The 144179-nt window shown below is 37.3% G+C and overlaps 8 protein-coding genes and 1 long non-coding RNA gene across 11 annotated transcripts in view; 5 read left to right on the forward strand and 4 right to left on the reverse strand.

The window, feature by feature from the left end:
• The first annotated feature begins 40848 nt into the window (after positions 1-40848).
• Positions 40849-42838, forward strand: LOC115922502. Its single transcript, XM_030981454.1, has 3 exons — positions 40849-41071; positions 41503-41729; positions 42824-42838. The coding sequence occupies exons 1-3, from the start codon at positions 40864-40866 to the stop codon at positions 42836-42838; spliced, it is 450 nt and encodes a 149-aa protein (XP_030837314.1). The 5' UTR covers positions 40849-40863.
• A 7742-nt stretch (positions 42839-50580) lies between these two features.
• Positions 50581-53930, forward strand: LOC586108 (ankyrin repeat domain-containing protein 39). The gene is made up of 4 exons (XM_030982248.1): positions 50581-50731; positions 51593-51826; positions 52487-52693; positions 53421-53930. Exons 2-4 carry the CDS (start codon positions 51620-51622, stop codon positions 53565-53567), a joined length of 561 nt encoding a protein of 186 aa, XP_030838108.1. The 5' UTR covers positions 50581-50731; positions 51593-51619; the 3' UTR covers positions 53568-53930.
• A 3092-nt stretch (positions 53931-57022) lies between these two features.
• LOC115922735 (acyl-coenzyme A thioesterase 9, mitochondrial-like) lies at positions 57023-74208 on the reverse strand. Its single transcript, XM_030982249.1, has 13 exons — positions 74156-74208; positions 73006-73133; positions 70866-70911; positions 70275-70477; positions 69063-69149; positions 66807-66910; positions 66179-66252; positions 65159-65338; positions 63661-63751; positions 62788-62873; positions 62137-62224; positions 61430-61580; positions 57023-60687 (listed from the first exon to the last, which is right to left on the reverse strand). Exons 1-13 carry the CDS (start codon positions 74173-74175, stop codon positions 60593-60595), a joined length of 1353 nt encoding a protein of 450 aa, XP_030838109.1. The 5' UTR covers positions 74176-74208; the 3' UTR covers positions 57023-60592.
• Positions 74209-74355: 147 nt separating this feature from the next.
• On the forward strand, positions 74356-75749 carry LOC115922736. The gene is made up of 2 exons (XR_004063587.1): positions 74356-74386; positions 75291-75749. It is a non-coding gene; the product is annotated as an uncharacterized LOC115922736 (long non-coding RNA).
• Positions 75750-78621: 2872 nt separating this feature from the next.
• LOC115922737 (motile sperm domain-containing protein 1-like) lies at positions 78622-84332 on the forward strand. The gene is made up of 6 exons (XM_030982250.1): positions 78622-78878; positions 79885-80090; positions 81115-81190; positions 82294-82508; positions 83292-83450; positions 84050-84332. The coding sequence occupies exons 2-6, from the start codon at positions 79940-79942 to the stop codon at positions 84079-84081; spliced, it is 633 nt and encodes a 210-aa protein (XP_030838110.1). The 5' UTR covers positions 78622-78878; positions 79885-79939; the 3' UTR covers positions 84082-84332.
• Positions 84333-91354: 7022 nt separating this feature from the next.
• LOC115918044 (ras-related protein Rab-6A) lies at positions 91355-117123 on the reverse strand. Of its 2 annotated transcripts, none has more exons than XM_030982252.1 (7): positions 116905-117123; positions 110248-110306; positions 108273-108432; positions 100881-100992; positions 100281-100374; positions 99216-99285; positions 91355-91867 (listed from the first exon to the last, which is right to left on the reverse strand). In XM_030982252.1, exons 1-7 carry the CDS (start codon positions 116972-116974, stop codon positions 91797-91799), a joined length of 636 nt encoding a protein of 211 aa, XP_030838112.1. In that variant the 5' UTR covers positions 116975-117123; the 3' UTR covers positions 91355-91796. The 2 variants fall into 2 exon arrangements, with proteins under 2 accessions (XP_030838112.1, XP_030838111.1); XM_030982251.1 differs by lacking the exon at positions 91355-91867 and adding an exon at positions 95705-96842 and having other exon boundaries at positions 116905-117122.
• Positions 117124-126042: 8919 nt separating this feature from the next.
• Positions 126043-144179, forward strand: part of LOC115922740 — a 19310-nt gene continuing 1173 nt past the window's right edge. Inside the window, exons 1-7 of the mRNA XM_030982256.1 lie at positions 126043-126245; positions 127310-127556; positions 128280-128417; positions 131817-131888; positions 141489-141620; positions 142101-142147; positions 143892-144179. The exon at positions 143892-144179 is cut by the window's right edge and continues 1173 nt beyond it. Coding sequence (XP_030838116.1) covers positions 127311-127556; positions 128280-128417; positions 131817-131888; positions 141489-141620; positions 142101-142147; positions 143892-144039 — 783 coding nt within the window. The 5' untranslated portion in view covers positions 126043-126245; position 127310 and the 3' untranslated portion in view covers positions 144040-144179. The remainder of the gene's footprint in view (positions 126246-127309; positions 127557-128279; positions 128418-131816; positions 131889-141488; positions 141621-142100; positions 142148-143891) is intronic.
• On the reverse strand, positions 132072-136733 carry LOC115922738. 2 transcript variants are annotated; one of them, XR_004063588.1, is made up of 3 exons: positions 136620-136733; positions 132777-135994; positions 132072-132151 (listed from the first exon to the last, which is right to left on the reverse strand). XR_004063588.1 is itself a non-coding variant. In XM_030982253.1 (2 exons), exon 2 carries the CDS (start codon positions 135649-135651, stop codon positions 133696-133698), a length of 1956 nt encoding a protein of 651 aa, XP_030838113.1. In that variant the 5' UTR covers positions 135652-135994; positions 136620-136733; the 3' UTR covers positions 132512-133695. The 2 variants fall into 2 exon arrangements, 1 of the variants encoding a protein (XP_030838113.1); XM_030982253.1 differs by lacking the exon at positions 132072-132151 and having other exon boundaries at positions 132512-135994.
• Positions 136355-140765, reverse strand: LOC115922739. Its single transcript, XM_030982255.1, has 2 exons — positions 140463-140765; positions 136355-139837 (listed from the first exon to the last, which is right to left on the reverse strand). The coding sequence occupies exon 2, from the start codon at positions 139492-139494 to the stop codon at positions 137539-137541; it is 1956 nt and encodes a 651-aa protein (XP_030838115.1). The 5' UTR covers positions 139495-139837; positions 140463-140765; the 3' UTR covers positions 136355-137538.

Here is a 144179-nt window from a genome sequence, read left to right on the forward strand (position 1 = left end):
CTGTTATATAATTATGTAATATATAATGTTCTTATTATGGGCGTTCCCAACTCAACCTATACTTTCCGGGTTTTCGCCTCCTTCCGTATCTGAATTATTTACTGTATACTCTATGTTGAAATCATTGTTGCATATATATTTTATATATACATTGTATTTCATATTGTACTGTTGAGAAGAAAATAAATGTTAATAAATACAAAATACAAATATCAGTATCATTCTTTGCATTGTATGATTGTTCATATGTTTTGTCATTGTTTTGATGTGTTGTTGTTAATAAATTCAAATGTAAAAAGTCACAAATGTTAATGCATTATTTCAACGGAAAAAATCAGAGATATGCAAACAAAACCATGCATAACTCAAAATATTTCATGTTCTATAAATGAGAAGCAGAAATTATTCCGGAATATATAAAAAAAAAAAAAAAAAAACAGATCTTTATGTACCATTATATGGACAATGTTACTACCCGTGATTGATAAATACCTCCTCCCCCCCCCCAAAAAAAAAAAATCAAAAAAATCAAAAAAATCAAAAAAAAATCCAACAAATCTTGCCATATTCACGTTTCAATTTAAGAAAAGTAAATTGTATGAAACAAAAAGGAGATAAATAGAACAATATTGAAAACTCAATTAAAAATGCGAGCACTCTAAATTCTATCAAAACGAAATATCAGTTGCGTTTTCTTTCCACATAATTATAAATGACTTCCATGATGCATACAATTACCATATAAATTGTGTCGTTCTGTATTGTTTTAGTTTGTATTGTCTTGTTAACGTCTTGCATTTTGTTGCATTGTGAAATTTTAATGGGTTTTATGCATTAAATTAAGGTCGGATGAGCCATGCCCATAGGCGCCGGAAGTGGGGGGCAGGGTGTGGGCGCTGCCCCCTAAAAATATATATATATATATATAATAACAAAAAAAAACCAAAAAAAATCAAAATAAAAAAAATGGGGGGGGGGGGGGCAAAACGCGTTTTCGCCCCCCCCCCCGAAAGTCTCTTCATGGAAAAAATCAGCAATAAAGCCGGATGTACTCAATTGTCAAGACATACGGGGGTATGCCGCTCTAATGGGTCACTTTTTCACCCCAAATCGCTAAATATGGATTCGTCTTTGGGCTTTTCTTTGAAAAAAATCACCCAAATGACCCTTTTAAATGGGAAGGGGTTTCGAGGCTTGAGCGGCACACCCCCGTCCAAATCTAATATGAGTACACCCCCCCCCCCCCCTCTAAAGGAGTAAAAATTGTTTGTATTTTTTAACCAAAAAAAGAAAAGAAATAATAATACCTGAATTTAATCACATAAAAGTTATATTCCATTCGAAGAAAAGGAAAGTAAACAGGAATTAAAAAATTTCAAAGCATTCCGCATTCCCCTTTATTTATAAGTGAAGGACTATATATATCGTGGAAATATTGTGAGAGGATGGGAAAGCGTGCGTATTTTTTTATTATAGGGTCGATAAGACATGAGGACCTATGCACTGGCGTACTGATTTTTCTCATTTTGGGGGTAAATTATGCGTTTTTATGCTTCTGTTTGAAAATTTCAAATTGCCTAACATACAGTCAGGAAAAAAATATGCCTATCGAGAAGCCTACATGTCAGGGCCTGCAGAACGGAGGGCTCGGGGCTCGAGCCCCCCCCCCCCCCACCCCACACTTAAACAAAAGTATGTTAAAAAGAAAAAGAAAAAAAGAGAGAAACTAAGAATAAATGACCTGCCAGTGTCACAAAAAACCCTGAGCTTACGGGGGCTCGGCCCCCTGGACCCCACCAAGGGACTGAGGCGGGCCCCTGGATGCTCATCTGACCGTAATAATAGTACCTAAAGCCTCTGAGCTTCCGGGAGCTCTTCTCCTGGAGGAGGGACCCGGATGCTCATCTGATCGTCATTAAATGCCTAAAACTCCCTGAGCTTCATGGGGCTCGGCCCCCTGGACAACCCGCCATTAAGTGACCTGCCAGTGTCACAAATATGGTATCTGAATGCTTAACTGACCGTAATGTTATGCCTAAAAACCCTGAGCTTCCGGTGGATCCGTCCCCTGACCCTCGCCAGAGCGAGGCTACAAGCCTATACAGGCTCGGGTCATTTCGCTCGCTACACTGTAAAAAAATAATAGTCGAAATAACTCAATAAAATTGAGGAAAAGAATTGCCTTATTTCTATTAAGTAAATATTACCTACGGCATCTTAAGTAGAATTTACTTATTTTGCTGAATAAATTTTTACTCAGTTAAATCGAGTTACATTAACGTAAATAATTTAAGTATTGTAATCCTTTTAGATAATTCAAAAAAAGCTATGAAAGGATTACATATTGCACGATTTGGTACCCATCTAATCTAACAAGTAACATCCACTAATCATTCACTACTTCTATTTAAGATGAATCACTAATCACTAACACTACTTCAATTTAAGATTTAACCGTATATATAATATATCTACCATACTCTATATACTTGATCGTAGCATCTTAAAAGGAAAATTGGTTGACAATTTCCTGAAATATCAAGTTTTTATTTGTTTTGAACTGGGTAACAATTAAAAATTGTCTTGTCTTTGCTTAGCCATGTTAAATGAATTAGTAAATGTTTTTAAGTCCTTAAATTTTCATTCAACCACAAAAAAAGAATTGTTTTATTTAAAAAAGAGTTTAATTTGGTCTTAATGAATATTCATAAATTATGTAAATATTTCTATTACGCACTGCATCGGTCCTTACTTTAAAAAGATAAGAATAATCAACATAAATTGTTTGAGTAATACGTATAATTTCTGATTTTGATTTAAAATTACTAAATTAATACAAGCTGAAATTACTTAAAGTTCTTATGTATTTGATTTTACTTAAATATTCCACGTATGTTCTACTAAATTGAAAGTTTGAGTTAGCAAGACTTAAATTTAGTGCGTAAGTGGCAAAACAAATGTTTTCAAGTAAATTCTACATGGAAAAAATACGTAAAAATTACCAATAAACAAATTCTTTTTTACAGTGTACGCTCTACCGGATCATTAATACTCCACTCTGAAAAACGTTCCGCGGGGCCTGCATGTAACATGTAAGAGTGGTGGTGATGCATATTTATTCTTCTGCCCCCTAACGTTTTCGCTCATTACGCCTGGAAGGTGAGCCCCTCCCCCTGGAATGTTTGCCCCCCCCCCCCCCAATCCCAAAGTTCTTCCGGCGCGCCCGGCCATGCCCGCAAACTCAAGGGTATAAGACATTAAATTACGGTCAGATGGGCAAATTTGGATACCTTATTTGTACCACTGTCAGGTCAATAGTTGGCGTGGAGTCCAGGGAGCAGAGCCTCTAGAAGCTCAGGGGTTTTAGGCATAAAATTATGGTCAGTTGAGTATATTTTGATACTTCATTTGTGATATTGGCAGGTCACCTTTCTTTCTTTCTATTTTCTTTAACATACTTTTTCAAAAAAGTGAGGGGGGGGGGGCTCGAGTCCCCAGGCACCGCTGTTCTGCGGACCCTGACATGTAGGCTTCGAAATAAGCATACTTTGGGCCTGACTGTACATTTGGAATTTGTCATTTTCCAACAAACGCATAGAAAGTTTCGGCAACATTAATATTGTAAATCACTATAGTATAAATTGAAAATAAACCTCGATTGAATTTTATTTGAGACAACTGCCCTAAGGCCCCCCCCCCCCCCATCAGTACGCAAGTGTGTATGTCCTTGTATATTTCGTTTCTTCCAAAATACAGACCAGGGGCCCCGTCTTATTGAGAGTTGTGATTATTTAAATCAATCGCAAGTCCTCCAAACAATCGCAATTTCAACCACTCTTCTGCAAGGTTCTAGATTGCATAAAAGTCAAGAGGTTCTTGGTGTCTATTACCTGTAAATCCTGGCAAAGGCTATGCCCCTTATTCCCGTCATATAAGGTCTATGACGGGAATAAGGGGCATAGCCTTTGCCGGGATTTAGGTCCCTGGACCCTACCCGTTAGATTACAAGTGGTTCCCAAGGCAACCCTTTATCCTATACAATTATCTTCATGAGAGCATAATTATGGTTGTAAGAGAGAGCGAGAGAGAAAAATAATCCGGTATAGGGCCAGTGCAAATTTTGATGGATAGATTTCTATCGCTCAAGACGACTATCTTAAAGGTTCTGAATTGCTAATACTCAAGAGCAATAGCGGCACCGCCCGAAGACCCCTCCCGGAAAGGTTTTAGAGTACCTTGAGATCACACATCTTTGTCCCGTTAGGGATGGGTTAAGCAATTATTATTTTTAATTTCGAAATGGGTAGGGAGATTTTCTAAATTTTCCTGGGAGAGCCGCCCCCAATTTCACTTGAACCGAAAACCCTGCATTTTGTTGCAAAACCTAGACGCTCTATTGGCAATCTATACCACTCGTGACGGCTATCGGGAAAGGTTATGAATTGTTATAACCGGGGGCTTCGCTCTCGGACCCCCAGAAGGGGCTGCAACTCTCCATGGGGCTCTAAGGTGGGCCCGCGAAACCCAAGACACTCAAGACAGCTATCATGAAGGTTCTGAATTGCTAAAACTCAAGAGCTTCAGGGGGCTCCATCCACTGGAGCTCCGGAATTGACTCTTCCCCTAATATAGACATGGGTAATAAACTTCTTTTTCGGGGGGGGATGGGGGTGGGGGAAATGTTAAGCATTATCCAGGGGGAGCCGCCCTCCGTCCCCTTGAATGAATGCTTTATGAAGTTTTTGAAACCGAGAAAAGAGCCATTCCTTCCTTCTTCTTTTCTCCAGTTTTCTTTTCGTTTCTTCTAATTTTCTTTCCTTTTCCTCTCGTCTTTTTCTACCTTTTGTGTGTGTTGTGTGTGTTGTAAAGTTTGAGGGCAGTACGCAAGTTTTACAATTACCATAGACAGTTGGGAAGACCCTAAACCTACGCCCCCACCTCCAACAACCATGGCTTTGTTTCAAAAGAGCCGAAACATCAACAAGGAGAAGAAAAAACAGTCCCTTATAGGTATATAGTGAGAGTTTTTTGTTTAAAGGTACTGTGTCCCATTTGCAGGCCATAAAAATGAAAAAGTTAAATTCCAACTGCATTTGAAAGATAATACTAATTTAGAACTTCCCTAAAAAAGGTGGGGATTGAAAATGTCTTAAAGTGGGAAAATAATGACTATTAGATGTCAAATCGACTTTAGGGCTATAGAGCCCAAAAGTAATAGTCTTGATTTTCAGACGATTTTACCGAATGGTCATACTATGCTGCGCAAAGATTCAATCAGTTTATTCTTGGCCATCACAAGAAGTGGGTTATTGATGTAGACAAATGCTCATGTACCCTTTACAACTCTTTTCATGTATGTTATTACCAAAGAAGAAAAAAGCCAGTCAGTCACTCAAGTGTCTGACAGTGAAGTCTAGCAAGTAAACGGGTTTCCTTGCATAATTTGAATATGAGGACACTGCTAACGTTTAAATTTCACAGATAGGACATACTGTACATGACATATTCATAATTCCTGCAAAGTTCTACAGCATTTGAGGTTGGCTGCAAAAGGGACATAGTACCTTTAAAGGGTTTTAGTATGAGTTTAAAAAACAAATGGCTTTATAAATCAAAGCAAACGAAGTGGAAGAGGGGGTAACATCGCTATTCGTAAGGACCGCTACTCATAAAACTGAAAGGGGGTCACTATAATAAAGGGCGTAAGGACCGCTATTCAAAATAAAGGTTTTCGCGTCATGTAGCGTACAAAGAGGTAAAGCGATCCGAATATGAACCAAACATTTACATCCTTTTTTGGGATGTGGTTGGGTAGTGGACGTGTGGTCAGGGGCGTTGCTAAAGGGGGTGTGAGACATCCCCCCCCCCCCTCCCCCTCCCCCCACTTGTCAAGATATTGTCGGTAAAATTGCGCTGCTGTCGGGAAAAATGAGAAAAGGGTAGGGGGAAATGAGAGGCAAAGGGAAAGAAAAGAAACAAAAAGAAAAGGAAAAGAAAGAAAGGAAGAGAAGAGAAGAATGAAAGAGAAAATAAAACAAGTGGAAGGAGAGAAAACAAAGGAAAAGAAAGAAAAGAAAGAAAAGGAGAAAGGGAAAAAAGAGAAGAAAACAAACGGGGGATGAAAGAGAGGAGAGAGAGAGAGGAGGGGTGGGAGTAAGAGAGAGAGGGGATGTTTGGTGGAGTCGCCACGTCGAGAGATCAAGAATGATGCATACGCATAGATATGTTGCTGTGTGGGGTCCGCTGTTTCGGTATTCTTGCTCGATCCTCGTGTACTATATCAATGCAGAAGTTAATTCGGTGGGATGTATTATGTCGGTCGGCCGGCATTTTTTTCCCCTACGAACTGTGACTTTTTATCGGACAAAGAAACATTTTTGAAAATTCTGACAATGATTAAGAGTCGTGCAACGAATCGTCTACTTTCTAAAATAATTTAATGAAACGGGAAAGCTTCCGCGCTTTGCGCGGGAGGGGGCAACCGAATTAAGACTAGGATTAGGAGTCGAGAACGGTACAACCAATCGTCTTCTTTCTCAATGATTTAATGAAGCGGCAAAACTTCCGCGCCTCGCGCCGTAGGGGGGAAACTGAATTCAGACAAGGATTAAGAATCGAAAACATTATAACGAATCCTCTTCTTTCTCTAATAATTTAATGAAATGTCAAAGCTTCGCTCAGGAGGGGGGCAACTGAATTCATGCAGACTAGGATTGAGAGTCGAGAACGGTACAACGAATCGTCTTCTTTCTCTAATAATTTAATGAAATGTCAAAGCTTCAGCGCTTCGTGCGGGAGGGGGGGGGAACTGAATTCAGTCTAGGATTAAGAATCAAGAACGGTACAACGAATCGTCTTCTTTCTCTAATAAATTAAAAAAAACGGCAAGGCGGAAGAGGCCGGGAACTGAATTAAGACAAGGATTAGGAATGGAAAACAGTACAACGAATCGTCTTCTCTTTTTAATAATTTAATGAACTGTCAAAGCTTCAGCGCTTCGCGCGGGAGAGGGGGGGGGGATGAATTGAATTCAGACTAGGATTAAGAGTCGAGAACGCTACAACGAATCGTCTTCTTTCTCTAATAATTAAAAAAAACGCAAAGCGGAAGAGGCCGGGAACTGCGATTGAGAATTTCTTTCTCTAATAATTTAGTGAAATGTCAAAGCTTCAGCGCTCCGCGTGGGAGGGGGAAAATTAAATTCAGAATAGGATTACGAGTCGGGAAAGGTATAACGAATCGTCTTCTTTCTCTACCAATGTATGAAATGTCAAAGCTTTCGCACTGAAAAATAATTTAGCTCTTAGCCCCGTGTTTATAGGGTGAAATGTGTTGACATTGGGACATTGGCATTAGTATATTTGTCGGTAATAATATTGGTGGCTAGTTTTGTCGATAATCGGTGGCCTCTACACCCCCCCCCCCCCCCCTCCGCCCCGTTGAAAAAGGTCTAGCGACGCCTTGTGGTGATGGGTCAAGAGGTTTTGATAAGGTCTAGTGCGAAAAATAAATAAAAATAAATGCCGTGATGAATTTGTTTTTAATTGGGGTGGGATATCTAGCCCTCCTCGTAGCAACAAGGGGGCAGGATATAATGATGAATACATAACAAACACAAAAAAAATACGGAATGTAAATACAAATGTGCATGCAGGTTCAGGAAAGTTAATATTAATTAATTCGAGACCTGATAAATCCTAAGCAACAGATAAAATACACGTATTAATTATTCAAATACACGTATGCATCCATGCAGGTTCACACACAAAATATAAAGAGTCAATGACATTAAATAGCCAAATCAAAATAAAAAATTACAATAAAGGGAACAAAACAAACGAGGAGTAAGGCTGAAGTGAATTGTCATTAAACAAGATAGATCATTATAAAACAAACACATCTACATTATGAAATATTTCCCCTCGCCTTCTACGCTTATGATGACGACTCGGACATTCAGATGTCAGACATTCATATTTATTTATATGGGCCTGATGAGGTGGTTTGCTTATAAACTATCTCGTCTTGTCACGAAAGTAAATTTTCATAATGTTTTCGACAAATATTCGGGGCCATGTGTCGCCCCCCCCCCCAGAGCTACGCCACAGCCAATATTTCCCTTTCTTATCATTTTGTTTGCTATGTAATTTTTATGACTAGCAACCCTCTTCTCGTATTATGAATAGCGACCCTTATTTCGTATTATGAATAGGGACCCTTAGGCCTATGAATTTCGACCCGATTTTGTATTATAGCGAGTACGACCCTCTTCTCATATTATGAATAGCAACCCTCATTTTCGATTATGAATCGGGGTACTTAAATATGAATAATGACCCTTTTCTCAAAGTGTGGTCTAACCTCCCTGGCCAAACTAGTACAGACGGGCTTTAACATCCTGACTAAAATGTCGCAAAGTTTTCCACATTATTTTGCGTGGCAGCCCAAAAGAGGCTGACTGAATTTAGAATGATGCAGTGACATTATTTTGTTTAGATCGATTGATAATGGTGCACAGGCGTGTACGCAGGATTTTTTCAAGGGGGGGGGGGGGGGGGGGGGGGTTTAACATTTTTAAATCGGTCCGAAAATTTCGCAACGACTCAGCCAGCCGCTGAATAAGCGGGGGGGGGGGGGGGTAAGAGGTCACTTTTTTTTTTTTTTTTTGTCTCGAAATTTGGAAATGTGACATTTTTATTTAAAAAAAAAAAAAAAAAAAAAAAATCAAATCAAAAGGGGGGGGGGGGTAGGTTTTTTTTAGGGGGGGTTACATACATATAATTACCAAAGGGGGGGGTTAACCCCTAACCACCCCCAACCCCCCCCCCCCCCCTGCGTACGCGCCTGATGGTGCATACCGTGCAGGGGCGGCGATTTCTTTTCACGACCGGGGGGGGGGGCAAAATGCGAGGGACGAGGGAGCAGTGGCGTAATGAGGAAAAACGTTTGGGGGGGGGGAGAAAAGAATCCGCATCACCATCACTCTTACATGTTACGCAGGTCCTGGCTAAAGTATTTACGATCAGGTAGAGCAAGCCGAGCGAAGCAAGTGGACCGTAAGGTCCAGGGGGCAGAGCCCCCGGAAGGTCAGGGAAAATGCCATTTCAGCAACATTTGTCAATCACTGGTATCGAATTAGAAATTAACTACGTTTGAATGAAATTTTTTGAGGGGGGACTTCCCCAAAGCTCCCCCCCCCCCCCATCAATACGCAATTGCGAGGGAGCATAGTGAATGAGAGGGTCTACCCCTTACGGATTTTTGAAGTTTTGGTTGTGTTAAAAAATTACATTTCTTAGCAAAACTATAGTATAAAAACAAGCAATAAATTTTTTAACACTTCGTTTTGCTCAGTATTTACTTGTACATTTAGAAGGTTATTATGCAAGGGAGCGTAGCTTCCGAGTGAAAAGATTTTTGCATTTTTATTTGTCTACACGCTGCACTTTTTGGCCCTCCAGAACCTAAGTTTGTTGCAGTCTTTAGTATTTGCTACCTTTTTCGGGGGCACTTTTTCAATTTTTGAGGGGGGAGGGACGATCCCCCTTTAAAAAAAATGAGGGGAGACGTGTCCCCCCCCCCAAAAAAAAAAACCCGTTCCCCGCCTCCTCCCCCTCCCCCACCGCCCAACGCCCCCCCCCCCCCCCCGCCCCTGATACCGTGCATGAAGCCAGGATTTGTTTACTATTACAGCACCCGACCGATGGTCAACACAAATCCGAAAAATACTCTAACTCTGAAGCAAACAAGAAAGGAAAAATTTAGAAACAAAAATATAATAATGACCCTGGATGAGAGACTACGTAACTTGTCCTGTAAAAAAAAATGAATATACTTCGGATACATTTTTAGAATAATGCTCTTTCGCACCAGTGGGATTCGCATTCGGCGACAATCTCCATGCCTTTTACACTATAATGAATCGCTAGTTTCATAAAGTCGTCATTAAATTGGCACCGTTAAATTGGCCTTTTTCGGATACCCATAATCTACGTGATTCCGGCCAGGATCAACGCACGGGATAGGCCTAGTCTGTTTCGGTCTCTAAAGAGAGAGCCGACCCTACCCCAATAAGAGGCTAACGAATGAAAGAGACGGAAAATTCGGTCTACACCCGCCAATGAGTAAAGATGACATGGTAGGTCTAACTTAAGTTAGACCAGGGCTTGTAATAAATGGATTCCGCATCTAAGAGGGCCCTTTGAAGCAGTCCGTTGCACCGAGAGTCTTTTTTCCCCCTATCATAATCCCGTTAATCCCCCACCCGGACCGCACAGCTCGTAAATCTCACTCCCGAAACTGAGTGACATAGGGCTCGCGAAATGCATTGTTGGAAATACACATCGGCTGCTATCGACAAAAATGGCGGCGTACAGTAGGGAAGAGTATTTGGTAGGCGACGATTTAGACTTTCTGACTGATTTTGAGGAAGATTTTCTTGAGCCTGGTGTATGGGAAGTTGGAGACCAATACAAGTTATGCACGTGTGAAATTCCATCAACGGAAAATCTTATTCGTTGCAGCGAACCAGAATGTACGGTTAAATGGTTTCATCGTGAATGCGTAGGCCGCTCCATGTAAATAGGCAGCATTTGAATACATGAATAGTCAATACACTCACAACATACAGTACAAATGCACATAATCATCCCGATGCGGTTGATCGGCAAGTTTGACAGTAGACTCACAATTTTAATTTTTAAATTATTCTTTCTAACATCAGAAAGTTGAACAAATTGTATTTTAATGCTCTTTAGGTGTCATCAATCGTCACTATAGTACTGCCTTTGAATGAAATCAGTTGAGTTTTGTACAGTGGTGTTTGAAATGTTGAGAATCAATAGCACAACTTTCAATACACGGCCAGGGTAGAAATGCAGCTATGTGTGTTTCCACCAACAACATCCAGCATGTACAGCCCAGCGAGCACGGCGGCTTTCGCGTCGCCGGCGCCGGCCCGTACTCGGGGTGAAAAGTGGTGATGAATTGACAACTTCTAACCCTCATTAAACCAAATGCGCAATTATACAACACAGTTTCATTTAGTTATTTTAAGAGATAAACTTATGGACTACCTTCCTAGCTATGTAAAAATTTCGGAAACTTTCGGAAAATGTCAATAATTAGAAGAGAACGTGATGATGATGAGAAACTTGCATTCACTCTAACTCACGATTTCCTTGGTCGATTTCGCTGGTTCAGATGGCTACGTCTTCAGAAGAGTTATCCGAGCACAGCGAAAGCATTTGATAACCAATAGCAGGTTGCCTTGTGCCATAAGTTGTCGATTTTGTATTTTTGTCTGTTATAGCTATATACATCTTCAATGAGTATGACGTCATTTTCTCGGTGACTCGCATGGCTTCAAAGCCTTTTTTTTACGACCAAGTGTTTGGAGAGCTTAGGGAAGCAGGCCGCGTTGCGTAACACTTCGTAACATTTGGATCGCCAGAGGGCATCTGTGGTCTGATAAGGGCGGCTGTTGATGGATTTGATGGCTGAAGAGGGTTACATTACTTGTTGTTAAGCCAAGTTAATCTTGAATATCTTTCCCTCGGGAAATTCTTTCGAGACGCAATCTCCATAGTCTCACCTCCCTGGTTAGACTAGATTCTAGAGTCTATTACTATTGGTTCAAAACAGTTCGGATACAAACACACCCCATGGTCTGCAAAAGAAAGTCTTCATAGATCTAGACGTGATGGTTTTCTTTGCAAACAGAGGGATGGAGAACCTGGGGGCCGTTTCTCGAAACCAACTCCATGACAGTCATATCTTTGTCGGCGACCTACGGAGATGTCATGAAGCGGATAAACCGTTTCACAAAGCCATGACAGACATGATATCGATATATCGCGATACTAGCAGCTCAAGAAGATAGTCTTTGTCACGATCCATTTGATTTATGAAGAATAACCCAAAACATGTTTTGGGGCTAAAATTGTTCAAAAAGAAAAATATACATATAAATTCTCCTAAAATAAATAATAAATAGTGTCATTATCATATTTACATCATCAAACGAGTTGCAAATTGCTGTAAAGATTCTTAAATTGAAGAAAAACCGGTGAGTGTTTTTTTTTTCGACAGTCGAATCAAAAGTAGTTGAAGGATACCGTAATGTGATAGTTTATCAATACGTACTTTTTTGTTTATTGTGATGAGGAATTTTAGGCAAAATGTCTTTTCTCAGCCAGCTTTTATTCTAGAGTCTCATAAATACTCGCTATATAATTGATTTGATATTGAAAATATAATTTCGAAGATGTAATAAGAGAGGGAATAATAATGCACATAGGCCCCAAAGGTATGACGGTATCCTAAGAAAAGACTATGAATCGACTATGGAAAACGGTGTGTAACATTCTTACCTCTCTTATTTATATGTTATAGTTTAATGATTTGTGATTTAATGTTTATATTCAGCTTTTTAAAGTTTCTGTATAATTTGTATTCTCACTTTTGTACATTTGCATTTCGCATCCCAGAGAATTACGTACCGAACTCGTCTATATTTTTCTCAAAATGATAGTGAAACTAATCGTCCATTTCGCGGCCCATGGAATGGCAACAAACTGACTTGTGATGGCGCTTTACAGCAATTAAAAAGATATGACAGGTTCGGAGCAGTGACAACTCGCTTGTCGCGGAAGTTGTCGCTCATCTTGGCAAAGACGGCTTCGTGAAACACTTAGCTGACAAGTTGCGTGACAGTGGCGAGATGTCGTTGATCTTGTAGTTATGACGGTTTCGAGAAACGGCCCCCTGAGGAGCATGAAGCCAACTGATTTCATTTTGCATGAACGAGAGGATGGAGATTTTTACACCATGCGAGACATGAATACCAAAAATCACCAAGAAGATGATGACGAGGCACAAGGAGGACAAATGCACTCACTCCAGGGTCCAGGTAATGTTGATCACTGCCCTGTTAAAAATATGAAGAAATACTTTGCAAAATTAAACCTCAAGTTTGAATTCATGTGGCAGAGGTGCAAAGGCAAAACCGGAAAGAAGTTTGATGCGGATGATTCCTGGTATGACAAGCAGGTCTTGGGGGAAAAACACCCTTGGAAGTTGGAACCATAAAAGTATGAAGGGGTGACCAAAGTTTGCGGACATTTTAGAACATATTACAAAATGTGATATTCGATCTATGATTTCTCACATTCTACACAACTTTATTTAGGCCTAGGGTCTATTTCAATTATTACCAAATGGACGGCAAAGTTTTTTACTAGACTACAGATTGGTTCAACTAGAAAAATTTACCGTCGAAGGATTTCGGAGATACCGCGATCTAAAAATTGGATGTCCGATCGTGCGTGCGCCCTGCATCTAAAAAAGTCATTAAAATAATGAGACCTAACTTCACGCACGGTGGTTTACAGTTGATTTATCAAAAAATGCGATCCATCAAAAATAAGGTAATATCATAATTTGCAAGGCAAGATATCGTACAATCAGTTAGTACCACTCTTTACTTACAATTTTGAGGATTTCTGATCTCAAAATGAAGATTTCCAGACCCTTATCGGTAAGTTGATAATTTTTCGGAACGGACGCAAATAACTGCAAAATTTGCCGATCTTTTGTCAATATTTTCACAATTTCGCACCCAATTTTAAAGAAAATTTCGTTTCTGGGTAATTTTATGACCCTCTTTCCATCGGTGATATCAGATTTTCGAAATCTTACCGATTTTTTGAGAAAGCGAACTTTGGTCACGTGCGAACTTTGGTCACACCGCCATACAATCACTTTGAATGCCAGATGTTCTAAGAACTATACCAATCACTCATTGAGGGCAACGAGTATCTCATTGCTAGATCATGCTGGCTATGCCTCAAGAGACATAATGTCAGTCTCGGGCCACCGGTCCGAGACAAGCATCAAGAACTATTCTCGTACAAGTGAAATGCAGAAGAAAAGTATGTCGCACACGTTATCAAAGATTCATTGCCCATCATTTGCGTCAAATGGTGAGAGTGGGTAGAATGATATTAGATCTAGACCCTCTACTACTAGTACTACTGGTGAAGAAGAACCAAATTTTGACTTGATGACAGACAGTCAGATTGAGCAAATAATGAGAGATATCCCTGACTCTGTCGGCGTCCTAGATGATATCACCAACACAACTGGTAGTCCACCTCAACGTCAACCCCAACCACCTACTATGAGACCGTCACAGTCAGCAACACTGAACATGCGGAACCAGCAAACAGTGCAGCCGCAGTACATATTTCATAGCTGTACTGTTAACATTTACCACAACTAAGAAGGAGTGAGAAAAGCCTCGTACATGCGTTATTGTTTTAAATTTTCGTGTTTTGAATTGTTCCTGCTGTTAACTATTTGGTGAAAATTTCCTTGGAAAACTTTGTTGAACTTTAGGATGAACTCCTTGAAACTTCTTAAACTTTTGAATGTACTCCTTGAAAACTTTCTTGAACTTTTGGATGAACTCCTTGAAAAACTTTCTTGAACTTTTGGATGAACTCCTTGAAAAACTTTCTTGAACTTTTGGATGCAACAGGATCAGTGATACATGTACATGTATATAGACTAGACTAGGTATAGGCAATAGGTAAGTTACAACTTTTTCTTTTATTTCTTTTTATTTCTTTTTTTTAATTTTTTTATTTAATTTTTTTTTCATTTCTTTTTATTTAATTTCTTTTTTTAATATGATGTGAATGTGAATGTCCAAGGAATAGTACAGGTGGAAGGGATATAAAACAAATATACAATGACTCATTCTCGGAACAAGCTAAACCTATTCGCACGAATAGTTTCAGCTAGATCCTCGATTGTCATTGTATATTTGTATAATATATCATCACTAGTTCTTTAGCATCTCCAGACTACTTGGCGTATGCTAGACTTTTGATAACATTAATTCTACCTTTGCATCTTTTACTAATATCTAATAAATGAGGCCTCCAAGTCATCCGTTTGTCAAATGTGACGCCAAGATACTTGTGCTCTTTATGTGGTGTCAACTTTTGACCTCTTATATATAACTCGTAGTTACCGGTACCATCATTTGTATTGTTCGAAAATCAGATAGGGGTCGTTTTCTCTACCGACATAATAAGTCCAAATGGATTGAGCCATGAGTTCAAAAGGTCAAACGCTTAGATACAGCCCGACATAGCACCTGAAAAGGCCCCCCGGTCGCTGCTGAGATATGACGTCACATGTTGAACATGATGTGCACAAGCAGATGATGTCCCATGACATCTCACACAATTTCAGTGCCTGTTTTGTCATCTTTTCTTCAGTTATTTCTCTTAAGCAGGGCTCCCACTCAGCCGAGTTGGAGCCTCGAGTTGTGGCGAGCTGGCTCGAGCTTATGGCAAGCCGTTTTATCATTAATTCATATTTCTTGATATCAAGAAATAATTTTACGTTGTAAAGCAATTGTAATTCTTGATATCAAGAATTCAATTTCGTGATATCAAGAATTGAATTCTTGATAATTATCAAGAAATATGTTTTAATGATAAAACGGCTTGCCATAAGCTTGCGCCAGCTCGCCACAACTCGAGGCTCCAACTCGGCTAAGTGGGAGCCCTACTTTACTTCAATACCCTCAGACGAAATGTTTAATCTATTGCCTCGATCTAAACGCCGTGCATGGTATCGTCTTGATGAAAAAATACAAGGATAAACAAAAAAACAGGAATCCGTCACTTGGAAACAAAATAAAACGCCATTGTACATGTATATTCAGCTGCATACACCGCGGCATGTTTGGCATTTCAAGAGGGAACAAATGACGTCCATGCTTTCATTCCGGAGGTTTTTTAATATGAAAGTGTGGTTTCTTTGATGGTTCATTAACCCCTATCCTGTGTATTTACAAACAAAAGAATTTAGTTAATAGTTATCAGAATGGGGATCATATCCCTTTTTGAATGGTGTAAAATTCCATCACATTTATATACACTAAACTCATTATAATTTGATAAAAGCATTGCAATTATGTTCATTCTTTATGGGATGTCATCTGCTTGGGCAGGGTTGGTTCATATTGTGAAGGCATTAAAACATCATTATTTTTCCGGCGAATCTCTCGCATATCCCAGATGCTATGGAGGTTGTTTTATTTGTATTTTTATAAATAACCCGATATGTAGTTGACCTAAAACTTTCATGATGGCCATCTGTTAGCTTACCAGTTTTTAGTAATACGCTATTTGCCATATTTGTGATTTTCTATGAACCCACACTTTAAGACACACTCTTACAGAGCACACCATCCAAACAAAACCCACACTATGAACATGACTGACAAAGAAAGCGGACAAAATATACAGTTCCTCAGGTAGACAAAGGAACATCTCTTCACTACTTTTATATAAAAATGTGTAGAAAGGTGTCACATGCATATTCACCTTTTTACATAATAGCAGTGAAGGGATGTTCCTTTGTCTACCTGAGGAACTGTATATTTTGTTCGCTTTCTTTGTCCGTCACGTTCATAGTGCCAAGAGAGGGAAACTGCTCCTTTGTCAATGCCCGAAAATGCTTACGCACTCGTTATTTAAAAAAAGCTGAATGTTCTCATTAAGATGCACATAATCATAAGGCGGTGACTATCATTGGATCAAAGAAAGGAATCACGTTGAATGTCCATCCGTAATATAGGTCCATGGTTTAAATTAGACACACCCTAGTGCTATAAGGTGTTCTGAAGTATAAACAAACAAAAAAAACTAAGTTTTGACAAGGTAAAAACGAGTTTGGTCAGCTTAATTAATGGTATGGGTCTTAAAGGTAATACAAAGTTTTGGGAAATTTTGAAATTGGCTGGATAATGACTCTTTACAATTTTGATATAATTGGATACCCCTGTTACAATGTATGTGGATGTATTATAAGTGCTAGAAAATTTAGCCCTTAAAACCCTTCTGCTTTCAAGAAAAATTGAATATAAAAATTTACCAGTGCTCCCGGTAAATTTAGATAAATTTCAAATAGCGCATATATGGCCGTCCAATGGTTCATGTAGCTGCGACCATGAAAGTCGCAGAATATGTAGTTGTGATATATAATTTCCAAACGGAAATAGCTAATCGGTCGATTTTAGTCAAGAAACATTGTTGTATAGCTTAATTAATATCTTGATCTTGAGAAGGAGCTATACAGCATACAGAGTTTATTATTTACAATTTCATAACTTTAGACTCGATTTCAACCGCGACAACGATCACTGAATATTATTGGGATCGCATATGCTTCCAATATGTTTATTTAAACCAAATTCATGACCCCATACCAAAACTTTGTATTACCTTTAACGCATTCAAAAAAATAAACCTCATCTGCTGCTTTAGATGATCTTTCTTCCGCTTTATAATGAATACATATTATGGCCAACTCAGCACAACGGTAACAACGTCATGTTATATATTCTATCATGTGACGTTGTCAATATCAATATTTAACCATAAAAACAAAACTTTGGGCATATAAGTTGTTAAATGATATCAGGTAATAATTAATTTTACTTTGCAAACAACTACATCTTACATTTATTGGTTGCGTGCGGGTCATGATTTGAAATATGTAAATAGTGGCACTGACACCTCTTTGATGTTTATCGTACCCAGACACGTCATGCACGTACGTAGCGGTTCTTGAGGGGTGGGGGCTTAAGCGCCCCAATGTCTTTAAGCCCCTTAATAGTTTTGAGAGCGCAGAAATGCAGAACTACCAAATCCACCGAAAACCCACCAAAGCCCTCCAACCATAAAAAGCCAGTGAAAACAAACTTTTTAAATCAAATTATGGAAATGCAAGCATCACTTTAAACAGAAGTTTGTTATTCCTTCCTCATTTTTCCTGATTGAGGTGTCATATGAAAGGGCAGAAACTGAATTTTCTAGAAATGTGAAATTTTCTTTGAAATTCAGATACCGCCCGCCAAATTACTTTTTGGTTTTCTTTCTTCAAATTGCTTTTAATCACTCATGCGTGAAGTGTGCATCATATGAGTTGCATCAAATGAAAGAGGAGGAACTAAGCTTTACAAATATGTTGAATTCATTAATTATAATTGTGATTAAGTTATGATAAAACATTGATAATTCTCGGTTTCGTTTTTTCTGGGTCGCACTGTATATATATTCAAAATAATTCACTTCATATTTTTGTGGCCATTTGGAAGGATCTTCACATGACCAATCCTACGTGAATTTTAAAGATAATGAACCACAAAATTATTTTTAAAAAGTCTATGTCGACACTATGTTGATTTCAAAGGATATTCCCCTTTCCTCTTGTACAAACTAAGTCGCTCTATTCACGGAGTGTTATTCGCTGTTTCCCAAGTATTTGCCTGTACTGGGTTTTCTGAAGTTTCGCCTGATTGTAGATGTAGAAAGGTTTTTCAAGTTATGGGTGTAATCGCCAAAAGGGAAGGGGGCAGGGGGCCTACAAAATAGCGGTGAGAAAATTCATATACAGTTCCAGGTGGGTATTTAAACCTCTTCTGCCTCATCTGATGTATTCTAATCGCTGATTTACTTTATTTAATTATTTTTGTATTTTTTGATATTTGTATAACTAACAATATTATCCTGTCAGTATGTCACGAACGGGTGAAAAAAATAATGAGTTAGAAAGGGAGAAAAACACAATTTATAAAGAGCTTACAGTATAGAGCAGTATCGGTAGCCAGCTTTAAAGTGTTTAATAATGGAAAACAGTTTTGTTGCTTCATAACCACGTTTTAAAAGTTAATTAAACCATACTCATTTACTCACTGAGCAGTTGAACAGCCGCCAGTTTGCGCGGTTAGTGACAAACATACATGTACATGGAGACACAAGTGAAAGTTAGAAGGTCTGATGAATTAGTTAATAAGTATAAACTGTGTGGTATTTTTCAGTTCGAAGAGAATATCATCTGGGACTTTACAACAAAGAAGGATGGGGGGGGGGTACCTTCACTAATGGCTAAATATTGATGTCAAACAATAGATATCATGGCAACTTCGCATAAAATGATAAAGACAGAGAGACACAGCAAGAGAGAGAGAGAGAGATGGGTCGGAGTAAAATGTGAGAGAGAGAAAACAGGAGAGGGTGTAATAATTTAATTGATGATGATAATGATTATAATATTAATAATAATAATAATAATAATAATAATCTTTTAAAGTCCACTCCAAAGTTTATTAAACCGAAAATGGAAATTCTTTTTGCCCAATAAGCCAGTTTCGTAATGTAACCAAATTTAATGCATACGTCTTTGTGAAGTGCCTCAATACAAATTATTTCATTCACCTGATAAGAATAATAGTATTTCAATAGTCAGAATGCAACTGCATATATTAAGTGTTGCTAGGTAGGTCAAGCCATAATGTTTGTCCAACCTGGCAACAACTTAATATATGCAGTTGCATTCTGACTATTGAAATACTATTATTCTTATCAGGTGAATGAAATAATTTGTATTGAGGCACTTCACAAAGACGTATGCATTAAATTTGGTTACATTACGAAACTGGCTTATTGATCGTGAGCCCGGCAGCCACTGAGCAGCGCCAGATCGACGTTGCTCTATCCCTTTTTGTTGAACGCCAAACAAGGTAGCAGCAACTCCGTCTTTTAACGTCTTTTGGTATGACGCGGCCGGGGTTAGAACCCGCGACCTCCCGGTTTGTGAGGCGGACGCTCTACTGACTGAGCCAACACACCGGTATAACAACAAGTATATTTACATATACAATGGTATATTTACTTTACCGACAAACAATTTATGGATAAATAATCAAGGGACTACTTTGTCCTAATGTACACCAGACCCACGTGACCATTAAAGTAATTAGGCTTTGGGTCTGACATGTATGTTTGAATTAGACACACCCAAGTGCTGTAAGGTGTTCTTAAAGGGATAGTTGAGTTCTGTTGCAGAGGGCGCTATACAAAATATTTTTTTTTTTTTCAAATTTGAAAAAACATAATATTTAAATGACAAAATCATCTTTGATCAAAATCGGTTCAGAGACGGCTGAAATATAACGATTTCGATAAAACGATAATATTTGTGTACCACCACAAATATTAGATATTTTGACAAATTTGAAAAAAACGATGAAAAAAATGAAATAACGCCTTTTACGTCGTATTTCAGCCAATGCCGATGATGGCTTTTTTGGTGGCATTTTCGTGTTGCTTATATTACGCACAACCAGCCGGCCCACGTATTGTTATTTTTAATTAAATAATTAATTAACGGTCGCCGGGTATTTTTTTAAAGTGGAGCTGAATTGGTATGATCGTATTGGCTAAATTTCACACATTTTGGGGTCTAAAATTACCTTCATAGCAATTTTAGGTTCTAAAAGGGCACTAGAAATGTCATAGATAAGAATAAGAGCAATAACCATGTGCTTTGAAGGCATCTGGGTCTGAAAACAGAACTCAACTATCCCTTTAAGTATAACAAAATAGTAATAATAATTCAGTTTTGAAAAGGTAAAGGTTTGGTCACTACAGCTTAATTAATGGTATAGGTCTTAACGCATTCAAAAAATAAACCTCATCTGCTGCTTTAGATGATCTTTCTTCCGCTTTATAATGAATACATATTATTGCCAACTCAGCACAATGGTAACTAACACCGTCATGATATATAATCTATCATGTGACGTTGTCAATATCAATATTTAACCATAAAAACGAAACTTTGGCCATAGCCCGGGAGCCGTAAAACAGATGCTTTAGATGATCTTTCTTCCGCTTTATAACGAATACATATTATGGCCAACTCAGCACAACGGTAACACCGTCATGATATATAATCTATCATGTGACGTTGTCAATATCAATATTTAACCATAAAAATGAAACTTTGGGCATATAAGTTATTAAGTTAATCTATCATGTGACGTTGTCAATATCAATATTTAACCATAAAAACGAAACTTTGGCCATAGCCCGGGAGCCGTAAAACAGATGCTTTAGATGATCTTTCTTCCGCTTTATAATGAATACATATTATAGCCAACTCAGCACAACGGTAACACCGTCATGATATATAATCTATCATGTGACGTTGTCAATATCAATATTTAACCATAAAAACAAAACTTTGGGCATATAAGTTGTTAAATGATATCAGGTAATAATTAATTTTACTTTGCAAACAACTACATCTTACATTTATTGGTTGCGCGCGGGTCATGATTTGAAATATGTAAATAGTGGCACTGACACCTCTTTGATGTTTATCGTACCCAGACACGTCATGCACGTACGTAGCGGTTCTTGAGGGGTGGGGGCTTAAGCGCCCCAATGTCTTTAAGCCCCTTAATAGTTTGCGTACCAAATCCACCGAAAACCCACCAAAGCCCTCCAATCACAAAAAAGTGTCTTAGTTAATATTGATTTTTGCAAAGAGTTACGAATCTAAAGTTTAATTCTTTAATCACTTCTATGCGAATTGGTCACTCATTATAAGTATTTTTATCACCAGGCTTTATGATTATCTTTTATTTGCGTAGTCGTGTGCAATTTTGATCTATTCCGTTTTCCTGTGCACAGTCTAAACAGATCGAGCTTCGATGACAAACGAATCTAATGTTACTCTAGGCATTCTCTGGATACACAGTGATATCAAGTAATGACTGTTTAACAGATGATCGCAAGGGAGGAATATAGAACATAATTCTCTGCGACCAGAGAACTTACTGATCCAGTGATGCCGCGAAACATTAACAAATATGGATGATGTGAATCAAGAGATCCACGAAGCAGTGTTGCGGGGTAATCTTGAAGCCGTCGAAAGATTGTTAAAACTTGGTTTAAACATAAATCAAACTAATCAAAATGGAAACACATTCTTACACATAGCGGTCCAGAATGGCCATGAGAACGTCATCGAGTATCTCATAAATCATGGAGCTGATGTGGAAAAGGTGACTCCAGATGGACAAACACCCTTACATCTTGCTGCGTCACCCGGACATCTTAAAGCAACGAAATGTCTACTAAATCATGGAGCAAATATGGACAAAGAAGACAAGGACGGCTTCTCGGCATTATACAGAGCTGTAAGGAATGGTCATCTTGATGTAGTACGTTACTTTATCAGTCAGGGGGCAAAAGTGAATCAAGGCAATACTATGGAAGGCTCGACTCCTTTATGCGTTGCAGCACGGTGCGGTAAACTTGATGTAGTGAAATATCTGATCAGTCAAGGAGCTGATGTGAATAAGAGAAATAATGAGGGTTGGACTGGATTTCAGAGTGCTGCTTCCAATGGTCATTTTGATGTTACCAAATATCTCATCAACCAAGAAGCTGAGGTAAATCAAGGAGATAATGACGGTTTCACTGGATTACACGGTGCTGCTTCAAATGGTCATTTTGATGTTACCAAATATCTCATCAGTCAAGGAGCTGAGGTAAATCAAGGAGATAATGACGGTTTTACTGGATTACACGGTGCTGCTTCTAACGGTCATTTTGATGTTACCAAATATCTCATCAACCAAGGAGCTGAGGTGAAGCTAGGAGATAATGACGGTTGGACTGGATTACACGGTGCTGCTTCTAACGGTCATTTTGATGTTACCAAATATCTCATCAACCAAGGAGCTGAGGTGAATCAAGGAGATAATGACGGTTGGACTGCATTACACGGTGCTGCTTCCAATGGTCATTTTGATGTTACCAAATATCTCATCAATCAAGGAGCTGAGGTGAATAAGGGAAATAATGACGGTTGGACTGCATTACACGGTGCTGCTTCCAATGGTCACCTTGATGTTACCAAATATCTCATCAATCAAGGAGCTGAGGTGAATAAGGGAAATAAGTATGGTTGGACTGCAATACAAGATTCAGCTCAGAATGGCCAACTTGATGTTACCAAATATCTCATCATTCAAGGAGCTGAGGTGAATCAAGGAGATAATGACGGCTGGACTGCATTAAATGGTGCTGCTTTCAATGGTCACCTTAAAGTCACCAAATATCTGATCAGCGAAAGAGCCGAGGTGAATCAAGGAGATAACGAGGGTTGGACTGCATTACACAGTGCCGCTCAAAATGGCCATTTTGATGTTACCAAATATCTCATCAGTCAAGGAGCTGAGGTGAACCAAGGAGATGATGACGGTTGGACTGCATTATACGGTGCTGCTTCTAATGGCCATCTTGATGTTACCAAATATCTCATAAGTCAAGGAGCTGAGGTGAATAGGCGAAAAAACGACGGTAGGACTGCAATGCAAGAGTCTGCTCAGAATGGCCATCTTGAAGTTACCAAATATCTCATCAGTAAAGGAGCTGAGGTGAATGAAGTAAATAATGACGGGTGGACTGCATTATACGGTGCTGCTTCCAATGGTCATTTTGATGTTATCAAATATCTCATCAACCAAGGAGCTGAGGTTAATCAAGGAGATAATGACGGTTGGACTGCATTATACGGTGCTGCTTCCAATGGTCATTTTGATGTTACCAAATATCTCATCAGTCAAGGAGCTGAGGTGAATCAAGGAGATAATGACGGTAGGACTGGATTACACGGTGCTGCTTCCAATGGTCATTTTCATGTTACCACATATCTCATCAGTGAAGGAGCTGAGGTGAATCAAGGAGATAATGACGGTTGGACTGCATTACGCAGTGCTGCTCTTAATGGTCATTTTGATATCACCAAATATCTTATCGAAAAAGGAGCTGAGGTGAATAACGGAGATAAAGACGGATGGACTGTATTTCAACTTGCTCTTCGAAATAGTCATCTTGATGTTACTAAATATCTCATAAGCCAACGAGCTGAGGTAAATAAGGGAATGGATGACAGTAGCACTGCATTAAAGATTGCTGCTCAGAATGGCCATCTTGATGTTACCAAATACCTCATCAGTCAAGGAGCTGAGGTAAACAGGAGAGATAATGAGGGTAGGACTGCATTACACAGTGCTGCTCAGAATGGTCATCTCAATGTAACCAAATACCTCATCAGTCAAGGAGCTAAGGTTAATCAGAGAGATTTTGGGGGTAGGACTGCATTACACAGTGCTGCTAAGAAGGGTCATCTCGATGTAACCAAATATCTCATTAGTCAAGGAGCCGCGCTGAATAAGGGAGATAATGACGGTTCGACTGCACTTCAAGTTGCTGCTCAGAATGGTCATCTTGATGTAACCAAATATCTCATTAGTCAAGGAGCCGCGCTGAATAAGGGAGATAATGACGGTTTGACTGCATTTCAAGTTGCCGCTCAGAATGGTCATCTTGATGTTACCAAATATCTCATCAGTCAAGGAGCTGAGGTGAATCAAGGAGATAATGAGGGTAGGACTGCACTACACACTGCGGCTCAGAATGGTCATCTTAATGTTACCAAACATCTCATCAGTCAAGGTGCTGAGGTGAATAAGGGAAATAATAAGGTTTGGACTGCATTACACGGTGCTGCTGTCAATGGTCACTATGATGTTACCAAATATCTCATCAGTCAAGGAGCCGATGTGAATAGGAGAGATAATCAGCGTTGGACTCCATTACGCATTGCTGCTCTTAATGGTCATTTTGATGTCACCAAATATCTAATCAGCAAAGGAGCCATGAATCACAGAGATATTGACGGTGGGACTGTATATCATCTTGATACTAAAAATGACTATGTTGATGTAACCAAATATCTAGTCAGCCAACGAGCTGAGGTGAATAAGGGAGATAATGGCTTTTTTAGTGCATTACAAAATGCTGCTAAAAATGGTCATCTTGATGTTACCAAATATCACATCAGTCAAGGAGCTGAGGTTAACAAAGAAAATAAGGATGGTAGGACTGCATTACACAGTGCCGCTCAGAATGGTCATCTTGATGTTACCAAATATCTCATCAGTCAAGGAGCTGAGGTGAATACTGGGGATAACGACGGTTTGACTGCATTACAAGTTGCTGCTCTGAGTGGTCATTTTGATATTACCAAATATCTAATCAATCAAGGAGCTGAGGTGAATCAAAGAGATAATGAGGGTTGGACTGCATTACGCAGTGCTGCTTTCAATGGTCATTTTGATGTCACCAAATATCTAATCGGCGAAGGAGCTGAGGTGAATAACGGAGATAATGACGGTTGGACTCCATTACGTAGTGCTGCTTTCAATGGTCATTTTGATGTCACCAAATATCTAATCGGCGAAGGAGCTGAGGTGAATAACGGAGATAATGACGGCTGGACTGCATTACAAGTTGCTGCTCAAAATGGTCATCTCAACGTTACCAAATATCTCATCAGTCAAGGAGCTGAGGTGAATAAAGGAAATAAGGACGGTAGGACTGCATTACAAGTTTCTGCTCAGAATGGTAATCTTGATGTTACCAAATATCTCATTAGTCAAGGAGCTAAGGTGAATCAAGGAAATAAAGACGGCAGGACAGCATTACACAGTGCCACCCAGAATGGTAATCTTGATGTCACCATATATCTGATTAGTCAAGGAGCTGTGGTGAATAATGGAAATCAGGACGGTTTGACAGCATTACACAGTTCCGCTCAGAATGGTCATCTTGATGTCACCAAATATCTAATAAGTCAGGGAGCGGAGGTGAATAGGAGAGATAATGAGGATTGGACTGCATTACGCAGTGCTGCTTTCAATGGTCATTTTGATGTCACCAAATATCTAATCAGTAAAGGAGCTGAAGTGAATAACGGAGACAACGACGGTTTGACTGTTTTTCAACTTTCTTCTCAAAATGGTAATGTTGATGTAACCAAATATCTCATCAGTCAACGAGATGAGGTGAATAAGGGAAATAATGAGGATTGGACTGCATTACGCAGTGCTGCTGAGAATGGTCATTTAGATGTCACCAAATATCTCATCAGTAAAGGAGCTGAGGTGAATAAAGAAAATAAGGAAGGTTTGACTGCATTACACAGTGCTGCTCAGTATGGCCATCTTGATGTTACCAAATACCTCTTTAGTCAAGGAGCCGAGCTAAATAAGGGAGATAATGACGGTTTGACTGCATTTCAAGTTGCTGCTCAGAATGGTCATCTTAATGTCACCAAATATCTCATCAGTCAAGGAGCTGAGGTGAATAAAGGAAATAAGGACGGTAGGACTGCATTACAAGTTGCTGCTCAGAATGGTCATCTTGATCTCACCAAATATCTCTTTAGTCAAGGAGCCGAGCTGAATAAGGGAGACAATGCAGGTTTGACTGCACTTCAAATTGCTGCTCAGAATGGTCATCTTGATGTCAACAAATATCTCTTTAGTCAAGGAGCCGCGCTGAATAAGGGAGATAATGACGGTTTGACTGCATTTCAAGTTGCTGCTCAGAATGGTCATCTTGATGTAGTACGGTACTTTATCAGTCAAGGGGTAAGAGTGAAGCAGGTCAATAAAAAGGGTGGGACTGCATTACAACTTGCTGCTCAGGAGGGTCATCTTGATGTCACCAAATATCTCATCATTCAAGGAGCTGAGGTAAATAAGGGAAATAATAAGGGTATTACTGCATTACACGGTGCTGTTCAGAATGGTCATCTCGATGTCACCAAATATCTCATCAGTAAAGGAGTTGAGGTGAATACGGGAGATAATGAGGGTAGGACTGCATTACACATTGCTGCTCAGGAGGGTCATCTTGGTGTCGCAAGGTATTTGCTAATGCAAGAAGTTAGTGTAAATATGGGTGACAGAAATGGTTACACTCCTTTGCACATAGCTGGTATGAAGGGGTACCTCGATATTGTTAAGGTTCTGCTTGAGGAATTAGCCCTAGTTGACGTAACAGATGCCAATGGACAGACCCCACTCCATCTATCTTCAAAGAAAGAAAGCGCCAACTCTACCGACATCTTGGCAAAACATGCAAAGGTGTGTAACAAATCCTTCCTCTGCATAGTGAAGAGTCAATATAAATTATAAAAAAGCGTCAAATTACGATTTTAAGAATAGATAATAATAAAGGCAAACATAGCTAAATGGAGTTTATTTCGAATCCATGTTTCAGAGCTTATAGATATAATCACATTCATATTCCGCAAGGTGTAGCCTGATAAGATTTTGTTTTAATCTCGATAGCTAGTTGAAAGTCCATGTAATTATGGATTGCTACCAGTGCTCTATCAAGAGAAATACGCCTATAATTTATAATGTATTTATTATTTTTGCATTACTTAATCATTAATTTTGTTATATAGAACACCGGGATTCTCGATCACCGTGATGATGAAGGATTGACTGCCATTTACCTAGCCACTCAAAATGGCCACACATCGGTTGTCGAGTTTCTGGTTTCCCATGGAGCTTCCTTGAACATCCAGTCGCACGATGGAAAGACCTGTCTCCATGAAGCCATCTTACTTTCTGATCAGAAGAGCAGAAGAGAGCAAACAGAAGGGAGACCCAAACAGGTAAAGACGATTTAATACCCACCTAGCACGGACCAGGGGTGGCGGAGCGCCTTTCAAGGGGGGGGGGGCACCAACAAGGGGCACTTTCTGGAGAAAAGGGGGCATCTACAAAGGAAACCTCAAAGCGAAAATATGCATTTTTTTAAACATTTGTATATACCTCTAAATTGTGATTACATTATCAGGGATGCCTTCAATATTTGTTTCTCTCATTACATTGTCCGCGATATTGCTTAAGCATCATACTTTGTAGTTGGGTGTGATGATCTGAATATTCATTTGCGATTGTCCCTGCATAGTGAACGAACAGTCATGTCAGAACAGTCAGAACTCATTAATTAGAGATAACTTTTGTTGGTAGCATGGTGCCAGTTGTGTAGCACAAGTGCAAGTCAAGACTCAATTAATGGTCAAAGCAAAACCCTCCCTATACATTGAGAAAAAGATTCCACAATTACTAGTCCTACTTCCGATTCACCGTTATCATGCTTATAGCAGATAAAAACCATAAATTCTTGAGTAACTTGAGTAAGGTGTTGATTTCGGAGACAGATTAGAAAGGAATAGTTACATCCCTTTTTTTCGATGCTCCTATATTTTGATAGAACATAATTTAAAAAAATTTTATGCACCTTCCTCCCTGTATGGTGGCTCATGGTGTCATGAAAGTTTCAGCGGACACAGATCTTTTAAAAGTTTGATGACGAAAGCATTCACCCTTTTCCATTCTCTTTTTCGTTAATGAACGAGAGCACAAGCATCTGGCCGGCAAATCTATCAATCAAGATTGATAAGTTGATGGTGTTTTTAGAAGTGTTTCGACGGGAAATAAACATGCAATTGGCTGCGGTGGTTCCCGTCCTTGCGTTAGTCAACTTAAACATCGATGGAAAATAATGATGTATTTACCATCAAACTTAAAAATTACCTGTATACCATTACCATCACTGCTCTCTTGACACACCTGGTATTTTGACTCAGATCTCAGAGGACTTCTATCATCACGAGCTTTCCCCAGAGAAGGCTTTAGTCTTATACCTTCTGGAGCACGGCGCGAAGCTGGACATAAGGGATGGTGAAGGCAAACTACCAATCCACTATGCTACCGATGAAGTTATCCGACAGATATTTTCAAGGTAGGGAAATCTTTATTAATCTGCCAGTTTGAAAATAATTATATGTGCAGCTAAAGGTTATTATATCAAACCGTAAAACTCATCGACACGAACGCTGGAAACATGTTCCCGAAAGTCAATATTCATTTATACATCGATGGTACATTCTATGACAGGCTCCCCAAAAATTGCATTTTCTCTTCAAGAGTTAAAACGAAACGGATTCATGAAGCACCTCCATCACTTTGGCATTGATTATTCTACAATGCACAAAGTGTGACATCTCCATGTTTCAAAGTTCTGTGGATGTGTGTATGCGCAGCTCACTGGTCGTTAGTTTTATTTCGTTCACAATTCGCTCTAGTTTGTTCTTAGATAGTTGTCAGCTGAGTGTTCCGCCCGGGATCTAGATTATATCCGTGGCCAAGCCTGTGCGTATTCTTGACTATTCGGACTTTTGAAATTCGTTCAAGTTCATTTTCTTGATGTACGCTAGTGGGAAAAACCTTTTTAAACCCTGGATTTGGGGTATATTGAGACGATGTCATCTTTTGTATTCTCTACATTCATATCATGGCTGAAGATGATAAACAGAAGCTCTTATATTTTCTACATGATGTGATTATAAATAAAAACCATTAATACTAATAATCACTCTTTGGACTCTCTTTACCCTCGAAATTATAGGTTACCGTCTATAGAGATGATCACAAGATGTCGAGGTAATGTAGAATACAGAGAGATGACACATTTAACTTTCTCGTCCATTGTTTCAAATGCGATATATACAGTGCGTCCCAGAAAAAACGAAACCAAGAATTATCGATGTATTTGATGCAAATCATATTATGCATTTTTTACACATGAGTGATTAAGTTTGGAGAGAGGAAAACAAAAAGTCATTTTGCAGACAGTATCTGAATTTCAAAGAGAAAATCATATTTCTAGGAAGTTGAGTTTCTGCTCTTTCATATGACGCCTCAATCAGGAAAAATGAGCAAGGAATGACAAAGTTTTGTTTGTTTAAAGTAGTGCTTGCATTTCCATAATTTTGTCAAACGAATTCGTTTTCACTGGCTGCCTGCCGTAGCAACACGCAGAATTGACAAAAGACTTCACTCCGTTTCGTTGACAATCAGCCATGCATGAAGTCTTTCGTCTAGGGAAAAAAAAGTGAAAATGCATATGAGTTGCATTTAATGAAAGAGGAGGATCTCAGCTTTACAAATATATGTAATTTATCAATAATAATTGTGATTAAGTTATGATAAAACATTGATAATTCTCGGTTTCATTTTTTCTGGGACGCACTGTATTACTCATCCAGTCTTCATTTCGCTGTTAAAATGCACCCATTCATCTATTAAACGAGAACTTGCCATTTAAGAAATATTAATACACATTATTTGCCTACTGGACACTACATTAATTGAATATGTGAGAAATATTATCTTCTCCGCCTCAAACGATTATAGATTTTGTTAATTTTATTAAATTACTGAATTTATATCTGATGTTCCCGAGTTTCAGAATAAGTCATTGACTATTTTCTGAATACAGCAAAACTATTCCCTTTCACCTTATGTTGCTTTCATCTTTTTACAGCCGAAGAAGCCACACCCTTGGTTACAGTGTCTGCTCATGTCGATAATGGCGGAAAGCAGATAGAACTGGAAGACCTTGGTATATCAATGTCTATCCCACTAGGGGCTGTACAAGAGATTGACTCCTGTGAGATTACATTAACCAGTATACAAGATCCTCCAAGCATCAACAGCCAGGGGGATGAATCAGTGGCCTGCTACGGGATCAGATGTGACCCTTCTACCATGATCTTCCACAAACCTGTTAAGATCAAGATCCCACACTCAGCTTTCATCGTCAACCCAGATCAAGTGAAGCCTGACATTGTTTGCCGTCTATGGGATTCAGCGAAGGGTAAGTCCATTGGGTCAGATTCAGAAAATGACCCATTCTTAATGCTGGGATAAGCGGAAAGTGATGTACCGAGATCCACAACTAGTTTGCCAGAAACAGCAATTTAAATACATTCTTAGCACACGAAACTATATTTCCTCTACGTTTTCCATGAAACACAAATTGAAAAATATATCTTATCCATCATATCCTTCTTATCCTTCGCTATATGAACAGACCATCGTGAGATGTATTTATATAGACAATAAACCCTTAAATGTAGTCTTAGAAGTTTAGAACGCCTTCAAATTAATCTCTGAGTTGGTTTTTCACCCTCTAGTCTTTAGGTATCGCGGTCATTCATAACGTCGTGAAGTACGATTAACAATGCCTATTTATTTTGGAATCTTTTAAAACGGGAAGGAGTGAAGGGGGGGGGGGTAGTGCTCTTTAGGATGGCTATATAAACTTAAAACAATTATTTTTGACAAGGACACTAATATGGATATAAATATTTGGTGTTAGTATCTTGAGGTGTAACGGTTTAAAGGACAAATTGGCTCCATGGTGAAATTACATTTCTTTACAACAGATGATTTTTGTTTTGTTACAATTGACACCAGGTCTACCAAGAACATCAAGAAAGAGATCATCCAGCTCACCAGACGAACCACCATATTGCAGAGTGTACGGGAGACATCTTGAGCTGCACATTGGTCACTGTGCTGAGTGGTGGGTTCTCGTACCTTTTGAACAACAGGTGATCCGACACCAACTTATGTGCACCCCATACATTCCAGACAAGATAGGCAGAGGCAAAGAGTTTAAAGTTCACCTGCAGATGCATGCGGACCTTCCTGGGATAGAAGCGGTCAGTAAAAAGCACCTGATTATTAGCAATCAATATTGTCTGAATTTATTACTTCCAACTACAGCGCGACATTTCAAACATTCCTACTGACTTCTTCAGGCAGTCGGATTTCTGTTTTAGGGGAAGCCCGTCTTATAAAGGAATCATAGTTAATGTTTACTTGTTTAAAATTATATAATCAAAAACCGCAATGCTATCATATCTTGCCTCGTATTAAGCACCCCATTAACCCTCACTGTACTGGGCTATTTTGAGCAACCCCTGGCTGGGGGGGGGGGGGGGGGAAGGGGGGCCTGGGTCTGGGAGCCCTCCCCCCCACCATGATCCCATCCGTCAAATGTCCGATGAAAACGAAATTTTGCATGTTTGTAGATATTCACGTAAGGAACAAGATGGTATAATTAGTTTTTTCCTAATATGCCAATCGTTGTCGTTATCATAGCCTAATTAATTATGCAAAATGCAAATTATATGCATTTTACAGACTCTAGACTTGTGAAGAATCTTGAAAATGTATTGAACAAATGTTCCTTCATTATTGTTATGATATTTGAAATTGCATAGGTAATTGGCATAAATTATGAATATGCAAATTTGATTTGGCACCTAACAAATATTTGTGCTTTAAATTTGATTACATTACGAAAGTAGTCCGTAGGTGAAATATAACTTTTTCCCAAACACTGGATTGTTAAAAGAAAATGTATTGAACCTTTTAATGTTCCTAGGAGACTAATATGGATGTTTTCCGAACCGTGATTGCATAAGTGTATATCGACGGTACTATAGTCTCTTCCTTTGATTTAGGATATACAAGAAGAGAAGAAGCAACAGTCGTACCACAAGAGCCATCGATCCGTTCCCTTCAGTGTTGAATCTAAGTCTGGTGACGTCACAGTGACGTGTCATCGTGAGGGCAAACAAGTTGAAAGCAAGGTAATAACAAGGATTTATATGACGTGTCAATGTTTACGGAGATAATCTATAGCAAATAAACAACTTCTCAGTTTCCATATCAAAGGTTGTATTTATGCTCAAGCTATTGTTTTATCCATAAAATTTACACAGATATCAGAGGTAATGAAATGTCAGGTAAAGACATATGTCATTATTACGTCTGTCATTTCGAACGTATGCATCTACCTCTACCGCAGGAACTTTTACCTCTGACATGTTTACCTTTATTATTCTTACCTTTGTTATTCTCTCGTGTTAAAAAAATTAAAAAATTAGCAGATGTTTCTGCATTTATTGATAAATCAAATACAAACCTTCAAATAACGATAATAATATATAATATAAACGATTTACATAAAGAACGACAACTGAAATACACACACGCAAAAATGCATATAAATATATATATATAATTGAAAACTTGAAAGTATAAGGTAAGTAAATGCATCAAGATAAATGCAGAGGTCAACTATCATTAGCATAAATGGTTGAGTCGATAGCAGCCGGGAAGGGGAGGGGGGGGGGGGGGGTACATGACGATGTTATAGGAGTATGCAGGAGAACAGAGTGTCACGTATAAGGATTTTGTTCAGAAAGTATCTAAATAAAAATTGGGAGAAATGCAAGTGTGTGCAAGAGGGTGTGTGCAGATGTGTTCGATTCGTATTGTTCATGAACTGGTCATCTAAAATTAATGTATATAAACAAACAATTAAAAACGTTAAGACCTTTATAATGTTTGTGCATATTTGGATATTAAATATTTTTTCATCAAGGCTTTGAATGAATAAAGCTTCGCATTCTTACCTCTGACATTTCTTTCCCTTCTCACATTTTTTTAATGAAATATATACCTCTGATATTTTTTACCTTGTTCTGACATTGTTTTACCTCTGACATCTATTTTTTACCTCGGGAATTTTTACCCCTGAAATTTTTACATGTAACACTTTTACTTACCACCGTTATTCAAACATCTCCTTTCAATGTTTGATAAAGATATCCGATTTGAATATGCACTCCTCCGGTTGGTGCACTTGGTTCTCCGGTTTAATATATCCATGGTAAAGTTGATCGCATCTACTTTCGTAAAATCAATTCAAGGTCATTCTAACAGGCTTTATGACAATGACACATTTGAACACGATTTCTATTGGATATATATATAATAGGATATTGACATCGCCCTTGATTTATCTAAAATAGTTGAGATCGTCTTGTTAACACTACATGCTATGAAAACACTTCACATCTCGAATTTGGTTTTATTTTTCCTCTTAACAACATTGTTTTAAATTTAGTATTGCTATTTTTATGCCTCCGTTACGAAGTATCCGGAGGCATTATGTTTTCTGGTTGTCCGTCCGTCCGTCCGTACGTACGTCCCGTTCTCGTGATCGCGTTATCTGAAGAACCAGTTGATGGATTCCTGCAAAACTTTGGTCATGTATGTATCTTGCAGAGCCGATGAACTGTTTAGATTTTGGGGTCACGAGGTCAAAGGTCACAGGGCTCATTATGTATGCAAAACAGCTTGTGATCGCGTTATCTCAAGAACCGATTGATGGATTCCTGCCAAACTTTGGTCATGTATGTATCTTGCAGAGCCAATGAACTGATTAGATTTTGGGGTCACGAGGTCAAAGGTCAAAGGTCACAGGGCTCATTATGTATGCAAAAACAGCTCGTGATCGCGTTATCTCAAGAACCGATTGATGGATTCCTGCCAAACTTTGGTCATGTATGTATCTTGCAGAGCCGATGAGTTGATTAGATTTTGGGGTCACGAGTTCAAAGGTCAAAGGTCACATGGCTCATTATGTATGCAAAAATAGCTTGTGAACGCATTCTCATTAGAACTGACAGATGGATTACTATTTAACTCAGGACATCTTGCAGAGCCAATGAACTGAGTAGATTTTAGGGTCATGAGGTCAAAGATTAAAGGGTCATATATGTATATGAGAAATTGCTTGTAATCACGATATTCTGAGAACCTGTTAATGGATTACAATTGAACTTGAATTTGAAAAATTTCTTCTGTTTTGGTTTGTAAAATTGCTCTTTGACGGAGGCATCATTTTCGACTGCGCGCAGTCGAAGTTCCATCTAGTTTTCTTCTGTTTCAATAACTCAGGTTCTCTCCTTAAAGGATGTTTGTAGCAGGATGAGACACAACATATTGCTGTCCGTGACTCCTAGTGAGGATGATTTAGAAGTCACAGGGATGACCATTACGATTGAACAGGTTGGAAAGCTTGGGGTGTCTCGATCAATTGCTTTTATCACCAGACACACAGGTATTATGTTGTATCTCTTATTCTCTTTGTTATATTTCTGTGCACTTAATAACAAATTATCAGTTAGTTCGGGAACAATAACTCCTGAGTATGATCAAATAAGGAACGTAAAGAATTTGGAGAATCTAACGAGATTAAATGAACTAAAACCCAGAGATAATTGCATTCGAATGTTATGTATTTCAGAAAGCAATGAATACCCAAGATTATCCGAATGAAGCCAAATTGGAGTTCGGAATGGGATGTACTTTCAATGTTTGACAGTTCGTCATGAAATGCGAAATGATGGTGAATGTACATTTAAATTTTTGTAATGCTTATTTTCACACGACTCTTTGTACATACACTTCTTCTGTAAGTTTAATGAGACAAAAATAAAATGACAATGAGATAAATAATAATGATAAAAAACACGAGTCGTTTTTGTTTTTTCTCTTTAATCTGTCCATTTTAATTGTAGATGGGTCGGAGTACCAATCTCCTTCTGAGCCCCCATCATTTCTAAGGTAGGTTTCAGAAAACGTTATACTCTTTAAGAATTGTCGAATAGATCAAACCAATATTTTTTCTTCTTCATTTCAGGACTTAAAGGGATAATTGAGTTCTGTTGCAGAGGGCGCTCCACAAAATATTTTTTTGTAAGATAATGAAAAACTGAGCGTCAAATTTGAAAGAACACACAATTTAAATTACAAAATCATCTTTGTTTGATCAAAATCGGTTCAGAGACGGCTGAAATATCCATAAATATAAGGATTTCTAATATTTGTGTACCACCACAAATATTCGTTAATTTGAAAAACTCGTGGAAAAAACGAAATAGCGCCTTTTATGTTTTATTTCAGCCAACGCCGATGTTGGCTTGTTTGTTGGCTTTTTCGTGTTGGTTATATTACGCAGAACCAGCCGGCCCATTTATTGTTATTTTTAATCAATTAATTAATTAATTAATTAATGGTCACCATATTTTTTTCATATTGGCTAAATTTCACATATTTTGGGATCTAAAATTACCTCTATAGCCATTTTAGGTCCTAAAAGGGCATTAGAAATGTCATAGATAAGAATAAGAGCAATTACTATGCACTTTGAGGGCATTTGCGGTCTGAAAATAGAACTCAACTATCCCTTTAAGGGTGATAATTTTGGATTCAAGAAATTTACTCATCTGATTATATCTACGTGGCAAAGGGGATCATAAATTTATTCGATGTCATTTCTCCGTTTCACCGCTCTATTTCGTCAAAGATATTGATAGGGACATTGAGGCAATCGACTTTTAGGTTGCGTTTATAGATAGGCATGGATGAAAAATTTGGTCCTCAATTGAAGTTAGGCATTTGTGTAGTACATTGTATATGCTAAATATATTGACCACGGATCGGAGCCATTGTATTTAAAGTACTTGTCGTTTAATCTTTCCTGGGTCTTTGATGTATAGGCTATAGAGGCAAATATAAGTAAAATTGAATGTCCTGCCAAAAGTCATTAGCGTCGGGATGTTGTTCATACCTTCGTTAATGTAGTTTCAACAAAACAATTTACCAGAACACCTTCACTTTGTCTTGCAGGGCAGTGGAAGAAGTCTTGAAAAGTGACCTGGAGGATATTGATATCCTTACAATAGCCAAAACAATGACAGTAGACCAGTTCTATGATCTGGGAGTGGCTCTTGATTTCACCATAAAACAGTTGGATGTCATAGAATACAGGAGGTTCCATGACAGAGAGCAGGCCATCTATGATATGCTGGTGACATGGAGAGAGAGACAATCGTCCGGCCAAGCAGCAAAGGACACGTTTCTCTCACTCATGGCATCTTTAGATTTACCTGCAGAAGAAATTGCCATCTCAGGTTTGACTTTTGAAAAAAGTGTCGGTTTGTCTTTCTAGTAAACATCTATTTTAACATGAAGAAAATTACTAGCCTGTAATACCCTGGAAAGAATAAAGAATAATGATTAATTCACTGGTTTTAGAAATCGTACCCACATTGAACCCAAATTGTTGTAAATAGTAGGCGTTATCCTTTTTGCCAACCTAGTGACGAGTGCACACTAATACATCCAGTTGCTTTTCACTTAGAGTCGGAGAGTTCAATAATCGAGATAACTTTGGATAATAAATGATAATAATAGCTAGTTCTTAATATTGCGTTTTTTAAGACTGAAGGCCCTCTTAAAGCTTTACAGATTAGATATTATTACCCCGGTCATCGGATTCAGGCTTACCGTGCACACAATATCTGCACATTCTCCACTCCCTGGGAGGCATTCCAGCCAGGCGTCATGTTTACAAGCGCACACTTGCTTATCTATCTAAGCAGCTTTCGCATCCTAGATAAATATGTGTATGGCATATTGGCACCTCATTCATTTTGTATTTCGTATTGTGCGCTGCTCTAATTTATGGTTGAGGGTAGAAGTTAGAGTAATATTCATGTTAACTTAGGTTAATCTATTTTGAGATGCTGATGGCTAATAATGCTCTGGACCAATTAGGGCTGAAATGTAGTGAAAATCAAGTATTTGAGTTCTTTCAAAATATCACAATACATTATTCATGTCCTTTTATTCTACAACAGAAAAACATGAATAAATAGGGGGTGGAATACTCAAAATAATACGTATTTAGTATTCGCACGTCATAAAAGAGAATGTGAGAGAAGTACATGCATTAATTGGCTCGGCCTATTAAACCGAGGCTAACAACTAGTTTGATTTCATTTTTTTTTTAATAAATAGTTTATTCTTACATTAATATTCATCTGTTTTTGTTTATATCTTTATGGTCTACTTTCGCTTCATCTACGTTCATCAGACATTGGGCTTGCTGGGTAAGATTCTAATTAATATCAACTTTGATGTTGATTCAGTCGATTCAGTCCTATTAATTTCCGCCAAATTTAAGGAATATCTTTTAATGCAAAACCACAACTTACAATAAAGTAAACAAATTCCGTGCAAATGGATAAAAAGACTTTCAAGCGAAAACTTTTGACAAATAAAAATATAATCAAAGTACAAAAGAAAAATCTTCACCAAGGAAACAAATTTAAAACAGAATGCACATTATAGTTGATGTGGAGGGTGCTAACAGGAAGACAGTTGAATATTTTGATATGCGTTGAAACCCAATGTTTACACAAAGCCTGAATGAATGCAATTGTGCAAAAGGGCAGGCGGATAGAGAGAAAACAGGAAAAATTATACACACGCACGCCCGCATACTATACATTGATAAACTAATTATAATCTTTGGTTGATTGGAAGTATTTGAAATGCGAAATAACAAACTTGTGGGTTTCTTGACTTAAACTTTTTCCAATGAGACAGAGAAATTCCTGACAGCACACTGCTTGCGTTCGCCCGCCAGATCAGACCTAAGAAGTTCTATGAGATTGGCGGGAAGCTAGGATTTAACAAGTCAGAGTTACAACACATCGAACATCGGACATTATACAACAGGAATGACGCTAACATCCAAATGCTCTCAAGTTGGAAGGCATCTCAGACTTCAGGGCCTAAAGCAAAGCAGACATTGAAGCTGGTTTGGGAGTCTGTGCAGGACACATCGAAAGCAGAAAAAAACATTAAAGGTATCATACATTATGCAATTATAGTCTTCTATTGCTCAACATAAGTACAACATGAGGAGGAATCATTCAAGCTTATCAATTTGGAATAGTTATAACTTGATCAAATTTATTGGCCCTATGACTGTATACGACAACTTTCAGTCAATGCACTTTCTTGTATTCCACAGATTGAGAGTATTCAATGACAAATGAACCTTTTGATGTTATCTACAACATAAAATATACAAGAAAAAACTCACTTGGACATTATTCTCTTGGTCTCTTTGAACAATCATGTCAGCCATAATATAAGTTAGAACAACAACAATTGACTATTATGATTAACGAAACACAGAAATAAAAGTTATTGTTATGCTAAGGGCAGTCCTATTCTGTGATCATCATGGCCTTATACTTCATATCTTGCAGACGAAGAAAAAGAAGAGGGAGAGAATGAAGAAGAAGAAGAGGCTGCCCAGGAGCTGGAAGTGAATTCTACTTCACCCCCTGAACAAAGACCAGAGCAGAGCGAGTTTGTTGAGCCTGAAGATATGGAGATCATCCGAAACTCAGATTCGGGTATGTTGTATGTCACATCAGGATGGCCTCTTACATTACAATGGCTGTCAGAAGGTTGCGTCAAGATGTTAGTGAATACGATAAATAAATTATTTCTATCTATATAGAAAAAGAGGCAAACTTGTCTATTAAGGCCACTCATGAAAAAGAGAACAAAATGTCCACTGTAGACAGTTGAACTATCTGGACAGGTTCTACAACGCACATTTCTCTTTTGAGGGGAAGACAATAATTATGTAAAGGCACTATAGACAGGTGGCATTTATAGAGAGGTGTTCATTAAGACAGGTTTGACTTTATATATATATATATATATATATAAAGTCAAACCTATATATATATATAATATATATATATATAACATATTCAATTTCATAAATCCTAGATGGAGATGAAACCAGTAAAGACATTGACCTATGTGGAGGTTCACCGAGTACGGGCGAGCGGTGTAGCGTTGCACTTCCGGTGAAGAGTCTGTCTTTGGCATGGGAATTGGGAAAAGCCCTTCGTCTGGAGGATGACGTCATCATTGGTTTCGTTGCACCTTCCGATTCTGCAGCAATGAACAGATTAGCATCGCACCTCCTCCATAAGTGGTGCAAACGTTTAGGAAGCCAAGAGAAGAAAGAGCTGATGACAAAGCTCCTTCAAGATTATCACATCCCGGATTGCAATGCAGGTTTGACATAATTATGGAAAATTGTAATCCCTACTTTGGTAATGTCTTTTCTTAGTCAAGTTAACTTATGGTAGAATCACGTGGGATGGTATGTGTTTTTGTAAAAATCATGAGACTTCTTAGTCCGATTTAAAAAGGAGAATACAAAATCAACATGGAAAATCATGGCAATTAAAGACCAAATTACAATTTATTTTTATTTTTCCCCAGGTCATGATGAAATCTCCAAAAAGATTTGCACCACTCCAGATCTTCTTGACCTATCCCAACGCCTTGATCTATCAGGTTCCGAAATCGTACAGGTCATGTCCACATCCATGTCCTTTCCATCAATCTTAATACGACACATCGTTCTACAAATGCTTCAAGTATGGGTACGACATGGAGGAACAAGACAGAGGCTTCTCGAAATTGCTCAAGCTTTTCATTTCAACGATGCAGCAGACGAAATAGCAATAGGTAAATGTAGTCGACTTGTTCCGTTGAAAGTCTCATTATAAAGAAAACCCTGTGAATAAACTATCTGGCATGTCTTGTCCTTTTTTTCTCTTATCCTCAAGCGAGGTGTTTATTTCCATAATATCAATACATATTTACATTAACAAATCAATGATTGAGTGAAACATAACAAAGGCTAAAAAAATAAAGTATATTCAACAATTCTACCAGCATAATATGATTTTCTTTGCTAACACATTCATATATTAAAAATAATCTTAGCAATGACATGAATTCAAAAAACAAAGTATGTGGGTAATAAACAGAACCATTAGCAATCTTCTTAACGTAATATTCATAAATAATATCGCACACCCGGATCGCGCATGATTTAAAATAATATTCAGGAGAGAATATTTCTTGTTTCCAATGTCCTTACCTACAGCTAATATCTTTTGGTCTATTTGTATTTCTTTTTGGAATAGGTTAATTATCAAATTACATATTATTTACCAAAACAAAGTCACATCCTTGCAATATAACATAAAGTGAAAAGTTGAGTCAACTTGTCCACAAGAGTTGCATAAATTATTATTAACAACTTGACATTTATATAAGCTTTCTTTTGAGGCAATAAACCTATGAATCATCTTGAAATTAAATTGTTTAACTTTATTATTATTACGAATTTGCTTTAATTTAAAATGTCTTGTCATAGTTCGACCACCTTCGTATCAAAGAATGCTTACTACAAGTGTTTTTTAAAAACTTGTTTATATTGACTTACTTGTATGTCATTCAGTCAACGATCACCCATGTATAATCCCCGGTATAATCCCGACAAGTCTTTTTTCTGTTAATTGTATCTTTGTATCATCCGTTCGTATACAGCAATGGAACATCACCCAGGTTTCCTGGACCCCTTCTCTCATGGCATCATTGATCATGACGGTGGAGAGCTGAAGCTAGATGAACTGGACATCAGAGTATCCATCCCTGCAGGAGCGATCCCCAAAGGGATGAGATCTTTGATCACTCTTAGTGTACCTAGCCGTTGTTCATCTAAGATTCCCCTTAAGGATGGAGAGGTTCTCATTACTCCAGTCATTGAATGCTCTTTCACTCAAGAACTTATCAAACCTGCCACTGTAGCTCTTCCACACTGCATCCATCCGGTACAACATCAAGATGACTTACGTGTTAGCCTTTACACCAAGTTAGGACCAGGTAGCTCTTCTTCTCTATTGTTCTTTGTAAAAGGTCTCATTTGTTTTCTAAATATGTGCCAAAAAAGTGGAATCATTTTTAGCATCCCAACACTTCCAAATGATTCACCCTTGATTTTAAATCATAATACTAGGTAAAATTCAATTCAATTCTATTTTATTTCGCAATATAAAAATCAAAATATACAAAATAACGGTAAATTTTAACTATGTTTACAAAGGTTATATGCGGGACTTTCCATGAAGGTTGCGAAAGCCTGTGAAGTTGGATCGCCCAAAGGAGATCTAGTTATGTAAACAGTTTTAGTAAATATAATTATCTCCTAAACGTTTTGGGACAGGCGCGTTTTTCATGAATATATTATGTTTGACTTTTGTACAAAATTTCATAGTGTATCTGTTTTCCTTTTCACATTTCTTGTATTTTCCAAGGTACATTTGGTTACAGGAGCTTACTTCCAAATACATCAAGAGATTTCGATATCTCAGAGGACATCGTTGGTTTCCCTACGCGTCATCTTCAACTCTGGGCTTTGTCATCAAGCAACGTTCATGGAGTTCAATTCACCTGCGAAGTTTTTCAGCCGCTTTTCATGCTTCCTTCACAGAAATCTACACTGCGTATTCGCATAGCTCATCCTTCCCACAGATATCATGCCGTATGTTTAATATTAGTGGCTTCTTATATCATGTACATATATAGCACTCATATCTGTCACGATGTCATGCTAATAGTGCTTAGACATAATTATAACCCGGGTTATAGGCCCACGATAAACCCCTACATTGAGCTTCAATGCCAAAACGAGTATTTTTATGCCTCCGTTACGAAGTAGCCGGAGGCATTATGTTTTCGGGTTGTCCGTCCGTCCGTACGTCCGTCCGTACGTCCCGTTCTCGTGATCGCGTTATCTGAAGAACCGATTGATGGATTCCTGCCAAACTTTGGTCATGTATGTATCTTGCAGAGCCGATGAACTGATTAGATTTTGGGGTCACAAGGTCAAAGGTCAAAGGTCACAGGGCTCATTATGTATGCAAAAACAGCTCGTGATCGCGTTATCTGAAGAACCGATTGATGGATTCCTGCCAAACTTTAGTCATGTATTTATCTTGCAGAGCCGATGAACTTATTAGATTTTGGGGTCACGAGGTCAAAGGTCAAAGGTCACAGGGCTCATTATGTATGCATAAACGGCTCGTGATCGCGTTATCTGAAGAACAGATTGATGGATTCCTGCCAAACTTTGGTCATGTATTTATCTTGCAGAGCCAATGAACTGATTAGAGTTTGGGGTCACGAGGTCAAAGGTCACAGGGCTCATTATATATGCAAAAACAGCTCGTGATCACGTTATCTCAAGAACAGATTGATGGATTCCTGCCAAACTTTGGTCATGTATGTTACTTGCAGAGCCGATGAACTGATTAGATTTTGGGGTCATGAGGTCAAAGGTCACGCGGCTCATTATGTATGCAAAAATGGCTTGTGATCGCATTATCATTAGAACAGATTGATGGATTCCTGCCAAACTTAGATCATGTATGTATCTTGCAGAGCCAATGAACTGAGTAGATTCTTGGGTCATGAGGTCAAAGGTCATGGCTCATTATGTATGCAAAAATAGCTTGTAATCACGATATTTTGAGAACCTGTTAATGGATTACAAATGAACTTGAATTTGAAAAATTTCTTCTGTTTTGGTTGGTAAAATTGCTCTATGACGGAGGCATCATTTTCGACTGCGCGCAGTCGAATTCCATCTAGTTTTTAAAGCGTCCTAAAGTGGCGTGAAGACGAAACTATACAACTTGTATGACCTTGCCATTCGTTTGTTGAATCGCTCATGTTTGTAATCCCATGCACACAATTTAGTCAAGTTTTCAATCATGTTTTGTTGTCAGGATATGTGCAGAAGACAGGGAAGCTCGTTGGGACCATTCTACCAGGTTACGACCGTGATCAAGTTCCCTCTGGAATCACAGGAAGATCTGAAGCTTCGGTGTCTTTCTGAATCAGAAAAGTTCCCTGTACATTGTCTCCTGAACGGAGAATGCAACACCTCAAACTTCGAGCTGCCCTTCTCATGTGCTGAGGAAGGGGCGAAGAGTATCTGTCTACGTATTGAGCAGGGCACATCAACACTCGTAGAGCAACAGATACCCATCTCAATAGAAGGTAGGTCAACTCTTGATTATAAAACAATTCAAAGGACTTTAATTCGACATAATAACGGTTGAGGGAAGTTCACATGATATATCATCCTGAAATATCCAGACAAGCTAGGGAGCAATTACAAATAATTAAAAAAAACCTACTCCACCATGTCCACCACTCGAATGGTAGCCTACATTATCGAAGTCACTTGTGGTAAATCAGGGGGACATCATCATTTTACATCATGTTACTCACAATTATATTCAGCCAATCATCGAAGTCAAATGTAGGCTGGCTTACATGGAACATAGTAGCCAGCCAGAAGTCTATTTCTACTAAAAGTGTGAGTCTTGGGGCCGTGTAGACACATGTCTCTCTGTTTCCTGTGTTTAACATTTCTGTGACAATTTTTACACGTAATTAGTTTTTCTTCGTGCAGAATTGATTTAGCGAAATATACTCCGGCTACAATCGCTCTTTGATTTAAAAAAAAATGTACAAGCATATTCACTCCAATGTGACATCCTTTCTCTGTCCCTAAGCTTTAAACTAACCTTTCAAACTCAAATCCCAAATAAATACATTTTTCAACTACGTCTAGCAAAATCGCCGAAGAAAAGTGTCAATGGAAGGTTATACCCCAACAGTTTAGTTGGTATAAGGTTAAGAGTGTGTATATTCACTTATAACAATTTAAGAAAAGTACAGTTGAAGTTTACACATCCCAATTATTTTTTTCCTTTTTTTCATCTAAACAGTCGAGCCAGATTATGGAGTCGCCCACACGTAAGTAAATCATGTGTTGGTCCTAATGCAGTAAAGATGCAACATTATCCTTGATTGTTAGTATTATACCATGCATGCTAATTAGAACAAGTAATAAATCTAACAAATATTATCCAGTATGCCTGTCATTGAATTATGAAATCTGTACGAACCCTTCAAAGGTTTATTCTTTTTGCGATTACTAGTCGTGAACAATATGATGTACTCGTGAAGCTTAGGGTGTACATAAACAGGTAAATAAGAGTTGGTGTGCATTAACGATGGGATAACATTAACCAAAGTAGGATAGGAGATCGCCATCTTATTTTCTACATTGTACATCTTTTTAATGTTGTGTATATTTTCTTCCTTCGTTTATCATATAACTCTCACTAACAGACGCGGGCGAATACAGTCTGCATCGGACAGCATGCTAAAAAGCTTGTCTGATTTAGTGTGTGTAATGAAGGATGCATGTGATCTTGGCTACCAGCTTGGCTTCTCCCATTCAACGGTAGAGAAATACCTTGACAGAGCAGACTCCTCAGCCAGCAGCGTCTCATATTCAGGATTCATGGAGATGCTTCGTGACTGGAGACGGCGTGTACGACCGAGTGAGCAGACTAACAAACTTCGTCTTGCTTTGGAGAAAGCTGGGTTAAGTTATACAGCCAAGGTCCTCTTCCACGAAAGTTAGTTTAAACGTACAAACGGCATGTCCACGATCAGAATCTCGAAGTTGAAAAAAACGCTCTCGAAATCCCCTCATGTTTGAAAGGTGACTAGAAAAGCTATTAACAAAATCTACTAAATATTGAAGCCAGATAATTATGTGCGCAGTGTTAACACTTTCTGCGAAATTTAGTACGTTTTATATAATTTCGAAAGCTTTGTAATTGATACACCCTACATTATCAAACAGTCCCCATAACATTATAGATAGTTTCCTTTTCACTGCAATGGCACGAACAGTACTCATGTTTCTTCGAAATGTTTCAAACATGGTTCAGTTGTCATATTGGCTGCAATAATTATGTTCTTTGTGACAAGTTTGTGTGAAAAGCATTTCGGTTCTATTGCCACAATAATTATGTGCGTAGCATAAAATTAACAACTTCAGAAAAAAAAAATCTTCCAATATTATAATTCTTTTCCTTTCCCTTCGTCGTTTAGCTTCCATCCTTACCTGAACTATTTCTCTTCGGAGTCGATCATGCCGTAGAATATGCCCAATTAATTTCTTCTGTCTCTCCTACCAGATTGTTTACTAATTTTCTCTCCTCCCCACCCTTTGTAAATCTTCATCATATTTTGTCACTCTATCCATCAAACTTATCTTTGCAATCTTCCTCCATAGTGGACTTTCAAAAGTCTCCAACATTTTGACATCTGATGTTTTAAGAATCCATATGCCTCGGGTCCAAAGAGCAGCACATTCCAAAACATATGCGTGTGATAATAATTGCTGAAAATCTTTTGTTTATTTTTGAGGTTGTATGAATACTGTTTCAGTTCTGCTGCTGCGATCTCATGTACATATGATAATAATGTCAGAAGTTATTTTCTTTATTGTAACGTTGTATGAATACCGTTGTAGATATGTTGCTACAATAATCATATACATGATCAGTTCTGCTGCTACAATATCATATACATACGGTAATATCAGAAGATATTTTCTTTATTGTAAGGTTGTAGGAATACGGTTGTAGTTAAGTTGTTACAATAATCATATATAGTATTAGTAATAGCTGTATATAATTTGTTTGTATTGTAAGGTTGTATGAATACTATTTTAGTTCTGTTGCTACAGTGTCATATACATACGATAATAATATCAGAATATATTTTCTTTATTGTAAGGTTGTATGAATACTGTTGTAGTTAAGTTGCTACAATAATCATATACCTGATCAGTAATCGCAGTTTACTATTGTTTGTATTGTATAATATATAAATACTATTTTAGTACTGCTGCTACAATATCATATACATATGATAATAATATCAGAAGATATTTTCTTTATTGTAAGGTTGTATAAATACTATTGTAGTTAAGTTGCTACAATAATCATATATATCATTAGTAATCGCAGTATATATATTTTTTTGTAGTGTAAAGTTGTATGAATACTGTTTCATTTCTGCTGCTACAACAGGGGCGTACGCAGGATTTTTTCAAGGGGGGGGTTTTAAAATATTTTAAAAATTTGCTCCCGAAAATGTGAAAATCGCGCCGGCCGAAAAGTCGCTCAGTGGGTGGGGGGGGGGGGGGGGGGGGTAAGCGGACACATTTTTTAATTTTTTTTTGGTCTCGAAATTTCATAATTTGACATTTTTTGTCGTTGGGGGGGGGGGGGGTAAGGTCACCTTATTTAGGTTAGCCGTGGGTATAATTTTTTTTTTTTTTTAAATAAAAATTTAAAAAAAACCAAAGGGGGGGGGGGGGTTTTAGGTTTTTTTAGGGGGTTTACATACATAAAAATACCAAAGGGGGGGTTTGAACCCCCAAAACCCCCCCCCCCCCCCCCCCCTGCGTACGCCCCTGTGCTACAATAACATATACATACGATAATAGCATATTTTCTGTATTGTAAGGTTATAGGAATACTGTTGTAGTTAAGTTGCTACAATATATCTACATCACCATGCAAGCTGATACTTACAAGCAGCTTCTAATCATATGTAGTATTAGTAATTGCTGTATATATATATTTGTCTGTATTGTAAGGTTGTATGAATACTATTTTAGTTCTGTTGCTACAGTATCATATACATACGATAATAATATCAGAAGATATTTTCTTTATTGTATGGTTGTATGAATACTGTTGTAGATATGTTGCTACAATAATCATATACATGATCAGTAATCGCAGTTTACTATTTGTTTGTATTGTATATTATATGAATACTATTTTAGTACTGCTGCTACAATATCATATACATATGATAATAATATCAGAAGATATTTTCTTTTTGTAAGGTTGTATAAATACTATTGTAGTTAAGTTGCTACAATAATCATATATATCATTAGTAATCGCAGTATATATATTTGTTTGTATTGTAAGGTTGTATGAATATTATTTTAGTTCATTGCTACAATAATCCTACGAACGTGATAATAACTACAGAATATATTTGTCTTTATTATAAGGTTGTAAGAATACTTTTCAGTTCTATTGCTACAATAATCATATGCATATGATAATAGTATCAGAAGATATTTCTTTGTTGTAAAGTTGTATGAATACTGTGTAGTTATGTTGCTAGAATAATCATATATATTATCAGTAATCGCAGTATATATATTTGTTTGTATTGTAAGGTTGTATGTATACTGTTTCAGTTCTGCTGCTACAATATCATATACATACGATGATAACATATTTTCTGTATTGTAAGGTTATAGGAATACTGTTGTAGTTAAGTTGCTACAATATATCTACATCACCATGCAAGCTGTTACTTACAAGCAGCATCTAATCATATAAAGTATTAGTAATTGCTGTATATATATATTTGTTTGTATTGTAAGGTTGTATGAATACTATTTTAGTTCTGTTGCTATACAGTATCATATACATACGATGATTATTTAGAAGATATTTTCTTTATTGTAAGGCTGTATGAATACTGTTTCAGTTCTGTTGCTAGAATAATCATGTACATAAGATAATAATAACAGAATATATTTCCCTAGTTGTAAGAATACTGTTTTAATTCTATTGCTAGAATAATCATGTACATAAGATAATATTTACAGAAGACGTTTTCTTTATTACATGAAGCCCATGGTCTTTGATGTTTACTTTGTGCTCCTATTTAGTTATATGTCTTGCGGCCCATGGGATCGCTGGTCTCCGAAATAGCGGAGGAAGAACAAGAAGAAGAAGAATACTGTTTCAGTTCTATTGTTATAATTATAATGCAGATAAAGTAATGAATACAATAAATGACGACGGATAGTCAACCTGTTCGAAACGTCGAGCCACTCTCGCCACTCATCTTCTCCAAGCGCTATAGTTCTCCTTAGAACTATAAGCTAAGAAAGATAACCAACAGTCTTTTTCAAGACTACACCGTGAAACAGTCCTTTTGAGGACTATATCCTCAAGAAAGATTACCGAGAGTCCTTTCCAGGACTCCTCAATCCTCCCTCTCTCTCTCTCTCTCTCTCTCACACACACACACGGTGCACCCGCAAGCCTACTGTATATGTACTTTTAATCCTTTTGTCGAATAATAATCATGTATTTTATGTATGTCTGGTGCCATATATTTTGGAGGCCGCTATATAGTTATGAGATGTTGTATAATTATGTTTATGTAATTGTGTTATATATCACGAGGTTGATCTTCCATTTATATTCATAAAGGTTGTGTGTCTCTCGTGAAAGTGTATTGTAGAGTCGTGTAATTATATTGTATATTTTTGTATAGCATTTATGTATGATTTTGTCAATACATTTGAATCATTATGATCGTACATGCTCTTGTTGATGATTGAAATCTACTAGTTTTACGCCTACTTTGTAAGCTTCGAAAACCGGACCCCGATCGTGCAGTTCCATGTTAGAGGTGATTAGACGTTTTCTTTGATTGTAACTATGTAGAATTTGTTTATCTCACAATAATTTGTTTGAGTCTCTCTATCAGATAGTTATATTATGTTAGCTTTAGTTGTAGCATGTACCTACTAGGTCCATGGTTGTAGTATCTTCAAATGTAAGAAATATCTGACATGTCACATTTCTTCTTATATCAAGACGACCAGTATGTATTTGTATTCTTATCCAGTTTGTTTTAGTGTAAATAATTAGGCATGCATTGTAGGTATTTTGACTTGTATTAAACCACCCTCATAGATTGATTCCAAGTACAGATAACATAATAGTTAATGCCGGTAGGATATACGTTAACGATCAAGTGCTAGAGTCAGCTATGTTTATGACTGTTGTTTCTTAGTGCTCATGACGGTTTAGAACCGTACAAATGCAGAGTAGTCACCCTCACAATTTCACACCGATCACCTAGGATTTTAGCCAGTGAAATATTTTTTTCAATTCCAATATTTCCAATATTTCTACCAATGACACAAAATCAAGTCTTCAGCATGCCAATTTCGTAATAATAATGGTTATAATGTTAATTTCAAGTATATTTTTAGAATGTTTCAGTTAAGATTTTCATCGCTTATTAATCAAACTTAACGATAGTTGCCATTATTATTGTCATTCCGGATTAATTTTATTTGAATTTCATTGTCAGTGATTGCTTGGACTGTTTTAATAATTATTGTATAATAATTGCTTTTATCATGTATATACATTGTAAACTGTTGTAACCATTTCTATTCAGTCTATGGACTGCGAGAATGGATAATATTCAATAAAATCCTTCAATCGTTGAATGCTGTGTTGGCTTTCTTTGATCGTACTATATTTATCTTTGTTTGGGCCATTCATGTACTTTTGTCTCTTTTGCTAGTTTTGTAAATTCTATTAATAAAAGAACTTTTCAGTGTTCAGTTGAAAGGTTAAAGCAAAAGACAACAGACTTTTCCTTTATTACAGCCCGAGTTCTCGTATAACCTTGCAATCAATTATTTGATTTCAGTCTTAGTAATTATATTTCAAACACGTCCTGCATGTACACATTAAGGAGGTCACATAAACACTAATTGAACACGCAATATTGGGGGTACTGAAGTTCTTCTCTTGCTGTTATTTAAAGAATCAATATGCGATCTGTTCCCGACATAGCACCAAGGACTTGAATACAATACCAAATCCGGCTAAGTAACACAAAACGGATTGATTCAATATTCTATTTCAATAGGGAACATTTCTGTTACTCAATTAGGATTACCAAAGTGGTTCTTATTAGCTTACTGACATAGCAACAATGGGCGAATTCTTAGAATGTACTGATCCTTTATGCAGGGTCACAGGCTCTTTCTCCTTGTGTGGGAGGACAAGCACTTTTAATGCTCTACAGGAAAAGAAAAGGCTGGGGTTGTAGTGTCATTTCAAGAGGGGAAAACAACTTCTAGACATTTCAAAATAATGTGGGGAAAAGGGACTAAAATGATGCCACTTTTAAAAACGATATTGCATGAAAGTCAATTGTTTAAGATTTGGGCGCAACGCACTCCGGTACCACATTATACGCTGTCGGGGCCAGCTGTGAAGTAATGAAAATATATTTAAATGACCCTATCATTCTTTGTTAATATTCATATTAATAGCCAAAGATGTTTGACTTCAATAAATGCTCTTTAATAGCAAGTAGATCTATATAGGCTATAGGATAGAGCGAAATGTGAAATCATTTAGTATATTTTTTGAAATTTTTACTACAGTAGTAAAAAATTAAAATTAAAAAAAAATGAACAGGGGGAGTTCTTAAGGGGGAAAATAGGTGACAGGCAGATAGAACTAAGTCTTTACAAAATTCTACTTATAGTTAATACCATTGTAAGTTTGTAACTTTTTGTTTAATACAAAAAAATTAAAAACACCGTTGAACATCGAACATCGTCAACATTTATAATTCCCACAGCATCGTAGATGGCAGCACACATTCATCGAACCAAAGAGAACTAGAATCGAAGAAAATTATGACTTCCATCAGCTACGGAAGAATTCGTGTAAAGTTAAACATAAACTTTTTCGAGATATTCTTGGACAGTTAAGCCAACAACAGGGAGCCAACAGTTAATCTTCATGTAAGGTATGATAAATCATTTTTAATGTGTTCCTGCGTGAAAAGTGAAAATTGATAGTAGATCTATTCGACTAAAGTAAAACTAGGGTCTAACTCTAAGCGCTTTTGGGCCGGGCGCCAATTCAGAATCATATCCATACTTTGACCCGTAACTCCGGCGTGGAGGTACCGTTAACTCCAGAAAGCTCCGACGCTTCAGCGGGTGCATAGGAAAACATTCAAACAGCGGGATGGGCGACATTATCTCTAAATATGCAAAGGGAGTAATTACAATTTTGGCTTACTAGGTTGCTCGACTTCTCTGGGCATCTGGCTGGCCACTTGAAATTATAATTTGAAGAAGTCTTCGATGACGATGGGAAAAAGGGGGTGATTCTTCGTCCTACCCCGACGATTCTTCCATGTTGAATCGTTGATTCAACATGGCGCAGAGAAAGTAGGCACTACCGTACTTTCTCGCCGCCATGTTGAATTGACAACAAAATTTGATCACAAATTTAATAGAAAACTAAGTTTAAAACATGATAGACTAGATCTAGATCTAGATCTACTTGAAAACATAGACCTAGATCTAGATCTAGGGTCTAGGTCTACTTGAGTTGAAGAGAAAAATATTCTCAAAAAGAATACGCCGATAATACCAAAATAACCAAAAAAAAATAGGGTCTAGTCTTGATTTAGACTGCCTGTAAATAAACTAGGGGTCTATATGGAAAAAACAGCATGAGGAATGGACATTTCTGCATTGGAAGTGTGCTTTTTTGCATCTATGATCTAGGCTATTCTAGATTTCATCATTCCAATACAAATGATTACAAGTGAAAGATATAGGACAATGATTTGATTCCTTGTTTTTTTTCTTGACAGGAACGTGGGCTAACAGATTTGTGGATCATGGGTGACACACACCACCATCAAGGTGACTCTGCGTGCTGCGCTCAACCCTCCCCTACACCCTCCCTCACACAAACCCTGGATGAGCTGGACTGGGAGAGAGGCATCTGGAATGCTGCCCTCAGTGGTGACCTAGCAGGAGTTCAGAAGTTGCTCTCTTCAGGATGCGACGTTAATACTGTGGATAAATCAGGGTACACTGCTCTGGTAAGTTTGATCTCTACTCATTGAAAAATTCTTGTAATGGTGGGGGGTTGGGTGTCTGAAACATGTACTGAACAAACTTAAAGGCAAGCTTTCTCTTTTTCCTTAGGATTAAAGCCCCAACTGTCCTACTTGTAGTTACTTGCTCCCTCTATATAGAAAACTTCCCCAATCGGTGCCTGTTGGTCCCCCATGATTCCCTTTTTCTTATGTTAATTGAGAGCTGAGTTAATGAGATAGCCACCTGTCACAGTGACGTCCTTGTGTGGTCTAATCCCTTCTGGCTGAACTAGTACAGCCGGCCTTTAAGGGAAAATAATCATTAAATAGCACTAAATATTGGAAATTTTTGTGGGCATCATAAGTCTTGGAAGATTCATGAAATATTGCTTGTAAACTTTCTTCAAATTGCTGTTTTTAAATTTAAATCATCTGTCTTGATGACACAAAATGTTTTGGGAATACTATAGTAGACCTCTATGAATACATCAAGACTAAAACATTAATCTGGTATTTAAAAGAATAAAATTGTTTCAGTAGATAGTATCGTATGGATGAGTCTGCAAGTTTAGTTGTAGCTTCTTCTCGTGATAAGTTGTGTATCTTTGTGCCATACATCATTCATTTTTCCAATAACCTCCATGTATAATATCTTCATAACAGCATTACGCTTGCCGCAATGGACACAAAGACATCGTTTCCACATTACTCCAGCATGGAGCCAATCCCAATCTTCTAACCCGATCGGGGCGTGCAAGTCCTCTACACAGAGCAGCATATGGCGGCCATCTTGAAATTGTATCTCAACTCCTCCTTGCCAAAGCTGATGCTAGTCTGGTAGACAGCGATGCTAAGACAGCTCTGCATAAGGTAAGATGATGTCACACGCTCGGATTGGAATCTAATCAGTGCATATCACCCTTAGTGCTAATACCAGAGAAAGAGGGCTTCACAAAGAAAATGCCAAGGGTGAATCCTCCCTGACAAGAGTGCCAACAATAATAATAATAATAATATTTAATTTTTATATAGTTCTTAATACAAATGTCTCCAAGCGCTTTACAAATATACTATTACCCCGGTCATTGGATTCCGTGCTTGCCCGCACACAATGTGTGCACAATCTCCACAAGGGTAATGAATATGTCTAGGCATATCAATTTGCGTCACAAATTGTTTTGGTCCTCCCAAACCACCTCCCTTGGGTGTCATAAAGCCATATTTCACTTCAATTTGAATCACTAAATATGTCAACCTATAAAATTGGTTTGGACCTGGCCAATCATCCCCAGATAAGCTCTTGCTTTTTGGACCAACAAATTCATAGTTTTTATGAAGAAGTGAATTTCCTTCACACAATGGAATTGATAAGTATGAGCTGTTTGTCAATTATATTTATTTCGGGCACAGGGTTATAAGTTTACATGTTGCTCAAATGCAGAATAACCAGTTCAATCAAAACAATATAACGAGGGTTCAGGATGAAGGCCATGGTCCGGTACAGGGTGGGGTTCAGTTCAAGATTGGAATTACTGATATTTTCCAGTGTTTGGAGAGGGTTGTAATGGCTTCTTCTTTCGCCCGTCTTCCAATCCAGGCTGCAGAACGAGGCCATGTAGACATCTGTAAGGTCCTGGTCCAAGCCCAGCCTAGTCTGAAGACTGCGGAGGACAACAGAGGACAGACACCACTAGACTGCATGAAGGACAACTTTGATCCAGGACTAAGGCAACTCTTATCATGACAGTCAGTCCTCATTGATTGTTTGTATAATGGGTTATATATAACTTATAAGCATTAGCTTATCTTATGTATGTCTGTATTATATTGGAAAAGTAAGTACTTTTATATATGGAATATGTTTTGCATTTGGGGAATATAGATTAAACCCAAATGAAATTGAGGTGCAATAACTCAGTTGAAATATTAACAAAATATTGTAAAAGCTGTTATTTTGGGGGGGTTGTCCGTACGTACATATGTACGTCCCGTGATTGCGTGATCGCGTGATCTCAGGAACCTATTGATGGATTCTTGCCAAACTTGAGTCATGCATGTATCTTCCAGAGCCAATGAACTGATTAGATTTTTGGGTCACGAGATCTAAAGGTCACAGGGCTCATTATGTATGCGAAAATAGCTCGGGATCGTGTTATCTCAAGAACCCATTGATGGATTCCCGCCAAACTTGGGTCTTGTATCTTGCAGAGCCAATGATTTCATTAGATTTTAAGGGTCATGAGGTCAAAGATCAAAGGGTCAAACATATATATGAAACATAGCTTGTAATCACGATATTCTGAGAACCTTTTAATGGATTGCAATCAAACTTGAATTTTAAAAATTGCTTCTGTTTTTGTTTGTAAAATTGCTCCACGGCGGAGGCATCATTTTCGACTGTGTGCAGTCGAAGGTCCATCTAGTTTGTGGGGGTTCTTTTTTGGTAAATTTTACATATTGTTGTTTGGTCCCAAACTTAATGGTTGTAATACTATACAAATACTGTCCAGGTCAGGCACGGATCCAGGATTTCTTAGGGGGGGGGGGGGGGGGGGGGGGGGGGGGGGGGGGGGGGGGGGGCCCAAATTTGAAATTATGCCAGCCAAATAAATATTGGTACGTAATGGTGACCAGCAGTGACGTAATGAGCAAAAACATTTGGGAGGCAGACAAAACATCAGGATCATCCCATTCTCTTCCATGCAGGCCCCGCTGAACGTTTTTCAAAGAGGGTGGGGGGAGGCTAAGTATTTATGATCAGGTAGAACAGCGTAAATTTTGATACCTTATTCATGACACTGGCAGGTTACTAAATAGCGTGGGGTCAAGGGGGCTGAGCCCCATGAAACTCAGGGATTTTTGCTTAATAAATGATCTATATTGCTCACAACATTGGCATATAAAACAAAGATACATTGTTTCAGAATCATTATTTTTTAGTATGTGTTTGGATGTTAACATTCTTCAATCCTTTTGGTAATTTTCTTCAGTTCTTTTTCCTAGCTCACGGATCATCTAATTCAGATATCTGCATTTTATAAATCCATGTGTACAGTTAAATAAATAAATAGTAAATGCTACCAAGTTACAGTTGTTATTTACTTAATTATTTCTTCCCTTTTCCTAATTGCATTATCCTTGTCTTACAGCTTTAAGGTACTATTCAACCTTCAGCAAAACACAAGTCAAAATAAAGTCAAAATAAGACAAAAACATGATTGGGTATAAATCTTTATGTCTTAATTTGCTTGCAAAGGCCTATCGGTCTTGGAGATTTCTTTCTTTTAATGTTTATGGTAGTGTGTTGAAATAGTAATATATTTATTTGTCTTTTCTTTGTATGTGTTTTTATAATCAAGGGGAAATGCTGCAATTATAAATATATGTTAAATATACATGGAAGTCTGGGAGGGTGTGTGTGTGTGTGTGCAGGCTGCTTGTTTACTTCTAGACCAAAGTTTTCACCTATTGCTTATCATGATGTACAAAAAAATTTCAAAAAAAATACTTGCAAATGCAGAAGGGAAAGTCATGGCACTTTAAAGAGAAGGTTGAGTTCTGGGAAGAGGTGAAAAATAATTTGTGAGCGTTATCATTCTTATTATGCAAGTGTGGAAGAACATCAGATAAGACATGTTCCCTGAAAAGCATGGCTCTTCAAATGCCTTCATATTCTAAATATGTCATGTAACATCGTAAAACTCGGGGGTAGGATTTTTGCGCCACGTGTTCGTGTAGTCCCATATACATCTTTCTGTGTACAGTGTTTGTAACTTTACCAAGACTTGGCCAAATTTCTTATCATTTTGATGATTCCAGAACCTTGCAAAACACACAAATTCTTACATGCTAGATGATCAAACTTTTCTGGTCGATTCCACACCGTTTCTTTCACAATGCAATCGCATGACCAGAACTCAACTTCATCTTTAAAATCAAATTCTATATTCAAACAAAGGGTTATGTACTGCAGATAACACTCTATAAACAAATCTTTTTCTTTCATCCCATCCCTCTTTCTCTCTCTCTCTCTCCCTCATTTTTCTCCCAGAAGCATATACACACAATATTCATGATTATAGGCTTCCAAGTGGTACAATAAATCAGTGTATTCAATATCTTTAGTGCAGTACCCGGACGACTGACCAATTTTATTTTTGTATTGCTCAGTCATCCAGGAACTTTAACTATCGATATCGATATCGATATCACATACAAAAAAAGCCATATTCGAGGTACTGTAAGTCAAATTGAGTTATTTCGCTAGTCAGCCTGATATAGATAATAATAATGTTATATGGCTTTGTTTTCGCTTTGAAAAAATTGGACTCGTCTTCGACTCGTTCAATATTGTCATAGCTTGAGCAATATATTCTTGTATCACACTCAAAGCCATAACTATTATGCTATCCTCTAGATCTCCTTCACTGTTTCTCTGTATTCTGTTTTTGTCTCTTTGTTTTCTATATCCCTCCCGTCTCTCGTCCAAGGTACTCTTTAGAGGGTGGTTTCCACTTTCTTTCCTTCATTTTTAGCACGGCTTTATACTCTAAAACGAAGTGAACTCATTACGACTCTCCCAACATAGATTCTGCTCTTGAAGAAGTGCAGTTCCAAGCATGGATAAAGATGTTCAGGGCTAGGAACTAGACCTCTATCAAACTGAGCTTATCATAGCCACGAGAAGAGATGACTACATCCTAGTCGCAGAGTGGTGCTGGTGGTTATTTTACCCGACTGCTAAGAAAGCATGAATGCTTGTTAGTAAGCAACCAGACGGCTGACGGCTTTAGGTCCTCTCCGACGGACCTGGTAATGAGGATTAATGCCTTACCAAAGGGCACTAGCCCATCGACTTGGTTTTGAACCCGGGTCACCGGATTACAAGACCACTGCTCTACCGACTGAGCTATCGCGCCTCCTCATAAACAGCAATGATGATAATAATTATAAGATGGGATAAATGGCACAGTACAGTCTCCATAGACAGACGCAGTCCAGGATTTGAAGAAAAACTCATGGATGGACCGAAGAATTAGGCTGATCAAGCTGATTAGTTGGACTTGATGACAGTCACTGTGACTGATGAGAAACTACAGCCAAATTGACTCACCATTCTTGCAACGTAATTGTGTTTGGCTCCTTACACACATTTGCTTGCCTGACTTGGCAATAAGTATTACATACAATATTAATATATCCAGGGGGTGGAAAATCGATTCATTTAATTGCAGTAGAAAAATGCTGTGATCAATTTTAGATCATATTGCTATGACTTCTACTTTACAACATGCTACAAGTTGTGCAAGGAAACTTCCCTGTGTGAGAAATATAACCGTTCAGAATAAAATACAATGCTCAGGCACAGTTAAGCTATTTAAACATTCTTTTTAATTTTTGTATTGCAAGAAATACAATTATAAATATTGAGAAATTGCAATTCACGCCTATGAATTATGAATACACGAAGCCAATTTTCATGGTAAAAGAAAGTAAATAGATAAAGTAGAGGTGCTAATGGCATACTTGATTTCTAAGTAATAAATACTGAAATAGTATTATGTACAAACCATGTATAATAGCTATGAAATACATATGTTGCATTTTACATAAAAAGGCACCACTTAGAAACGAAATACACTGCATAAATATATCATACATTTTAAAAGTGTAAAAATAGAGTAATAATAACCAAGATTGTCATAACAGGAAACAAAATGATATATTATATCTACATTATCTTAATTGTTTCAATCCAAGTTTAGACGCAGCATGAGATTGGACAATAAATATTATGAGAACAAAATTAGCCTACTGCAGCCTTCATTTTGTCTTCAAATCACATGTACAGTGTATATATGCACTACAATTTTGTTCTTCGTTACTCACTTAATTACTCACTCTATCTCTCTCTCTCTCTCTATGTGCTATATCTGTCAATGTTTCCTTAATTATGATCTTTTTTCATTAATTCAATTACAAAATAATTTCATTTTTCATAATATACATCTAGCAGGATGGACTTGGCATAGATCGTAATTCCGCAGTGGCAAATTAACCTTTCACCAAAAATTGATCAAAATATATGATCAGTAATAAAACGAATTAAAAAGTACATTTCATCAATCAAATACCATGAATATACCATAAAACAATCTAAAGCTCACAATCGCCAGTTTAGCATCACCAACTACCATTATAAAGCAATCACAACACTATCTTTATACTAAAATGTCTACTTTTGTAAACATACCAGCAATGACAGATACTTATCTATAGATAAAAATGCATCACAGTATTTTTGGGGAATTCACATTTTCAGCTGCTTTTCATCTATTTCTACTTCTTTTCTTCTTTTCCCCTATTGTTTTCAGTACTGCCAGATATTTGATGTTCTATCAAACCTTTTATAGAATCTTAATGTGAATACTTGACAAAAATCTCCATAGGAATGAAGGATTTTTTTCCTGATATGCACGCTGCCACATTTGAGAGTTTATTTGAGCACCTAAAGCCTTTTCCCCTTCAATTTGTTTTTTTTTAATTATTTTTTTAAAATTATTTTTTAATACAGATATAGTTTTAAATATTCAATATTCCTTCAAATTCATGCAAGTATAGACTGCAGAATGTAGTGTTGGCTTCCTGGGGCAAGATGAGCTCAGGAGTTTTGAATACTACCACCACAAATCAGAGTTTGAAGGTCACATACCACTTCAACTAGAAGAGTCACTTGCAGCTATCTGACTACCATACATTCTACTTCCGGTTGTTTCTTCCATGAAACGATATTGTTAAAGAGTCTGAATACATTAGGTCTTTACAGTGTTTTAGAAAGATATGCTTCTTCTTAATCCTGCCAAGTTGTTAAGACAGTAGTAACAGGTATGTTACCTTCCATAAAACGATATCATCACAGAGTATAATAATAATAATAATTGGATTTATATAGCGCCTTTTCCAGAGGATACAAGATGCTGCTCTCTTAGACTATCAACAGTTTAAGAGGAGTTGTACAGGTAAGTTTTCAGTTGTTTTTTAAAGAAATCGAGTGAAGTACTGTTTATTAGGAACGAGGGGAGTTTGTTCCAGAGACGTGGGGCTAAGGATGCACACTATACCTGATCACATTTTTGAGAGACAGTATAAACATACCCGGTTCTGACTCTTTTCATGAGCCAGCTGCTGATACTAATGTGATAAACAACTTGGTGTCATAAAGAGACTGCTAAGTAAATCAGAGAAAAATTATGGAAATGCAAGCATTACTTTAAACACACAGAGCTGTGTTATTCCTGGCTCATTGTTCCTGATTGAGTTGCCATATGAAAGGCCAGAAAATGAACTTTCTAGAAATCTAATTTTCCCTTTGAAATTCACATACCGCCCGCCAAATAACTTTTTGGTATCGTCTCTTCAAATTGTTTTTAATCACTCATGCATGAAATATGCATCATATGAGTGAGTAATAGTCAAGCATTACCAGCACCTTTTTTTCCCTTTTACATTTGTCTTCCTTAATATTCGTAGCGTCAAAATTCATTTTACTGGGGAAGAAATAAAGCGGCCGCAACTTTTTTATGGGAAAATGGAAACGTAATACCAAGATATTTTTTTCCTTCAATTAGGAGACGTGTTTCCGCTGTTATCAACTTCAGAAAATTAGAAGTTGAGAGAACGAATGTTCTACCTTGTTTAAAAAGATAAATAAAAATAACTCTTTTTCCTTCAAGAGGTGCACTGCGCTGTCTATATAAAAAATGATACTTATTCATATTCCAACACTATGTCGGCAGAAATTTGAAAAGACAACAATTTATTTTATATAAATGCAATTTTTTTTCGAGCAGGAAAATATTTGTATTAAAACCAGCTTGTAGCGTCAAAATTCATTTTAACGGTTAAGAAATAAAGCGATCGTAACTTTTTTTTATTGGAAAATTGAAATGTAATTCCAAGATATTTTTTCCCTTCAATTAGGAGACAACGTCTTTTCACTGTTATCAACTTCAGAAAATCAGAATTTGAGAGAATGAATGTTATACCCGGTTTTAAAAAGATAAAGAAAAATGATTCTTATTCCTTCTAAAAGTGCGCCGCGCTGTCGGACCCTATGAGGTATAGTCACTTTGGCAGGCATTAGAAATCACGCATATCTGATTGATCACCAGCGTCTCGGGATGATTTTTAATCGCCCAAATCTCAAAAAATCGATGCAATCTGCGCCTATTGTCTAGAGAACAAAGGGGCATTCCAGAATGCATTCCTGAATGCCCATTTGTTCTCTAGACAATAGGCGCAGATCACATCGATTTTTTGAGAATGTGGCTAGAATGGGGGCATTCCGGATACATTCCAGAAAGATTAACAAGGGCATTCCAAATGCATTCCGAATGCCAGTTGAATAAATCTGTGGCGCCTAAGCGCATAGAGACGCTACACCAATGATGTGCGCTGTACAAGCACTGAGGTATTAATAAGGAAAGAGCAGGACCGAACCGGTATCTTTCTATGTTTCCTTCCAGATTACAATTATAATGGCACAGTGTGAACACACAATCCCTTTATATATATTTGTGAGACTGCTCAAACATGCATTTGCAAGTTACGGGCAGTTTGAAAGTCATTTGGACAGTTCTGGTAACCTTGATTTCTTTCTCTACAATCTGAACACATCATGCCTCCTAGGAAGACAGTGTAAACACGCCTCTAATGAGTTTTTGGCAGTCAGAAGACAATGTAAACATGCCTCTAACAAGTCTTTGGCAGTTAGAAGGTCAGGGAAACGGTGCTTGTGTCGGTCACTTGATTGATGCGCTTGTACTCCAGGAACCGCCTCCTTCCGTCAAGGTAAAGCATGGACTCTGAAAAGAAAATGGATATGATAGATGAGATTACTGTTTGTCATGGCGATGGTGCTAGGAATGATAGTTGCAGTACTTATACTGATTAAAAAATGCTTTTCACATATCCAGAAGACTATAGTATGCGATTAAAAAAGCCTCCCTCTATAAATAGATAAATACACATCAAAGATGGCAATATGTTCTCTTGGCATTAGTTTTTTAAAGTCTGTGGCTGGGGTTGTGATTGGATTTTAGATTAAAGGAATTGGGTAACTTTGCCTCAGATTCTTAAAAAATCCTGGATTTAGCTCATGCTGCAATCATAATTATAAACCTTTAGGTCATACATGAATCCCATGACTTTTACAAGCCAATCGCCAGTCTGATTATCAAGATATCTATGATTGGAATTTCAGAATTTGTTTTTCCTAACAGTTTTTATAGCACTACAGTCTATAGGGGAAAATGAGTATGGTAAAACCGGTCACTCAAAGATTTTTACTTTATTGAGGCACTTTTTGTTTTGAGGCACTATTTTTTTAGGGCTTCAATATCACACCAATATCACACCATATCACGGACAGTGAATACACATAGGGCCATGCCTCTCAGATTTAACACTGTTAAACGATGCCTTTAATGTTAAGGATGAGAAGAAGAAGTAGAAGAAAGAAAAAGAACAAGAAGGAGGAGTAGGAGAATGAGAAGGAAGATGAAGAGGAGGACAACAACTAAGATAACATGAAGGTCCGGTTCTTACCACCATATGTCTTAGGCCACACTAGGGGTACCGGATTCTCTGTTACAATGGTAAAATGAAAGACGTTGGTCGTATCATGCTCTCCTGTTCGGGGGTCAACGACCTCAGAGTGAACTCTGATTTCCATGTAACATCCCTCTGTATACGCAATCTTGGAAATGACAAAAGAGAACGGCAAATAAGTGTGACAGTAACTTTCTTCAATAATGCTAATATACTGGACACAGGCCTGATAAAAACCCGATTTAAATCGGTTTCCCGATTTTTTTTATTTTTCCCGATTTTTTCCCGATTTTTTTTTCCTTCCCGATTTAAAAAAAAAAAAAAAAAAAAAAAATCCAGATTTTTTTTTTTTTTTTTTTTTTTTTTTTTTTTTACCAATTTTTTTTCTTCTTCCCTATTTTATCCTGGTTTCCCGATTTCCCTCTTATTTTCTCTATTCTTCCCTATTTTGCCCTTTTTTTCTCCTAATTTTGTCCCAATTTTCTTATTCGAAAGGGGGGAATGTTGTTAGATGCCGTTTTTTCCCCGCGAATCCTCTTTTTTTTTTTTTTACTCAAGGGGGGCGTGGTTGACGGGAAAACAAAAAACCTATTTTTTTTTAGTGCTCACTATCACCCCTGTGGACAGTGGTATGGCTACAGAGAGGCATGAGGGTGCACCCCATGCCTAAATGAATAAGTTTCTGCTTTAGCATCGTAACTCACCTCAGACAGAAAGAAGAGGAATGACCCCACTTCGACTGGTTTCTGGAAGAGAATGTTGTCGATGGCTGCTATGCGAATCCTGCCATGGCTGTGTATGGGGAGACATTTTTTTTAAAGAGAGTAAACCAAGTGTGCCAAAGTTTGCAATAAATGACAGAGCATGCAGATTTCCACTTTGTTTTGTACAATCACAGGATGAAAATTATCACCTACAAAAAATTAGAAGAGAAAAATTCACTAAAAACTTGTGATTCCTTCATCACGCACATACAACCAGGACAGGAATTTCAGACAAATAGAATAAGAAGAATCAGAGCAAATATCATTTTAAAAAATTGAATCTTGGTTTTGATGTGGAAAAACCTTCATGCAAAATCTCTTCATATAATTATAAGGCCTAAAAAAGATGAAGGTTGTATCGTCCTTTAGGTGCCAAAACATTGGTCGGTCACAAAATCTTCTCCTTTTTCTTCTCCCTCTTTAGGAAAAAATTCTCAAAAAAATGTTTTTTAAAAAAAAGCCGACCGTAAATTTCAAGATTTTTGGGGTCGGTTGCAAAGGGCAATACAACATTTTTTTTTTAGGCCTAATGGGGACATCACAAAAGTTGTCCCCATGTGGGTTTGCCAACATTCTGAGGATAAAACTCACGAGTGTAGAGTTGCACTGGCAAAGGCTAGCTCCAGGGCTTGGCGCATCAGGAAACCTCCAAAGATCTTGTTAAATAGATTCCTCTCCTGTGAAGAAAAAAAACCCATTAAAAAACTATCCTTGTTTAACAACAATTTCTACAAGAGGGTCACTTAACGGAAAATTGAAGGAGTTAGCTCATCGTCATTTAAATTTATTTCCACAAAGATTTAGCAAATTTTGTCCACATTCAAAGCATATATTACACCACTTCAAAGGAGGCACGATGGCTCAGTGGTTAAAGTACAGCCTTGTACTGAAAAGGTCCTGACTTACACCAGTATACCTCTTTCATGAATGTACGATACCACACTTCCGTACTGTATTAAAAAAGTAAGCAGCAGCTATGATGAAGGTCTGGAGAAGCTTGCAGCATGGGAAACAAAAGCTTACCAGATTAGAGTAATATGATGATGGGGGGTGTCTGTCCTGACGCTTAACAAAAATAAGGCAATCACTTCTGCATTAGTTGCCTTGGTATTGCAAGGTTCTGGAATCATCCGATGATCAGAAATTTGGCCCAGTCTTGGTAAAGTTACAAGCACTGTACACAGAAAGATGTATATGGGACTACGCGACACGTGCGCGACACATGCGCCATTTCTATCAGATCCAAATAGATATAATAATTTACCAAATATATCAATTAGTAGGCGGTTTCTCGGCAAAATTTATATGATCACGTATTAGTCAAAACATATTCTTTCACATGATTGGTAATAAGAGCTTCTATTTCATTTTTTGAGAGTGGGGCATTTCCAAAACTGGTCTTTATCTTTAAGTCTAATCAAATCAGATTCTGTCACTCATGTAACTTGATCCACTGATTTTTACCTGTGGGAAGCAGATAATGACATTCTTAAGTTTGGTTTCATCCATCCATGTAGCGTTGTCTGGTTTGATACGATGAGAGAATGACGATGCCCTGAAAAGGAGATGAAAGCCAAGGTATTAATCTTCATTTGCCACACTCGACCCAGGTGAGGTAAATGGGTACCTGGCAGGAATTAATTCCTTGAAGTGCTGGAGCGCTGTAATGGCAGCTAGGCTAAAGCCAGGGTAATAATTAATGCACCTCGGAATAGAATTTCTAGATAGACGGCGCTATAAAAATGCCAATAAATATAAATAATATTAATCATTAAACAATTAAACCTTTGTAAAAACAGGCCTCCTTCAGGTTGTAGGACACATACATGATCCAGTGACAATAGCCCCCCTCCTCCCCCCCCCCCCTCAGTTAATATCCTACACAAACTGCATTCCTACCTCAAACCCTGGACCCAACATTATTCCCATTCACCCTCACCTTTAACCTAACTCTAAAACTGAATTTCAACCCAGACCCTGACCCTTTATCTTTGATGAAGATAGATTGAGTATCCTCCTTTAATACACCAGTTTACGGTTATGGGCGCCATTTTAATATACGGGTAAACAAAACAAAACTTTACGCGTAAAGTAAGAAAGCGTCCATGCAAATATGATGTGAGCGCACAGCGCAGGCAGTGTCATCAATGTTTTCAGATGCGCATGTATGGTTGCGTCACTGCCTGCGCTGTGCGCTCACATCTAATTTGCATGGGCGCTATCTTAATTTACGCGTAAGCCACTGACCTCTAGAGGTCATTTGTTTACCCTTCTATCAAAATGGCGCCCATGTCTGCGCATGCGCACTGTTGTAACCGTAAACTGGTGTATTACATTTGTTCTCTTACAGCCCTCTCCTGTCTGTCTGGGGTCAGGTCAGGTCCAGAGCTAAGTCAAGTCAACAGGGGGTCTCTTCTAACTGCGATTGAGTCCAGTCCAGTCTAGTATACTTCTATATATAGCTTACTCAAGTCGTAACAAAACTGGTTCAGGTACATCCCCAACAGGGAGTGATTCAACAAACATCCGACATATGATCTCTCGCTCATCGGTCGTGGTGAAAGTCTTCAAAAGAGAGGCCTAATTAACTGTCTCCTGTCTGGGGTCAAGTCCAAAGTTGAGTCACATTAACAGGAGATCAAGTCTCAAATTGAGTCACATTAACAGGAGATCAAGCCTCAAAGTTGAGTCACATTAACAGGAGATCAAGTCTCAAAGTTGAGTCATATTAACAGGAGATCAAGTCTCAAAGTTGAGTCACATTAACAGGAGATCAAGTCTCAAAGTTGAGTCACATTAACAGGAGATCAAGTCTCAAAGTTGAGTCACATTAACAGGAGATCAAGCCTCAAATTGAGTCACATTAACAGGAGATCAAGCCTCAAATTGAGTCCCTTTATACTTGAGTCGAGTCTAGTAAACTCAAGACTCGAGTCACCAAACTACTCATACATGTACATACCCTACAGGTAGTGATTCCACAAACATTTTGTGTATGATTTCTCGCTCCTCAGTCACGGGGGCGGTCTTCAACAGTGAGGCCTTAGACCTTTCCTGTCTGGCTACCTTCCTTGCATTGCCTGCAATCAGTTCCTCTGATTCTTCCTCTGACTCAGCAACCAATGGGTTGATAAAGGCTGGTCTGGAAAGGAAAGGAAAGGAAAGAATTCGAGAAAAAGAAGAGATGAATGATCAATTGAAGAAAGGTGTACCAGAGAGACAAATGATTCAAATGATTTTATTTCTCATGCAAAACATAATACAAGAATAATTATATCACATTAAATATGCAATGAAATGAGAAATATAATGGAAAAAGCACGAGAAAAGAGGAAATAACTTGAAGCAGAGCTTGTTAAAGTGTTAGTTCCTCAGATGCTATTTTATTTGAACAGGGTGGCTCCATCAAACTCAAGGTTTTATTCTTTGACAGGTCCTGTTATATTTCAGACAATATGTTCGTTTATTTTCCATTTATATCGGCCAATTTCAGCTTTCTGTTCACTCTTATGGTTTACTCTGATGAGATGCAAGCCAAAAATCTTTATTCTATCTCTCTTGATTCGCTATTCTGGGGGGCGTTTCACAAACTTGTCATCAGTGGCAATTGACAGTTTTTGTTATAAGCTACTGAAATCCTTGCTTCTGATTGGTTATCGGCAGATTTTTAACTGATTTTAGTCATTTGTCATTGAAAAAAGGCTTTGTGAAATGGGTCCCAGAACTTTAAGGGAAGAAGTGTGTGTTATGCTATACAGTTAAAAGACAGCAATATTATTCATATCAAACAGGCAGCATAATTGCTTTAAAGGTTATTATTATTAATATTTCATAATCAATGCAGTGCTTTCAACATTTACATGACTGTAAACATTGCCTACAGTATCCAGGGTTTTAGTTTGCAACAACAAACATAATTGGCATATCATTATCTCAACAGAAGTTTGGAACTAATTTGCTAGAGAAAAAATTGACCTTTCACCTTTTGTTGAGAGGATCCCTAGCAACATTGACAATCTTGGCCTCCAAGATCTTAGAATATGAGCTGTCAATCATCTGAAGAGAAAAACGTTATACATGTAAGACATGAAAGACATTAACAACTTTTGAACATATACATGTATCTCCTAGTTCCTATTACTGTACTATGACTTTACAAATCATGAACTTACTTTAATAAACAAGTCAAATTCCATGTGTATCCTCAAAATGTGACCGTGTGTTTTTTGTACCATACTTCTATTTACTGTTATAGTACAACTTGCTACTACTCTTACTCAAAACTGGTTCATTAACCTCAAGTCTTGATAAGTTGCCACTCCACTAATAAAAGGAAAAGCCCACAAATATTACATGATCCAGCTACAATAGATTTGAAAAAGGGATACAATTTAGGTTGGTGGGGAAATATCAAAGTTTCCTTTAATTTCAACAATTTCAACAACTAATATAGATGATGCACCACATGCCTCAAAAACTGAAAGAAACCTCAGTGCCTGTGTAAAACTACTATTAAAAGTCCCTTTGATAAAGTCCACACTCGCAGCTTACTAAAGATGATCAATACAGGTAAATAGTAATCAAACCATGTCATTTGGTTGACCTCTGACCTGCTCAAGGTTGATGGTGACCTCTATTGATGTTTTGCCGACCCAGGTCACGTGACCAGTCAGCCGTAGATCCTTGTCAGGTATGATGTCAATGGTGCTCATGTCTGACAAGCAAAACATGAAAGATGAAATGTGTAATGGGAATAAAATTATTCCTGTTTTGAAGTTACCACAAAGTAGCTGTCGCCAGTTAAAGTAATTTCTTGCTCCCAAGGCCCTTATAGCCCTAATAAAAACATTGATAAGAAGGCATCAGTGACAAATCTGCTGATAACCAATCAAAATCAAGGATTTCAGTAGCTTATAACAAAAACTGTCAATTGTCACTGATGACAAGTTTTGTGAAATGCCCCCCCTGATGTTGGTAGTACAAACTGACACAGTGAACTACAGAGGGATATCTAAAACTATTTCACAAGTGAAGGCATGGAAAGCGAGGATTGTTGAAGTATCCAACTATGACTCCCAATAAACTACTCTTAGAGACAGTGGGTTGTTTACACACTGAAGCTGTTATATTCTGGTTTCTCTCACCGTCGCTGCATACATTCAGCCTTCTGAGATCGTTTCATCTCTTATCGTATGTTTTTGCCCAACAGGTGGCGCTGCACCTCTTTACAAAAAATAATAAATGTCTGAAAGTAAAGCAGGCCACAATTAATGTGTACTCAATTAAATTCAAGTGTTCAAGATACATACATTTGAAGAACATTATTTTTAAAACTAGATGGAATTCGACTGCGCGCAGTCGAAAATGATGCCTCCGTCATAGAGCAATTTTACAAACCAAAACAGAAGAAATTTTTCAAATTCAAGTTCAATTGTAATCCATTGACAGGTTCTCAGAATATCGTGATTACAAGCAATTTCTCATATACATATATGACCCTTTGATCTTCGACCTCATGACCCTAAAATCTACTCAGTTCATTGGCTCTGCAAGATGTCCTGAGTTAAATAGTAATCCATCTGTCAGTTCTAATGAGAATGCGTTCACAAGCTATTTTTGCATACATAATGAGCCCATGATCTTTGACCTTTGACCTTATGAACCAAGAATCTACTCAGTTCATTGGCTCTGCAAGTAACATACATGACCTAATTTTGGCAGGAATCCATCAATCGGTTCTTGAGATAATGCGATCACAAGCTGTTTTTGCATACATAATGTGTGCTGTGGCCTTTGACCTTTGACCTCATGACCACTAAATCTAATCAGTTCATCGGCTCTGCAAGTAACATACATGACCTAAGTTTGGCAGCAATCCATCAATCGGTTCTTGAGATAACGCGATCACAAGCTGTTTATGCATACATAATGAGCCCTGTGACCTTTGACCTTTAACCTCATGACCCCAAAATCTAATCAGTTCATTGGCTCTGCAAGATACATACATAACCAAAGTTTGGCAGGAATCCATCAATCGGTTCTTCAGATAACGCGATCACGAGCTGTTTTTGCATACCTAATGAGCCCTGTGACCTTTGACCTTTGACCTCGTGACCCCAAAATCTAATCAGTTCATCGGCTCTGCAAGATACATACATGACGAAAGTTGATTCAGCCGAGAACGCAGGTTCAAAACTGAGTCACGTCTTTCGGATGGTGACGTTAAAAGTCGGTCCCCAGACGTAAATAATCATATCTGATTGATACACGTCTGTAAAAACCCAAATACACACACACACACACCAAAGTTTGGCAGGAATCCATCAATCGGTTCTTCAGATAACGCGATCACAAGAACGGGACGTATGTACGTACGTACGGACGGACGGACGGACAACCCGAAAACATAATGCCTCCGGCTACTTCGTAACGGAGGCATAAAAATGTTATCTCTTGGGGATTATAATGTTGATCTTATGAAGTAGGATTCAACCCCAAACATAAATGATTTTCTGGAATTGTTCCTCTTAAATTATTTTCATCCCGCTTTTCTAAATCCACTAGAATAACCACAGATACAGCATCACTTATTGATAACATCTGTTATTCTTACAAACCTCAATCAGCCACATAGATGAGTTTTTATGCCATAAGTTCCAAGAAAGTACCACAAAAAGTGAAGATTAAAAGGCATTTTTATTTTGACATTTTTATTTTGCTGCAATTATTTTTCCTTGTTGTTGTTACATAGGCTGTTCGCCACCTCATATCAGGTTGGGGCTTAACCCGTTGACTACTGAATTATCTAATTCCTATAGACTTAACACAGGGACCATCAGGTTCCAGTAAGCAATGTGTTAACATACCTATTCTGTCTACAAGGCCAGTCACAATCACAAGAGGAGAAACTTCTATTGCTTTGGCTGGCTTGCTGTGTCTGTAACATAACCACACTGTGAGAAGAAAATGAGAGAGATAGAGATAGAGAGTTAAAGGTAGAAATATCTATTGCTTTGGCTGGCTTGCTGTGTCTGTAACATAACCACACTGTGAGAAGAAAATGAGAGAGATATAGAGAGTTATAGGTAGATAAATAATGAAAGATACATGTTAGAGAACATATTAGAAGACAGCCGGAAGAAAAGGTGAGAGAGAGGGAGATAGAGAGAGAGAGAGATAGAGAGAGTAATAGGTAGATAAATAATGAAAGATATATGTATGAAAGAGAACATAATAGCAATGAAAAGAGAAGACAGCCGGAAGAAAAGGTGAGAGAGAGGAGAGAGAAAGAGAGAGAGAGAGAGAGAGAGAAAGAGAGAAAGCTTAGGTACAAAACACAAAATGAAATATTCAATGAATATTCATATGACATATACAAGTACAATGACAAATGACCTTTGGTCTTTCTTTTCTCTTCATTGTGAAAGCATTCAATGACAAATATAAGGAAGAATGTTTACCTTTAAATTTGAGGGAAAAAAATATACTGTGTTTTGCTCATGTCTGTCAGGTGTATCACTCCTAGCACTCCAGGGTTATGACCTAATGACCTATGACCTCAGTATGAAGCAAAGCAGCTGTGATGCTGCTTTAACATTAAGAAATGTCCTTACTACGGAATAAACATTGATTACACATGCACTTGGATCCAGAGTATAAAGTGTACCTAAGGATTTCGCCAATGGATGTAGGGGCTGTGCTGGGGCTTGAACCCACAACCTTCACATCTCCAGAGTCCAGTCTGGGGAGTGTTTCACAAAGACTAAGATCGACTTTAAGTCGGACTTAACTATGACAGGCCGTTCATGCCACTGTTTGCTCTCACCATTTACTGGCAATGGTCTCTCAAGGGACGTACAAATCATGGTCACACATCTACAGAATTCAGCTTTTTTGATAGTGCATTATTAAAGGAAAATATATCAAAAGATCATAATTGAGAGACCGATGGTGAGAGCAACCAGTGACATGAATGGCCTGCCATATTTAAGTCAAAACTTAAAGTCGATCTTAGTCTTTGTGAAACACTCCCCTGGTGTTTAACCATCTCTGCCTACAGCTCATCTGCAAATACTCACCACCAAACATATCAATGTCTTCCAGTATCCTTCCAATACGGATGCTGTTATACATGTTCATGTATTTGTCTCTTTGGACAGGGTCAGAGAGTGGGATGCAGATCTCATCGTAGCTGTCGGAAATCTTCCGGGGCTCCAATCCCGTCTGGTCTTGGGCCAAGAGGCTGGACAGTGCTGACCGGTCTGCATTCTTCCCATCCAGACTGGATAATGAAGGTCAAAGGTAATATAAATGAAGTTTAAAGGTCATATGGATGAATGGAGATGAATGTGAAGTTTCCTTGGATTTGATTTGAGTACTACTACCGTCTTCTAGTCTAACCCCCACCCACCCCCCCCCCCCAAGAGATATTTGGATTAGGACCTTCTGTTTTGCATCAGAAAGAATTAAGTGCTTATATAACAGAACAAATAATTTTGAAACTACTCAAAAATATGACAACTATTTTCTATTTTAAATCAATTTCATTATAAAACAAGTAAAAATACTGCTTATTTTAAATGATATAATTGAATAAAGTTGATTTCTTTTTCTCACAATCTCCCAAATTTTCAATACAAAAATGATAAGCATAAACTATGTATACATACCTCCACTGCTTCTGTGCTCCAGTAAACTCCACCATTTTCTTCCTCACTATTGATACAAACATATAAACAGAAACATTCAAGCTCTCTATCCTCCTCTCCTCTTTGGCTATCCCTTTCTTCCTTCCTTTCTTCCTTTCTTCCATTTATAATGTATATTATGTATTTGTGTATTCGGGCATACCCATTACAAGCTCTGTTTATCAGGTTTCGCGCCTGCTTCCTTGTAATACAAGTTCTTTAATTATATTTATGTTCCTATGTATGAATTGTATTGTTTAAACAGATGTTAAATATGTTGTCAAATTGAATGGAAGAAAATAAATGTTCATTTGAATCATTTGAAAATTGTGAATTGTAATCATCAGTAGATGTAAACTTATTTCAAAGTATTGAAGTGCCAGACACTCAAGGTCTTTTCTACAGATTTATCTTAAATGAAGATTAAAGGTATAGATCAGTTTTGGAAACGCCCCCCTCTCAAAAATGAAATGGAAGCTCTTATTACCAATTATGTGAAAGAATATGTTTTGACTAAATACGCGAGAAACCGCCTACTAATTGATATATTTGGTAAAATATTTGGACCTGGTAGATATCGCGCACGTGTTTTCCACGTGTTGCAGAGTCCCATATACATCTTTCTGTGTACAGTGCTTGTAACTTTACCAAGACTGGGCCAAATTTCTTATCATTTTGATGATTCCAGAACCTTGCAGTACACACCAATACTTATATGCTAGATGATCAACCTTTTCTGATCAATTCCACAACGTTTCTTTCACAATGCAATCACATGACCATAACTGGTCTTTATCTTTAACAAGAAAAACTTGATGATCATCATCATGGTACTGACCTAATAAGCCAGTTAGTAACTTAGTAGATGGTACAGATGACCCAAATTTGCACATGCAACTTTTACTGATCTGTGGACACGCATTACCAGAAATACTTGGAGATAGTTTTTATGGCGGGTCACATATAAATCATTTCTTTTAGCTGAACATGCCCTAACTGTAATCTGAAACTAGCCTGTTACTTAGGACTGATCGAGTATCATAAAACTTAGAATTTTGAGTATATTCTAGTGTGATCAGTAGTAGATGTAGGCATATTACAAAATAAAGCTGCTGTTTTGGATGGGGAAGAATAGGACTACAGGAAATTACATCCTAATGATATTACACTGATCAGCTCATTTGAGTGAGCATTCATTTAAACAAACAAATCTGAAAGGTTTATATGACCACAAAATATGAACGCCCCATGACAAACCAAACAACTGACTTTAGTTGGCATTCCTTCTCAAGCAGGGTCATTTATAAATAGATTGGATCTTGATAGATGGCATACATTTTCTTTGAAATCATAGAATATTGAGGGGCATAGTTGTGACACTTGTACACATACATGCTTAGAAGTAAACCCATGAAGGCAATCAGGCAATCTCTACGGGAAGGATTTTGTTGGTGTTCCATGATCTGACCTATAAATGAGTATGATTTCCGGTGCCCAAGGAAATCATATCAACTCTATGTTTGAAATAAAGAAACCATGGTAGTATGAGAGCCAAAACTACAAAGGAGAAGCGGTACTACTGCCACTCCTAAAACCTTATGGACCATTATCTCATAAAAGCACATTACTTATGATTTTGGTGGAGGTTCTTTTGATTATCTGGTACCATAAAAATTACCCTGTTCTCATAGTGATCCATTTTGCCAGAGCAACAATAGCTCTGGTTTTAAAATCATCAAAGATAGAGGGTTAGGTTTATGATTACAATAAGGTTATATCTTTGGGAATAACCTTGATAGGCCATTGGCCTCTGTTTTTTCCCACCACATTATGATTTAAATTGAAGATGTTTTATCTTAAGGTTTGGTTTTATGGTATGCATATACGGTAAATTGTACTTTTTTTTTTAATCAGATGTGAAAGTAAAACTTGAACTTGAAGGCTAGGGTTAGGACTTAGGGTTAGGATGAGAGTTAGGATTTGATGTAGACAGTAGGCTATAGTGTAACGTGGATCAAGGGCTTAAGCTATAAAGTCACTTCATGTAGTAAATTGACCTTGGAGCAATTGTTGCTGGATCAATTAGCATCAGAGCATTTGTCGGATAACCCATTATACTCACTCTGTTTGACTGTGAGGATCTCTCCATCCGTCTTGCTATAGCTGATGATACATCTCTGAGGCTGTCTCCAAGTTCTTCTGTAACTTAGGAGTGTTTGGTTGATAGGCAACCGCGATGAGAACCCTCGCCTGTAACACGGAACAAACAAAATAGCCAGCTCATAATGGATCGAGAGATGGTGATTACTGATACACAATGAATGTTCTGACCTCATTTATAATTATATCCCCAAAACTAGTTAGGCATGACGTACTATTACTAGCCTAGGGTTTTAGGCTGAAATTTTAGACTGAAATCTTTTAGTTTTATCTGGACTATAAGAGTTCCCATTTCTAATTTTCCAGTTATGATTTGTTACATGCTATATATACTAGGGTCTAGTCCTGTATGGCCAAGGCAAAAACTAAAAGCTCCACCCCACCCCCCCCCCCCCCCCCACAAAGAACGTTGCGCATTGAGCGCTGTAAAGTGAGTTTACGCGCTCTCATTGGCCGATCCGCTCGAGTGGCTTTGAATTTAAGCAAAAAAAACGGAAACTCGCAAGCTTGCTCATCGCATAAATATCTTAGCATGGAGTAAATGGAAAACAGCTAGACTATAGCAAAAATAAAGGGCCCTTGTCGGCGCCACTTTAGTAAAATGAGGCTGTGATTTGCTGAGATCGGATGAACGATTTGTGCATGCGCTAATTGTACGCTAAAGTTCTATGTGCCTCCCCCCCCCCCCCCCCCCCCCCCACCCAGAACCCAGGTCAAGCCATAATTAGGGAGGCAAATACCAAAATCTAAGATCTAGATCTAGAATTCTATTTCTAGACTAGGGTCTAGACTCTAATAATACTGTAGTGTAAATCTAGATCTACATAATAATATATATGTTCACATAGGTCTACTATAAACAACAAATTAATAATGTGTGTGTACAATGCATACAGTCCCTCACCCCGCCCCCGCCCCCCCCCCCCCCCCTTTCACACACAACCAACACAGCAACAAGCAAACATTTTTTTGAACGTTTGGGACTGGACTGCACCAAAACCAAGGCAGAAAATTATTATTCTGACCTTTAAATTGTTTTTAATGACTTGATTACACTACTATTTATTCAAAAAGTCAATTCAAAGGCATTGGTAATTATCTAACTGACTTACCATAGTCGACTAACAGACATTTTGTCACAAAGTGCAGCACTTCCTTAATACGTGCCTTCACGGTTGTTTCATCGCAAAGCATGCCGGGACATAATTCTAGTCCATTTTCACCTTCGCCGTGATCAGCTGTCCTGTTGCAAACAACGGGATTCTTATCGAATCAACATCATAATCTTGTACATAGTCCGCTATTCTGCAGTGATTTTCTTCCAATCCAGTATCATTTGTACGGTAAGAAAACCAAAGTTTGTGGTTATTCATTTTTATGACTAATAAAGCTGATAATACGACGTAATGAGAGTGGGCCGAGATCCAACTTTAGTAAATGTAGGCCTAGATCTAGTCCCGTATGTTCAAATGTGTGTGCATTTTAAGTAGACTGATTGTCTTTTAAGCTGCTTAAGTACACTCGTCTTGTGTTTTAGGTAGAAATGTACAGTAATATGAGATTTATGTCTCATGAAATATGAATAGACTTTCTAGATCCTATAATTGATAATGGAATAGGGTCTACTAGAATGGCCGACAGTTAGGCCTAGAAAGTGATTGCAATTAGAAATTATAAATGTAAGAAAGTAAAAGAGGCCATGAAAACGATAGATTTTTTCGATCTGGATCTGAATATAATAGTCTGATATCAATGAGCTCTACTTGAGGATCTACATGACGGAGGCGTACGGAGGATTTTTTCGAGGGGGGGGGGGGGGGGGGGGGGGGGCCGGGGGGTAAAATTTGAAAATCACGCAGTCAATTTCACAACGACTCGGCCAGCGGGTGAATAAGCCGGGGGTGGTAAGAGCACCTTTTTTTTTCCTTCTTTTTTTCCCCGAAAATATGAAATTTGGGAGACCGATATTTTGTTCAGTTGGTGGGGGGTAAGGTCACCTTTTTTGGGTCACCCTTTAGCACAAAAAATGTTTAATTTATTTTTGTTATTAAAAAAGTGAGGGGGGGGGGTTTCCTCAAAAACACACACACACATAGTCTAAACAAAATTGGAGGGGGGGGGGGATCAACCCCCGAAACTCCCTCCCCCCTGCATACACGTCTGCTACATGATCTAGTGTTGAAGAAGTGATGAGGGTTCTTTGGTCACAAACTTAAATTTGATTTTCTTTTCCCTTTTATTTATCAGTTGCAGCATCATCAAACACTATGACCCATGAATCAGAAGATAACGTAGATGCTACGAAAGAGCTCATTTCACAATGGACAACAGAAGTGTTACGTGACTTTCTACAAGGAGGGGACTCAAGCTTGGAAATCGAGTACTCTGGGGGTACTGTTCAGCCATCCGAGGTAGAGATAAACTGGACGATGGATGGGGGGGGGGGGGGGGGGGGGGGGGGGGGGGGGGAGAAAGGCATGCAGACTGCAGAGCTGGTCGTCTACTATGTATAGAGACATTTGTGTGTACCTAGTAGATAAGGACCCTCCATCACTAGAGGGAAGAATGAGAGACTACAAAGAGGGAAAGGCATTTAGTTATTTTGCCAGTTTCTGGTTAGGGAGATATTTTTTTCGTCTCGTGGGAGAAAGCTGTCTGTAATTCAAAATCATTTGATACTTGAATAAATTTAGTTCATTTTCTAGACTGTTTCATGTCAAACCGTTGATTCTACTTTCTTGTGAGTATAGTCAGAGAGATAGAGAAGTAACACGAGTAAAGAATGAAAAAGAAGCTAATATTTGAACGAGGAGGAGAAAATGGAGATTACGTTGTTGCCCATAGAGTTGGAATAATTGTTCTTACCACTTTTTATTAAATGATTGTGACCATTTGGTTTATTGTTTGTACATAAAGGTCATATGTTATAAGAACTGTATTGATCAATCTAAAGAGTCTTATAGATTGATTAATACAGTTTTGAGATGATGATGATGATTGTGATGATGAACGAGAAGGAGAAGAGGAGGAACATATCATGAGTTGATGGAGAAAAGATTGATAGAGGGGTTATCATTACAGAGAGAGAGAAAGAGAGATGGACTAACATGAGGAAGGGAGAGCAAGAATGGAGGCTATGACATAGGGGAAGAGATAGAAATCAAAATTATATTTATACTAACATTTACTAAATTAGAATAGTAAATTAGAAGATAAAGCTAAAGGAAAGAATGCAAACTAAAATTAAGCAAAGACCATCACAATATCGTTTACATTATAATATAAATTAAGTAAAGGTACATGGAAACGTGTACATTTGTAAAATTTAATCTCTTGTTCTCTTAGATCTTCCTCTTCACACCTAATTCTTGCTCTCCCTCTCTATCTCTCCCTCCCCTCTCTGTCTCTTTCTCTCTCCTCTCTCCTTATTATCACTCTTTCTCTTTCATTAAGCGTCGACATCTCTCTCGATGCCTCTCTCTGTTTCTATGATTTTTCTCTCTTTAAATATTTAAAACATCAGGTCTGTCTGACCTTCCTCTCTTGAATAAATCATGAATAACTTCAACTCGGCGTCCTACATACAGTAATGATTGCTTAGTACTCATCTACAACCTTCTCTGTGTTGTTTTATTTTATTGATAAAATAAATATAACCATGAGATGAATACAAGTTAGATCAATATCAACAGGTTTAATGCAATGCATATAAGTTGACATCTTATGAAGAAGTAGTACCACCCCCGCCCCCCCCCCCTCCAGGAATGGGAACGGAGGTACCGCATGCGTGTTCCCAAAATCTCTGGCTCGTAACAAAGAAAAAGATCTGCCCGTATTGACTTTACACACTGGACTTTTGCTGAGAAGGGGAGGGGGGGGGGGGTACCACCTTTAATGCAAACACATTTAAAGGGATCGGGTAACTTACTCTCAGATTCTGAAACATAATCCTGGATTTAGCTCATGCTGCAATGATAAATTTAGGTCAGTCAGGAACTCAATGACTTTTACAATCCGATCGCCTGTCTGATTATCAAGATATTTACGATTAGAAATCGAAACCAAATTTTGTGTTTGCCAAACGGTTTTCATAACACTACAGTTTATTGGGGAAAACGAGTATGGTAAAAGGGGTCAAACAAAGATTTTTACTTTTTAGAGGCACTTCTTGATCATTTTGAGGCACAATTTTGTTAGGGCTTCAGTATTAATACACCATATCACAGACACTGGTAGCACGTAGGGCCATACGTCCATCTCGGTTTAAACATTGTTATACATTGTTAAACAATGCATTTTACAATACCTTTACAACATACACCATACACCATTTGCTGTCACATGGTTTGGAAATCACATTACAGATAATAATTCTACAACTGTGAGGTTTCACCCGTCGTCATTTGATACCCGAAGGAACACTTTTTTAGGGGCTAAATCTAATTTTTTCACAAGGCAAAATAACTATATGCCTTCCCCTCTTTGTAGTCTCTCATTATTTTTCCCTCTAGTGATGGAGGGTCCTTATCCAGTAGGTACATACAAACATAGTAGGCCAGTTCTGCATGCCTACCCCCCCCCCCCCCCCCCCCCCCCCAATCCATCCATAATCCAGTTCCTCACAGTGTCTACCTCGGATGGCTGAACAGCTACCGCGTCAAGGCAGAGACTACCGGTACTCGATTTCCAAGCTTGAGTCCCCTCCTTGTAGAAAGTCACGTAACACTTCTGTTGTCCATTGTGAAATGAGCTCTCTCGTAACATCTACATGCACGTTATCTTCTGTTTCATCGGCCGTGTTCGATGATGCTGCAACTGATAAATATAAGGGAAAAGACAATCATATTAAGTTCGTGACCACAAGAATGATTGTAACAAAAGAATCCTTATCACTTCTTCAACACGTAGATGCTCAAGTTGAGCTCATCGATATCAGAATTTATATCCAGATCCAGATCGACAAATCTATCATTTTCATGGCCTCTTTTACTTTTTTACACTTAGATCTAGACTAATTGCAATCACTATCTAAATGTCAGCCATTCTAGTAGACCCTATTCCATTATCAATTATAGGATCTAGAAAGTCTATTAATATTTCATGAGACATAAATCTCATATTACTGTACATTTCTACCTAAAACACGAGACGAGTGTACTTAAGCAGCTTAAAAGACAATCAGTCTACTTAAAATGCACACACATTTGAACATACGGGACTAGATCTAGGCCTACATTTACTAAAGTTGGATCTCGGCCCACTCTCATTACGTCGTATTAGCAGCTTTATTAGTCATAAAAATGAATAACCACAAACTTTGGTTTTCTTACCGTACAAATGATACTGGATTGGAAGAAAATCACTGCAGAATAGCGGACTATGTACAAGATTATGATGTTGATTCGATAAGAATCCCGTTGTTTGCAACAGGACAGCTGATCACGGCGAAGGTGAAAATGGACTAGAATTATGTCCCGGCATGCTTTGCGATGAAACAACCGTGAAGGCACGTATTCTTATATAGACTAGTGTCGAGGTCACGCCTGACTGCACTTCGATGATGACGAAATGATTTGTTTTTGTTTTGTTTTCGATGTTTCAGCTAGCCGTCATACTTCAAACGTTCCCACGGCCAGCGCCCGTCTTTGCCTTCATTCATGTCTTTAAACTAGTCTACTTCGCTTCGTATTGTTCAAGCAATTTTATGCAAGTACATTTAGAGTCTAGAGCTAGAGTTAGAAAGTTAAATTTTGACCAGAGAGAGCTGTGATTAGACAGAATCGTCTCGACACTGGATTTGACTGGGTTTTTCTAGTCCCGCACATTGATTTCAACGTAAGTTAAAAGTCGCTTTGTCTTCTCGTTCAAATTCAGCTCAGCCATGTCAGGCTCTCTAGACTCTACTCTAGCTTTTTATTGTATAGACTGAGATTGAGTGTATGTTTATCTTAATACTTTTTTGTGGTCATTGTTGTTGTTGTTTTGGTTGTTTTGTTTGCTTTTTTGGATGGGGATGGGTTATTTTTTGTAGTTCTAGAATTGTTTTGTTTAATTTGTTATTTGTTGGTTATGTTTTATCATTGATGTGTTGACAATTTTGTATGACTCATTTTTCCAATCGAGTCATCATTTTTTTTGTGAGTCAGTCAACTTGCTGATAATAACATCCAAAAGGAGATCAGCACATTGCAGTTAACAAGTTTTTTCTTTGACCATGATGATCATCATTGTCAGATCTAAATAACTTTATTTCTTCATCTTCGCAAATGAATAATTAAAGATCACCTATAAAGTATGTTTAATAAAATACATCCATAGGTGATCTTTAATTAATAGTAATCTTTACTCTTTACGTTTACCCAAGATTCTGGGAGAATGCTATGTTCTCAGCAGTTGGGCTTCCAGTTCAATTTCATTTTCTTCCGTTATGCTGTGGACTCCTGAAATTGACTTCAATGATATATCAAACAAGAATTCATTATTTACATGTAGTCTAGGTCCTATAAATCACATTATCAAATGCTCTTCAATATTTTACTTCGCTATTTTAACTTGATTATCATATTTTTTCCTTTTTTTTTAAGTAAAGTGAATGCTTATAAATTACATGTACATGTACATGTACGTGTTTAAGTCCTCTTATTTCTTAACGTTATTATTTTTTTTAATGTGTTTATATTCACTTTACAAATCCTTTTACATTTTACTTTTAATTTGTTTGTGTTTTTTTCATTTTTGTGAATTATTTGTTTGGTATATAAAGAGTTCATTTAGACATCACATGAAGGAACATGAAGACTGCATGAAAGACCCAATACCGGTATATCTTTTCCAAATCCAGGTATTTTGATTCATCGTGCCTGATGTGAGAGAACTGGACAGGATTAACCAATCATATGCCTTTAGAACAGCAACCACGTCTTCGAGATGGAAAGATTCCGATTTTTGTTTTCCCCACCGAGCTAGCCTTTTACGTTGATGACCGAAAATCCCACAAGCAAGTATTGACCATCTACAACCCATATGATTTCCCGTTTCGATTCAAGGGTAAGTTTCAGGCAGCTTTGGGGACGCAAGTACCCTTTGCAAATTTCTTTAAAAACAATTGAATCATTCATACCTTTGTACAAAATATTGTGCCCTCTTATTGTGTTTACATGTACATGTATATGCGCCCCCCCCCCCTTTTATATCGTAGACCCGAAATGAACTTGATTTTTCACCTTTTTTCTTTGATGTCACAGATTTTTTTTTAACTGTGCTCCCCCCCCCCCCCCTCCCCCTTTAAAGCAGACCTGCCAACCAGTATGATTTAGTCATATTCTGAACGATTTTTAGAACCAAATCGGCAAATTGGAATTTTCGAATCAGATATAATTTGTAGTGTGACTTTATGCAACTTTGATTGTTTCTTTTTATAAACATGTATGTATTTATCAATGTTTTGCGTTTAAAAGTGATTTTTTTTTTTTGTATTACTGAATCAGTTATTGTTATTGTTTTGTTTTTTTCTTCTCATAAAATAATAATTCATAATAATTACTTTTACAGGGGGGCTTACATCCTACAAGCTCTGCTTTTTAGTCGGCCCTCCTTCTCTTTCAATTTCACGTTTATTTTTGTAATGTATTGTATTGTGCAAATTGATCTATACACCTGTATGTATATAAATATGTGAATATGTTCAAATGTACCATCATTGTAAATATGAACGATTGAAAGAGGAAAAAATAAATGAATCGAATTGATATTTTTCCAGTGCACATACATCATACAGGGTCAGTGCCAAAACAATTTTCTTGATGAACTTTCATTTATTCACACACTACAAAGTTGTAATTGCCTGATATGAATGCTAATTGTTATTTAGATGTCTAAAGGGGACAAAAGGGGACATGGGTTGAAACAAGCAAGCTTGAGCAACTAGACAATGGGAACCAAAGCTTACACCTATCATAATGATAGGATGTTGATTCAAGCAAAAAGTTTCATGTTCATTTATTTCTCTTGTCTTACTTCAACAAATTTCTTTATCGTACATGAATCCCTTTTTTTATTTGCTTCATTTTAGTTTTATGCACAGCTCCTCGGAAGTATAATGTTGTTGACTCAGAAGGTACTGTAAGACCTGGCTGTTGTGTTGATATGTAAGTAATAATAATAATAATAATAATAATAATAATAGTAATAATAATAATAAGAAGAAGAATAATAGACATTTCTATAGTGCCGTCTATCTAGAAATTCTATTCCGAGGCGCATTTATTATTACCCCGGCTTTAGCCTAGCTGCCATTACAGCACTCCAGCATTTCAAGGAATTAATTCCTACCAGGTACCCATTTACATCACCTGGGTTGAGAGTGGCAAATGTAGATCAATGTCTTGCCAAAGGGCATTAGTGCAGCGACGGGACTTGAACCGCGGACCTTGTGGACACGTCCGGCGACGTATCCATTCAATGTAGAGCCTTAGATAGGCCTATCCTTAAAGTGGCCCAAGTTATGCATTGCCTATAATGCGAACCCTGATTTCCATATTGTAATTCTGTAACAAAGTGATTTGCAGAATGATTCAGGTTATGAAATGAAAATTAGGAATAAATTTCATGATGACATTATCTAGTATTTCATGAGTGTATAAATCTTTCTGAGTGGGCACTGGGCAATGGGTCAAGTTCCTGTACGTTACCAGATATTACGGTACTAGGGAAGTATGACAATAAACTGACACCAGAAGTATCATTTTATTTCATGTGTCATCTGATTCATGCTCTAGTAGGGCTATTAACTTAATACATCCATTTATAGATTCACCAACATTTTGATCTACATGTAGTCATTAAAGGCACCATTTAACAATGTTAAATCTGAGATGCACGGCCCTACGTGTTATCTGTGTCTGTGACATGGTGTTATACTGAAGCCCTAAAAAAATTGTGCTTCAAAATATCAAGAAGTAAAAACCTTTGAGTGACCGGTTTTACCATACTCGTTTTCTCCAATTCCCCAATTTGATTTCGATTTTCAATCATAAATATCTTGATAATCAGACAGGTCATCGGCTTGTAAAAGTCATGGGGTTCCTGACTGACCTAAAGGTTCATAATTATCATTGCAGCATAAGCTACCGGTAAATCAAGGATTTTTTAAAAGTTTCTAAGACAAAGTTACCAGATCCCTTTAAGGTATAGAACCACTTGGACTTGCCTGAGTAAACAAAAAAAAACATACAAAATTGTTCCTTGACAGACTGATTCGGATCAAAGAACTTAGTGAAACAGGGTTCGGCCAAAGAGACAAGTTCCGCCTTAACCTCTACCACCACGGACAGCGTGAAGTCATAGGTCGTAAGGACGTCCCGGCACTGCTAGCAGCCACTGCTCAAGGGCGGGGCGATCAGGACAACGAAGATACCAGTTCTCAAGGCTCATCTCCATCCTCCTCTAATCTCGTCTTTGCTCAAGGTATGGCTGTAGATCTTAGAAGCAAAGTATCTCAAGATTAGAGGTTGAGTTCGGGAAAGATGACAAATAATAATAATAATAATAATAATAATAATAATAATAGTTCATTCTTTTATAGCGCATTTCAGGACCGAAGGCCCTCTCAAAGCGCTTTACAATGTACATGAGCCTTGTTTATCGTTCTTTTGAAACATCGATCATAGTTGAAATGTCTCCTCAAAAAGCTTGCTCTTTGAATGCTCTCATAATCAAAATATGATGAGAAAGCTACGTTTGGACCAAATATATCTTCTGTAGTCCCATATACCCATTATTTTAAAGATAATTCAGATTGTTTGCAAAATAGTAAGGGGTCAGAGTGGCTTTACCTACATGTACTTTTCTTATTTTTGGATATGATTTTTAGGGTAGGGTAATGTATGGGACAGCTTACACCTGTCACCGCCAGAGTTAAAGACAGTGCACAATCCTTCTTTCAATGATTGATTGATTAGAATTAAAGTGCAAGGTAAAAAGCTGTGGAATGCCTATATTTCAAGAAATATATGCCAAGTGTTTATTTTCACTGAAGAGGGTTATTTTATAGCTGATGTGCTCAATTTGAATGTGAATAAAATTGAAACATCCTACAATTAACAGGTGTGGTTGAATTCATGTCACTAAATACATGTTTATGTATAAACACAACAAGAACCTTAGAATTCCACATCTTACTAGTTTCTTTATAAGTATGGTTGAGAAGAGGGGACAGTTGTTGTTATATCTCTTACTCTCTCCTTTCAGCCAATAGAGGGCGTGCCGGGCCCGGAGCAACAGTGGTCCTGTTAGCCCTGATGTGCATCGTAGCTTTGATGTTGCCAACTCAAGGAGAGAAGGGTTCTCGTCTTCCAGACTACTTACATTTGACGGTTAATCAAAAACTAATAGCTGCTTACGTTTTAGGTAAAGTATGAAAACTGTAAAAAATTCTCTTTGTGCACAGTTTATGTGAAATACTTAATTCAGTAATTTAAAATGCTGAAAAACAGGGGAATTTTTTTTTTTTTTTTTTAATTTTTTTTATTTTTTTTTAGTTTATCCATGTAGTGAATTTTCTACATATAGTAGTGGTTTGTGCATGTACACAGATACACCGTCACAGCAGCTCTATCTCTTTCTCTCCTCCCCTCTCCCCCCCCCCCCCCCCCCCTCTTTTTTTCTTTCTCTCTTTCTCTCTCTCTCTCTCTCTCTCTCTTTCTTGTTCTCTCTCTCTTCTTTTTTCAGTGTCAAAAAATTAGAAACATTGTTTGTTGCAATACTATCCAGGGGCTAATCTGTGATTTTGTGAGGGGTAGGGTGGCAAAATGCTAAAAAAAAAAATGGTCATTAGATTTAGGGGGAGCCTTTCTATTCCAATATTCTCTGACAAGTTCTAAAAAATAAAAAATAAATAAAGATTTCCTCTGTATCTTTTTATGCTTCCAATGGTTCTTGTTTGGAGAATAATTCAGAAACTCACAATCAGTCTTTTTTTTCCCTTCTCTCTTGCATGTCTTTACCAGGACTCCTTACCATGGTACTACTACGGACATGACGATAACTCTCACATTTAGGAACCCCTCATCCAAGGTTGAACATGGATGGACACCCCCTTGCAATGAAATGGAACTTTCCTGCGTTATGAGTATGATATATTTGTTGGATCCTACCATTGGCCAACGTAGGTATTACTTTTTATCTGTTCATGACAAAGAAAATATATGTAAGTAATCTTGTGTAGGTAAATATTTTTAATATTATTCAAGGAAGTTAGGCCTAAAAAAAAAGATGTTGTATTGCCCTTTAAGGTGCCAAAACATGGGTCGGTCAGTCAGAAATCTTTTTCTTTTTTAAACTCCCTCTTTGGGCTGATATTTCTCAGTTTTGAATGCTTTAAAATACAATTTTTTCCCAAAAACCGGTTTAAAAAAAAAAAAATTGAAAAAGCCGACCGTTGATTTCAAAATTTGTGGGTCAGTCGCAAAGGGCAATTCAACATCTTTTTGTTTTAGGCCTTATTATTACTCTTTATTTTCTACATGTTAATCTTATTTGCACTTAGATTGATAATCAGTTTTGATTTGAATTGTGCAAGGTGTACAGAACATGCAGTGCTTCTGTATTTCACTAATTTCATCCCGGTACACCATAATGTGTGAAAAGGTTGAAAACACTCGCTGCAAATTTCACTCTCTATTGATAGGCAAATGTTGATCTCGTGGGCCATCAGTTGCAGGAGCCCTCTGAAAGGTGGCTAGAAGACCCATTACTTTAGAGTTTAGACCGATAATGTCGTTCTTCTGGGCTGTCGGTCTCTAGGCTTTCGGTCGTATGGGCCGTCTGTCATATGGGCCGTAACCATTTTTTTGCTTGAGCCTTTTATATACAAGAAATACGTGTATCAAGTCATCATACAACGGTTCCATCAATGATGCCTCGCTAATCCGAGCGGCACGAAATTAAAACAAAAAATTGTGTGTTATTCCACTACTGCTCATATACAAAAGTGCTTTGAGTCTGCACGCTATATTATCTTACTGCTGTCCACTTTGAAAGAAATTGCAATATCATAAGTTATAATTTTTGTATAAATTGAAAATCTCTCTGAACAACATTATAAATGGTCATATATGAATGGTAGAGTTTAAATTGTAGGATATCATATGGCATGCTTTTGAGAGCAAGAAAATGCCAAGTTTGTTTGAAATCAGGGACAGTCTTTTGACTTGTCAGATGCATGTCACTACGATCCACAGTTGATTTGGCTTTTTCTACATCTAAAATGGTCACATTACCCAGCAGACTCAAGTTGATAATGAGAAGACATGTATGGATTCTTTATATGACATGATATTGCTAGTTCTTCTTGAATTGGATCTAGGTTTAAGTAGTCACTGGCTGCGTACTAGGTACATGAACAAAAATGCTGATTCCTATATTACACCATGGGGGTGTTTCTCAAAGATCCTAAATCAAACTTAATTCTAAGTTGGACTTCAATGTTATGGAGAGCCATTTGTAGCCTTAAAATAAAATATATTCAAAAGCAAAAATTTAAGTATTTTAGACTTTTTATAAATTCCACATCAAGAACATGAAATCCCTGTTGGTAATAAAAAATATTTATGATTTGAATCAACATTTTATGCTTTTTAAAATAACTTTTACAAAAGATGTTCATAGATGCCAACGGCTTTCCATAATTGTTAAGTTCAACTTAGGATCTTTGTGAAACACCCCCTATATGATATTAATAAACACATATCAGGCTTAATCAGATATGACGCGGCAAAAACGATGCGTTTTTTTTATTGTGATGTTATGTTATAAAGTATAATACACTGCACATTTCTGTATGTTATAAGTTATAACACAGAGCTCAGTGAATGTATGCATGTCCTTGGTTGTGCAAAATTGACATTCATTTACATGGAAAATGTGGTGTTGTTTTTATGGCAGTTTACCATGCTATATCTGAACAAGCCCTTAAGCAGTAGGTAGTATCAAGTATTTATTTTTAGCGTTTTAAAATATTGTTGTTGTGTGATATACTTCAAATAAACTTTTATTGCAAAATGAAAGGAAAATTGCAATGCTATTGTAAATAGAACAATTCCAATATATGGCAGTGTATTTCAACACTGAAAGTTAGCTGGGATGTCATATTATGTAATGTGTAAGCATATTGTATGTATTTTTCTTTCTTACTTTTCTCTCTCTCTCTCTCTCTCTCTCTCTCTCAAACACACTTTCTCTTTATTTGCACATTTGAAAAGACAAGTTGATTTGCCATTTTAGAAATTTGTGATCACATTAGATTTCTCCCATCTCTCTCTCTCTCTCTCTCTCTCTCTCTCTCTCTTTCACACATTGCCATTTTAAGCAATCCATGACCACTGTACATTTCACTGCTACTCTCTCTCTTTCTTGCTCTCTCTCCCTCTCCTATCTATCTCTAGTTTGTTTGTTCGTTTGTTGTTTGATTGTTTTTAATTTGATATAGAATTCATCGAAAATTTCTTCCTATCTTTTTGACTTGTTTATACATGTATAGACTGATAGATAAAACTGTAATATATTACTATCTTTTTTAATTTGTACTTAGTATTATTCTTTATGATTGCTCGCCTTAAAGTAATTGGTAATTGAATTGCATTATAGACAGTCATATATATATATATATATATATATATATATATACATCACGAAGCACCACGTTTATAAAAATGTTATGTAACACATGTACATGTTGAAAACGTTCATCTTATTGCTAATCTTAATTGAAAATTAATTCTTTCTTCACCGTCAGTAGAAAAACTACTGAAACAGGTCATTTGATTATGAAGAAAGAATTAATTTTCATTTATTGCATAGAAGTTCATTACTTCAAATTTTAGAACTCAATATGAGCTTTAGATTTGAAGTAATGGTTTTTATGGAATGAAAAAAAAAATCAGTTTAAAGTTCTTCATGAATTATGTACACATTTTTATGTTAATCAATGTTTAAGTTTCATGTGTGTTTGGTTAAATGTATGAAAATATGGAGAAGGTGCATATATGTGCATCTCAATGTCATGCTGATATGTGTATGAACACAAAGTGCTGATTAAAAAACGATTTTTAAGTTAATCTCTCCTTTACACAGTTTCTGTTGATTGCCTGAGTTTACGATCTTGAGATGAGCTCATTTGAAAACTGGATTACCTGCGAGATTGGAGTGCAAATTATTAATCAATGCAGTCAAGCCGAGGTGGTGGTCACACGGCTAAGTCACATGACAGCAGTCTTTGTATACAGACTGTATAGTAGTTTGGTTTGCATGAAAAAGCATATTTGATACAGTGAAACCTGTTTATAAAGACCACTCGAGGGAGACATCAAAATTGGACTTTATTTTGCTGGTAGTCTATGTAGATGTGGTTGTTTGAGTATATGTTGCAATAGGACATAATTTTAAAAGGAAACAAAACATTTGGGCACCGTTGCATAGAACTAGCATTGATGGTAACTCTGCCATTAATGGTAACTTCCATGGAAACCATGATTTGATTGGTTATTGATTGATGTTGCCATGGTAGTTAATATTGATAGCAAAGTAACCATCAATGGGAAGTTTCATGTAACGGGCCATGGTCTTTATAGAAAGGTGGTCTTTCTTCTACACAGGTGATTGCTATATAGCGCAGGTTTCACTGTTCTTATAATTGAAACAACCTTTAGGCCAAGTCAAATCTATGATAAGCAGAAGGGTGTTAGCCTTGTATTATTACGATAAGTAGAATATTTTTTATAAATGTAATGCTTCCTGGGAGAAATTTCAATTATTTAAACATATTTGTGGCTTACACCCAGGAAGCCCGGCAAGCAGAAGATGCAGGTTCAAGTCCTGCTGGTTCCAAGATTTTTTCTGACTTGTTTTTCAATATGTATGAGGTGTAAGCCACAAATATGTTTAAATAAGTAGAATATTGAATTAACACCTTTCTTGCTCTTGTCAGATAATACAACCAAAAATGGTTTCTTTATACTCCCATCTAGACCACTTTCAATCAGATTTAATTCTTGCAGAATCCAAATCATCACAAAATGAAGACACAGATAGACATTCCGAGTAATTCTTTTGACACACAATAGTTTATTTCACATAATTTATTTCCGCCAAATATTACAGTCATGAAACGCTTTAGCGACAAACACACAACAAGGTAGGTATACTTTCACTGCATTCTCCACTTTCGCTTTCGTATAATTATCCGGCATGTCCCGTACTTAGTGATACATTTATATATAGTTATATGATTTGTTGTGATGAAGAAAATGTTCCACAAGTTTCAATATGAAAGCAAAATGAATCCTAAAAGTGACAGTTCTAATAAGTTTGAGCTTGGATGAAGTCATGAATAAGGTTTACAACTTCATGTCTCTCTTTTTTTCAATAAATTTAGTTAAAGCTTCTGCCAAGACTGAAAATGAAAGGGAATTGACACTGATAAAGATTGATCATACTCAAATTGTATTATTTTTATACTCTTATTTTATTATAAAGAAAAAAAAGTACTTTTCAGCAAGGTATTGTTAGTGAACATTTTAGAATCGATTGAAGAAAGTTGGAGTGAAATTGAAAGTGCAAATTTTGTGGGTGTAAGACCGAAATGGATATTTGCTGTGAATAATTGTAAAGTACATGTACTAGTAGACAGATAACCAGTAATCCATTTATAATAAGATTCATATTTCATGATGCTATTATACCTAATTGTCAATTCATTTTATTCTAATCTTCAGTTCTCTCAAACAGAAAACTAAAAGCAGCTTGTATTTGGCAATTACAGTTGTACATTTCAGGCAAATTTCCTCCAGCAAAACTTTACCATCCAAGCTTGCTATAATGGTATATGACATGAAGAGGAATTTCACAAACAATAATCACACCGATTTCGCTGACAATAAGCTCTCTACTGAGAGCCAGAAGGGCGCAAGCTCACCTATCTTCACACCAACCTAACGCCCTTCTGTCTGTCAGTAGACAATGATCGAGGAGAAGGCACACACAGTAATCAAACACTGAATCCAAATACCTCCAAATTCATTCATCTTTTTCCCTTCCCTTTTCCTTTTTTTCTAAAAAAAAAAGGTACAATATTGTGATCAGCTTTGAGCTATGGATACGATTGACGCTACAATACACATATACTGGATCTACAGCACTACTTCTACACACCACTAAATGCTATTACTTTCTCCGACTATATAAGAATTATCCTATTTTAAAAATTACATTTACTCTTCAAATGCCCACCATCAAGCTGATACAGCCCTGTACTGACTTGCTTTATTTTATCATTTTTGCAACAAATTAATTATCTGCTTGCAAGAAAAAAGATGGTGCTTTTTTATGACAAAATTCATAGCATAGATAGAAATTATGTAAAGATAGCAAGTTGTATTGCTGCAAATTTTTGCTAATTGATATATTTCAGTGTATATCAGACTTATGTCAATTTGATTTATACTCGACTATTAAGGTTCACAAACAATATCTTGGGGAATCTACTCTTAGCATTATATTTTTGATTTAAAATTCATTTAAAATCATTCCTATGCAATTAATGCACACTGTTATATACCAATACAATTTCAAACTACTGACTTGAAGTAAAAATCAATCAATTAATTTTAATGCATCTAAGAGTATTTTTTCAAAGTGCATATTACAGATAAATTTGACACAAATTGATTTTCACTGATTTGACAAAATGATCATGGACAGCTAGAGGATGGGTCAAAAGTTACCATGGGACAAGGGCATCCGGCTGTGACCCAACATTTGACTCTTCCGGAAGCAATTGCTTTGGGCTTTAATCCATCAATCGTATGGGTTGCAGTTAGATTTTTAGGTTAGGTTTAGGCGTAGGATTTGTGCATGGTTAAAGTTACGAAAATTGGTCAGTGAAGGTTATAAATTATAATAATAATAATAATATTGGAATCTTATATAGCGCACGTATCGACCTTGCAAGGTCCTCAAGGCGCTCCAACATTACCCGGCTATGCTAGGCTGCCGATAACCACGAAGCAATTGCGGTTGGAGCATGTCGTAGAACAGCATTCTAACATTGTTGTGTGTCAAAAAGCGTTTTTCTGATCGTGTTCCATCAATAATTTACCTCCTCATTCGTCTCCATCGCTACCACTTTACACAGCTTGATGCATTCACATATACTAACTAATTAACGCTCTCTAGATTACAAATAAACACATTTTTCCTGTACAGTAACATATTAAATACAAATAATTACAGAGCTAACATCTGTTTTTGTTATTGAAAACATATATCCAAAATGAAATATGTACAATGCATATGAGATCAAAAGAGAGCTTTTTGCATACATTTTTACATCTGACATATATTCATAAAAAAATGGAGAGAAAATGAGAACAATACAAATTATTTCAAAGGAACTGCTTCACACCATAGCTTATGCACCTTCATTTATTTCTGTGATTTTGTATTGCAAAAAGCAGAGACATGGACATCTTGGATGCAATCCTAATCTTCGACTCGTTCAAGGTCTATTCTTAACTTGAGCATTGGAACGTAATGTAAACCCGACCTGCAAGTTTAGGTCCCAGTTTTATTCATCAAGGTATAGGTCTGGGCCACCTCATATGGTCGTTGGCTTTGGTCAAGACTTACTGATTTGAATTTAAACCGACAATAAAATAGTTCCTTAATTTAACCATAACTTTTGAAGAATTTAACCATAACTTTTGAAGAATTAAATATTATAAAAAGCAATCACATTTTTGCAAAATTACGGGAATTGGGCATTTATTTGGAGATATGTTTTATATTCAAAACTCAAAGTACATGTGTATTTGATTTCTTCATATATTAAGATTCAAACTTCTGATTATTTAGTTATCAAACATACTAACAATGTTGTGGCCTAGAGCCTAATGTGATATTTTGTTATGAAAGGGAAGTTCCTGGTATTAAAAAAACAAATCTATATATTAACAAAAAACATGTCAGATAGTAAGAGATGACCTTAGATCAACAACACTTGTCAATTGGCAATATCGAATGGTCATCAAAGAAAGCACATTTTGTAATGTGATTAAGAATGTGCTTGTATTACAAGATTCTAGAAGAATTACTGTGCTTTATTAAACTCTTTTATATGAGGGAACTTCCAGGCTAGTGATAACAGATTTATTTTTCACAACAGCTTTAACCATTATTTAGTTTTCAATACAAATATAGATATGCCAAGATGTTCCAAAGTATTTAATATTTTGTATCAACTTTTTTTCTTCTTTGAATTTCAATCGACAACTTTCACTAACTGGAAATTAAAATATTGAAGCCAAAGGCAAAATAAATAACTTCATGAAAATGACAGAAATTTGCGCCCTTCTCTACTGAATATTCAAAACATTTTTGTGAATGTGGTATAATTGAATGGACAAGGAACAAAAACAAGGCTGCATGGGTAGATGGGAAAAAATGCATGTTTCAACCTTTCAAAAGAATTTAATCATCTGACTTGTTAAGCAATGTTGAAAAATGAAATAAATATCTACTTGGTCCATTTGCCACGGAGGGGCAGCACTTATTACCAAATATAGCACAAGCATCATTTGTATAGACCAACCTTTAAAATTTTACCATTCATTTTTATAGTGGCGTGAACGTGGGGTGTTATTGACATGCAAGAATAGTGGGTTTTTTTGGTAAATATTATTTCTGGGAGCTGATTAGCTTTCAGCAATAGCAGCCGGCTTCGTCTTGTTGGAAGTCGTTCTCTGGTTCCTTCTGGTGGAGTGTTACTGGAACTGGGTTAGGAGGCAAGATGTTAAGGAAAAGAGTAGGAAATAAGATATTCCCACACCCACATACACACACACACACAAGGTGGAATGAGATGGTATTATAATGTGGAGTTTGAAGAATATGACTTTAGAGAGTGAGCTTAGGTAGAGTTTGATGCTGCTAAAGGAGCGTAAAAGGGGATATTGTAGTGACTGATAATGAGTGATGGTGCCTGAAGATGATAGTGGTGGTGCTGATGATGATGGTGGTGGTGGTGGTAGTGATGATGATGATGGTGGTGGTGGTGATGATGGTGGTGGTGGTGATGATAGTGGTGGTGGTGGTGGTGGTGGTGGTGGTGGTGATGATGGGGGTGGTGGTGGTGGTGCTGCTGATGATGATTGTAATGATGATGGTGACAATGAAAATGAGAAAGATGATGGTGATTGTGGTGGTGGTGGTGCTGATAATGATGGTGGTGCTGATATGATGGTGATTGTAATGATGATGGTGACAATGAAAATGAGAAAGATGGTGGTGATGGTGGTGGTGGTGGCGCTGATAATGATGGTGGTGCTGATAATGATGGTGATTGTAATGATGATGGTGACAATGAAAATGAGGATGGTGGTGGTGGTGATGATGGTGATTATAATGATGATGACAATGAAAATGAGAAAGATGATGGTGATGGTGGTGGTGGTGGTGCTGATGATGATGGTGATTGTAATGATAATGGTGACAATTAATGTAAATGAGGATGATGATGATGATGATGATGATGATGATGATGGTGGTGGTGGTAGTGCTGATGATGGTTACAATGTAAATGAGGATGACGATGATGATCTTAATGGTGGTGGTTATGATGGTGATAATAATAGTGATGATGATGATGAGGATGGAGATGATGAATAAGATAAAGGTTATGAGAATGATGACAATGAAGATGGTAATTATTACATTTCTATTAATACAGATGACAGCATCAAGCATTGATAATATCCAACTGACAACAATGATAATGATGAGGGTACGTAGCAGCTAATTAGAACACAATGTTAATAGTGGTATGAAAAAACATCATCTAGCATGAAACCTGTCAATCATGAATACACACCACACCCCCTCAACAGATTAAGATAACAATTATAATGATAGCATGAAAAAGTCAAAGGTCAATGAGATTTGGATGTTTCCAATTTCAATTAACATACACAGGATAGCATCAATATTGGCAATTAAATTGATGACCTTGCATTTACCAATGGTGAAAGTGACATGTTATATATTTAATTTGTGCAGTGAGTTTAATGTATAAAGCCTCATTCAAACTCGATACCTCAAAAAAAAAGCATCATGGCATAGTAAAAATATAGCTTGGAACAACTTTGTTATAGAATGACTAAACATTCTGTCATTCTGCAACAAACTTATATCAAATTTAATATTTCATAAATTTGATCTATGGTTGTTAGGAAACCCAAATGTTGTGAAAGTTCCTCAAATTAGTTAATATATTGTATTATTATTTTGTAGATTTTTATTAAGATGTCTATAGTATTCAAATATCAAATATAAAAATAATCTGTGAATATATTCTCTAAAGCTTGGATTTGACCTGAAGTATAGCATGGTGGTCCGTCTCTGGCATCCTTAGATCATTTTTCAGAAGACCCGTACAACCGATATTGTTGTACTTGTCAGCGTTATAATATAATCCAACTTGCGTGAACACTTGCATACAGATGACTCTAGATATAACATGCAGATGGATGTATATGAGCACAATCATGCAAAAAGTTAAAAGGTTTATGCCATTTCACATGCCACATTTAACATTCACATTCATGAAGCAAAACAAAGACACAACAATAAACTAAATAAAAATTGCTTAAAAGACATCATTTAAAGCAAGAATTGTAAATCAATTTTATTGACCAATCATACAGCCACAGGTGATGCTTATGGACTCCATTAGACTGTACAGGCTAGGTGAAATACACAATTATGGAATGATGCCAAACTGATAAGGCTGAAGAAAAATAAACTGGCTAAAAAAAAGTAATACAGTTCAGGTCCATTGACACAAAAACAGTTTAAACCGAGACTAATCACAATCACAATCAGAGTGTGAATGAACAAACTCATTAATTACAAAAGAGTCCATTCGTTTTTTAAATGTGTATGGAACATACTCAAAACAACGTGGGAGTTTAGGGTTTCAATGATAATGACAGCTTTATATGGTCGACTACTAAAGACTAAGGATTATCCATATTCATTGAACAGAGAATTTAACCTGAATTGTGAAATGTAATTACAATTATCTGTATGGCACATGTCCCCTCACAATGCCCCACGTATATGAATAAATAAAGCATCAGAACACATACAATATTAAAAACTGATCTAAACATACAGAATTATAATATCTGTTCACCTAGTTTGCCACACCCCCCCCCCCCCCCCACCTCCTTCCCCTACCGTCAATTTTAATGTCAAAGACAGTTTTACAGGGATAGCCATTTTGTACAAGAGAGCTGATTGTTGAAGCTTGTTAACTTGTAAACTAGATGTATAATTGTATATGTATGAAACTATCAATTTTTGAGAAACATACACCGTATAACATATTTGTAATATAAAGCCAAACAAATTAATAATATCATAATGAAGGTAATATTTCTATTGTATTAACTATAAAGAACATTTAATTATCAACAGCTATGCTTTTCGATCAGTGAAAATTAAATCATTCAGATTGGCAGCCTAGTTGAATACAAGTAATATCAAAATAAGATAGTGCAAACTGAACAACAATAAGAAAAAAAATCATAAACAGTATCATTTGAGCTCTACATTCCTTTGTATAAAACAGAGTTTCATAAATATATTCACAATATGATGTACACAAATACGAACAATCGTTAGAATAGTTTCTTCTTCTTTCTCTTCTCTAAGGCTATAACTCAATATAACATCTGTCTCCTTTTTTTTAAACACTTTATACTGACAGCAACTCTGAAGAGCACAAGAGGTCCATGAGAAAGTTAACATTTTTAACCAAAAATGTTAATACATTTAAAAAGACAAGAAAAGAAATGTCTCAATAATTTAATTAATCAGTTGTTTTACATGACACAGTATTGTACTATCTATTATTCAAAACTTTCTTCTGAATTAATAAGAAATTAGAATGTCCGCATTTTGGTTTTGAGTCAAATACTTACAGATACAGGTCCCAGATATACATGATATGTTAAATCAGGTGTTTCCAAAACTGGTCTATATCTTTAATGTGAAAAAGGTAACAAATTGTGGATATCATCCAGTAAGTACAGGGTTCTCATGAAATCATATCCCTATCTGTCTGTGTTACAAACACGATCACAAAGGCTTTCAAGGAAAATCAACACAAAGGCAATTCCAAAACCCTATAGAGTACCGAAATGTGACGTCATATTAGCCAAGTTGTCAAGGTTGCTGGTTCAATAAAATGTTGTGCTAAACATTGGCGTGGTGATCACACCAGTGCCAAACATGGAATTTGCCCTGCTCTAGCCCTTTGCTTGTATGATGTCGCGGTGTACCTCATGCGTAGGCTCTGTTGTTTGGAACCTGTAACCTGGACGACGAGCAAATATGACGTTAGCACTTGGGTACTCTATTGCACTGCGTGTAGAAATCATGTATGGATTAGGGAATATGTTCTTGTAATATTCCCACATTTCAATAGAGGATGCACAAGGCTGTTAAAAGGATATTTCTTGAAAGTCTTTGCTACCGTATTTAGTAGCTATCCATAGTATGGACAGACTGTAAGCACCAGAGATCAATTCAATTATCAATTCTCAATATTTTATCATGATTTTTATTAAGACTTTTATTTTAATACTATATACAGATACCTACAATGTATATTAGAGTTTAATAACTATAAAGAATTAATTATATACAAATACATAGCTTATGTTACAGTCTCTATCATTTAACTTGCATCCATTCTTGTAAGGCAAAGCAGCTAAAATCAAGGCCTCCAAAATAGTAAATGATATTCAAATCCCATGAAAATTTATGTCAAATATAAGAAGAATTAAAATCTACATGTGTTGAATTGTGTAGAAAAGTATAATTTCATCAGTTTGGATCCCCCCAAAATGATATGAGTTTAACACCCTTCTGTGATAATGATGATGAACCAAACATTTTTTTCAGTCCACTTGAAGCACTAACAATTTTCAACTTCATAACATTTGGAGGCAGCATAGATTCGTGCACAAGTGCGCAAATGATTTATATTGCTTTGATTTCAAATTTCCTTTGCTACTATCCTCCCAAGTGAAAATCATCGCATATTTAAAATTAAAAAAATTAAAAAAAACATAGCCCAAGATATGATAGCTTTAATCTGAGCTACCCTTCTTGTCCAATATCTCTCAAAGTACATTCCTATAATACAATGCAATACATTGACTGTAAGCCATGACTTTGAAATGATTTATGAGAGCAAGGAGGACATAAAACTCTGGGAAAGATACTTATGCCCTTCTTGTTCCCAAAAGCGATGACAAATAAAACTGTCGTAATACGGAGTACAGTAAACATGGAACACTATGCGCCATATTCCATCTTGTGCATTTTATGCATGTACATCGATTAAGAACATGCATAAAACATTCATTGTCCGATGATTTCTCTGAAGTAAAGCCCAATTCACATATGAAGCATTAATTCATGACAATAAACACATGTTTGTTCACTTCCTTGCAGCTTACAGAGACACATGTGAATGATGCCGAAATCTCCCCTTTGTGATTTACAAGAAGCACAACTTTGTTCATTTGAAAAAAACGCAAGGAGTTCATGAATGGCGCGGAGTGTTCAACATTTACGGGATACTGACAATCTAGATGATTGGTCAATTTCAACATGCGCAACCGCCTTCGCTGCCTGTCGTCTCCTGCTGTTGGTTCTTCTCAAGACTGACTTCAATCACTGCAGGATGGAAAGAAGGTCAAACAGAGGAAGGAGAAAGAGAAGGAGACAGTGGAAGAAGGAAGGAAGGGATGGAGAAATGAAAGATGTGGGAACGAACGGGGAAGCAGTCAAGGAAACTAAACATAACAATCATGCCACAAAAAATAATACATCGAGGATTGCTCCAAATGATATGCGGAAATAATAATACAGAGACGCTTTGGGGAAATAATAAGTACAAATAAGCATAACTTTAAATAAGGTTTATCTATATATGTATACATGTATTTATATATTATATATAGCTACAAATAATAGGATGTCTTTAGTATGGACAAAAAAGATGAAGCGCATGACTTCAATTATCTGGCATTCTATGGGCATCATTACAATACAGCCCAAGTACAGTTTTGGAAGCAAATAGAAAATCAGGACAAATTTGTTAAATATAGTCCCATAGTCTTTTGGTTGTATCAACAGAAACATGTGAAAGGTATTATGATGTTCCATCCAGGATTTCCAATAGAATTTAGTGCTAATATCTGAAAGGATTACCAGGGAGTGTTTCACAAAACTTGTTATCAGTGACAAATGACAGTTTTTGTTATAAGCTACTGAAATTCCTGCTTCTGATTGGTTATCAGCAGATTCGTCACTGATTTTTGTCATTTGTCATTGAAAAAAGGCTGTGTGAAACGGGTCCCAGATCACAGCTATGAAGAGCCCTACATGTACGCTAGGATCCTTCGACCCCCATGGCTCCCTGGACTACAATCTCAGTGATTTACCGGGACATCACAAAGACGCCTGGATACACAACCCTGACAGATGTTACGTGTAGCTGGTGCAAAATGATTGTTGCAATTAGTGCCATTTTGATAAAAATATTGTCAATTTCAAGAGCATTTCCCACCTGGCTGTGCTCTTCGTTCAGGATAGCATTCTCTTCCATGTCCTATTATCACTAGACACCTTTTGATTTTAATAAACTAAATACATTTTCTTTTCCTGCAGAAATCTACATTTAATCTTGTTTTCAATCAAATTTACAAAGGCATTACACCTACATATCTTTAAACTATAAACAATATGCACAATTACACATACCAGGGGGCGTTTCACAAAACTTGTCATCAGTGACAAGTGACAGTTTTTGTTATAAGCTACTGAAATCCTTGCTTCTGATTGGTTATCAGCAGATTCGTCACTGATTTTTGTCATTTGTCATTGAAAAAAGGCTTTGTGAAACAGGTCCCAGGATGTGCTTATCCTTAGCAAACAGTCATGCACTAAATATTTGACATGCACACAGGCTTTTACACTACCTTGTTCAAAGTCCATGTTGCGTCCTTCTCAAAAATAAATAAATAATTGTGACGAAAGCACAGAGAGCACCAACTGGTACATCTGTTGCATAAGAGGATTTATTCCCAATGTGACAGACTTTACTTCAGCATCAAAAAGGGTTCCTAAACTTGCTGGAAATATACATTCCATAACCTTCTTTCTTGTGATATTCTTACAACAAAAAGTTTGTAAATAGAATGTTGTGCACATATGTTTGTTTGATATAACGTCCATGTATCATGAATATTACGGTGATTGATATGGTATAAGGTATGCTGACCTATGTATGTATCAGTGTATGTGACTGATATTAGCCCGTTAGCACAAGCCTTCCAAGCAAACTCTGTTTATAGGGGTATATACTCATGTGGATTTGAATAGGTCAGAGTATATGACAAGTATTGTAGATGAGGGATATAAAGGAAAAAAAAGCATTCTCACTAAGGTGACTTTGGGGAATGTACTATCTTCCTTTCCAACAAACAAGTAGCCCCGAGATCAACTTGGTAAGAATATTTCATCCAACAGCTCATGGAATCGATCAATATTTTCTTAACACTATAAAACCAGAAATTTCTGCATGCATGAACCGTTCATGACTTTCGCAAGTGGTGCAGATTTACGAAGGTTCCATCCTGTGAACGACTAAGTCACAACTGAAACAACATTGAATTTTTGCAATTCTCAATGGTTCTTGCTATGAAAATGGCATTGTTTTAACAATCGTAACAGTTTCATGTCGTGAAATTGTACGTTTTTGCAGTAATCAATATGTACATCCTTGTTCAGATATGTGGTGGTTAACAACATTTTTGAACAAAAATATAATGTAAAATAATATGATATACGTCACATTTTTGTACTATATGAAACAAAACTAAGTTAATATGCATAAAACCTTTGGTGTGCACAGTTACCATTCAATTACCCGCCAAAAGCACAGATTTTTATGTGACAGTTTTTGGCATCATACATGTATCTGAACGAGCAGTTTACAGGTAGTAATTATTTGGTAGCTAATCAACTTTCTATGAAAAAGGATACTGTCACCAGCTGGTTTAGTTTGGTCTGCAGACTCCATGCCTGGTAAAGCTGCTGCTACTCGTCTGAACAACTGAAAGAAAAAGAAAGAAAAATACCACAATGTTTAGGTCAAGTAATTTATCTTTACACTGTAGTTATAATTCAATCACAAATCTGATTGAGTATCTGACTATAGATACATCACTCTAACTAGGCTGCTTTCATGGTTGTAGGAAACAATCTCCAACAGCAATTGCCTATACTAGGTCAAGTACAAACTTTCAGCACTGATAAATTCAACCTGAGACATAACTCTTTTACTAACTTTAACTCTCACCTAACCTAAAACCTACAGCAACCGTAAAGTTAAAGCCCAGAGCAAGTCTTGCATCACCTCTTTCACTATCTGTGTTTGCCGTAACTACTCTAGTTATGAGCCTAACTTATTACACTGCATCATCCTTGATAACAATTTTTATCATGATTATGAAATAGAAAAATCAGTGCTGCAGGTAACATTCTTGAAAGTGAAACAGTCAATTTGCAGAGAGGGTATGAATTGAAACTTTCAAGGATTATAAAATTCAGCCACATATTATATTTTGTAAATTTCAGGGCTGCAGACTTAGATTTTGATCACCTTGGACACACAGGCACCTGTTGAAGGCATCGTTAAAGAATATTAAATCTGAGAAGCACGGCCCTACGTGTTATTAGTGTCTGTGATATGGTGTTATATTGAAGCCCTTAAAAAATTGCGCTTCAAAATGATCAAGAAGTGCCTCAAAAAAGTAAAAAGCTTTGAGTGACCGGTTTTACCATACTTGTTTTCCCCAATAGACTGTAGTGTTATGAAAACCGTTTGGCAAACGCAAAATTTGATTTCGATTTTCAATCTGATAATCAGACAGGCAATCGGTTTGTAAAAGTCATGGGGTTCCTGACTGACCTAAAGGTTTATAATTATCATTGCAGCATGAGCTAAATCAAGGATTTTTTAAAAGGATCAAAGTTACCGGATCCCTTTAATGTCAAACCCTGATGTAATACAAAGATCTCTGACGTACAAATAAAAGATGTGCTTACTTGTTTAACATTGTAGCCTGCCTTGGCACTAGTTTCAATGAACATCACATTTAGTTCCTTGGCTTTACGTTCTCCTTCATCTATTGAAACTTGCCTGCAAAACAAATATACATCCACAAGAATTAAAAACATGTGAGCAAGGTAAAAACAACAACCCTCAAACGACTTGACACTAACTACAAAACAAAAATGTAGACGTAGAGGTAGCATCGTCAAGACGATTGAAGATATTCAACACTGGGGCTTAATCCTCAGCACATCATTACGTGTACAAATTTTGAACAATTTGTTTTCACAAAGAATGGCTTCTGGAAACAAAAAGTTACTTTCTTCCAACATGAGGTTTATTTGAAGGTAACATGTTTTTTTGCTAACTCTAACGATGTAGCAAAGAGTTAAAAGTAAGAGATCAAATTTCTTAAGTTCATTCATGTGTTTTGAAAACCATTTAATGAATTGTTAGCACAAACTGGCTTTATAAAGCCTCTACTGATATACTACTGATTTGTGAAAGTTACATGCCATACAACTATTAACATAGTGACTAGCATTAATTTTTGTAATTTGCAAAAAATTCTAATTTTAGAGTGCATATCTCACCTCTTGTCAGCTAAATCAGTTTTGTTTCCTACTAGCATGATGATGACATCACTCCCTCTCTCAGTACGAACATCATCTATCCATTTTGATGTCTGGTGGAAAGAGTTGGCATCTGCACAAAAAGATAACAATTTTTATGAAATTAATAAATTATTTTATCGACTGATTATAAAATAATGCCTCCAGATAACTTCTGTTTCCTACAAACCTGCCTAAAAAATCACTGTCAAACTCACCATTCAGAAACTGGGACCAAATGTCCGGATTTCTGTTTGGACTTGGAGGAAAATGGATTATTCTGCCATCTTTGGTTTTTAAAACAGCATTGTTTACTGTTATTATTATTAAATCGGCACCTTTAACTGCAACTCGAAGTAAAATTGTGTGAGTTATCGGAGACAGACCTGGGATACTGCTCCCGTAGTATGGTGGTGGTAAAAAAAATATTTAAAAAAATTATTTTAAAAAAAACCTGGCGTCCGCATATTGAAGTATTCGCTTGTAAGCCTGTGAGTGTACTCGGGTACCTCATTACACGGTTGTGCACAGCCTAACATTACAGTTCCTCTGGCAATTACAAGACGTTCATTTCCCTAAATATTCATTGGGATTTCGCGGGGGAGAACAACAACAACAACAAAACAGCAACTAGTGATATCAATTTTTCATTAAAAAATATAGACCTTATACATGTACATGTATACACCTACAGTACAATGTATACCCCATTTCACAAATGAGGCACAATTTTCAGCATCCTGTTTTGATCAGAATCATGGGCATCTCTCCAGAAACTCAGATACAGCTTTCTATTTCTTAAAAATTATGCAAAATATGATCCACTGTACATTATTTGAAAAAAACTATTATGTTCTCTTCTCTTTAATTAAATTAATTGCAACTTTTCCATTTTCCTCAACCAGTTTTTCTGAAGACTAAAATCAATTTATAAATCATCTGTTGAGAGCGAAGGATAACGTGTGCCTTTCTGGCTGTCAGAAGATGAAATGTACAGGAGAAAGATTTAGAGGACTTTGTTATTGTAAAGATTTTTTGCTTCAATTAGCACGACTGTAAGCTTGAAGGGGGAAAAAAAAGCAGCAGCAGCAAGAATAAGTTGGGCCTGAAAGAGAGAAAGAGAGAGAAAGAGAGAGGGGGAGTGTATAGTCAAAGTTTTGCATTCTAGTAGGGAGAGGGAATTAATATTCAAAGCCGAAGGAAAAGAACAATTAATTTATTCTAACTTTCTACTGTAATCTCCAATGTAAATTCAAAAGAATTGCATGAGTAAATTTTGAATAATGGCAGACTCCATACATTTTGAATAGCTGGGTCCTTGCATAAACTCTCATGAGTGCCCTACATTACCATAAACAAACACCCCTCAATATTCCCAGACTGTTATCAGTTCTCCAGACAAGATCCCCATGCTTGTACTGCACACAAGCTCTCCTTTGCAAGAGCACTTTCATTAACATTCAAAGACACACAATGTACATGTATATTGTAAAATGTACACAGTGGGTTCATCAATACATACAAATGTATTTATTGTGTGATAGAAATTTCAGAAAAGCTCTGCATATTGGGAAACAATGTCCTTAAAACTCTGTCTTGCTCTAAATCTTGAAACAAAACCCCATACAAGCCTCCATGTTTGCTACATGTACATGTATTGTAGGCCTACATTTTCATCCTTCTATTTTCCTGAGGAAAAAGCAGAATCACCTTATCCAAACCATTTTTATATGTGTACAGTATGCAACCCATGTCTGCATTATGAACAAACGAGGCCGGAAAGAGGCCAGATAGAACACGACTCTAGAGATTGCAAACGCTCTCCATTCTCAATTTTGTTTTAATCATTTAATGCTAAAGAGTCTCAGATTGTAGAGTGACACAATACCAGGAAGTGAGGTAGAGTAAGAAAGAGGGATAGGGATGGAGAGGGAGGGGAGGGAGGGGAGGAGGTGAGAGAGGGAGGGGAGGGGTGAGAGAGGGAGGGAAGGGGGTGAGAGAGGGAGGGAAGGGGGTGAGAGAGGGAGGGAAGGGGGTGAGAGAGGGAGGGGAGGGGTGAGAGAGGGAGGGGAGGGGTGAGAGAGGGAGAGGAGGGGAGGGGGTGAGAGAGGGAGGGAAAGGGGTGAGAGAGGGAGGGGAGGGGTGAGAGAGGGAGGGAAGGAGGTGAGAGGAGGGGAGGGGGTGAGAGAGGGAGGGGAGGGGTGAGAGAGGGAGGGGAGGGTGAGAGAGGGAGGGAAGGGGGTGAGAGAGGGAGGGGAGGGGGTGAGAGAGGGAGGGGAGGGGTGAGAGAGGGAGGGGAGGGGAGGGGGTGAGAGAGGGAGGGGAGGGGTGGGGGAGGGAGGGAAGGGGGTGAGAGAGGGAGGGGAGGGGTGAGAGAGGGAGGGAAGGGGGTGAGAGAGGGAGGGGAGGGGGTGAGAGAGGGAGGGGAGGGTGAGAGAGGGAGGGAAGGGGGTGAGAGAGGGAGGGGAGGGGGTGAGAGAGGGAGGGGAGGGGTGAGAGAGGGAGGGGAGGGGAGGGGGTGAGAGAGGGAGGGGAGGGGGTGGGGGAGGGAGGGAAGGGGGTGAGAGAGGGAGGGGAGGGGTGAGAGAGGGAGGGAAGGGGGTGAGAGAGGGAGGGGAGGGGTGAGAGAGGGAGGGAAGGGGGTGAGAGAGGGAGGGGAGGGGTGAGAGAGGGAGGGGAGGGGGTGAGAGAGTGAGGGGAGGGGAGGGGGTGAGAGAGGGAGGGGAGGGGTGAGAGAGGGAGGGGGATGAGGTGAGAGGGGGAGGAGGTGAGAGGGGGAGGAGGTGAGAGGGGGAGGAGGTGAGAGGGGGAGGGGAGGGGGGAGAGGGGGAGGGGAGGGGGTGAGAGAGGGAGGGGAGGGGAGGGGTGAGAGAGGGAGGGGAGGGGAGGGGTGAGAGAGGGAGGGGCGGGGTGAGAGGGGAGGGGAGGGGGTGAGAGAGGGAGGGGCGGGGTGAGAGGGGAGGGGAGGGGGTGAGAGAGGGAGGGGATGGAGGGGAGGGGTGAGAGAGGGAGAGAGAGAGAGAGAGAGGGGGGCAAGAGACTGAAAGATGTAGATGTAGGTTGAGGTTAAGGGAGAGAGAGGGGAGATTGGAAGATAGTAAGAGAAAAAGAGAGTGTAAGAGAGAACTTGACAGACATGCAGAGTTGCAGACAGAGAGAAATAGAGAGATCTATACACGAGGAAGGAAATGCAGCCGACCTATCAGGATCACTGCAATTGTCTGACGTTAATGAAAAGTTCTTCGCTCTTGATGTCTGTTTCTAATCTGAGAGAAGAGACACGCAGCTGATTCCTTCCTCCCTAGGCCTGTCCTCATCAGCTCGAGATTGCCAAAAAGCCTACTATTGCTGATTTGGGAAACAATCCTGAAGTTACAAATTGCGGCTTCATCAGCTAGAGACTTGACCTCGAAACTTGAAACTCAAGCTCGAGAAATTGGGGGACATTTTGCAAACCAGCCCAATATCTTAGGATGATTATCTCGACCAAATATCCCGCTAATTGCAACTTCGGGCTGATGAAGACGCAAATTAACTGGATAATTTGTGATCGAGATACAAAATAGCATGATATTTGGCAATCTAGAGCTGATGAAAACAGACCTGCTTTTCTCCTGCCCAAAGCATGGTTATTGCTTTTACCCTCCAGGCTACAATGGATGCAATGACTTTGCTTGGATTCTACATAGGGGCATTGACACGAGAAAAAACTAGTAGAGGTGTCGTGGTCGAGTGGCTACGTCAACGGACTGTCGATCTTAATGTTCTTTCGCAAGACATTGATCTACATTTGCCACACTCAACCCGGGTTATGTAAATGGGTACCTGGCAGGAATTAATTCCTTGAAATGCTAGAGGGCCGCAGTGGCTGCCTTGCTTAAGCCATGGTAATAATCGGAGCAGTGCCAGGAGCGTCACAATGTGACAGACATGGGCGCTATATAAGAAGCCACCATTATTATACAAAATTTATGTAAATAAACATCATATGAAGAATCATTGTACTGCAAAGGAATGTCCTTGCTATTTTGTCTCATGAATGCTTACTAATGGTAACATGTATGCAGTACTTTTTGTAAACCCGAAGAGGTTCCTATTCCTACACTTTCATCTGACCAAGTATGAAGATAACAAGGTTTCTATATTTGTTTTCAAATGGTAATGACTGGAACACAAAATGACCATATTTCAGGCTTACCAAGTATTGTTTATGAAGCTTTTTTCTTTAATTGCTCTGGATGAACCATGATTTTCACCGCACTGACAGTTCATAGCATTCTTTTATTAAAGCTTTCTGAAGCTAAATCTCTTACGACTCCTGTGTATTTTTTTTCAATAATGGACTTGCAGACACTACCTATAATAACGCCCCACTTTCTTAAAAGCTGGGCAGTTCTTGAAGGGCTCTAATAAGGCTCTCACAGATGCATGTGTGTATGTAAAGGTGGTTAAGAGGGGACACACATCCATAGAAACGAATGTCTGTCTAGCAGAGGTACATGTATGCAGATAGGTAAAGTCGTGCCCCAGGTAAAAAATAAATAATGCATGGTAAAGGTGTGCACAAGATAACATGAATGTCTAGGAAAATGACATTACCGGTATAACTTAATTTTTGGAGCAGTCACTACCTGTAAGAATGCCGTCCCATCCCCCTCTCTCTGTATGTCTGTCTATCTGTCTGTCTGTCTGTCTCTCTCTCTCTCTCTCTCTCTTCTCCCTTTCTCCGTTGGTCAAACTTTCTCTCTCTTCTTCTTCCTTTCTGTCTGTCTGTCTGTCTCTCCATCTGTCCGTCTCTTTCTGTCCGTCTCTCTCTGTCTGTCTCTCTCTGTCTGTCTTTTGCTCTCTCTCTCTGTCTCTCTCTCTCTCTGTCTCTCTCTTGCTCTCTTCTCTCTTTTTAATTTCTATGCCTGTCTCTCTCTCTGTCTCTCTCTCTGTCTCTCACTCTCTCTAAATTAGAATTAGGGCCGTTCAGGAGGAGTTTAATAAGTTTCAAAGATGCATGTACATGTATGCGAGGTGGTCGAGAGGAGACACAAGGCTGTCTGTCTGTCTGTCCATCTGTCTGGCAGAGAATGAAGGACAGGTAAAGGTGTATCCGAGGTTTACAAACAAAATTAAGTCATGGCAAGTCTTTTTCCTTTAAGAAGGCCTCCCGAGTATTCAGTTGTAGAGTCTACCTAAAAGGAATTCATCAAGTTGAATGCCAACCTTTACAGCCAACATTTGCAAAGACAGTGAAAGATTGTGAAGAATGTAAACACCTTGCCAGAGATGGAGATATTATGTATGACTGTTATTTTATGAAATTGTATGAAATGTACTCTATTAAAATAGAATGTGTTGAAATGCTTTCTGTTGTTAAACTCAATAAATAAAGTATCTGGCAACAGACATTATTAATGCAACAGAATGATTACTTTGCACAATTGGAGAGTTTCATCATGAAACTAACTTTTAGTCTGTTTGGAGCCAAAGATCATTTACTCATACATTCTAACAGAGTGGCCTAAACGCTGAACAAAAAAATTATGCGGTCGAAAGTCTGTCTGGTCTTTAAGGGGAATCTTCACCCTCTCTATATCTTCTGACTTGATCCACTATCCAATATTGTATACATATTGTATGAGTGCATGACCTAGAGTCTATACATGTATCACTTGTAATCTATAACATTATTATTGAATGTCAAGATGGGAGAAACATGTTCCTTGTGTCACATGAATAATTAATCTCAGAGAAAAAAATACACAGGGGCTTGGGGCAAATTAGCCCCGAAATGCCCTAAATTCCCCCGAAAGTCTTGAAAGAGCCCCAAATTTTGCATAGAGTTCAATGCAAAACAAATTAAAGAGTGTTATTTTCATGGAAGCAAGCTTGAAAAGTAGCCCCCAAATTGTTTAAGTAATTTTTTCTATGATTAATCTGTTTATAATAAAGTTAGTTCATCTATTAAAGCCACTATGCAGTAATGCAAATTACAGGCAAAAGGAGGGCAATGATTCTGTAACCAAATTATCTTTATATTTGTTTTTTAAATATGTATTTTTAACAGGGCAGTGTCTTTATACATGTACTTTCCAAGAGAAATGTATAAAAGCAAATCATTCATAGAGACTTTGTCTACAAGGTTAGAAAATTAAATATTAGATATAAATATACTTGAGTATTAAGATTGCAACTGAAAACCAATGTTAGCTGAATATATTATCTCAACCCTAAACTGAGTGCATTAATTACTAACATTTCTGACTTGGAGAGAGCCTATCATGAAGAGTATCTTGCTCTGAGTTTGTTTCTGGTTCCATGTCAGTAAGTACTACATGTATTATTGAATATTCTCTAGAATACTCTAAAAAAATGAAGGTAAAAGAGACTAAATTGTGAGCAAACTTCTAAACATAGGTTTTACAATGTTATCCCTTCTTTTCAGTTTATGTACAGTACCGTAATTAACGGTGTATTAACCGCACCTTTTTGCCGCCGAAAAAAAAGTCGGGGGTGCGGTTTATACACGGTACACCAACAAAAAAAAAGTTTTTATTTATGCGCCTCCACCTGGCGCTATGCCTTGCAGTGTCTCCCAGCCCAGTAATCGGTGTGTTGACTCACCACTCGGAAACTATAGAACAACACTCAAATTTGTCTGTCATCTTGGTTTGAAAGTAATCTTTCTGATAGATTTCAATATGTACCGGGTAGTTGATCATAATAATTCCTCCAATTTTTCTTCTATTACACGGCGTACCACAAGGTTCAATCCTACGTCTTAAGTCGGCAAAAAAAAAGTCGACCCAAAAAAAGTTTTTTTTTTTTTTTTTTTTTTTTTAAGGGCGAAAATGAGGGGTGCAGTTAATAATAGAGGGCGGTTTATACAAGGTTAATTACGGTACTTTAAATATTAACCATTCACCTATAAAATTACATAAAAATAACCTTTTTTGTGTGTGTTTGTGTATGTGGAGGTGGGGTGATTTTCTGTTGGGGGGGGGGGGTGATTTCTGTGCAAAAATTATTTTCTTTAGGTGATTACTCCATTTTAAGACTGATGGTTGATGGTTTGTTTCACTTGATTTGAATTAACATTTTATGCCTTTTAGAATAACTTTTACAATATATTTACATAGATACTAATGGCTTTCCATAATTTTTGTAATTTCCATAATCAGTGTTTGTAACTTTACCAAGACTTGGCCAAATTTCTTATCATTTTGATGATTCCAGAACCTTGCAATACACACAAATACTTATATGCTAGATGATCAACCTTTTCTGGTCGATTTCACACGTTTCTTTCACAATGCAATCGCATGACCAGAACTCTACTTCATCTTTAAGATCTTTGTGAAACATCCCCCTGGTCTGTGAACTTACTTGTGATATCATAGACTACAACTGCCACAGTGGAATCCCTAATGTAGCTTGGAATGAGACTGCGGAACCTCTCCTGACCTGCTGTATCCCATAGCTGTAGTCTGACAGTACGATCCTCAAGGTACATGGTCTTGGACAGAAAATCTATACCTATGGTAGCCTGTAGGGGCAAACAAAAAAAGGAATATGCTTACTTAGCAAATTAGTATACCATGTACATGTATAGTCAATGGTTGTTGTAGTACACATTGAAAAGAGCAAACCTACATTGTGTACTAGCTGAAACAGACTTGGAGAGAACATATAATCTCTGATCAAAGTAAGCAGATACTCTGAAACACAATAAGCTGTAGATAATACATGTCAAAATAATGTTATTATTCTACATTCATTTGCTAAAGGTCAGTGTATGATGATATCAAGATATTTAGTGAAACAGCAGCAATGGAAATACTGTAAACGCTGTTATTTCTGCGCGATTCATTTTTTGCACTGAGCAATCCTTAAACGTATTCGCTGGTTATTAAATTTGGGTAAAATCTGCAAAAATAGCGCAAAATCCATGAAAATTAGTGTAATATTTCTGCGTTTACAGCAATTTCCACATGCCCTGAACCTAGTAAATGTACAAAGAAATACTAGTAGAAATTTACTTGCTTATAATAACAAACCAATTGAAAAAAATAAACTGGGCTCGGGGCGAATTAGCCCCCGAAATGCCAAAAAGAGCCCCCGTAAGTCATAAAAGAGCCCAAAAATTTGTATAGAGTTCAATGCAAAACGAATTAAAGAGTGTTATTTTCATGAAAGCAAGCTTGAAAAGTAGCCCCCGAAACAGTTAAAGTATTTTTTTCCCTGATCATCTTCAGTATAACTCTGTATATTGATTGCTTTAGAATGACCAAGGTTTGCATGACATTGCAACAACTAAATTTATTCAACCCAACTTCATTGTATATTGAAAAATACAATAATTCATTGATGACAATATTTGGAGAGGAAGCATCCATATTGACTACTTTTAGTGAACTCAACTACCTTAGTCAGTAAGAATGTGTCTCACAGTCAATAAATATCTGTCCATATTAAAGTGTACACACATATACCTTCTGTTTGCATGTACATGTACCAGTAAATATGCATCCTCTTCAAATACACATTGACAGAGTCGGCTAAGAGGTGCTGGGTGGTCTGTATAAAGTGTTAAAACTTTCCTTCCTTCTTTATAGCTTTGTCAAATTTCTGTTTCCTCTTTTCTCTCTCGCTTTTGACTCACATATTGTTAAAACCTCTGGAGGATATACATGTACAATTGTACATGTATCATTGTATCTTCTCTCCTTTTAAAGGTTGATTCAAACATTACAACCATTTCCTGTCCCCCCCCCCCCCTCCACCCCTCTTTTTTTCTTTAATTGGGAAGTATTCTGAAAACTATACATGTCATGTTTATACATGTAATAGCATGTTAATTGTCATAAAACAGACTTTATTGTTTGCAGGATAGACACTTACAAGTATACACTATGAATATGACTGACAAAGAAAGCGGACAAAATATACAGTTCCTCAGGTAAACAAAGGAACATCCCTTCACTGCTATAATGTAAAAAGGTGAATATGCATGTGACACCTGTTCTACACATTTTTACATAATAGAAGTGAAGGGATGTTCCTTTGTCTACCTGAGGAACTGTATATTTTGTCCGCTTTCTTTGTCAGTCATGTTCATAGTGATACTGGCTTGCAGTGTTTCCCTTAGCTACACGTGTACATGTACACTGCCAGCTGTGCACTGAACGTAACCCAATGATTTGTATTAACTTGATTTGTAACTTGTAAGTAACATATCTTGACTACTAACAAATAAAAGAGCTTTTGGAATACCACCCATGTACTAAACAATATATTCTTGGAACACGTTTTAAGACCAGAATATTCAATTTTATGTCTGAATATAATTTCCCATTCTCACCTGGTATGTGTTGTCAAAACTGTCGTACATAAATCTTGTGATTAGTGAAGTCTTTCCAACTGCAAGAAAAACAAAAAGACAAGAAAATAATTAAAACATGTATTGTTCTTGAGTGGGTGAAATTAATACACATGTTTGATCACATTTTCATTAAGATGGTTTGTCAGAAGATGAAATCATATCTGGGGGGTGTTTCATAAAGCTAGAGTGCCAGATTGGATGCTCAAAAATTTTCCTGATGTTTTAACAAAGTGTGACTATTACAATAACTTCAATTAAATTATGGCAAAAAATATACTTTGCACTAAAAATGTTTCTTATAGTAATGTCTTATACAGACTCAATAGATTAAGATGTACATGTACGGTGTGTACATGTAAATGCTGAGAAAAACCATCATCATCAATAAATCAACCAACCAACCATAAACATCCTCACCATAATAACCATCATCAAGAGCTTCTATTTAAAATCATATATACGACTCAATAGATTACCGATAAGTATATGTCTGTCCCTTATCCATTATGTATTTTTCAAATAATCATGTTGTACATGTGTACATAATAATGTACATGTACATTGCATTGTGCCACTTTTTTCTTCAAATTTATTGTTTCATATTATATTATTCAAATTACTATACAGTAAGTACTTCATGGTAGTGGATACCAGGCCTTAAATTAATCGACGGCCATCGACGGCCAGGCCGTCGATGCCCCTATGACTGGCCGCGGTGCCCTCCCAAAAAAAGATAAATTCACGGCCAAAAAGGCCGTGCCCTTTTTTTCAAACTGGCCGACGTGCCTTTTTTTCCAACTGGACGTGCCCTTTTTTTTAAATTTGCGCACATAAAACCACCAATTGCGCCCATAATCATCTAAAACTAGACGGCAAGGCGCAAATGTTTTCCGTGAAAATGCGCCCATAAATTATTAGAACAGTAAAAATACACGAATCACGAACAGTCTGCCGCCCACGAGCTCTCTTCTAGCTTCGTATATAGTGCTTTAATAAGGCGCAAGTGCCGTGAAAATGCGCCCTTTGTTATTATATAGGCAATGCCCTAGCTAGCGCGCCGATCGCATGATATGCATAATGGTGCATGCTGTTGACGCACGCACGTACGTACGTACAAATCGAAGGCCAGGATCAAGAAAACAAATCGTCAAATGGAGAAATAAACAAGCATTCAAATAGTCATTAGAGATCTGTCGAGGTTTGTTTGTAGGTCTAGTTTATTATTTTATCTCAAATAGAATTTAGAATTATCTTATTAATAAGTTAAGAACACCTACGATGTTCTCGATCGTAGTTACTCTCATTTTGCCACCAGCCGACCTCGCTTCAAAAAGCTACCCCGCCAGCTTCCCATGACGAACGTTTCGAGTCCCGGTAAAATTACGCGCTGCGAATCTCCGAATGTGCATTGGTTTCGCTGGCAAACTTCCAGCCCGACAGCTTCCCACCAAAAGTGGCGAGAGTGTGTGTGCGAGGAACGATTTTGGTTTCGTGAATGCACGTTACGCAACTGAGCTGAGCGTGTCACTTTCAGCTGTCGAATGTCTATAAGGACATTTTTACATCTTATTTCATTAGTTAGGCCTATCTAGACCTTTGTATACAACAGTTAAAAAGATAATTTCTTCAAATTTGCTCCTACTACCGAGAGAGTGGCGGAAGGTTTGTGTGTGAGGTGCGATTTTGAGTTGGGATACCCGGCCCGGTAAACTTGCCAAGTCCTTCTGACTTTCGATGTTTGTGAAATTGACAATTTATTTATTCATTTGTTCATCAATATTTTTAGTTACTTTAAAATACTGTTTAATGTGCAAGTTTTAAGTTCTTAATCAATCTTTCCTGTTCATATTGTTAAGATTAAAAAGTTATTAAATTGATCGTTCGATCTATTCACATTATGAAATTAACATTTGTAGACTCTCTTTGAACTTATGATTAGATAAGGGGCCTATCTGTTTTTGGAAAATTGCCCCTTGCTCTGGTAAATTCCCGTGGCAAAGGGCAACTTAAAAAAAAAAATTGCCCCTTGCTCCTGGCTGCTAATTAAATCTAAGGCTTGCGGGCCGCCGCCTTGTTGGTATGTACCGTAGACATCTATACATTCTGTGAAGAAGCTGGTGCTAAAAGTCATGGGAAATTGATCCCGCACAAGTTTCATAAAATACACATGACATCTAACAAAAATAGAATCAATTTTTTTGGCCTCATACTCGATGCCCTTTTTGTAAAATATTTTGGCCTCGATGCCCTTTTTGTAAAAATATTTTGGCCTTGGTGCCCTTAAAAATATGAGGTACTCAAGGCCAAACTGGCCTTGCCCTAAAAATGACGAAATTTAAGGCCTGGGATACAATCTATGTATTCAAAGGAAATCAATGACCCGTCTACAGTATATTTCCATTTCTTTGAATTGAATGCATCCCTTTTGAATGTCACTCTCGTAAAAGTGAATCATTCCACTGACTACATGCACACTATACAGGTACTGAATGTTTCCAATGTCTCACTATTTGTCATCACATGAATGCTAAAATATTCACTGGCCATGCTCTATGGTACTCAAAATGTAATGGTGACAGCAAAGTGACTTTTAAAGATGTCATGGCATATCTGCAAAGAAGTAGGAAGTATAGTGGAAATAAAAAAATAAACTCTTGTAAAGTGTATATTGACTAAAACCCATACAAGTACATGTAGATAGATAAAGTGGAAAGTGTTACATCAGTATTATGAAAATGCACAGTGAATCTGAATATTGTCATTTTTGGTATGGAAAAGCTTCATGATTTTTTTTTCTAAAATTTTATTATTTGTAGTTTGGTCAAGACTTAATTACACATTACAGTTTGGGAATCCACATTTTCTGGCACACGTACATGTACATGTAGTATGATTATCAAGCCCTGCTCCGAGTACACAACCATGCACTGTCAAAATCAATATTCACCTTTTTCTTGCTTTTATTTTGATGTACTGTGCACTGTATACCCTTAGGACTAAAAGCTTAAATTATCAACACCTCAACTTCTTTTCATCACAGAACAATATTTTTATCATGTAGATACCATGCTGCAATGCTGCAAAAGAACAGAATACAAGGAAAGGAGTTTTTGTTGTACAGCAACCAAGACCTACACTGTACACATGTACATGTATCTTGCACACACTCTACTTAAATCACCACATTCAATTTTACCTTTAACACCTGCATATATATATATGTAGGCCAAAATGCAGTTATTCTATAAAATCAACAAAATGTATGATGTACATTGTACATGAACAAGATGACTTTTGTCTCACAGATTTTAAGACATATTTTCTCCATAGCATGCTACATATACAATACTACGAATCTAGAGGTTGAAAAATGCAAGGAAGCACTTTTTGTGTGATGTTGTATTTTCACAGTCTAAAGCAATCTTGCCCACCCTCTCCATACCCCCTACATTAAATCAGCATGAAGTATGATGATGCGATGGAATCCTTGGATACCGATGATCTCCCTCCAACCAGCAGAGATGAGTCATTCTTGCATTTTAGTGAGAATTATTGAACTCTGGTTTCTTCTTTCAACACATGTCAATGGCAATAATGTGATTACGCTAAGACACCCTCAGTGATGATTCTCACTACCTCACTCTCTTTCTCTCTCTCTCTCTCTCTCTCTCTGCATCTCTCCCTCCCTTTGCTCTCCCTCACTTTCCTCTCCCTGTCTGTCTGTCTGTCTGTCTGTATCTCTCTCTTTCTCTCTCCTCTGTCTATGTGACACTTTTTCATCCATCATTTCTCTCTCTGTGTCTCTCTTTCTCTCTCTGTCTCTCTTTCTCTCTCCTCTGTCTATCTGACATTTTTTCATCCATTGTTTCTCTTTTCCTCTCTATTTTTCTCCCTCTTTATCTCTTTTTCTCTCCGCTATAGATCTATCTGACACTTTTTTCATCTATTGTTTCTCTCTTTTCCTCCATATTTATCTCTCTCTCTCTCTCTCTGACTCTCCCACAATATTAAACCCAATCCGTACAAGACACTCTAAAATACATGTAGTGTTGTACGATAACCCTACATCTTTATAATATTCTAAATTCTTATCATGCAAGTTCTCAGTACTACACCTTGCAGTAAATATCTACATAAAAATGGGGGATGACGAAAACATCACTTACATGTAGCAAAATGGGAATTTCGAGCATCGCTTAAAACTGCCTAATTCCTGAAATAACTGTGCTAGTTTATTCATGTTTGTATAATTATTCATGTTTGTACGGAATGTACAAAATTCTGCAGTTCAGCCATCTGGTTGCAAATGATTTTTCAATAAAAACCTTACCATTACCATTTACCACCATTACCATTTGGTACGATCCAATTTTCATCTAATATAATCCTCTGTATACATGTACATGTCGTCGCTGTTTTCACGAAGTGACGGTAGTGAAAAAAAATTGCATTCACTTTGCGTTACGATTTTCCTCACTACCGTCACTTCGTGAAAATAGGGACAATGTACAGGTGTACATGTACATGTACAGTTTTGTAGGCCTACAGTGTACATGTCCGTATTTTGTACCAAAGCCAAACATATAGACCTAAAACTTAAGATTAAACAAAATAATTGGAATTCAATTTCAGGTTTTAATTCTAAAAATAAACAATTGTCAATAGGCTAAGACAAAAACATAAATCTAGAAACAATGTTGACACTTTCAAGAATTCATATCAGATTGAATTTCTGAAGCAATTTTAAATAAATCTCTTAATACTTTTTTACACTCATTGCAAACTACTAGATTTTAATAATTCCAAAATTGATTATGTTTGTTAAGACATTCAAATTGGGATTCCCATACATGCATTTCTCATTATAAGGATAGGTTTTCAATCAAACAATATACATGTAAGTATGTATTAAACAACTATAGTAAAGAGGCAAAAATCAATATAATGTCAAATGCCGAAGTCTTGATAAGAAATCTGGATTAGGCTGTATCGATCTCTAATTCTCGGACCTGCAATTAGACCAAAAAGCACCTTTACATCCAAGTAAAAAATTTATATTTTTGTCATAAATAAGAAATTTCTGGACATCTAATTTTGACAGCAGAATTCCTTGTATATTCAGATTGCATTCGTGCTCTCAGTAAAAATAAATACATCACAGCATCACAGTAGGTCTTGTTTTTATAACACAAAAATTGTTTGTGTAAAAAAAAAATGTTCTTTGTGTGTGCATTAACATGCCTGTGAAGCTGAAATGCATACTGCTGTAAGCTTGTTATTTCAAATAGCGCCTACGGCCATACAATGGTACATGTACATGTACATGTAGCTGCGACCATGAAAATCTCAGAATATGTAGTTGTAATATATAATTTCTAAACAGGAATAGCTTATCGGTCGATTTTAGTCAAGAAACATTGTTTTATAGCTAAATTAATATCTTGACCTTGAGAGGGAGCTATACAACATAGAGAGTGTATTATTTACAATTTTGTAACTTTAGACTCCATTTCAACCGCGACAACGATCACTTACTACTGAATATTGTAGGATCGCATATGCTTCCAATATGTTCATTTGAACCAAATTCATGACCCAATACCAAAACTTTGTATTACCTTTAAGTTCAATGGCAATGTCAACACGTAATATCACGTCGCATCAAGGAGATTTTGACATGTCATGCTTTAAACAGGTGACGCACTTCACACATAACTGACGCACACATGAAATTGCACACACAAAATAGAAAATCAACAAATATTTCAGAATAAATGTCCTGTTTGTACCTTAAATATGACGAAAATAAGAATTGTTAAAACTTAAAAGCTGGTTCGTAAGACTTAAACTTAAGTGAAATACTTAACCTTTTAAAGATGCTGACACAATCAAAACAAATAGGAACTACATGTATAGGGTTCACTGAAAAACATGTATAATAATTTTGGTATCGGATCAGACGGAAAATCGCAAGCTTTCTCCTCGCACCAATATCTAATAACATTGAGTGAATGGAAGCACGCGATAGCCAATGGGAAGGGCCCTTGTGGGCGCCAATTTAGTAAAATGAGACCGCAATTCGCTGAGATCGGATGAACGTTATGCGCATATGCTAAATAAATGTAAACTAAGCTAAAGTTCTACGTAGTACGGCGTATCTGCAGAGCTACCAAGTATTATGCGTGACGGTCACGCATCGAGGCTCCGAAAATGCTCTCACGCATGATGCGCGTGCTCGGTTTTGAAACGTACGCTATACCCTCGCCCGCATGCGAAGGAGTCATGAAAATGTCACGCATAGCTGATCTTTGAACTTGGCATCTCTGAAAATGATAAATCTCATAGTAAAACAAGGCCAGGATTCAATTGCCCTAGAGTCTACATGTATAATATAGTCTATGACAGATTAGGCCCAGTCTAATTGGAAACAATATTATATATTTTACATACAATTTGCAATGATAATTTTGAAAGACTAAACTCAGCAATCCCTAACAACCAACCCAGACACAGGCACAATCTCATCACATCTCATTCATTCATTCACACTGCACTGAGCTGCTGAACTGCAACATCATTGGAAACTACACACAGAAAGGGGGCCGGGCGTCGCCTGTCCGATACCGGTAAACTTACCACTCTGCTCGCCGAGGAAAACAAGCTTAAATTTCCTTAAAGGATTGCTGAAATCTCCAGAGGAAGACATCCTAATTGTATATGGGAGTCCGAACAAGAGAGTCTCTCAGAATTTTATGAAATCAAGCAAAAATGTAATACTTGATGACCCTTTCTCTTCGCTGTACTTCAACCGTGTATATCGCCACGTTAGAGATTCTGATGTGTAGCGCGCATGCGCACTTCATTTGGATGCGTCATTTCTTGCAGGAGAATGGTCATCCCAGCTGATTTATCATCATTCTATTTTTTCAATCCCCGAGTTCTCCCCGTCACTATTTACAACCGTTATCTGTTTTCTCCGGTTTTCTACACACAATCACACAAATAATGATAATAATAATAATAATAACAAAACTACTTTTAAAAAAGAAAATAATCAAACAAAGGAAATTCTTATAAAATAATGTAGAGAGAGGGAAAGAGAATAAAAATCTAAACGTTTTGATTGATTGATTGATTGATTTATTATATATTTTACATACATTTTGACAGGAAACACATATCACAGAAGGGAAGAGAGAAGGAGTTGGACAAAAGAAGGAAGCAAGCAAGAGAGAAAGAAATAAAGAAAGAAAAAGAAAGAGAAAAGAGAAAAAAAGAAAAAAGCGTGATGGTGTTGGTGGTGCATGGTGATGATGATGGTGGTGATGACCGCATTGACCGGTGATGATGGTGATTGATGAAGCATCACGACGGTATAATGGTGATGATGGCAGGGGTGTCGCCAAGGGGTGTGGGTTGCGACACCCACCCCCATTGTCGGTAAAATTGCGCTGCTGTCGGGGAAAATGAGAAAAGGGAGAGGGGGATATAGAGAAGGAAAAGCTGAAAGGAAAGAGAAAAGAAGAAAGAAAGAGAAAAAAGAAAAAAGAGGAAAGAAACGGGGGATGAAATAGAGGAGAGAGAAAGAGAGGGGGGGTAAGAGGCTAAGAGCCTGAGAGAAGAGGGGTGGGAGTAAGAGAGAGGGAGAGAGAGAGAGAGAGGGGGGGATGTTGGGTGGAGTCGCCACGTCGAGGGAGCAAAAAAAAGATACGCATATATGTTGTGTCGGGTCCGCTGTGTCGGTATTCTTGCTCGATCCTCGTGTACTATAATATTTTTTATCAATGTAGAAGTTTGAAGTCGGTGAGCCTTGTATTATGTCGGTCGGCCGGAAATTTTCTTTCTCCCTACGAATTATGACTTTTTATCGGACAAAGAAACATTTTTGAAAATTCGGACAGTGATTAAGAGTCGGTACAACGAATCGTCTTCTTTCTATAATAATTCAATGAAACGTCAAAGCTTCCGCGCTTCGTGCGAGAGAGGGAAACTTCATTTAGACAAGGATTAAGAGTCGAGAACGGTACAACGAGTCGTCTTCTTTGAAGTTCTTTCTCTATTATTAGTTAATAAAAAGTGTCAAAGCTTCCGCGATTCGCGCGGGAGGGGTGAAATCGAATTCAGACAAGGATTAAGAGTAATAATGTAATGAAACGTCAAAGCTTCCGTGCTTCGTGCGGGAGGGGGAAACTTAATTCAGACAAGGATTAAGAGTGGAGAAAGCTTCAACGAATTGTCTTCTTTCTCTATAATAATTTAATGAAACGTGAACGGGAGGGGAAAAACTGAATTCAGACAGGATTACTGAGTCGAAAAGTATAACGAATCGTCTTCTTTATGATAATTTGATGAAACGTCAAAGCTTCCGCGCTTCGCGCAGGAGGGGGGGGGGGTGAATTCAGACTAGGATTAAGAGTCTAGAACGGTACAACGAATCGTCTTCTTTCTCTAATGATTTAATGAATTGTCAAAGCTAACGCGCGGGAGGGGAAATCGAATTCAGACATGGATGAAGAGCAATAATGTAATGAAATCTCAAAGCTTGGGAGGGGAAAAACTGAATTCAGACAAGGATTAAGAGTAGAGAAAGCTTCAACGAATCAATTTAATGAAATGTCAAAGCTTCCGCGCTTCGCGTGGGAAGAGCAAAATCGAATTCAGACATGGATTAAGAGCAATAATGTAATGCAACCTCAAAGCGTGGGAGGGGGAACTGAATTCAGACAAGGATTAAGAATAGAGAAAGCTTCAACGAATCGTTTCAATGAATGTCGAAGCTTCCGCGCTTTGCGTGGGAGGGGGAAAACTGAAAAATAATTTAGCTCCTGGCTACGGGTTTATAGGGTTAAATTTGTAGACATTAGGACATTGGCATTAATACATTTATCAGTAATTGGTGGCTAGTTAATCGGTGGCCTCTACACCCCCCCCCCCCCACCCCCACTGAAAAAGGTCTAGCGACGCCACAGGACGATGGTGATGGTGATCTTGATGATGGTGGTGATAATGGTGATGGTGATGATGGTAGTGGTGGCCTAGCAAAAAAAGACTGACTTCTATATTATTATATAGTGACACATGAAAAGGTAAAGCGGTGTTCCCCTTAAACATATTTGTCACAGCTGCCCCAGTTTCCAAGCTCGGATTGCCCTCAAAGTTTTGGTTTCCTCCCCAAGTTAATCGGCTCCCCTCTACACTTTTTGACATTTCAAAACAATCTAATTTCAAAATTGAGCTCTATTTTGTAAAGATTTTAATTGTGTCAAGTCACATGTAGGCCTACTCGTAATAGGTTTTATGCATGTAAGCTATATTTAATCAATTCGTCAATATGTTCTAGATCGGTCCATTAGACTCGATGAATAAGATGACAAACACTTTTAATCTAAGAAACGAAAATAATTTTAGTTTGCACGATGTGCAATATTTCGTATTTTAAGTCTTGACTTATGACAAATACTTAAAAAACGCTGAAAAACATTGATAAAATGCAAATATAGATGTCGGAAGAACAGTCCCTTTTGTTGCCAACAGAGATTTAGAGTTTATGAATTCGGACGGTATCGGTCCTCCTTTCCCCCAGTTTATCCGCTTATTATTTTGATAAAATGACACTGGATACCAGCATTTTTTTTGTAATGAGAAGTATTTTGGGGTAAAAAAGTATAATGGTAATATGGCAAGACGCAACCAAGAATCAGAGCAGCTCGCGACTGTTTAATAGAATAGCGTCATCTCGCGTTCCATCCAAGAAGCAGTCTGAAAATTGGATTTTATACCATTTTGTGAGACTATACTTTTTTGGAATTTACACCTGCAAGAATAACACTTTCGAAACAGATAGCTTCACATGAGACATTGCTAAAGGGTTATTTGGCAACCCCTAGTTAACGCCAAGGAAGAATACATTCGTGTTGAATATAATTATTTTGGTGCATAATCCCGAGCATAATCAGAGATTTCTTGGAAGAACATAGTTACGTTCATAATGTAGCACCATCCCAGCCCCTATATCCAGACCGATAGCTGAATATACCGACCCCCTCCCCCCCCCCCCCCCCTCCCCCACCCCCTCCCCACAGACACACACACCATGGACCTACTACGAACCATGCACACCCATCCCGGCCAAGGGCAGGGGCCAAATCAAGTTACAGAAGTGAAGTATGTATAGCCCTCAAGGAGTAAAAACACTGCATTGAGACCTCGTACGCTATAGGCCTGCTCTCCATGTAGTAACGCGAAAGTGCGATACGAAGGCTCAAGTTTTTCAGGAAGTTTTTATAATGGTGGCGTACGTTTGTTAATTCATTTGGAGATATACTTTCTTTGCATTGCTGGATTGTGTCCTGTTTTAAGTAACAACGATGATGTGCATGAATGGTTTTGCTTTCTAAACAGCTCCTTTATGACTTTCTCGATCTCAAAAGGATAATCCGATTTCCAGATGAAGAGAGCTTATACAGTGACGCTCCTTTCTTTCACTGCACACGGAGATATACACACACAATGAAGTAGGACTGTAATCTGTATGCCTTACAGGCCAATATGTGGTATTTACATAGAATAATAGTCTGATACACTATCGTGTAGTGCTTTTGAAGATCAGTGTTCATGATGTTGTTTCGCGAAAATCTTGATATTTTGTATTTGATGGAACCTCTCTCGTTCGTCTAAGGTAAGATTGTCTATCCAGACTATAACATGACTTATTATGTATCGTTGTGACTGTGTGTCAATATTGTATATTACCGTGCTGACTGTGTCCGATCAAGACATCCTGGTATAAACTCCTTGGGCTAGTGTCATTGTAATATATTGCTCTTCGCTAAGATTGATAAACATACAAGACATTTTCTTTTGCTGGTTTGTTGTTGTTGCTGGTATAATTAGCTCCTTGGTCTGAGGAACATAATGTCATTGTAATATGTTGCTCTTCGCTAAGATTGATAAACATACAAGGTACAAGATATATATATATTTTTTTTTTTACTATGTATCGTAGTGTCAATTTTGTATATACATTATGCCTGTATAAAGTGTAGCCTGTATAAGGCAAGAGCGAGATGAAGATGAAGAAATGAGGAGGAGGAAAGAGAAGGGGGAAGAGCGAGGGGAGGAGGAGGAGGAATTGTGAAAACAGATGAGTGAAAGAGCAACAATTGATGAAAATGTGAAGAAGCCAATGATTATGAAGGGAAAGGAAAAGAAGGCCGAGGAGGAGAGGAATGAGGAGAAGAAGAAGACGTATAGGGGAGGAGGAAGAGGTGGGGTAAGCCTTGAGGAAGTAAAACGGGTGAATTACAAAAATATAAAAAAAAGACAAACGAACCCACGTATTATGATGGTGAAGAAGAAGGAGGAGTGAAGAAGAAGATTAATTATACAAATAAATTCAGAAGGACAGAGAAACAAGGAGGTAAGGAAGCCATTGGAAAAGTTAAAATTAGATAAATGAAGGAAAGGAATTGGGAGAGATGAGGAAGAAATATATATATATATATATATATATATATATATATATTATAGACCAAGGAAGATGTTAGAAAAAGAATATCTCAATAAATGACAAGAAACAGGGTTAGGCAGAACTTCTTTGGACTCAAAGAAAGATATAGGAGAGGAATTGGAGGAGAAGGATATATACATCTAAGAAGAAAATACTTTGAGACCAAATCAACTGATGTTTTATATATAGGAGCTTGCCATTATTAATAACAAGTTGATGATGATACATTTAATATTATTCATATATATTTCATATAATTATGAGAATGTCAGTTTATTGGGTTGTGTCAATATTCCAGATGAAGAGAGAGAGAGAGGAGGAGGAAAAAGGACACAATGTATGGAGAATAAACGAAACATAAAAGAGGGATTTGCCTTGGTTTGCTGTAAGCAAACACTATAATTAGACAATGTTTTAAATTGACATTTGATTTGATTATTTCATTTCGATACATGATATTTGGCAATAATACACAATGTTTTCACTAAGCCTTACATGAGTTTAACTATTTATCCTTCCATTTCCATTTATTAATTTATTATTCATTCCTTCTTTATTTTTGTATCATTATACTGCCTCCATAACCCTTACATACATTTGTATACAATACGTGCTGCACTCACAATCCATATGATTGTTATTATAGACAACCTCGAAGGCAAAGGAAATAGTTTTGTATTACTAATGTAAGGGAAACAAGATGTGAAAAAGTGATTCACGACAGACTGTACAAAATAGAATAAGGAAGTAACAATAATAGAGGTCCGTAATATATCAATGATTTAAAATGATAATGCTAATTTCTTCTTTTATGCGCAAAATTGTCACATCGTAAGTCGTAACGTTCACGCGCTTGCAAAGTTGGGATATTATTGCATTCTTGCCTATAATACCAAGGAGTTAGTGTAGTAACTCCTTGATAATACCAACCTCATTACTATTATAATGATACTAATTATACAATAATGATAATATTACTATGTATTAATGAAACTACTTCCCGACTACAATAACAAATTGAGGTCGCTGCTAATAAAATATATTATTTAGTTCCTCGTTTGATATAGTTGTAACATTATGATGTTATGATTGTTGCTGACAAATTGCCAATGTGAATATGCTAGTACACGATGGGACGTATATAGTTTGTTCCTTCGGCCTCGCATGGTAGGAAATGTCAATTTCCACTCCGAGGAGTGTGTGACGAAAGGTATAGCTTCTGGAATTCATCAGTGAGGGAATGTGCTCCATGTGAACCTGCTTGACCCATGGCTAGTCTGTCTTTCAGGATGATGTTTTTTCACGGATTTCATTTTCCAGCAACCCCCCCCCCCCCCCCCCCCCTCCTCTTTTTAGAGCCTGGCTATACCGATGTCATTTCGTATGTATTATATTCCATGTTGAAACCCATACAAAGATAATATCAAAGGAAATTTGATTTGATTTGATTTGATTTATTGGTTTCTGCATCTTTTTTTTCTTTTCATCATACATTTTCATGAACATAATATGGTTTGATACAATATTTTAAGTGTATATAATTTTATACAAATAAAAAAATGAAATTAAACAAATATATTGAATGCATAATTAACATACATTACATGCAGGAGGGCTACAGAAATAAGCAGAGTAGCTTGACGTGCCCGCAGCCCCCAACTTAGATACAACAATAACAAAATATAACTAGAAATGCAATCGTGTCACAACGATGTGCGTGCAATGACGCCGTGTTTCTACGTGTCAAACGAAAGAGCTTCTCTCGGACTATCCAGAGCAGTTTGCACGAAGTCTGTAGCTTCTGTGATATTGGAGAAAGGTAGGGCGAAGTGTGTTGAAAAGGAGGGATGATGTATATGCGTTCCCTAATTAACACAGAGCGGTGGGGGTGGGGTTGGGGGCGGTAGCATCTCTCGGCCCATCCAGAGCAATGTGTGCTTGCAATCGTGTTAGAATGATGTGGATGCATTGACGAAAGTTTTTCCTTGTGGCAGACATTAAAAAGTATCTTTTGGATTTTCTTGAGGAATTTGTTAGAAGTCCGTTGGATGTGGGATAGTGGAAATCTGAGGTCGAAAGATAGGCTTTATAAATGGCAGAAAATGGTTTAAAATAGCGCTTGGGGGGTCAACATGAGCGATCTTTTATGAGCTAGGATTTAGTGACATTGTTGCGAATTGGAAAGTAAAATAAGCGAAATTGAGATACAGGAAGCCTAGGTCGAAAAAACATTTATAATATACGTCAAATGATTTTGTGATGGGGTAATTGCAAGAGTCTAAATTTATGTGGTTTAGTTGGTTGGTAGATGCTTACAATATTGATTATATATTATCAGTTGTTTGGTTGCTGGTCGGTACTGGTAATTAACTGGTTATTTAACTGTTCCTAGTTAGTGTCGGTTTTAATATGAAAATTGGTAAACTGGAACCAACTGGTACCAGTTGTCATTTGACGTTCCAATTAATTATAATCATTTTGTTAGCAGTTGATTGTAGTACTGGTACTGGTACCAGTTGATTAGTTGTTAGTTGATTTGAATATCGATTTTGGAATATCTACATGCAGCAATCGTTTTGTTATAAAGCTTAAATTTAGTTTGGTCTTTGAGGCTCTGATCATTCGTGTATCTTTTTTTGATAAAAGGTCAGTTTGTTTCGCGTAAAACCTGCTGTTGTAGATAAAATAAGAGTATTTTGTTTGAAAAATATGTTTAAAAACAAAATATGGAAAGATATATTGGGAGAATGTATAATGTGAAATTAACATATGGTTGATTTAAAAGCGGGAATGGTCTTAGCAGATAAAATGATTATAAAAACCAATCACCAGTTATAATACTTTTTTTCACACTTGTTTTGCTTAACTTTGTACTTTACGTAGCCCCATACCTTCTTTAACCCCGAACTAACTTTTTTGGTTTTTGTCACTGCAATTTGTTAGCCTCGTACCAGCCTTAAGGTGAATATTTGTTATTTCTTTCCACTGCGTATAGTCCTGGACTATTTTTCGTCTGTGTTGTGATATTCTGTTGACACCGCAATTGCTTAGTGAGCAGGAGTTAGGATCATAATTGTGGGGTTAGCGTTGGTCTTTTGCAGGGCCAGCGAACCTTGTATTATAGGTGGGTTAGCGCACGTTGGTAAATACGTGTTTGAATAGAATGTGGAATAGGGTTAACGCCGGACGGGTTTTTTTCTCTGTGGCACAGATTGTGGATTTTCTTTAAAAGTGGTGATTTAACTTTAACCCTAACCCTAACCCTAACTCTAATCCTAACCCTATCCTTTCACATAGGTTGATCACGTACCTTACCCTAATCTGTGCTTCCAGAAAATATAACGGAGCTCGGACTATAGACTTTGTTTAAACCCACTTATACTACAAGTTTAAGGAATTGTTCGCTATTGTTAAAAGCGGAAAGTGGAATAAGCTTAAACCCGGACTATAGGTAGGGGTCAAACTCCCCCTTTAAGCAACATTTGTTAGTGTAGATAGAGAGTGGAATAAGCTTAACCGCAGACTATAGGTGGGGCCAAGATACCCCTTAACATCACCTATAGTATACGGGGTTACGTAAGATATTGTCAGTGTGAAAACAGTTTTGTGTGTGTTGAAAGAACCAGCACTGAATCGTCCAATATAATGTTATTTTCATATTTGTTGGGATGTAGGATTGAATCAAAGAGATTACTATACCAATTCTTGGAAGCGAGGGTGAGTCATTGGTGATTAGCAGGTACAGGGACTTTGAAGCCGTTATGCTGACACTTGCTGACAAATTAATAGGGGTGGCTGTCCCTGGGATATGTCAGAGGGCAATGCCCTCCGAAATTGGGTTTGCAAAGTAAAACATGAATTTGGTAAATGAAGGAAGATGAAATGAGAAAATATTACAGAAGCTTGATTTAAAGAGTAACAAAGGAGAGGTTAAAATAGAAGGTGATAGAACGATGAAAAAGTTATTACTATTACTATAGTAATGAACAAAACGATTTAAATACAAGTTGCCAGCAGGTTTAGAAATTAAGATTATTGATATTGGTAGTGTTGATGTCTATTCCGGATGGGGGTGGGGGTGGGGGGAAGAGGTGGTTGGGTTGTTGTTGATATAAATATGAAGTTTAATGTCACCGTGTTATTAAAAAAAAATAATGTAATGAGTTAGTATTGACGATGTTGAATAATGGTTTGTGTGTTCTTTATAATGAGGATCATAGTGATGTTGTTGTGCGTGAAAAAGTATAGGGTTATTGATTGGCCCGTTGATGGTTACATTTTTGGTTGAGCATGTAAACATGTTGCGCGCTAGTGCTGTGCATGTTTTTGCGATTGCATTAATAATAACATTCATTTGTCCGATGTGTTTGAAGCTATGCCCATCTAGTGAAGGTATCCTGAGTTAGGTCATACGTTTTTGTAATCAGATTTATATTCGTATTAGTTGTCGAGGAGGTCATTAGATAACGTAAGTATGTATGTCATGATTTTTTTGATAAGTATGATGAAATTGGGTATGTGTTGGGCATTTGATGTAAGAAAGGTGTGATGTGCGAGATTATCTAGAGCATGCCCTGGGTTTCTTTATCTGCAGGAACTCTGACGCAGATGGGCGATGCGACGCCTTTGGCAACGGCGTCGGAGGTTCCTGGTGTTTTAGGGTTACCGTTGTTATGGTTATGACATGCACAAGCGAATGCATATCGCTTAGAATGAAATGCGGCCTTTCATGTGCACATATCATACGTTATGCTTGATTAATTAAGTTGGGTTAAAGATGATGTTGATCATGGGCGTAGATGTGTAATTGATATCACTGTTTTGGGGGGGGGGTGTGATTTATTTATTCATTATTATTCCCATGAACAATAGGTATTACATAAGGATTGACGCCCATGATGATGATGGTAGTGATATTGATGATGATGTTGATATATTGATTATGGTAATGTCGATAAAGATGTGATGATATGTTTATGGAAATGTTGATGTTGATGAAGATCATGACCTGTGTGTACAGACTACAGAGGACTATGGTGTACCTGGCAGATTGTTATATGGGTGTTTTGTTTTTGTGTGTGATTCACGTATGGTGCGTGTGCGAGATTTGTGGGCGATTCCATACTTGTAAGTGCTCTACACAGAAAGATATATGGGATTACATGAATAATTGGCGTAAACATCTGCTTGATTTTAGTGCTGTTACATTATATTTTGAATTTGAAGGCATTTGAAGAGTCTTGTTTGAGGAAACATTTTTTATATGTTTTTTTGTCTACACTTGTATTATAATAATGTTGATAACATCACAAATATTTGTTAATTTGTTCCCAGATCTTAACCTTTTTTTTAAAGACATGAATATTTGGGAGGCTTTTAAAAAAAAAATTAAATTGTTTTGGGGAAAGGGATCACAATAATGTTATTGTTTACTAGTTTAAAATGTCATAAACTTGTGTTAGTGAGGTGGTATGAGGTCTTTAACAATTTGTTTTTGTTGTAAAATATTTATCTTTCTGATGTTTTTTTTAGGATGGTTCTGCTGAAGTTAATGGTAGTGGAAGAGTTCGAAGAGAGGAGGAAAAGAGATTACTCGTTCCTGAGGGGTAGCGTGTATGAGCGAGGGAGCCAAAAATGCGTGGAGATGTTTTGCGCATTGTCTTTGAGCAAGGAGGCGGAAACTTTGATGAAGCTGAAGGCTAACACATTCTTCCTGGTTCAGGATGTCTTAGAGACCAAGAGCACCGAGAAGCAGTTACGGGTAACTGCAAAAAGCAAGGTATTTGTAGGAGTGGTTTATTTTGATTTACATATTGACTGGACATTTTAGATGTTAAATGTTTTTTTTGGAAGAGGTTTGCATTGTTTGAATTAATTTTAGGATATATATTTAAAAAGGAGTTAGATTAACTGAAATATGTAAAATGTACATGTATGTAAGGTACATGAATTTTTTTTGTATTTGATATGAAATTATTTTGTATCAAGTATATTTACCTTATGTTATTTTGTGAATGTTTTTTGTTTATATGTCAGTTTATTGTTGGGAAAATATATAGTATTTATCGTTTTGTTGAAGTGTTTGAAAATATTGGGCATTTATATGAAGTGTGAGACACAAGAGATCCATAGTTGATTCTTTAAAAATAAATCTTAGCTGAGTTGTATACATTTAAAACGTTTGAGTGTGAAAGATGTAAGATGTCTAAAAAGTGGTCAAAGTAAAAACAGTTGAATTTATATTTGCAAGGAAAATTGCAGTTAAGCGATGGTTTTGTTGTGAACATTGATTGTTAAGTTATTTGTAGGATTTGAAAAACATTTTTAAGAAGTTTGTTATTTTACGAGTTTTAGCTAGTGTTGCAGCTCTCTTGCATTTCAGTTTTTTGTGCTTTTTCGTATAGGTTGGATTCTGAATTTGGTTGTTTTGCTATATGGAAAAAAAACCTAAGGGCATTTTTTTTGAGCTGGAAATATTATTTAATTTTTTAATTAAATGCAGATCTTTGAAAGGGGTGCGAGCTTCGAAGTAATGGAGGAGGTGGTCAAAGGTTATGTCTCTCCAGATGTCATATCAATCAGTGAGGCCAAGAAGTCTCCGAATAAGAGAAGAGTCTCGATATGTGGAGTTGTAACGTGGGTGAGTATTATCAATTATTTTGGTATTTGTAGTTTTTGTTTGTGTTTTGTGATGCATATCTTTTTGTGTTTAGTTATGTTTAGATGTGTGACCAAAAACTGAATTGTTTGCTTTGTTGGGGGGGGGGGGTTGGGGTGGGGTTACTTATCTATTTAGGTCAGCCATTGGCATATTTTTATTTTTTTTGTATTTTTTTATATACAATTTTAAATAATTTTGTTTTGGTCAGAGGGGACATTTTTTTTCAGTACATTTTGGGCGAATTTAGGGCTAGGTTTAACATATTTTGGGGGGTTTAGGGGGAGGGTGGCATGTGTCCCCTGTGTCTTTTGTTGTGATGCGCCACTGTTTTATGGACTTGAAAATAGATTTGGGGTTATAGGATGTAAGATGAAGTGAAACATGGTCACTGAATTGTGGAACATTGACTGTGTTTGCATTAATTTTAGAACCATTTGTCAGACCATTTTGTATTTTGGTTCATGTTTGTTTAGTGGATTTATGATTTTGTTATGTGTTTACAACTGAAAGGTCATAGAGGCTATTATGTACATGAAATTGGTCTCTGTTGAAACTTTTTGGGAACATCATGTATTTGGCAGTTATTTATTGTAGTAACTATAGTGTTTCAGTTAATTTTGTTAAAGTTTTGAATTATTTGAATCATTTTCCCAATATAAGTGATATAATTCAACATGATTTGTAGTATTTGTGTGTTTTTGCAAAGGCGGAGGCATAAATTTGACTGTGCACAGTTGGGATTTGATGTTGGTATAGGTTTTTTTTTAAAACTGTGGTTGATTTTATTGCACATTAGGAAAACATCTCATTTGAATTTAGCTCACCAACTTTAACAAAATTAACTGAAACACTATAGTTACTACAATAAATAACTTAAATATCTACAAAAAAACATTGCCCCCCAAAAAAGTTGCCATTTTTAGGTTCAAAGACACCTGCCAAATACATGATGTTCACCATTTGAATTTAGTTCACCACTTTTCTTGGTGCTACCATAATCTGATAAGGACACTGATCACTGATAAAGGGGTTACCAATAGGGTCCATGGGGAGGCAGACAGTGGTCAATCACAGTCTAGTTACTGATAAAGGGATTACCAGCTGGTATCTTATACTCAGTCCAGATTCATAGTCTTTTATTTGCAGATCCTACACCTATACTTATTCAGTGTGTCTAAAGTCTCACTTGTTATTGCTTTTAGCAAGAAGAGGAGATAGATATAAAAAATAAAGAATAACATAAAGAAAGTTATAACAAAATGATGAAAGGAGGTTTAAAGAGAAGGTTGAGTTCTGGGAAGAGGTGAAAATAATTTGTGAGCGTTACTCATTCTTATTATGCAAGTGTGGAAGAACACCAGATAAGACATGCAATTGCATGACAAGAACTCAACTTCATCTTTAAAACAAAAAATAAAATAAGGAAAGATTGGAAACGGAAGAAAATAGAAGGGTTAAAACAAAGAATAACTTATGGAAAGATAGAAATGATAGGTAAACAAAAAAATGATAATGCGGAAAAATAATATAAAGGAAGGAAGAAATAAAGGATAACATACGGAAAGATGGGTGATAATAAGTAATTATTTTTAAACAAAAATGGAAATGGAAGATTTTTAACTAAAAATATAAGAAAAGACAGAGAAAATAAAGAACAGCATAAGGAAATACAGAAATGGAAGAAAAGAAAAGAAGAAAGTACAGAACATAGTAAAGCTAAATGGAAAAAACGGAAGAAGAATGAAGTAGAAAACAATTAAGAAGATACAAGAAGGAGCCACTAAAGAATAATGTAGTGGAAAGATGGAAACGGCAGATAAAAGAATTTGGAGGTGGAATAACGCCTTTATCAAAGGCTGTATTTGTTGACATTACCAGAGTTTGAAATGGGGAATTTCAATTTCGGTCAGCAGAGAGCCCTTTCACCGCACTTGCTTGTCTGGTATTACAGACCACTTTGTTACCCGATATCTTTGTGTATATAAACCAGGCTTTAATTGGGATGGTCTTGGAGATTCCGAATTAGCAAGCTGGAGAATCTGGATGAATGCTATCCTTGTACTGTGAGGTTCATGAGTTATTAATTGTGAAAAATACGACTATAGTATTGATGTTGATAGTTGTCAAATTTACTGCGGGATAGTTATTAAACAAATATTAGATTTAAATAGTTGAACACTGGATCGGATATTATTTCGAGGTTCAGATATTTTGCTCGTACGTCACGATTTTGAATTAATAAGATACCACGAAACGAGGACATGATAATCACATGCACAGGCGTTGGTTATGCTTATGCATAAAAAATGTGCTTATTAATACATCATTCTAAAAATTATCAAGTCTAATATTTATGCGCTATGAATCATGAACAGGTAACCCAGAGCAGTCAAGCGTATATTATATCCTATACTATTTGTATAATGCATTATTATTTACATTTACTTATCACATTTACTTATGTTGATGCATTTCAAACTAGACAATTATGATGAAAGGAACATAAAGGAAAAGTAAGGGAGATGAAACTGACAACTCCCAGGTATAAGAATGGACATAATCCGAAGCTACATCAGACTGTGAATAAGACTAGAATTTCATGGAGAGAGATGAAAGCAGAACTTATCAAGGTTGGGCTGGGAATGTTTTGGTTAAGTTTGTTTACACTGCAGTTTAGGGACTTTTTGTCTCTCTAGCTGTGTGGTGAGTTTCTCCCCAAACTGCTCCCCACTTTCGGGTCCAAAGTGGGATGAAGTTTAGATATACTCCAGTTCTGGTAAAACAAAAACAAACAAAAAATCTCACAGAATTAAACGAAACTTACACTGAATGTTGAAGATTACAAATAAATGACATGTGCCAAACATTTTTGGAAGAAAATGTATACTGGCCGAGTATTGAGCATAGAAAGACATGGAAATCAAGGTAGTACTAACCCCGACACCGTGTGGTCCCATATATAGCTATCTGTGTACAGCGTTTGTTACTTTACCAAGACTCGGTCAAATTTATTATGATTTTGATGACTCCAGAACCTTGCAGTGCACACCAATACTTACATGCTACATGATCAACTGTTTATGATCCATTCCACATCTTTTCTTTCAGATTGCAATCGCGTTACCAGTCCTAAAGTTTAGCTTTATGGACTGTTTTTGTCATGATTATATTTGAATATCTTGCAATGGATTTAAAGGCGTTTTTTATTGGTGGTTGTTACTATATGGACTGGTTTTTTGCCGTATAATTATTTTGCAATGAAAAAAGTTTTTTTTTAGGGATAGTTTTTTAAACACAGGTTGTCTCTAAAAAAGTGTGCATGTTAGTTTGATATGTATATATCTTTTGTTTATAGATTTTTTTTTTCTTGATGTGTAGGCCAGCGAATGTCGTGGGGAAAAGAGGAAGGTGCGGGAGCTACGCATGATGGAAGATGGCGAAGAAGTAAAAGTGAGTATATATTGTAATATTTATGAAGCAAAAAAAGGAGTTGTATTGGGAAGATTAAAAGTTTAAAAAGGGGTTGTGGCTGCCTTCATAAATCTTTATATGAAGGAGTTTCGTCTAACAATAAATCCAACTGTTGTTATTCACAAGGCACACCGATGAAAAGTAACACTGGAAACAATTTGCTAAAGTCCAACCAACTTCTGTTTTATTCAGCAACTCGTAACTTCACTTTCATATCTTCGGTAAAACCTTCAGATAACAATCTGTAATGATAATAAACAAACAAACAAATAATGAATAAATGTTTCAGCATGTAAGCATATAAAACCCTATAGCTAAATTAAAGATACTGATTACAACACATTAATATATGACACAAGATTAAAGTTAAACTGGATTAAATATCTATGTGAACACACCCTGCATTGAAACTATGCAGTAAACTATTAAACAGTACACGCAAGCAAACGTATATGAGTGTGAACAGGGCCGCATTCAGACACGGTTCGTCACTTAAGTTCCTGTGCTAAATAACTAACAAAGAAAATTGTTTCTTTCCTAAACACTTAGTTTTGCTCTAAATTCGACATGCACTATATATATAATAAACAAGTTATCATCTACATAGTAGCAGAATCTTTGCTACTTTGAAACACTTAAATGTACTGTAACTTCTGCTGACAAAGACAAAGAACTCGGCTTTCTACACTATACATTATACACACTCATCTCTTTGTCTACTCCTAAAAGCTAGGTACAACATCTAACATCATCTTTACGAAACTCCTATAAAATTCTACCAAACTCAACTGAGATTATATTAAGATACATCCTAGCATTCTAGTATATATCAAATAACATATATAGAAATAGATATCGTATTCTTACCGAATTGGGCCTGTAGTTTGTTCCACAAAATAACTAAAAACTTTCTGCTGCAATGTTATGTAACTCGGACCTTACTGCATCACTTCGACATTCAGAATGACTGGGGTTTGCTTCTCCCAGAACATAGGTGGAGAAGAACAAAGAACTTCCTGTCTCTGTGACTAGTAGTATAATCTTAAAGTAAACAATAGCCCCCAAGATATGCTGGTAGGCATATTAAGACACTGGTAGTCTCATAATAAGACTCTTCAAACTATATAAGAAATGCACATTTCTTCACTACATCCTGATGTAGTGACATGGCTCCTTTAAATGTTAGTAACATTTACTAAAATAACTGTTAATATCCAAATCTAAGACTACGCCAAAACATTGATAGACGTACTACATTACTACCAAGGAACAACATTAAGCTCTAACGATCTTTCATGTAACATTCATGAACATTATCTACTGTACAATGCATAAGATAAATTAACTTAACCCATCAATGCTCTAACTACTGCTTGATTGGTAATCAATCCCAATTAGTGTAATACACAAAGTTAAACTTAGATGTATATCAAGTATACTTAATCAACCCCTTCCGTTGATAACCACATGAATACATAATCATATGTATTGTAAATTAGTAAAAACATTAAATGAAGACACTCCTGACATCAGGAACATATTATACAACAATAAGATAAAGGCTCCTTGAGGGGGAATCCCTACTGTCTTCTGCGTGATAATGACAAAACTAGTTTGCAAATATAAGATAAGACAAGAAATGTAAGAGTCATGAAACTCAGATAAAGGTAGAAATCTAGAAAAAGGGATAGAGTGAGAAAGTGATTTGGAAAGAAAGAGAAATAGAAAGAAAAAGACTGCTCACAATTACTTTTACACCTCTGTTATTAACAACAGAACAATTATTCTAAGCTTCTACCGTCAGTAGTAACACAAGTTTGTGGACGGGTCTATCAAGGTAACAAGGTTTCTTCAGACGTTTACCATTACTGTCCAGAGCTCCATCAGTCATGAGGAGCTTTACCTTTCTAACGCGTCCGTCTTGACTAGGAAAACTTCTGCTACCCTTGCTAGAGGCCACTGGACGTCTGCAGTCTCCTTCACGATGACTACATCGCTGATGGCCAGGTCTCGCTGCATTCGCGTCCACTTCTGACAGGGCTGTAACTGCTCGAGGTACTCTCGGTGCATGATTCTGGATGACGTCATCCATGAATGCTCTGTAGTCTCCACCAAACTTTGGGTTCTTCCGCAACCTCCCAGGCAGCTGCTTCCATCTCTTCAAGGGAAGTGGCTTGTTGAAGGAAAGGTTTGGCTTTGCAGACTTCGGAGGTAATGGCATCTCATAGTGGCCTTTGTCACATCTGCGGGCACCACTCTCCAAGATCTCCTTGAATTCCATCTCCTCCACGGAGTACAGCTCACCATCTGCACTTGAGTCCTTGTAGCCATCTTTCGGAAACTGGATGCCTTTCTCAGTGTCCATGATCTCCTTGGCCTTACTCTCATAGGCAAACTCTGGCTGCATCTCAATTGCAGATATCCTATTGCAGATTTGAACACCATCCTCCTGCACCGACGTCTGGCAGACATTGCCAACTACTCCCCATCCAAGTGCTGTCTTAATGGCATACGGGTCATCTTCTCCTCCTGCTATCACCTCTAGAGGGCGGATGGCTCGGGGACAGTTATTTCCAATTAAGAGCGATACCTTGACGCTCCTGTTGTATGGCATCAACTCATGAGCAACTGGCTCAAGATGAGGCCACTCCTTCAAGCCTTCACTCCTTGGGATCTGGGTTCTGCTAGCTGGAATAGACTCTCTAGAGAAGCACGGGGGTAGGTCAATCTCGTTCTCCCTGTTGAAGTCCAACACCTGTAAACCGCTCGCCTTCATGCTCCTGACATTGGCCGTTGTGTGCATAGTGGTGAGTTTCAGGGTAGTATCAGTTCCCTGCACTCCTAACTGCTCACACAGTTCGTCCGAAACGAAGCCTACATTACGTTGATCATCCTTGCACCTCACCCAGTCTGGCACAATCATACAGTGCTCCTGTTCATCTTGGTCTTGAGGAGCGCAGACATTGGTGTACTTTGATGCGGCTTCCTCGGGTGGATTTATCTGGTTTTCGGTTGGCTTATGCAGACAGGCAAGGGGACGCCCTTCACAAATCTTGCAAACCTTCCTCTCAGTGCGGTCCTTGGCTCCATGACCATCAGCAACGCCGCTAAATACAGGTATCTCCAACTTTTGAGGTTGACTCGCAACAGCAAGTCTCTGCGTTAGCACGTTTTGTTGCACATGGGCCATGGACTCTGCCATCGTTTCAAAACCTGTCTGGTTAGAAGTTCTATCAAGAATAGGTGTTGTTGCGCCAACTGCCAATCTATGGATGGAATCCCCTGGCTGTTCCTTTGGCAATTTGACATGTTCGATGACAGCTTCAGAGCTGTCACTCTCTTCCTCTCTTTCTAATCTATTTCTTTTGTCAGCCGACTTCTTTCTCAGCAGACTCAGCTTCAGCTGTATTAGCTTTCGTTTCTCATTCCGGACTCTCCTAGCATGCTCTTGCTCAGCCTTTAGAGCATCAAGCCTGTCCTGCTGTTGTATCTTTCGTTCCTCCATCTGAACTTTTACAGCATCCAGTCTGTCCTGCTGTTCCATGACAGCTAGTTCTAACCTCGCACTCTCACGAAACATCCGTGAGCTCGCTACACGTGTAGCCTTCATGATGACTGCATCATGTTGTCTTGCTTCCACATCGCTCTTGGTGAACTTAACACCAGCCAGACTTCTAGCCTTCGATGTGGGATTCCTCTCTGTCGTCGTTTCACGTCGCAATACAGGCTCTGATAAAGGCATGACTTCAGGCCTTTATAAACCTAGGTCTGCTTACAAGTTCATTAAACGGCTGCAAAAAGTCTTATAATTGATGTTCGTTTGTCATTCGAACTTCATTCGTTATTGTGGAACTTCGCTTGTTATTCGACTTCGAATAACAAACTTCGATTGTTATTGTGGCTGCCTTCATAAATCTTTATATGAAGGAGTTTCGTCTAACAATAAATCCAACTGTTGTTATTCACAAGGCACACCGATGAAAAGTAACACTGGAAACAATTTGCTAAAGTCCAACCAACTTCTGTTTTATTCAGCAACTCGTAACTTCACTTTCATATCTTCGGTAAAACCTTCAGATAACAATCTGTAATGATAATAAACAAACAAACAAATAATGAATAAATGTTTCAGCATGTAAGCATATAAAACCCTATAGCTAAATTAAAGATACTGATTACAACACATTAATATATGACACAAGATTAAAGTTAAACTGGATTAAATATCTATGTGAACACACCCTGCATTGAAACTATGCAGTAAACTATTAAACAGTACACGCAAGCAAACGTATATGAGTGTGAACAGGGCCGCATTCAGACACGGTTCGTCACTTAAGTTCCTGTGCTAAATAACTAACAAAGAAAATTGTTTCTTTCCTAAACACTTAGTTTTGCTCTAAATTCGACATGCACTATATATATAATAAACAAGTTATCATCTACATAGTAGCAGAATCTTTGCTACTTTGAAACACTTAAATGTACTGTAACTTCTGCTGACAAAGACAAAGAACTCGGCTTTCTACACTATACATTATACACACTCATCTCTTTGTCTACTCCTAAAAGCTAGGTACAACATCTAACATCATCTTTACGAAACTCCTATAAAATTCTACCAAACTCAACTGAGATTATATTAAGATACATCCTAGCATTCTAGTATATATCAAATAACATATATAGAAATAGATATCGTATTCTTACCGAATTGGGCCTGTAGTTTGTTCCACAAAATAACTAAAAACTTTCTGCTGCAATGTTATGTAACTCGGACCTTACTGCATCACTTCGACATTCAGAATGACTGGGGTTTGCTTCTCCCAGAACATAGGTGGAGAAGAACAAAGAACTTCCTGTCTCTGTGACTAGTAGTATAATCTTAAAGTAAACAATAGCCCCCAAGATATGCTGGTAGGCATATTAAGACACTGGTAGCCTCATAATAAGACTCTTCAAACTATATAAGAAATGCACATTTCTTCACTACATCCTGATGTAGTGACATGGCTCCTTTAAATGTTAGTAACATTTACTAAAATAACTGTTAATATCCAAATCTAAGACTACGCCAAAACATTGATAGACGTACTACATTACTACCAAGGAACAACATTAAGCTCTAACGATCTTTCATGTAACATTCATGAACATTATCTACTGTACAATGCATAAGATAAATTAACTTAACCCATCAATGCTCTAACTACTGCTTGATTGGTAATCAATCCCAATTAGTGTAATACACAAAGTTAAACTTAGATGTATATCAAGTATACTTAATCAACCCCTTCCGTTGATAACCACATGAATACATAATCATATGTATTGTAAATTAGTAAAAACATTAAATGAAGACACTCCTGACATCAGGAACATATTATACAACAATAAGATAAAGGCTCCTTGAGGGGGAATCCCTACTGTCTTCTGCGTGATAATGACAAAACTAGTTTGCAAATATAAGATAAGACAAGAAATGTAAGAGTCATGAAACTCAGATAAAGGTAGAAATCTAGAAAAAGGGATAGAGTGAGAAAGTGATTTGGAAAGAAAGAGAAATAGAAAGAAAAAGACTGCTCACAATTACTTTTACACCTCTGTTATTAACAACAGAACAATTATTCTAAGCTTCTACCGTCAGTAGTAACACAAGTTTGTGGACGGGTCTATCAAGGTAACAAGGTTTCTTCAGACGTTTACCATTACTGTCCAGAGCTCCATCAGTCATGAGGAGCTTTACCTTTCTAACGCGTCCGTCTTGACTAGGAAAACTTCTGCTACCCTTGCTAGAGGCCACTGGACGTCTGCAGTCTCCTTCACGATGACTACATCGCTGATGGCCAGGTCTCGCTGCATTCGCGTCCACTTCTGACAGGGCTGTAACTGCTCGAGGTACTCTCGGTGCATGATTCTGGATGACGTCATCCATGAATGCTCTGTAGTCTCCACCAAACTTTGGGTTCTTCCGCAACCTCCCAGGCAGCTGCTTCCATCTCTTCAAGGGAAGTGGCTTGTTGAAGGAAAGGTTTGGCTTTGCAGACTTCGGAGGTAATGGCATCTCATAGTGGCCTTTGTCACATCTGCGGGCACCACTCTCCAAGATCTCCTTGAATTCCATCTCCTCCACGGAGTACAGCTCACCATCTGCACTTGAGTCCTTGTAGCCATCTTTCGGAAACTGGATGCCTTTCTCAGTGTCCATGATCTCCTTGGCCTTACTCTCATAGGCAAACTCTGGCTGCATCTCAATTGCAGATATCCTATTGCAGATTTGAACACCATCCTCCTGCACCGACGTCTGGCAGACATTGCCAACTACTCCCCATCCAAGTGCTGTCTTAATGGCATACGGGTCATCTTCTCCTCCTGCTATCACCTCTAGAGGGCGGATGGCTCGGGGACAGTTATTTCCAATTAAGAGCGATACCTTGACGCTCCTGTTGTATGGCATCAACTCATGAGCAACTGGCTCAAGATGAGGCCACTCCTTCAAGCCTTCACTCCTTGGGATCTGGGTTCTGCTAGCTGGAATAGACTCTCTAGAGAAGCACGGGGGTAGGTCAATCTCGTTCTCCCTGTTGAAGTCCAACACCTGTAAACCGCTCGCCTTCATGCTCCTGACATTGGCCGTTGTGTGCATAGTGGTGAGTTTCAGGGTAGTATCAGTTCCCTGCACTCCTAACTGCTCACACAGTTCGTCCGAAACGAAGCCTACATTACGTTGATCATCCTTGCACCTCACCCAGTCTGGCACAATCATACAGTGCTCCTGTTCATCTTGGTCTTGAGGAGCGCAGACATTGGTGTACTTTGATGCGGCTTCCTCGGGTGGATTTATCTGGTTTTCGGTTGGCTTATGCAGACAGGCAAGGGGACGCCCTTCACAAATCTTGCAAACCTTCCTCTCAGTGCGGTCCTTGGCTCCATGACCATCAGCAACGCCGCTAAATACAGGTATCTCCAACTTTTGAGGTTGACTCGCAACAGCAAGTCTCTGCGTTAGCACGTTTTGTTGCACATGGGCCATGGACTCTGCCATCGTTTCAAAACCTGTCTGGTTAGAAGTTCTATCAAGAATAGGTGTTGTTGCGCCAACTGCCAATCTATGGATGGAATCCCCTGGCTGTTCCTTTGGCAATTTGACATGTTCGATGACAGCTTCAGAGCTGTCACTCTCTTCCTCTCTTTCTAATCTATTTCTTTTGTCAGCCGACTTCTTTCTCAGCAGACTCAGCTTCAGCTGTATTAGCTTTCGTTTCTCATTCCGGACTCTCCTAGCATGCTCTTGCTCAGCCTTTAGAGCATCAAGCCTGTCCTGCTGTTGTATCTTTCGTTCCTCCATCTGAACTTTTACAGCATCCAGTCTGTCCTGCTGTTCCATGACAGCTAGTTCTAACCTCGCACTCTCACGAAACATCCGTGAGCTCGCTACACGTGTAGCCTTCATGATGACTGCATCATGTTGTCTTGCTTCCACATCGCTCTTGGTGAACTTAACACCAGCCAGACTTCTAGCCTTCGATGTGGGATTCCTCTCTGTCGTCGTTTCACGTCGCAATACAGGCTCTGATAAAGGCATGACTTCAGGCCTTTATAAACCTAGGTCTGCTTACAAGTTCATTAAACGGCTGCAAAAAGTCTTATAATTGATGTTCGTTTGTCATTCGAACTTCATTCGTTATTGTGGAACTTCGCTTGTTATTCGACTTCGAATAACAAACTTCGATTGTTATTGTGGCTGCCTTCATAAATCTTTATATGAAGGAGTTTCGTCTAACAATAAATCCAACTGTTGTTATTCACAAGGCACACCGATGAAAAGTAACACTGGAAACAATTTGCTAAAGTCCAACCAACTTCTGTTTTATTCAGCAACTCGTAACTTCACTTTCATATCTTCGGTAAAACCTTCAGATAACAATCTGTAATGATAATAAACAAACAAACAAATAATGAATAAATGTTTCAGCATGTAAGCATATAAAACCCTATAGCTAAATTAAAGATACTGATTACAACACATTAATATATGACACAAGATTAAAGTTAAACTGGATTAAATATCTATGTGAACACACCCTGCATTGAAACTATGCAGTAAACTATTAAACAGTACACGCAAGCAAACGTATATGAGTGTGAACAGGGCCGCATTCAGACACGGTTCGTCACTTAAGTTCCTGTGCTAAATAACTAACAAAGAAAATTGTTTCTTTCCTAAACACTTAGTTTTGCTCTAAATTCGACATGCACTATATATATAATAAACAAGTTATCATCTACATAGTAGCAGAATCTTTGCTACTTTGAAACACTTAAATGTACTGTAACTTCTGCTGACAAAGACAAAGAACTCGGCTTTCTACACTATACATTATACACACTCATCTCTTTGTCTACTCCTAAAAGCTAGGTACAACATCTAACATCATCTTTACGAAACTCCTATAAAATTCTACCAAACTCAACTGAGATTATATTAAGATACATCCTAGCATTCTAGTATATATCAAATAACATATATAGAAATAGATATCGTATTCTTACCGAATTGGGCCTGTAGTTTGTTCCACAAAATAACTAAAAACTTTCTGCTGCAATGTTATGTAACTCGGACCTTACTGCATCACTTCGACATTCAGAATGACTGGGGTTTGCTTCTCCCAGAACATAGGTGGAGAAGAACAAAGAACTTCCTGTCTCTGTGACTAGTAGTATAATCTTAAAGTAAACAATAGCCCCCAAGATATGCTGGTAGGCATATTAAGACACTGGTAGTCTCATAATAAGACTCTTCAAACTATATAAGAAATGCACATTTCTTCACTACATCCTGATGTAGTGACAGGGGTGGATTACTGAGATGTTATATATTGCAACCATTGTCAAGTTTTGGTCATCGATAGTTTGTTTCTTGATGCAACTGTATACCTTTGGTATTGCATATATACTTACAGGTTATTAGTGACTGATAGTTGACTTGTGCGACTCATTTTTTTGTTTATTATTTATTTACAATTAAGAGAAAAAGTGGGTAATTGCATTATGGAATATATATGTGCGTGTGAATTGTTTGGTATGTAATTGTTAATCCTATTGGGTGGGGGTGTGTGGTGTGGGAGTTATAGGTCCTCCCCTCCCCCTTGTGGTTTTTTAGTTGTGCATTTAGACTAATTACAATCATGTTTACAATTTTTTTTTTCTTGGTGCAAATTTTGATATATAATTTCCCCGTTTGGAAGAAAAATCCTGCAGACTTTGTACATATTTTCTGATTTCAGATATTCCCAATTTTTTTTCAATAATTTATCAAAAATTTGTATATTTAAAATGTGAATATATTGTTTTTATAAAAATAACATTTTTTTAAATTTTATTATTATATTCTTTTTTTACTCAACATCATTTTTGAGTGGGCCAATTTTGAAGGCAAATGGTCTGTTATTTGCCGAGATTCAAAGGGTTTTGATATGGTTGGGTGGAGAGGGGGGGGGGGGGGGTTGCAGAAGGTTTTCACCTTCCAATGGATTTAAAATCAAAAGTTGTTAATTTTTTTTGTTTGTTTTTGGTCAGGTCATGTTGTGGGGCAATACAGCTAATAAAGTAAGACGTAAAGATGAGGATCTTAAGTTGGTGGGAATGGAGGTGATGGTGGATGGGACGTCGGGAGTGAGCATACATTCCAGTCCAAGCACGAAGATAGAGGTAAGATTGTAGTGGGATATGTTATTTGGTGTTATGTTTACGTATATTTGGTCATTATTCCGGGAGGTTATTGTTTCTGTTAGATATGAATGAGTTTTGATTGTTTGTTTTATTAGGGTTTTATTTTGGAATTTGTATGTGTTAGTTAATCCAAGGGTTTTAATGTATCTTTTAATTGAATGAACAACATTGGGTTTAAAGTTTATTTGGTTTTGTGGAAAACTAAATATGACATTTATACCTGTTTAGATGTAATTTTGCAACATTTTATTATATATATTCAAAACTAAATGGGGAGTGAAATTTTGAATTTTGATTATAGTTATTATTGGATTGGTTTGTATTAGTATTAATGATTTGAACAAAGATTTATCAAAATGGAGTCAATATTTAGAATACTGAATTTATGTTTTGGACATGATAGTTGTAAGTCATTGTGTAAAACTAAATTTTGAACTTTTTTTGAACTTTTTTTTTTAGGGTGAAAGGATCTCTGAGGACTCGATAATTGCGTGCACTGATGATGGGTATGTATAGTGCATGGTTTAAATATTGTAAAATTTAAAGATTAGTTGAATTATTGACTTGAATGTGATTAAAATTGTGGAAGACTTACAATTGTTTTTATGATTGAAATGGATAGTTGAGTTTTAGTTTTCAGACTGCAAATGCCTTGAAAGTGTATGGTTATTATGTGTTTTGTTTTGAGACTGCAAATGCCTTCAAAGTGTTTGGTAATTGCTCTTATTCTTATCTATGACATTTTTTGTGCCCTTTTTGAACCTAAAATTGTTTTGAAATTAATTTTAGACTCTAAAATTTGTGAAATTTAGTTACTGTGCGCAAACTAACTGAGTTCCACTTTAAAAAACATGGTGATTGTTAATTAGTATTTATTTAGAAATAACAATACATGGGTTGGCTGGTTGTGGGTAATAAAAGCAACACAAAAATGCCAACAAAAAACCCACATTGGTATTGGCTGAAATACGTTGTAAAAGGCGTTATTTAGGTTTTTCAATTTTTTTTTTTTTTTCAAAATATTAAATATTTTTGGTACACAAGTATTAGAAATGGTTATAATAGCTGTCTCTGAAACGATTTTGGTCAACCAAAGATGAATTTTTTCATTTAAATTTTTTTTTTTTTCATTTGTCACTCAGTTTTGATTATCTAACAAAAAAGTTATTTTGTGTAGTATTTCTGCAACAGAACTCAACTATCCCTTTAAACAAATAGAAGTGAGCAGTTTTGTGAGGTAAGGTTAAGTGTATTCACTTTGCCTAGTGTAGGCATGAAATGTTTCTGGGAACATTTATGGGTATGGCAGTTGACTAAATAATGATGTTATGTTTGGTATCAAAGAGGGGTGGCAGAAATGGGAGGGAGGGGGAGGTTTGGTGGCTAACTTTGAAACAGTGGAAGTAAGCATTGCTGGTTTACTGTTGCAGGTTGGGTGTTTGCTGCTTGAAACAGTAGGGTATTTTGATATTTGGAAACCTTTGAAATATGCATTTTGTATTTTAATGTTTAATTTTTTAATTTTCGTTGTTTTGTTTTGAATAACAAATTGATACTTTTAGATGGATCATGGTAAATTTAAAGAGATGTGGTTAACCAATTTGAATTGTTGTTTGTTTTGAGTAAGAAACATTACTTATGTTTTGAACACAACATTTCAATTTTTGTCCGTTTTTTTTCAATATACTGTTTATATTCTTGTGATTTCAGGATTTGTTGTGAATAAGACTTTTTTTTTATGATTTCTTGGGCTAAGAAGGAGATATATGCAGTTTGATAGTCAATGGAAAAAATATCTTTTCACGTGTATATGTATTATGTACAAAATCTTTAGTCTTCCAAAATGTTCCATTTTTGAGGAAATTTGGCAATTTTGAGGATAAGAACAGAAAGTAATTTGTATGTCTACAATGTTTAAATTTTTAGCTGTTGTAATAGATTTTAATGGAAGTTGTTATATATTATCTTGTTTATTCTTTTTATAGTTTAAGTTCCCTTTAATTGTTGCAGATATTGAAGTAACTGAGTTTATTTTTCAAGGTTTTAGCTTCTAACTATTTCCCCTTTTGTTTAAGGGGTGGAAGGGTGGGGGGGGGTGGTGGATACATGATATAACGATTTATAGTTAATGAAAAAATACTTTTACAACTTATTTCGAGGTTATTTATTTGAGTATAAGTTGAAAATAGAAGAGTTTAAACTAATTGTTTTTGTTTTTCTTCTTGCTTTTTATTATTTGTATTTTTTTAGGTTTCCCATGGAGATTGTTTTCGAGAGTGGGGCGACTGCCCAAATACCCAATGATTTTGGCCTTTCTCTGGAGGTTCTGCCTGTGAAGGTTCAGATTGAGAGGGATGACAATGATGAAGTAGTGAAGATAGTGGAAGTACAGGAGTAGCATGTCTTGTGTTGTTGATTGACATGTTTTAATACTTTTTATGTTTTAAAGTTTTAAAGTAGTTTAGTGAAGTGTTAGTTTGGTGTAAATATACATGTTGAGGTTGTTGTAATTTTTTTTGTTCTTGTAATATTTTTGTT

Source organism: Strongylocentrotus purpuratus, unplaced genomic scaffold, assembly GCF_000002235.5.
Source record: "Strongylocentrotus purpuratus isolate Spur 01 unplaced genomic scaffold, Spur_5.0 spur5_scaffold_12, whole genome shotgun sequence".
NCBI classification, from domain to species: Eukaryota; Metazoa; Echinodermata; class Echinoidea; order Camarodonta; family Strongylocentrotidae; genus Strongylocentrotus; species Strongylocentrotus purpuratus.

Coding starts and splice junctions, on each gene's coding strand:
- LOC115922502 (XM_030981454.1), top strand. CDS start 40,864: ATGAGATCTTTGATCACTCTTAGTGTACCTAGCCGTTGTTCATCTAAG. Junction 41,072..41,502: donor TTACACCAAGTTAGGACCAG/GTAGCTCTTCTT, acceptor GTATTTTCCAAG/GTACATTTGGTTACAGGAGC.
- LOC586108 (XM_030982248.1), top strand. CDS start 51,620: ATGGGTGACACACACCACCATCAAGGTGACTCTGCGTGCTGCGCTCAA. Junction 51,827..52,486: donor AATCAGGGTACACTGCTCTG/GTAAGTTTGATC, acceptor TCTTCATAACAG/CATTACGCTTGCCGCAATGG. Junction 52,694..53,420: donor CTAAGACAGCTCTGCATAAG/GTAAGATGATGT, acceptor CTTCCAATCCAG/GCTGCAGAACGAGGCCATGT.
- LOC115922735 (XM_030982249.1), bottom strand. CDS start 74,175: ATGTCTGTTAGTCGACTATG. Junction 66,253..66,806: donor TCACCATCAACCTTGAGCAG/GTCAGAGGTCAA, acceptor TTTTCTCTTCAG/ATGATTGACAGCTCATATTC. Junction 62,225..62,787: donor GCCAGTGCAACTCTACACTC/GTGAGTTTTATC, acceptor CCCCATACACAG/CCATGGCAGGATTCGCATAG.
- LOC115922737 (XM_030982250.1), top strand. CDS start 79,940: ATGCCTTTAGAACAGCAACCACGTCTTCGAGATGGAAAGATTCCGATT. Junction 81,191..82,293: donor CCTGGCTGTTGTGTTGATAT/GTAAGTAATAAT, acceptor GTTCCTTGACAG/ACTGATTCGGATCAAAGAAC. Junction 82,509..83,291: donor TAATCTCGTCTTTGCTCAAG/GTATGGCTGTAG, acceptor CTCTCCTTTCAG/CCAATAGAGGGCGTGCCGGG.
- LOC115918044 (XM_030982252.1), bottom strand. CDS start 116,974: ATGTCTTCCTCTGGAGATTTCAGCAATCCTTTAAGGAAATTTAAGCTT. Junction 108,433..110,247: donor GTTTTGACAACACATACCAG/GTGAGAATGGGA, acceptor TTGCCCCTACAG/GCTACCATAGGTATAGATTT. Junction 91,868..99,215: donor AACTAAACCAGCTGGTGACA/GTATCCTTTTTC, acceptor CTCCTAACCCAG/TTCCAGTAACACTCCACCAG.
- LOC115922738 (XM_030982253.1), bottom strand. CDS start 135,651: ATGCCTTTATCAGAGCCTGTATTGCGACGTGAAACGACGACAGAGAGG.
- LOC115922739 (XM_030982255.1), bottom strand. CDS start 139,494: ATGCCTTTATCAGAGCCTGTATTGCGACGTGAAACGACGACAGAGAGG.